Source organism: Hypomesus transpacificus, chromosome 22 (genome assembly GCF_021917145.1).
Source record: "Hypomesus transpacificus isolate Combined female chromosome 22, fHypTra1, whole genome shotgun sequence".
NCBI classification, from domain to species: domain Eukaryota; kingdom Metazoa; phylum Chordata; class Actinopteri; order Osmeriformes; family Osmeridae; genus Hypomesus; species Hypomesus transpacificus.
In genome coordinates this window covers 3,941,861-4,078,804 of record NC_061081.1, presented here as the reverse complement: position 1 = coordinate 4,078,804, position 136,944 = coordinate 3,941,861, and the positions used below count along the sequence as shown (strand labels likewise).

General features: G+C 40.5%; 5 protein-coding genes across 5 annotated transcripts; 2 read left to right on the top strand and 3 right to left on the bottom strand.

Moving 5' to 3' along the window:
* Positions 1 to 24,925: 24,925 nt before the first annotated feature.
* On the bottom strand, positions 24,926 to 47,735 carry slc20a1b (solute carrier family 20 member 1b). The gene is made up of 11 exons (XM_047044689.1): positions 47,602 to 47,735; positions 45,794 to 46,515; positions 45,489 to 45,629; positions 44,610 to 44,695; positions 44,219 to 44,315; positions 40,575 to 40,694; positions 28,243 to 28,503; positions 27,467 to 28,043; positions 27,138 to 27,323; positions 26,887 to 26,971; positions 24,926 to 26,735 (listed from the first exon to the last, which is right to left on the bottom strand). Exons 2-11 carry the CDS (start codon positions 46,140 to 46,142, stop codon positions 26,577 to 26,579), a joined length of 2,061 nt encoding a protein of 686 aa, XP_046900645.1. The 5' UTR covers positions 46,143 to 46,515; positions 47,602 to 47,735; the 3' UTR covers positions 24,926 to 26,576.
* A 1,207-nt stretch (positions 47,736 to 48,942) lies between these two features.
* On the top strand, positions 48,943 to 54,280 carry stard7 (StAR-related lipid transfer (START) domain containing 7). Its single transcript, XM_047045440.1, has 8 exons — positions 48,943 to 49,822; positions 50,293 to 50,456; positions 50,622 to 50,671; positions 50,926 to 51,036; positions 51,262 to 51,344; positions 51,441 to 51,540; positions 51,651 to 51,735; positions 52,167 to 54,280. The coding sequence occupies exons 1-8, from the start codon at positions 49,368 to 49,370 to the stop codon at positions 52,343 to 52,345; spliced, it is 1,227 nt and encodes a 408-aa protein (XP_046901396.1). The 5' UTR covers positions 48,943 to 49,367; the 3' UTR covers positions 52,346 to 54,280.
* A 5,265-nt stretch (positions 54,281 to 59,545) lies between these two features.
* drg1 (developmentally regulated GTP binding protein 1) lies at positions 59,546 to 66,866 on the bottom strand. Its single transcript, XM_047045878.1, has 9 exons — positions 66,683 to 66,866; positions 66,264 to 66,387; positions 63,160 to 63,335; positions 62,908 to 62,977; positions 61,949 to 62,118; positions 61,578 to 61,708; positions 60,576 to 60,743; positions 60,292 to 60,414; positions 59,546 to 59,949 (listed from the first exon to the last, which is right to left on the bottom strand). Exons 1-9 carry the CDS (start codon positions 66,719 to 66,721, stop codon positions 59,850 to 59,852), a joined length of 1,101 nt encoding a protein of 366 aa, XP_046901834.1. The 5' UTR covers positions 66,722 to 66,866; the 3' UTR covers positions 59,546 to 59,849.
* A 6,512-nt stretch (positions 66,867 to 73,378) lies between these two features.
* LOC124484347 (zinc finger protein 862-like) lies at positions 73,379 to 75,201 on the top strand. Its single transcript, XM_047045234.1, has 3 exons — positions 73,379 to 73,467; positions 73,640 to 73,901; positions 74,053 to 75,201. The coding sequence occupies exons 1-3, from the start codon at positions 73,454 to 73,456 to the stop codon at positions 75,199 to 75,201; spliced, it is 1,425 nt and encodes a 474-aa protein (XP_046901190.1). The 5' UTR covers positions 73,379 to 73,453.
* Positions 75,202 to 82,790: 7,589 nt separating this feature from the next.
* Positions 82,791 to 123,914, bottom strand: kcnn2 (potassium calcium-activated channel subfamily N member 2). Its single transcript, XM_047045429.1, has 9 exons — positions 123,159 to 123,914; positions 122,635 to 122,730; positions 99,990 to 100,408; positions 99,166 to 99,307; positions 91,703 to 91,813; positions 91,432 to 91,559; positions 89,209 to 89,217; positions 85,352 to 85,421; positions 82,791 to 83,066 (listed from the first exon to the last, which is right to left on the bottom strand). The coding sequence occupies exons 1-9, from the start codon at positions 123,912 to 123,914 to the stop codon at positions 82,791 to 82,793; spliced, it is 2,007 nt and encodes a 668-aa protein (XP_046901385.1).
* Between the last annotated feature and the right edge of the window lie 13,030 nt (positions 123,915 to 136,944).

Here is a 136,944-nt window from a genome sequence, read left to right as displayed (position 1 = left end):
CATGCATTTACACTGTTTTGCATTTGCATTCTGGCTGAAGGGTTTTCTTGATGTTTTTACTGTAATAACACGTTACTGTGGGTGTTTATACATGTTAAAAGTGTTTTCTGAAGCTGTGTAGCCCTTAGATTCAGTTTAAGAGACTATCCTTTTTTTATTGCTTTAAAGTGCTTTTCAGCTCCTGAATAGCGTTTTCCATGCATTTACAATGTTTGGCATGTAACTTTTGGCTGAAGGGTTTCTTGATGTTTTAACTGTAATAACATGTTACTGTGGTTGTTTATACATGGTAAAGGTGTTTTCTGAAGCTGTGTAGCCCTTAGATTCAGTTTAAGAGACTTTCCTTTTTTTATTGCTTTAAAGTGCTTTTCAGCTCCTGAATAGCGTTTTCCATGCATTTACAATGTTTGGCATGTAACTTCTGGCTGAAGGTTTTCTTGATGTTTTAACTGTAACAACATGTTACTGTGGGTGTTTATACATGGTAAAGGTGTTTTCTGAAGCTATGTAGCCCTTAGATTCAGTTTAAGAGACTTTCCTTTTTTTATTGCTTTAAAGTGCTTTTCAGCTCCTGAATAGCGTTTTCCATGCATTTACAATGTTTGGCATGTAACTTCTGGCTGAAGGGTTTCTTGATGTTTTAACTGTAATAACATGTTACTGTGGGTGTTTATACATGGTAAAGGTGTTTTCTGAAGCTGTGTAGCCCTTAGATTCAGTTTAAGAGACTTTCCTTTTTTTATTGCTTTAAAGTGCTTTTCAGCTCCTGAATAGCATTTTGCCATGCATTTACAATGTTTGGCATGTAACTTCTGACTGAAGGGTTTTCTTGATGTTTTAACTATAACAACATGTTACTGTGGGTGTTTATACATGGTAAAGGTGTTTTCTGAAGCTGTGTAGCCCTTAGATTCAGTTTAAGAGACTTTCCTTTTTTTATTGCTTTAAAGTGCTTTTCAGCTCCTGAATAACGTTTTCCATGCATTTACAATGTTTTGCATTTAACTTCTGGCTGAAGGGTTTTCTTGATGTTTTAACTGTAATAACACGTTACTGTGGGTGTTTATACATGGTAAAGGTGTTTTCTGAAGCTGTGTAGCCCTTAGATTCAGTTTAAGAGACTATCCTTTTTTATTGCTTTAAAGTGCTTTTCAGCTCCTGAATAGCGTTTTCCATGCATTTACAATGTTTGGCATGTAACTTCTGGCCGAAGGTTTTCTTGATGTTTTAACTATAACAACATGTTACTGTGGGTGTTTATACATGGTAAAGGTGTTTTCTGAAGCTGTGTAGCCTTTAGATTCAGTTTAAGAGACTATCCTTTTGTTATTGCTTTAAAGTGCTTTTCAGCTCCTGAATAGCGTTTTCCATGCATTTACAATGTTTGGCATGTAACTTCTGGCTGAAGGTTTTCTTGATGTTTTAACTGTAACAACATGTTACTGTGGGTGTTTATACATGGTAAAGGTGTTTTCTGAAGCTGTGTAGCTCTTAGATTCAGTTTAAGAGACTTTCCTTTTTTCATTGCTTTAAAGTGCTTTTCAGCTCCTGAATAACGTTTTCCATGCATTTACACTGTTTTGCATTTGCATTCTGGCTGAAGGGTTTTCTTGATGTTTTTACTGTAATAACACGTTACTGTGGGTGTTTATACATGGTAAAGGTGTTTTCTGAAGCTGTGTAGCCCTTAGATTCAGTTTAAGAGACTTTCCTTTTTTTATTGCTTTAAAGTGCTTTTCAGCTCCTGAATAGCGTTTTCCATGCATTTACAATGTTTGGCATGTAACTTCTGGCTGAAGGGTTTCTTGATGTTTTAACTGTAATAACATGTTACTGTGGGTGTTTATACATGGTAAAGGTGTTTTCTGAAGCTGTGTAGCCCTTAGATTCAGTTTAAGAGACTTTCCTTTTTTTATTGCTTTAAAGTGCTTTTCAGCTCCTGAATAGCGTTTTCCATGCATTTACAATGTTTGGCATGTAACTTCTGGCTGAAGGGTTTTCTTGATGTTTTAACTGTAATAACATGTTACTGTGGGTGTTTATACATGGTAAAGGTGTTTTCTGAAGCTGTGTAGCCCTTAGATTCAGTTTAAGAGACTTTCCTTTTTTTATTGCTTTAAAGTGCTTTTCAGCTCCTGAATAGCGTTTTCCATGCATTTACAATGTTTGGCATGTAACTTCTGGCTGAAGGGTTTTCTTGATGTTTTAACTGTAATAACACGTTACTGTGGGTGTTTATACATGGTAAAGGTGTTTTCTGAAGCTGTGTAGCCCTTAGATTCAGTTTAAGAGACTTTCCTTTTTTTATTGCTTTAAAGTGCTTTTCAGCTCCTGAATAGCGTTTTCCATGCATTTACAATGTTTGGCATGTAACTTCTGGCTGAAGGTTTTCTTGATGTTTTAACTGTAATAACATGTTACTGTGGGTGTTTATACATGGTAAAGGTGTTTTCTGAAGCTGTGTAGCCCTTAGATTCAGTTTAAGAGACTTTCCTTTTTTTATTGCTTTAAAGTGCTTTTCAGCTCCTGAATAACGTTTTCCATTCATTTACAATGTTTTGCATTTGCCTTCTGGCTGAAGGGTTTTCTTGATGTTTTTACTGTAATAACACGTTACTGTGGGTGTTTATACATGTTAAAAGTGTTTTCTGAAGCTGTGTAGCCCTTAGATTCAGTTTAAGAGACTATCCTTTTTTATTGCTTTAAAGTGCTTTTCAGCTCCTGAATAGCGTTTTCCATGCATTTACAATGTTTGGCATGTAACTTCTGGCCGAAGGTTTTCTTGATGTTTTAACTATAACAACATGTTACTGTGGGTGTTTATACATGGTAAAGGTGTTTTCTGAAGCTGTGTAGCCTTTAGATTCAGTTTAAGAGACTATCCTTTTGTTATTGCTTTAAAGTGCTTTTCAGCTCCTGAATAGCGTTTTCCATGCATTTACAATGTTTGGCATGTAACTTCTGGCTGAAGGTTTTCTTGATGTTTTAACTGTAACAACATGTTACTGTGGGTGTTTATACATGGTAAAGGTGTTTTCTGAAGCTGTGTAGCTCTTAGATTCAGTTTAAGAGACTTTCCTTTTTTCATTGCTTTAAAGTGCTTTTCAGCTCCTGAATAACGTTTTCCATGCATTTACACTGTTTTGCATTTGCATTCTGGCTGAAGGGTTTCTTGATGTTTTAACTGTAATAACATGTTACTGTGGGTGTTTATACATGGTAAAGGTGTTTTCTGAAGCTGTGTAGCCCTTAGATTCAGTTTAAGAGACTTTCCTTTTTTTATTGCTTTAAAGTGCTTTTCAGCTCCTGAATAGCATTTTGCCATGCATTTACAATGTTTGGCATGTAACTTCTGACTGAAGGGTTTTCTTGATGTTTTAACTGTAACAACATGTTACTGTGGGTGTTTATACATGGTAAAGGTGTTTTCTGAAGCTGTGTAGCCCTTAGATTCAGTTTAAGAGACTATCCTTTTTTTATTGCTTTAAAGTGCTTTTCAGCTCCTGAATAGCGTTTTCCATGCATTTACAATGTTTGGCATGTAACTTCTGGCTGAAGGGTTTCTTGATGTTTTAACTGTAATAACATGTTACTGTGGGTGTTTATACATGGTAAAGGTGTTTTCTGAAGCTGTGTAGCCCTTAGATTCAGTTTAAGAGACTTTCCTTTTTTTATTGCTTTAAAGTGCTTTTCAGCTCCTGAATAGCGTTTTCCATGCATTTACAATGTTTGGCATGTAACTTCTGGCTGAAGGCTTTTCTTGATGTTTTAACTGTAATAACACGTTACACTGTGGGTGTTTATACATGGTAAAGGTGTTTTCTGAAGCTGTGTAGCCCTTAGATTCAGTTTAAGAGACTTTCCTTTTTTTATTGCTTTAAAGTGCTTTTCAGCTCCTGAATAACGTTTTCCATGCATTTACAATGTTTTGCATTTAACTTCTGGCTGAAGGGTTTTCTTGATGTTTTTACTGTAATAACACGTTACTGTGGGTGTTTATACATGGTAAAGGTGTTTTCTGAAGCTGTGTAGCCCTTAGATTCAGTTTAAGAGACTTTCCTTTTTTTATTGCTTTAAAGTGCTTTTCAGCTCCTGAATAGCGTTTTCCATGCATTTACAATGTTTGGCATGTAACTTCTGGCTGAAGGGTTTCTTGATGTTTTAACTGTAATAACATGTTACTGTGGGTGTTTATACATGGTAAAGGTGTTTTCTGAAGCTGTGTAGCCCTTAGATTCAGTTTAAGAGACTTTCCTTTTTTTATTGCTTTAAAGTGCTTTTCAGCTCCTGAATAGCGTTTTCCATGCATTTACAATGTTTGGCATGTAACTTCTGACTGAAGGGTTTTCTTGATGTTTTAACTGTAATAACACGTTACTGTGGGTGTTTATACATGGTAAAGGTGTTTTCTGAAGCTGTGTAGCCCTTAGATTCAGTTTAAGAGACTTTCCTTTTTTTATTGCTTTAAAGTGCTTTTCAGCTCCTGAATAGCATTTTCCATGCATTTACAATGTTTGGCATGTAACTTCTGACTGAAGGGTTTTCTTGATGTTTTAACTGTAATAACACGTTACTGTGGGTGTTTATACATGGTAAAGGTGTTTTCTGAAGCTGTGTAGCCCTTAGATTCAGTTTAAGAGACTATCCTTTTTTTATTGCTTTAAAGTGCTTTTCAGCTCCTGAATAGCGTTTTCCATGCATTTACAATGTTTGGCATGTAACTTCTGGCCGAAGGTTTTCTTGATGTTTTAACTATAACAACATGTTACTGTGGGTGTTTATACATGGTAAAGGTGTTTTCTGAAGCTGTGTAGCCTTTAGATTCAGTTTAAGAGACTATCCTTTTGTTATTGCTTTAAAGTGCTTTTCAGCTCCTGAATAGCGTTTTCCATGCATTTACAATGTTTGGCATGTAACTTCTGGCTGAAGGTTTTCTTGATGTTTTAACTGTAACAACATGTTACTGTGGGTGTTTATACATGGTAAAGGTGTTTTCTGAAGCTGTTAAGCTCTTAGATTCAGTTTAAGAGACTTTCCTTTTTTCATTGCTTTAAAGTGCTTTTCAGCTCCTGAATAACGTTTTCCATGCATTTACACTGTTTTGCATTTGCATTCTGGCTGAAGGGTTTTCTTGATGTTTTTACTGTAATAACATGTTACTGTGGGTGTTTATACATGGTAAAGGTGTTTTCTGAAGCTGTGTAGCCCTTAGATTCAGTTTAAGAGACTTTCCTTTTTTTATTGCTTTAAAGTGCTTTTCAGCTCCTGAATAGCGTTTTCCATGCATTTACAATGTTTGGCATGTAACTTCTGGCTGAAGGGTTTCTTGATGTTTTAACTGTAATAACATGTTACTGTGGGTGTTTATACATGGTAAAGGTGTTTTCTGAAGCTGTGTAGCCCTTAGATTCAGTTTAAGAGACTTTCCTTTTTTTATTGCTTTAAAGTGCTTTTCAGCTCCTGAATAGCGTTTTCCATGCATTTACAATGTTTGGCATGTAACTTCTGACTGAAGGGTTTTCTTGATGTTTTAACTGTAATAACATGTTACTGTGGGTGTTTATACATGGTAAAGGTGTTTTCTGAAGCTGTGTAGCCCTTAGATTCAGTTTAAGAGACTTTCCTTTTTTTATTGCTTTAAAGTGCTTTTCAGCTCCTGAATAGCATTTTCCATGCATTTACAATGTTTGGCATGTAACTTCTGACTGAAGGGTTTTCTTGATGTTTTAACTGTAATAACACGTTACTGTGGGTGTTTATACATGGTAAAGGTGTTTTCTGAAGCTGTGTAGCCCTTAGATTCAGTTTAAGAGACTTTCCTTTTTTTATTGCTTTAAAGTGCTTTTCAGCTCCTGAATAGCGTTTTCCATGCATTTACAATGTTTGGCATGTAACTTCTGGCTGAAGGTTTTCTTGATGTTTTAACTGTAATAACATGTTACTGTGGGTGTTTATACATGGTAAAGGTGTTTTCTGAAGCTGTGTAGCCCTTAGATTCAGTTTAAGAGACTTTCCTTTTTTTATTGCTTTAAAGTGCTTTTCAGCTCCTGAATAACGTTTTCCATTCATTTACAATGTTTTGCATTTGCCTTCTGGCTGAAGGGTTTTCTTGATGTTTTTACTGTAATAACACGTTACTGTGGGTGTTTATACATGTTAAAAGTGTTTTCTGAAGCTGTGTAGCCCTTAGATTCAGTTTAAGAGACTATCCTTTTTTATTGCTTTAAAGCGCTTTTCAGCTCCTGAATAGCGTTTTCCATGCATTTACAATGTTTGGCATGTAACTTCTGGCCGAAGGTTTTCTTGATGTTTTAACTATAACAACATGTTACTGTGGGTGTTTATACATGGTAAAGGTGTTTTCTGAAGCTGTGTAGCCTTTAGATTCAGTTTAAGAGACTATCCTTTTGTTATTGCTTTAAAGTGCTTTTCAGCTCCTGAATAGCGTTTTCCATGCATTTACAATGTTTGGCATGTAACTTCTGGCTGAAGGTTTTCTTGATGTTTTAACTGTAACAACATGTTACTGTGGGTGTTTATACATGGTAAAGGTGTTTTCTGAAGCTGTGTAGCTCTTAGATTCAGTTTAAGAGACTTTCCTTTTTTCATTGCTTTAAAGTGCTTTTCAGCTCCTGAATAACGTTTTCCATGCATTTACACTGTTTTGCATTTGCATTCTGGCTGAAGGGTTTCTTGATGTTTTAACTGTAATAACATGTTACTGTGGGTGTTTATACATGGTAAAGGTGTTTTCTGAAGCTGTGTAGCCCTTAGATTCAGTTTAAGAGACTTTCCTTTTTTTATTGCTTTAAAGTGCTTTTCAGCTCCTGAATAGCATTTTGCCATGCATTTACAATGTTTGGCATGTAACTTCTGACTGAAGGGTTTTCTTGATGTTTTAACTATAACAACATGTTGCTGTGGGTGTTTATACATGGTAAAGGTGTTTTCTGAAGCTGTGTAGCCTTTAGATTCAGTTTAAGAGACTATCCTTTTGTTATTGCTGTGGAGTGCTTTTCAGCTCCTGAATAGCGTTTTCCATGCATTTACAATGTTTGGCATGTAACTTCTGGCTGAAGGGTTTCTTGATGTTTTAACTGTAATAACATGTTAGTGTGGGTGTTTATACATGGTAAAGGTGTTTTCTGAAGCTGTGTAGCCCTTAGATTCAGTTTAAGAGACTTTCCTTTTTTTATTGCTTTAAAGTGCTTTTCAGCTCCTGAATAGCGTTTTCCATAAATTTACAATGTTTTGCATTTAACTTCTGGCTGAAGGCTTTTCTTGATGTTTTAACTGTAATAACACGTTACACTGTGGGTGTTTAGACATGGTAAAGGTGTTTTCTGAAGCTGTGTAGCCCTTAGATTCAGTTTAAGAGACTTTCCTTTTTTTATTGCTTTAAAGTGCTTTTCAGCTCCTGAATAACGTTTTCCATGCATTTACAATGTTTTGCATTTAACTTCTGGCTGAAGGGTTTTCTTGATGTTTTTACTGTAATAACACGTTACTGTGGGTGTTTATACATGGTAAAGGTGTTTTCTGAAGCTGTGTAGCCCTTAGATTCAGTTTAAGAGACTTTCCTTTTTTTATTGCTTTAAAGTGCTTTTCAGCTCCTGAATAGCGTTTTCCATGCATTTACAATGTTTGGCATGTAACTTCTGGCTGAAGGGTTTCTTGATGTTTTAACTGTAATAACATGTTAGTGTGGGTGTTTATACATGGTAAATGTGTTTTCTGAAGCTGTGTAGCCCTTAGATTCAGTTTAAGAGACTTTCCTTTTTTTATTGCTTTAAAGTGCTTTTCAGCTCCTGAATAGAGTTTTCCATGCATTTACAATGTTTGGAATGTAACTTCTGACTGAAGGGTTTTCTTGATGTTTTAACTGTAATAACACGTTACTGTGGGTGTTTATACATGGTAAAGGTGTTTTCTGAAGCTGTGTAGCCCTTAGATTCAGTTTAAGAGACTTTCCTTTTTTTATTGCTTTAAAGTGCTTTTCAGCTCCTGAATAGCATTTTCCATGCATTTACAATGTTTGGCATGTAACTTCTGACTGAAGGGTTTTCTTGATGTTTTAACTGTAATAACACGTTACTGTGGGTGTTTATACATGGTAAAGGTGTTTTCTGAAGCTGTGTAGCCCTTAGATTCAGTTTAAGAGACTATCCTTTTTTTATTGCTTTAAAGTGCTTTTCAGCTCCTGAATAGCGTTTTCCATGCATTTACAATGTTTGGCATGTAACTTCTGGCCGAAGGTTTTCTTGATGTTTTAACTATAACAACATGTTACTGTGGGTGTTTATACATGGTAAAGGTGTTTTCTGAAGCTGTGTAGCCTTTAGATTCAGTTTAAGAGACTATCCTTTTGTTATTGCTTTAAAGTGCTTTTCAGCTCCTGAATAGCGTTTTCCATGCATTTACAATGTTTGGCATGTAACTTCTGGCTGAAGGTTTTCTTGATGTTTTAACTGTAACAACATGTTACTGTGGGTGTTTATACATGGTAAAGGTGTTTTCTGAAGCTGTTAAGCTCTTAGATTCAGTTTAAGAGACTTTCCTTTTTTCATTGCTTTAAAGTGCTTTTCAGCTCCTGAATAACGTTTTCCATGCATTTACACTGTTTTGCATTTGCATTCTGGCTGAAGGGTTTTCTTGATGTTTTTACTGTAATAACATGTTACTGTGGGTGTTTATACATGGTAAAGGTGTTTTCTGAAGCTGTGTAGCCCTTAGATTCAGTTTAAGAGACTTTCCTTTTTTTATTGCTTTAAAGTGCTTTTCAGCTCCTGAATAGCGTTTTCCATGCATTTACAATGTTTGGCATGTAACTTCTGGCTGAAGGGTTTCTTGATGTTTTAACTGTAATAACATGTTACTGTGGGTGTTTATACATGGTAAAGGTGTTTTCTGAAGCTGTGTAGCCCTTAGATTCAGTTTAAGAGACTTTCCTTTTTTTATTGCTTTAAAGTGCTTTTCAGCTCCTGAATAGCATTTTCCATGCATTTACAATGTTTGGCATGTAACTTCTGACTGAAGGGTTTTCTTGATGTTTTAACTGTAATAACACGTTACTGTGGGTGTTTATACAGTGCCCTCCAAAAGTATTGGAACAGTGAGGCCAATTCCTTTATTTTTGCTGTAGACTGAAAACATTTGGGCTTGACATCAAACGATGAATGTGAAACCAGAGATCAACGTTTCAGCTTTTATTTCCAGGTATTTACATCAGGATCTGATGCACAAATTAGAAAATATCACCTTTTTGTTCGAACCCACCCATTTGTCACGTGAGCAAAAGTATTGGAACATATGACTGACAGGTGTGTTTTGTTGCCCAGGTGTGTCCTATTACATACATTATTCAATCAATAAATACCACTGAATGTCTACATTCAGGTTCAGATTGGGTAAGATAGGTTTTGTCTATGCAGACTGTATTCAGAGGTGAAAACAACATGAAAACCGGAGCGCTGTCTTTGGGTGAAAAACAAGCAATTGTGAGTCTTAGAGAAGATGGAAAATCAATCAGAGCCATTGCAGAAACATTGGCCATAGCCAGTACAACCATTTGGAATGTCCTGAAGAAGAAGAAAACTACTGGTGTACTAAGTAACAGACGTCGAACAGGTAGACCAAGGAAAACATCAGCAGTTGATGACAGAAACATTGTGAGAGCTGTAAAGAAAGACCCTAAAACAACTGTTAGTGAGATCAGCAACAACCTCCAGATGGCAGGAGTGAAGGTATCACTATCTACTGTTCGCAGAAGACTTCATGAACAAAAGTACAAGGGCTACACCAGAAGATGCAAACCACTCATTAGCAAGAAGAATAGGAAGGCCAGGCTGGAATTTGCCAAAAAGTACAGAGATGAACCTCAAAAATTCTGGGACAAAGTTTTATGGACTGATGAGACAAAGATTAACTTTTACCAAAGTGATGGAAAGGCTAAAGTTTGGAGAAAGAAAGGAACTGCTCATGATCCCAAACACACAAGCTCATCTGTGAAACACGGTGGAGGTAATGTCATGGCTTGGGCTTGCATGGCTTCTTCTAGGACGGGCTCATTAATCTTCATTGAGGATGTAACACATGATGGCAGCAGCAAAATGAACTCTGAAGTCTACAGAAACATTTTGTCTGCCAATTTAAGGAAAGATGCAACCAAACTGATTGGCAGAGCCTTCATCATGCAGCAAGATAACGACCCAAAACACACCACCAAAACAACAAAGGAGTTCATCAGGGGCAAGAAATGGAAGGTATTAGACTGGCCAAGTCAATCTCCAGACTTAAACCCTATAGAGCATGCATTTTACCTGCTTAAGAGGAGACTGAAGGGAGGAACCCCAGAAAACAAACAACAACTGAAAGAGGCTGCAGTGAAAGCCTGGGAAAGCATCAACAAGGAAGAATGCAAAAGTTTGGTGACGTCAATGGGTCACAGACTTGCTGCAGTTATTGAAAGCAAAGGATTTGCAACTAAATATTAAGTCTTATTCACTTAAATATGTTTTAAGTATATCTGTTCCAATACTTTTGCTCACATGACAAATGGGTGGATTCAAACAAAATGTGATATTTTCTTAGTTGTGCATCAGATCCTGATGTAAATACCTGGAAATAAAAGCTGAAACGTTGATCTCTGGTCTCACGTTCATTATTTGATGTCAAGCCCAAATGTTTTCAGTCTACAGCAAAAATAAAGGAATTCGCCTCACTGTTCCAATACTTTTGGAGGGCACTGTACATGGTAAAGGTGTTTTCTGAAGCTGTGTAGCCCTTAGATTCAGTTTAAGAGACTTTCCTTTTTTTATTGCTTTAAAGTGCTTTTCAGCTCCTGAATAGCATTTTCCATGCATTTACAATGTTTGGCATGTAACTTCTGACTGAAGGGTTTTCTTGATGTTTTAACTGTAATAACACGTTACTGTGGGTGTTTATACATGGTAAAGGTGTTTTCTGAAGCTGTGTAGCCCTTAGATTCAGTTTAAGAGACTATCCTTTTTTTATTGCTTTAAAGTGCTTTTCAGCTCCTGAATAGCGTTTTCCATGCATTTACAATGTTTGGCATGTAACTTCTGGCTGAAGGTTTTCTTGATGTTTTAACTGTAATAACATGTTACTGTGGGTGTTTATACATGGTAAAGGTGTTTTCTGAAGCTGTGTAGCCCTTAGATTCAATTTAAGAGACTTTCCTTTTTTTATTGCTTTAAAGTGCTTTTCAGCTCCTGAATAACGTTTTCCATTCATTTACAATGTTTTGCATTTGCCTTCTGGCTGAAGGGTTTTCTTGATGTTTTTACTGTAATAACACGTTACTGTGGGTGTTTATACATGTTAAAAGTGTTTTCTGAAGCTGTGTAGCCCTTAGATTCAGTTTAAGAGACTATCCTTTTTTATTGCTTTAAAGCGCTTTTCAGCTCCTGAATAGCGTTTTCCATGCATTTACAATGTTTGGCATGTAACTTCTGGCCGAAGGTTTTCTTGATGTTTTAACTATAACAACATGTTACTGTGGGTGTTTATACATGGTAAAGGTGTTTTCTGAAGCTGTGTAGCCTTTAGATTCAGTTTAAGAGACTATCCTTTTGTTATTGCTTTAAAGTGCTTTTCAGCTCCTGAATAGCGTTTTCCATGCATTTACAATGTTTGGCATGTAACTTCTGGCTGAAGGTTTTCTTGATGTTTTAACTGTAACAACATGTTACTGTGGGTGTTTATACATGGTAAAGGTGTTTTCTGAAGCTGTGTAGCTCTTAGATTCAGTTTAAGAGACTTTCCTTTTTTCATTGCTTTAAAGTGCTTTTCAGCTCCTGAATAACGTTTTCCATGCATTTACACTGTTTTGCATTTGCATTCTGGCTGAAGGGTTTCTTGATGTTTTAACTGTAATAACATGTTACTGTGGGTGTTTATACATGGTAAAGGTGTTTTCTGAAGCTGTGTAGCCCTTAGATTCAGTTTAAGAGACTTTCCTTTTTTTATTGCTTTAAAGTGCTTTTCAGCTCCTGAATAGCATTTTGCCATGCATTTACAATGTTTTGCATTTAACTTCTGGCTGAAGGCTTTTCTTGATGTTTTAACTGTAATAACACGTTACACTGTGGGTGTTTAGACATGGTAAAGGTGTTTTCTGAAGCTGTGTAGCCCTTAGATTCAGTTTAAGAGACTTTCCTTTTTTTATTGCTTTAAAGTGCTTTTCAGCTCCTGAATAGCGTTTTCCATGCATTTACAATGTTTGGCATGTAACTTCTGGCTGAAGGGTTTCTTGATGTTTTAACTGTAATAACATGTTAGTGTGGGTGTTTATACATGGTAAATGTGTTTTCTGAAGCTGTGTAGCCCTTAGATTCAGTTTAAGAGACTTTCCTTTTTTTATTGCTTTAAAGTGCTTTTCAGCTCCTGAATAGAGTTTTCCATGCATTTACAATGTTTGGAATGTAACTTCTGGCTGAAGGTTTTCTTGATGTTTTAACTGTAACAACATGTTACTGTGGGTGTTTATACATGGTAAAGGTGTTTTCTGAAGCTGTGTAGCTCTTTGATTCAGTTTAAGAGACTTTCCTTTTTTCATTGCTTTAAAGTGCTTTTCAGCTCCTGAATAACGTTTTCCATGCATTTACACTGTTTTGCATTTGCATTCTGGCTGAAGGGTTTCTTGATGTTTTAACTGTAATAACATGTTACTGTGGGTGTTTATACATGGTAAAGGTGTTTTCTGAAGCTGTGTAGCCCTTAGATTCAGTTTAAGAGACTTTCCTTTTTTTATTGCTTTAAAGTGCTTTTCAGCTCCTGAATAGCATTTTGCCATGCATTTACAATGTTTAGCATGTAACTTCTGACTGAAGGGTTTTCTTGATGTTTTAACTATAACAACATGTTGCTGTGGGTGTTTATACATGGTAAAGGTGTTTTCTGAAGCTGTGTAGCCTTTAGATTCAGTTTAAGAGACTATCCTTTTGTTATTGCTGTGGAGTGCTTTTCAGCTCCTGAATAGCGTTTTCCATGCATTTACAATGTTTGGCATGTAACTTCTGGCTGAAGGGTTTCTTGATGTTTTAACTGTAATAACATGTTAGTGTGGGTGTTTATACATGGTAAAGGTGTTTTCTGAAGCTGTGTAGCCCTTAGATTCAGTTTAAGAGACTTTCCTTTTTTTATTGCTTTAAAGTGCTTTTCAGCTCCTGAATAGCGTTTTCCATAAATTTACAATGTTTTGCATTTAACTTCTGGCTGAAGGCTTTTCTTGATGTTTTAACTGTAATAACACGTTACACTGTGGGTGTTTAGACATGGTAAAGGTGTTTTCTGAAGCTGTGTAGCCCTTAGATTCAGTTTAAGAGACTTTCCTTTTTTTATTGCTTTAAAGTGCTTTTCAGCTCCTGAATAACGTTTTCCATGCATTTACAATGTTTTGCATTTAACTTCTGGCTGAAGGGTTTTCTTGATGTTTTTACTGTAATAACACGTTACTGTGGGTGTTTATACATGGTAAAGGTGTTTTCTGAAGCTGTGTAGCCCTTAGATTCAGTTTAAGAGACTTTCCTTTTTTTATTGCTTTAAAGTGCTTTTCAGCTCCTGAATAGCGTTTTCCATGCATTTACAATGTTTGGCATGTAACTTCTGGCTGAAGGGTTTCTTGATGTTTTAACTGTAATAACATGTTAGTGTGGGTGTTTATACATGGTAAATGTGTTTTCTGAAGCTGTGTAGCCCTTAGATTCAGTTTAAGAGACTTTCCTTTTTTTATTGCTTTAAAGTGCTTTTCAGCTCCTGAATAGAGTTTTCCATGCATTTACAATGTTTGGAATGTAACTTCTGGCTGAAGGTTTTCTTGATGTTTTAACTGTAACAACATGTTACTGTGGGTGTTTATACATGGTAAAGGTGTTTTCTGAAGCTGTGTAGCCCTTAGATTCAGTTTAAGAGACTTTCCTTTTTTTATTGCTTTAAAGTGCTTTTCAGCTCCTGAATAGCGTTTTCCATGCATTTACAATGTTTGGCATATAACTTCTGGCTGAAGGGTTTTCTTGATGTTTTAACTGTAACAACATGTTACTGTGGGTGTTTATACATGGTAAAGGTGTTTTCTGAAGCTGTGTAGCCCTTAGATTCAGTTTAAGAGACTTTCCTTTTTTTATTGCTTTAAAGTGCTTTTCAGCTCCTGAATAGCGTTTTCCATGCATTTACAATGTTTTGCATTTGCCTTCTGGCTGAAGGGTTTTCTTGATGTTTTAACTGTAACAACATGTTACTGTAGGTGTTTAAAAAACTATAAGTAAGTTATTCTTTACAGCAGCAACCCAGTCATCCCGTTGTCCCATTTTCATAGGAAATGTACAAGCAGTTTCAACTTTGGCTGAATCTAACAACGCTTACCACAGGAGAAACAGCTTACTTTTTAATACAGTTGCTGAACATGACACTATTCAACACTGAGAATAGCTCATTGGGCTGGGATGGTGACCTTTAAAGTATAAGGTAGTAGGTTGGAATCCAGCCATTATCTTTTGGCCTGTCATCATTTTATTATCTGTTTAGTTCAATAGGATGACAACAGTCTGAAATACCATGCACAATTTCATGCAATTTCACCTTGAAATGTCAACCGTTTCTCAACCTTTGTCCCAAAGCTGACCAAAGCTAATACTCTGCCCTTTCTATTCATACAATCTCAACAGTTGGTGTGTAGCAGAGAGGATAGAGAGACTGACTTGTAACCTTATGCTCATGAGTTCAAATCCCCATTCAGCCTGTTGTTGGCCAAACATGAAGTAGTTTTGCTCTTTTGTTATCCAACTCTCGATCTTCTAAAGTGTACATGTTTATAATATTTTGCGGAGGAACCTGCATCGCTGCTTGCAGCTATATTTGGTGGCCAAGCCGCGAAGCGGCGAAGCCACATAAGTGATTCTACCTTTTCTTATTATTATTATTATTACACTTCTTCTGTCATTGGAGTCTATGGCAGCCCCTAGAACCGTATGGTAAAAAGTTGTGAAATTTGGCACACTCATTAAGCACAGCCCCCTCTTTATATTCACCAAGTTTCATGTCTCCCATTGGAGCACTCTAGCGCCACCAACTGGTCAAAGTTGGACTTGTGTTTACACACGTAACTTTTGAACCGTATGACCGATTTTCAAAAATGAGGTACCGTTGGATTCCCTGGATCGAGACGAGTTCAACGCACACCATGGCGTCAATTTCCGGTTATATAGATTTTCTGCCATTTTGAATTTTGTGAAAAAACGTTTTTTTGCTTCTCCTCCCTCAATTTTTGTCAAATCTTCCCCAGAATTGGCACACATCATCATCCGACCAACCCTCACAGAAGTTATCAAAGGATATTTTATTTTCAAAACCGTTTGTCCGGTACAGCCAATCAAAATTGGCAACAAAGCAACCAAACAGGAAGTTGGATCATATCTCAGCTAATCTTTAAGAAATCAACCCCAAACCTGGTGTGATGACTCGGAACCCTCTTCTGAGGCTGTCCAATGAATTTGGTGTCATGTCATTACTGGGCGTGGCCGCAGGAAGCAAAAATGTGTTTTGGCCAATAACTGTTGATTTGTTTGCCTTTATTAAGTGATTCCTTTGTTTCATGATATCTTGGGACGTCCCGTGTGTGACCCATCATCATTTGTGATAATAGCCGAATTGATGCGGCCTCCATTTTGAATTCATTGAAAAATGTTTTTTCTCTACTCCTCCTACACATGTTGTCCAATCTTCACCAAATTTCGCAGAGATTATCTTCAGACCAAGCTTCACAAAGGCCATCACATGATTGTTTGATTTTCACAACCGTTTGACCGGTACAGGCAATCAAAATGTGCAATTAAGCCATCAAACAGAAAGTTGGGTCGTATCTCAGCCAATCTTTGATGGATTCACACCAAACTTGCCGCATGCACTCGGAACCCTGTTCTGAGGATTTCTAAAGTGTTTTATGGGTCATTTGACTGCTTGGCCACCACATTGCTGCTTGCAGCTATATTTATTATTATTTTTCTTCTCCTTGCGCCCCAATATCTCAAAAAGTCCCTTGTCATAAATGTTCTAATTTGGCACATTGATACTACATCCAAGTGGGTACCCCCACACCAAATATGGGCCACATCAGACAATAGGGGGCGCCACAGGCCACGCCCAAAAGTCCGATTTTCAAAGTGATTGCATTTCCACCCCATTACTCCAATTCTTCTGAAACTTGGTGTGCATGCCTCATTTTTCATGGGGAACAAAAAAGCCCCAAGTCCCATAAGGTCCGCCATGATGGATTTTCCTGTACTGTGATAATTTGGGAAAACCTTCAAAATTCCTCTTCTCTTGAACCAAAGGTCTAATTGACTTGAAATTTGGTACAGATATGTATCATTGACGTATTGAAAAATGTTACTTAAGGCAATTGAATCAAGTACAAAATGGCTGAAATGGGTGTATTTATGTAAATGTACACATTGCCTCAATATGTTTGTGTCACTAAATCAAATGTATTTTTGAAGGATGGTTCAAACCTAATAGGCTGCAAGGTGACATGCCTTTGAAGTACCATGCAAAGTTTCACCTTGATATGTCAAAATATGACTGAATTACAGCTGTTTGAAATTGGACCAAATCTGACAATGCTCGCCATTGGAGAAACAGCTTTTTTGATTATCTTTATTGAACTTTGTGTATTCCATGCCTGGGAATGGCTCAATTGGCTGAGATGTTGTGCTGGTAAGCAAAGGGTTGTAGGTTCAAAACCAATCAGAGTTATAGTTTTTTATTTTTTATTCTGACAAAACGATTTCTAGTCTTCAGATAAATCCTCCGGTTGTAAAACATAGCAATGCGTGTTTATTTGAGCCCATCACAGCACTCCAATCATCTGTTTAGCGAGACTGTGTAAACCACTGCAAAACAAGCCAGGTTCTCCACAGTAAATACCTACTGGAGGTCAGATGGCTGAGCCATTAGGGAGTCGGGCTATTAATCAGAAGGTTGTTGGTTCAATTCCCGCCCGTGCCAAATGACGTTGTGTCCTTGGGCAAGGCACTTCCTCTTACTTGCCTCGGGGAGAATATCCCTGTACTTACTGTAAGTCGCTCTGGATAAGAGCGTCTGCTAAAATGACTAAATGCACTTGTAGTCTACGCATGGTAGAGATAACGCTAATGGTTATCTCTAATGAAGTAAATTGATTGTTCAGGTGGATCCCTTGTCTGTTGCACAAATTCATTTCAGTAACCTAAGCCAGGACACATCCCCACTGATGCTAGGCATGATTTGAAATTCCCTTCAATAACAAGTTATGGCACTCCAAACAACCTTTTATTAAAACTATAAGTAAGTTATTTTTTGAAGCAGCAACCCAGTCATCCTGTTGTCCCATTTTTATAGGAAATGTATAAGCAGTTTCAACTTTGGCTGAATCTAACAACGCTTACCACAGGAGAAACAGCTTACTTTTTAATACAGTAACTGAACATGACAATATTCAACGCTGAGAATAGCTCAATGGGCTGGGAATGTGACCTGTAAAGTATAAGGTCGTAGGTTGGAATCCAGCCGTTATCTTTTGGCCTGTCATCATTTTGATTATCTGTTTAGTTCAATAGGATGACATCATTCTGAAGTCCCACAAACAATTTCACCTTGATATGTGAAAAGATCATTGAATGCAGCTGTTTAATTCTTCGCCGAAGAAGAAACGGCTTTCTTTTATTATACAGAAACTGACCAGAGTTTCTCAAACTTGCTGGTAGCTCAATGGGTTGAAATATTGTCCTGCAAAGTGCAACGTCAAAGGTTCAAATCCAGGCACAGTCTTTGGCCTGACATAATTTTGATCACATGTTTAGTTAAACAGGCAGACATCCTTCTGAAATACCATGCGCAATTTCATGCAATTTCACCTTGGAATGTCAACCGTTTCTTAACCTTTGTCCCAAAGCTGACCAAAAACGAATGCTCATATCACGCAGTCGGACATGCAGTGCGACATGTCAAAAACGCAAAGACTTGTGGAAAATAGTTTGATTACAAAAGCCGTGCCAGGGATTTCAGTTGTTGTGTTCGTTCAGTTGGATGTTTGTAACGTTATTGTTGGTTAGTTAATATAATCTTGTTGGTCACCCTGATTGTGCATGTTGTGCAGTTTAATGTGACCAGAGAGTCTAATCATAAAATCTCATCGGTTGGTGTGTAGCAGAGAGGCTAGAGACACTGACTTGTAACCTTATGCTCATGATTTCAAATCCCCGTTCAGCCTATTGTTGTTGGCCAAACATGAAGTAGTTTTGCTCTCTTGTTGTCCAAGTCTTGATCTTCTACAGTGTACATGTTTATAATATTTTGCCATTTTGCGGAGGAACCCGCATCGCTGCTTGCAGCTATATTTTTCTTTGGTATTATTGTGATTAGCAATGATGATTGCTGGATAATATATGTTGTTGTCCAATGTCAAGTCTCTATTTGATCGTGTGACGATACAATACGCTATAGTTACACCAATTCAAAGGTCATGACAACGCAGTTCATTGAGCACAGCACAACTGAACGTGTAGCAATGCCATTTAAGCATAAGAATGGAAGCAGGAAAAGGCAAGAGAAAAATGAGAAGGCGGCGAAGCTGCCGAAATTTGATTCTTTTTTAACTAGACAATCAACTAGTCGCCAGCCCACGAAGTCCGCCATGGACGACCCCCCCCACGGACGACCCCGACACGGACGGCCCCCATGCTAGCAGCAGTACAGCAGTTCAGCTGGGATCAGTATCGCTTAGTGATGGGAAGTTTGGATTGATTTACTGATTCGGTTCTTTGAATCTCGTTCAGTAAAATGAACAAATCTTTTTTTGAGTCATTTGTTCATTTCAACGGTGAGGGGGGGGGGGGGGGGGGGGGGGGGGTATACGTCCACTGCAAACACGTATCATATTCTCATGTAGGTTAGTGCATGACATGTGCACCAGCAGATACCATTTCAAAAGAAATTCCTGCATTAAAATAATGTATCATGACAGTTTGTATGATCTGGTCATTTATTATCACGCTAGCATTTAATTATCACAGCAAACAATTACACTGCACTAAATTGTAAGTGTAAATGTAAAGTGAAGATAACAAAACCAGTCAGTATGATGACTTGAGCGAATATCATTCACGCCCTACTAAAACAGCGGCCACGCGAAAGGGAATGAGGAAACTGTTTCCTCTACCAAAAAATACAATGCGGGTCACGTGAAAAGAGGATCCAAAGACTCGTAGAAAGACCGAGTCGGGAAATGAACGAATTGTTAGTTTCCTCTAGCTACCAGTACAGAGCCTATGCAGGTCACATGAAAAATTATCCAAAGACTCATACTTGAAGACCGAGTCGGGAAATGAACGAATCATTTCTGTTTACTTGGACGAGCCTATGCAACAGTCCCAATGCGCGGCCACGAGAAAATCACTCTTTGAGAGGACTTGTTACTCCCGAGTCCTTGTAAGGATTCGTTCAAAATGAACGAATCGTTCACGAACGACACATCACTAGTATCGCTGCCCTCAGACAGGTAACATACAGCTATTGTGATAGATATACATTTCAAGCTAAGTTATAGCCTACATACATTATGGTCGGGCAGAATAATTAGGATACACATTGGGTAAATAGTGGTCACTACTAGGTGGATAGCAAATTATTATGTTAAGATAGCCAATAACCTAGCAGGGTGCTAGGGAGGGGAACCAAATGTAATGAAATGCTTCCCCATTTATTCCAATGTGAATAATTATATATTTTTTTTTCGGTCGTTACTACGTTACGCCACTGCTTCTGGCCCAATTTATAAGTGGCAGAGCGGCCCACTGTGAATTCTCCCGATGGCCACTATGGGCCTGAAAACTATTAATAAGCAATATTTTGGGGGGTGCTATCGGGGTGCATTGGTCTTTCTTGGGGGTGCTGAAGCACCTGCTGGCCCCTCCCTAGCGCCTCCCATAATTAATAGCCATAACTGTGGCTTTCTCCTCAGGGGATCTGTCAGCCATGAAGTGTAGCGATCAGTGGCGGTCCTAGAACATTTGGCGCCCCAGACGAGACAGCGCTGAATTTTGATACAAAATTTGAGTTGGATTGTACAAGATCATTAGGGAACAATTATCACTCAGTACAAGCACAAATAACACTGCTGGGTGTAATCTTCATGATAATGATGAAATGGAGTGAAAGAAACGTGTGTGAGGAAAACAAAATATATAAATATTACGAGTAATCGTTCTTCCCACGTTTACTTTCTGCAGTCTGACTACAGTACGGTCATCTGCGTCACCAATCCCACCGTCTCCAAAATGTGCTTAGGCCTACGCATGAGTTTGCGTGGAGGACCGCACATTCTCCCATAAAGTTAGTTTTTTATAAATCGCAACCTTTGCGTGGGAGGAGGCGCACGCACATTTTCAGCCCCGTTTTGTGCGTACGCAATGTTTATAAATGAGACCCCAGGTTGAACATGTAGAGGCCCAGGTCCAGGTCTCCTAGCTGCGACACCTGTTTTGTGTGTGATGTACAGTAGTCGAATGCATAGCAATCCCCGTTCCAACTGCATGCACTAAAGATGCAAATTACTTCACTGGTCTGTTGCTCTTTGACAAACCATGAAATTGGTATCATGGCAACATTTGCCTTTGTGTAGTTTAGAGCAAGATAACCTGGGGCATAGGTCCCATAAGGAAATGTAAGCCCAGATGTCAAGGTAGCAATGATACATGAGTGACAAGGTAGCTGGTCGTTATTTTTGTCTAAATTGGGAGATCTTGCTCGTTTCTCATCGTTACCAAACTAAACTGGACAATTGTGTACCTTTTGATGACCAAATATGACATCTGTGCCACTTCCACAAAATAAGTATTGTCTGAGTGACAATACTTAACAACACAGTTACTGCAGATAATTGTACTATCATCTTAAACCCTAAAAGGAATAAGTATTGCTTTCAACAGCATTGACAGCCTTCCAGATAGCTGTCGTCTTTCCCAAACACACACCAGCACCCTAAATAATGGGGGGCATCTGACAAAGGGGACAACAATGGATGGCATTCACGGGCTGGATAATAAGGCATCTGTGTGTTCCCAGCGATGTGCCACCCAGCTGCCCAAACCGGTAGGGAGGGACAATGGTACCACAGCCGCCAGTCAATGCAAAGCATGTGATGAGAATGAATGTATAAAAGGCCCGTCTGCCTGAAAGACACAAAACACACAGTTTTGGACTGACACCTTGTCTACACTTTCAGAGACCTACTACAGAGCAAAAATGAGATTTGCAGTGCCCTTCTTTCTGTGCTTGGCTACAGCAGCATTGCAAACTGGTAAGAGAATAGTGTGACATGCATAGCCAAATTTCCCTGATAAGAACTTTGTTGATTGTTCTCCTGTACTTCTATAAAGCTTGAACTCTAATCCTTACACTACTGACTTGGCTTGGATGGTTTGTTAGTTTTGGGGTGCGTTCTACCTAGTTACATAAAAAAATCATGTTTGTGGTTGCTTCAAGTTCAAACTGCTTCAGGCCTTTGGTTGTTTGTAACAAATATGCATATATTGTTTTATTTTGAGTGTCCATTTGGATTTTGGTGTTATATTGATATCTATTTTTATATCTCCAGCACTCACTGCATCACTCCAGTCTACAGACAGAGAGGACATCAATGGTGAGGAAGGTAAATGTTGTGGGAAGGATGATGATGAGGTGAAGGAGGAGGAAAAGAATGATGATGACAGGATGATGTCAGTGGAGATGATAACAAGGAGGGAAAAGGATGAGGATGGTGATGATGAGAAGAGGATAGTAAGGATGTGGTGATGATTATGAGGTTATGGTCAAGATAATGATCAATAATTTCATGAATGTTGTTTTTCCAGTGGGCGAACTAACTGAACTGCAAAAGATAGGTAGATGTGTATTTAAAACTTTCAATTTTTTATGATTTACTGACTTCAATAATTGAAGGCTGTTTGTTCAGTTTTAGACCCCTTGTTGTAAAATTACAACGTCACCTTTAGCTCTTTAATGGCTTTCTTTTTGACTTTTTTTTGAAGACTATAGGACCCATTGGCTATGTAAATGTGGTTTAAAAAAAATCAAGAGCGAAAGGTGATGTTGTCATTTTAAACCGGGTCTTACAGGGTTAATACTTCCAGCACACCTCTCATCTTAACTACTGCAAGTAGTTTGAATTTTGTCCCTATTCCATTCTCCTATCTTTTATTCTCAAATTAAAAATAATGGTCACTGTACTTATGTAAACACCTCTCTTGACTTTTGATCTTAGATCAGATGGAGTTTGAGGCAGCTCAGATGGAGGCAGCTGAGTTGGAGCCAGCTGAATTGAAGGAAGTTCAGAATGGTAAGGCCAGGGACAACAGTGGCCAGGAACAACTGACTATGGCTTTGGCCTGATAGCTAAGGCAACATACCTTGAACTCCAGGCCTGAAGTGTCATGGTGTCTTCTTTCATTGTTAAAGTAAATTAACTATTGTGCAATTCTGTTGTTCTATCCCCAGAAAAAAGCTACATGGAGAATCAACGCTTCTTGGGTGAGGAAATTATAATATTACTTAGAAAGTATTATGTCAAACTATTTCTTCTAAATGACTTTTTTTGTCTGTGGTAACTAAATTGGTCTGATGATTTCTAAAGATTATAGTAATTTAGGCAGTGAGCAATTATTTATATATCTCTATTTCTCATATCACTTGTTTTTTCCAGCTGAGGAAATAGTTGAAACAAAGGATGAAGAGAAAGGTAATGTAAAACATAATGAAAAACATTGGTCCCTGTTCACCGCATGTGAATATTATATTTGCTAAAAATGCTATGCTTTAAATCAACATTATAAATCTATTTACATCTTTCCCCAGATGATGGCAATGAAAATGTGGATACAGGCCATGAGGGTAGGGCAAAGTTGTATTCATATTATTTCCATAACACACCTTGAGATGGCGATAAAGTATGTTGAGTGCATTGAAAATTAGTACCTTGTGAATGCAGATTTAAAGAAAGAGCCTTGTTCTAAATGAGAGCTAATGTTTAATAGGCTAGATATAGGAAATGCAAATAATATTAATTCAGAGGTATGTGATCCGTGGGATATTTTCTGATCAAACGGAATCTCATTCTGAATTTGAGTCTATGGAAAGCACTGATGGTGAGACAAAAAGTTTGACACTTTTAATTTTCTTTATTCACAGTGTATCTAATATAGAATGTGGGGGGGAACACAAAATAGTTGCTTCCTTGTCAATGCATACTTGTCATGTTTGGTTTTTCACAGAGCTCATGCAAACGCAAGGTAAACTGACATTTATCCCACACAAATCTTCCCCTCTCTGACAAACACACATTTTAAATACATGTATTTGCATCCACCTAGAATTGTCTATGCGTTCCCATTGAAATATTTAAATTTCGATTTTAATACATATTGTATTGGGAATGCATAGACAAACTTACCTAAGCACCATCAATAGCAATCCTCAATAACTTAAATCACTAAATACATTAAAATCAAGTTACAATGTTGTACAATGCTGCCACCAAATAAGAATGCTTTACTGATCTCTGTTCCCTTCTAGAACACAATGAGACAGAGGAGATAAGCAATTTAGGTAAGACAGAAGCTAACCACTGACTGGACATAGCTTTAACCAGTCTTACTAACTATAAATATCCTTCCCAACAGATGAGCTCATTGAGGACAAGTCAAAAGAAGAAGGTGATATCTCTTTTTAAAAGAGATAATACTGTGTGTAAAGTGTGTATTGTGTCCTATTCATCAACTACATCACCGGAATTTAACACAATAAACAAACTTCACTTGTGGCAAAATTTTTTTTTTAAACTAACACAGGGAAAACGTCTTGGTTACAGTATTTAATACAGAAACAATGGTTTGTGTCCCTAACAAAATGTTCACATCTCAGTATTGTTGTGTGTCCCTAGTTTGATGATTTGGGGGTGTGGACAGTGGATGCCATGTTATCATTTATAGGCTACTCATGTTAGCTCTCCAACTTTTTTGCTGTGGCCTATATAGGCCAGAAAACAAGGGCACCTAAAGACTACTGTCCCCAGCTGCTCATTGTGTGTGATTTATAGGCTAGGCCTACTGCATCATCTGCTCTGTGTCCAAGTTATATTTGGACACATGCACTATTGATTTTAAACATCCCTTTGCGTCAAAGGATAGATGGAAAAGGGGACAACCTATAGGCTACACTAGCACGGACGTCTTTAGTGTCCATAATTTGACACCAACATACGTAAAATATTGTAGCGTAGAGCACATTAATCATAGAATTGTAGCCCGTCTCCCAACTATTTACCATGAAATTTGTCATGTCCCTGCTTTGTTTAGTGGCATTTAAAGCATGAATGAGGTACGACGATGCCTCAGACCTGTTGCTATGAGCAGCATGGAAAAATATGAGCCTAAATTGTGTTGAGTTCTGGGGGGAAACTGAATACCTGATGTAGGCTAACGTTTTTTTTTTGTTATTATCCTGCGTCATAGCGGTTCTGGAGTGATACGGTGCAGGACATGTGACGGGCTGAGGCGGAGCTTACAAAACCCATTGTTGCAGTACCAAAGAGTACTCATTAGCAGTAGGCTACTGTGCATGTTGTGATACCTGTGTGATTCAGACAAGACAGCGGAAGTTTACAGTAAATAAAGATGAAATGTGACTACCCAATATGTAGCTGTTGTGTTAATTCATAATTCATCTACAGACTGGAAAAATATGTGAACTTCTTGTCCTTTTAATTTCAGGACTTTGACACTTTGAATATTGTACTTTATTTACACACGATCATGTTGCCTGCCAAAGCAAAACGCTTCAATTCAGAAAAAAAAAAAATTAAAAGACATCGACTAAATAGTTTCAATTTGTATTTATTGTTCACTTCCCACGTCCAGACTAAGTGCAGACTAAAGAGCATATGTGCGCAGTCTGTGCATAACAAACCTCCAAGTCTTATCTTTGGTACCTAAGGGAAATATTAAGGCAACTACCTTAGCAGTAGACTACTACTGCCAGCATCTATGTAAGCGTAGTACTGCAGCCCCAGTTATTACTCGAATTTTAACCGACTGAGTAGTCTACTCTACACCACACTGGTCCAAAACACAAGGTTAGGCTATCACTGCCTTTTTTACGACAACCTTATCAAAAACAGACATACAACTACTGACGGTCGGTGGGTGGGATTAGTAAAAGCATCCATGTCTATGCAATTGCGTACATTCCACAGAGCAGGATTACAAGGAAATTAAGTAGCATTTACAACTTCCGCAGAAAAAAAACGCAGTATAAAATCTATTATGAAGCAATCAAGTTTAACAGGAAACTTTTTTGAAGGTCTTAAGTGTTTGTCTTTTTGCATTAGCCAACACATTCTCCAGCAAAAATGTGACAATTTACATACAGAAAAAAGTTGGTTCTTTCAATTATCTAGAGTGTGCGTTTTAAGATTCTGATGAGATATGAAAGAGGTACACAAAAGGCATCAAACCATTTTTGTGATTTCCATATAAATAAAAATACATTTTCCAATTATTTATGGCAGTTCAACTGTCAGATGAGGTGGTAAGTTCCTAAGTAACACCAGCAATGCCTTACAGCATCTTACAGCAACGACACCGAACCCATCTTTTCATTAAATTAGGGAGTGTAGTAAACTGCCATTTTAACTTTTAACTAACTAATAAATACAACTAAATTCATCAACTTCAGTAAATCAAGAATAAAAAAACGAAACTAAAGTTGATCATTAGAACAGTAAGCACGAGTAGTTGAGTGGAGGACAAGATGATTTAGTCCAGTCTATATGTCTATATTATCCGATCGTTAAACCTCCAACTCAATTCCATCTGTAAATTACATGAGAAACAATGCCTCCCTGTACATAGGAGTGGGGGGGGGTTACAAGGTGAAGAGTAATACCACTAATGAGTTGATTAGTGACAAACCCCTCACATTCTTTAAACAATGGTCACACACACAAAAAATACTGCCTGTTCTAGATTAATTTCAGCATGTAATTTATGACTGGACAAATACATCTGTAACAAACACTAATACTGCATTTTACTTGTTTTGTTTTCCTAAATTGTAAAAGAACAAAAACACTAAACACGAAAGAGATGATTGTATGTACATAATTACACAAAAAAGGTTATGGAGCTCAGCAACACAACATTTGGTTGAGTACATTTAAGTTTGGCTATGTACAGGATCAGAAGCACAAAATATAAATAAAAAAGGAAAACAAACGCTCATTTTGGAAGAGATCTGATGCAAACGGTACAACCATCAATTTATGGTTGGGAATGATGCAGCCAAAAACCATAGGCCTATAACACAACAACTTTCAACCCCGCCCCTATGAAACATTTTCTTTTTTCCTTTTTCTTCTGATGTGTTGGCTTGGAAGACAGTTGATGATTCACTTCAGTTTGCCTCCTTTCCCCTCCCTCCTCGTGTGCCTAGACATACTCTTTTCCCCGTTGTAGGGGCAGCCTGCAGTCTCATGTCAGGATGCCGTAGGTGAAGATGGCCATGATGCCAGCGCTGATCAGACCGGAGATGGGCACGGTCACAAACCAGGCCACGAAGATGTTCCGGAATAAACGCCAGTCCACAGCCTTTTTAGAGCGGAGCCAGCCAACTGCCACCACCGAGCCCACCTGGACACAAACACACCAAGGTCAGCTGACCGGCAACATTCACCTCAAATTAAACCCCTTAAACTTTTATGGTTTAACTGACACCCCTAACAAGCGCTCCCTCCTTTCAAAGTCTAGGTTGTGGCCCAATGTCTGCCCAAGGGTTGCTTACCTTACAGTGGGTGGTGGACACAGGCAGACCAATGTTAGAAGCAACCACAACAGTCAGAGCTGAGGCCAGTTCTATGCTGAAACCACTGGAGTAAAATAAAATCAGACTCATGTCAAATGTTGGTGTGTGTGAGAGGGAGAGGAGTGTTACTTTTGAGGTTAGTCATGTCTTGGTAGGTTAAGGTTTGTGTGAGGGCGGGGTGGTGGTGTTTTTATCCTGGAAGAATACCAGGGATTCAGTTTGGCTAGTACCTTGAGGGGGTGATGGGGGTGAGGTCCTTGCCCATGGTCTGGATCACTCTGCGACCCCACACCCAGAGACCAGTGCAGATGCCCACACCTCCATACAGCAGCAGCCAGGTAGGGGTGGGGGCATTGGAATACACAGATCCACTCTGGTACACCAGCCACAGCGCCACCAAGGGTCCGATGGCATTACTGAAAAAGAAGATGCTTACCTTCATGTTCAGATACATGCTAGCACTACTTATGCCTGCCAATATTTCAAAATGCATTTGACTTAAATCCAATGTGAGTATATAGTGAGTTAACATAGCTATAGGTATTATCATTGTACCAACCTGACATCGTTGCCTCCGTGGGCGAAGGAGCCAAAGCAGGCGGTAAGGATCTGGAGGAACTGGAAAAGCGTGGAAACTTCTGGCCTGTCTGCCTCTAGCCCATCGTCCTCCAGGGAACCGCGACTGCTACCTGCGTCCTCCTCGCACATCTCCAGGGTCACCTCTCCCTCCCCCAGGCCATCGGGCGTGCCGTGCACTGCCACAGCGTTGCAGTAGCTTGTGTAGCTGTCCATCCGGATGCGCTTCCTTTCCTGGCCTGCACCCGTGCCCTTGTCCCCATCCTCGGTAGCACGGAATTCACCTTCCTTGTGCCGAAAGTCTCCATGCATGCCGATGATGGCCATGGTGTAGGATGTGTAGCTGTTGTTGCGTCTGATTGGTCGGTCGCCACCCTCGCCCATGCAGTCTCCAACCTTGGCCAGGTGCAGCTTGTGGAGCAGCTCCTTGTAGAGTCCCGAGTCCTTGTGAACCGTGTGATACTGGCTGTAACCGTTGCTTGGGACATGGGCAGGCCCATTGCTGAACTGGACTTGGTTATTAAGCTGGACTTGGTTAGTGGACTGGACCTGTTTAGGGACTGATAATGAACAAGCCAGATTTAATGGACTACATACACTGGAATAGAACAAAAAGCTGCTTAGCAATGAGGGAGACAGGGAAACTATTTGGACTACATCTAGAGGAGGAAGCCTGACCAAAAGCACTCAGAATAATTCAGTTCAATACTGCTCACCACAAGCACAGACAGTCTAGCCATTCCAGTGACTCACACTCACCACCGTTAGTGTTGCAGCTGTCGGTGTCCGTGCCGTCCTTGTTGTCGACGTCGTCAGAATCTCCGATGTCAAAGGTAACCCTGCGTGGCTCTTCTGTGGGAGGCTGGGGCTGCACGGGGGAGGTCTGGGTGGTGGCAGCAGACGGTGAGGAGGGAGTGGAGGTCTCCTCAGGGACAGGCTTCAGAATAGGACTGTGGGCCTCCCTCAGCTCCCTCTTCTCCATTAGAGGGCTTTCCGAGGGGCTGGAAGACTTGTTTTCCCCTGCGGGGTGGAGGGGGAGAAGTTGTCAAGTCTGTTGTGGGTGGGTGCAGGGGCGTCTTAATAGCACTTGAGGCCCCTGGGCTATGGACTTTTTTTTCCATTTGAGGCCCCCTTCCCGCTAATCGCAAATGTCAAAAGTTTTGTCTTGGTAGCAATTGAGTTGCTTGTATTTTTTTTATTTACGCTCCATTGCACGGTTTAGGCTGACATTCAGTTTTTGTGGCAAAAAGTGCCTTGTGTCAACGAAGGCACTAGCGAAGGTGTGCTAGCCTACTTCATAACGTCAGCAACGACGCATGGATACAATGTGCCATGGTGCACTTGCATCATTAACGCTGCACATTTAAGTAATTCAAGACTTGCATGTACACTAAGTAATGTCACATTAAATCATGTATTTAAACTCAAGCTTGTGTGGTGCGTCGCTGTCTTCAATGCCACAGCCTAAATGTATGTCAAAAGAAACGTTTTTAATTTCCGGCACATTCAAACAAGCCCTGCAATGTAATTTGGCTAACAACAGCAGCTAGGCTAGCTTCTCCACGCAGGGCTCTTGACTGAGACCAAAAAGTTGTGTTGTTTGGGGGCATATTTTCAGTTAGCAGATGGTAGCTACTGTTTGAATCGCGATTCCATCTAAAAAATATACTGCCGGTGACAACGTTGTTAGAATAGCTTGTCTCAAAGGGGGGTTCAGCGTGTTTCATTAATGGATGAATTATTAAATGGACCCATCTGCAACCGACGCAAGCAAGCACACCGAAATCGTACCTGTTAGAGCCATAAACAATACGTGTATTATTTCTGTAATAATATATTTTTTATTACCTTGTTATCATAATGAATACTTCTGTAAATTAGAGACTTTTATTTTGACACGTTGTCGACCATGTGAAGAGAGCATGTTAGTTAGAAGGAACAGAGGCACGGAGGTACACAGTTTTTTGACCGTGCTACTTAAACGTGCTGCTTAACTGTGAAAGATTAGAAACGTTTATTTTATGTAAAGACAGGTTAAGTCAAGATAAAGAAATTTAAACCTTTTGAGTTTGCACGCGTCAAGTACTTTCCCCGAGTGCTTCAAGAAATGACACAGATAGTGGATCTGCTGCCATCACAGTACCCTCTCTAGTTTTTGTTACATTTTGTTTAGATAAGGGGTAGGGGGCCTCTCCACATCAACCACCAGATGCGCCGTAGAGCAGAGTAATGACACCGCGAATACGGACGTTTATCATCATTATTGTTTTGTATTATTATTAAGAGGCCCCTGATTGGTCGAGGCCCCAGGCTTAAGCCCAGGTAAGCCCGGGCTTAAGCCCAGGTAAGCCTGGCATTAAGGCGCCACTGGGTGGGTGCCCAAATATGCAGACTATATAAAAAGTAAAAAAAAAAAAAAAACATGCTTCTTTTTATTATATAAAGATACTACTCCCAGTGTTTCTCACAGATTAGAAACGTATTGGGGGGGGGGGGTGTTTCATGTCAAACGGGGGGGGTTCAAAATAATTATTTCGTTAATGATTCGTTACACAGAACTTTATATTAAATATTAATCCAAAATTATTCACACCTTCACAAAATCAACAAAACAACGCCGGGTAAGTAGCTAGCTCCTGAGACTTCACACCAAAACAACGAGGGGAACCTTCAATTAAGACATGTTTGTAGGTACCTAGCGAAAAGTAGCCTGGGCTTTCCTTGATCTTTAGCTACGGCACTGATGCTGATGTGAACGAATACGCTGCGTGTTTTAACCCTAAATATTGTTAAAACCCTTTTTTTTTTCGAAACGCAATATGGTGACGGCCGGTGTTGATTCTGTGGCGCACCGCCACAAATGAGTCTGCGTGGGAAACACTCCACTAGAGAGCTATAAGGACTTGCATAACAAGACGGGAGAGAGGGATTTTTTGGGGTATAATGAGTCAAGTTGCTACTAGGTAAAAGATATAAGGATAAGTATGTATGGGAGAATATTTAAACATTGAGCTCAGTCGGGGTTTGAAATTGCAATCAATTTGGTTATATGCTCCCGAAATTGTCTGTGAGACCTCATTTGAGAGTGCAAATAATAATTACGGTGAAACCTGTATTAATTTCTTTACAAAAACACTTGCTAATTAGCCTACTGCACAGTATGTGCCTGCTGTGAGCTGACAGTGACCGGGTACCGTTTTATCCAACGTTACATAAACAATTAAACTTAATCTTTAGTTCTAATCTTTATTGCAGATTTTAAATGGATGCTCGTCCATTTTGTTTTTTGGAAGTTGGGAACACCAGTGCCACCAGGTTAAACAATTAATTTCAAGCCCTGTCAGTGTACTGATAACGACAAGCCTCAGAACCTTCTGTTTGAAGCTGCAAACGGAAGCCTGTACTGTAAACTTTCTGATAAAACTCTTTAAAAGTATTACATTATGGCTTGTTGGTCAGCCAATACATTGCCCTGATTACATGATCAAAAGTTGGTTAGGCCAGGAATCCATTCAGGCACTAGCAAGTAATTTTAGATTGTTGGCCAAATTAGTTCACAAGATAGCCCAAGTCACCCTTGGCCTTCATCCTGTGAAATATGGTTAACCCCAACTCAATCACCTTAAGTCAACCAGGGCTATTCTAGTGACTGAGGTAAATGGTAATTAGTGGACCACTATGATAACCCAGTCTGCTGGATCATTGTGGCTGTAGACAGATCATGACCATTCAAGATGGCCATCAACAGCTTGTACCTTTGCTGTAAAACAGCAGGAGATCTCAAGTCTCCGTGAGACAAAGAACATGGAAGACTATTGATCCATGAAAAACAGGTTATTGGGTGTGGTGTCATCAGCATGAATCACAATAAGAGTTGCAAAAATCAGGGATTTTTTTTTGCTGTTGGAAACTTTCCATGGGAAAATGATGCTGTAAAGCCAATTTTATGACTTGCTTCTCAGTTCATTATATACACATGTGAAATGAGTTTGCTGAAAGCATGAGCAAAGCGCGAAAACGTTGTGGCACTGAAATGTGGAGTTAAACCGTTGAACAGTTTCTCTTCCATTTTCAGCTCAGGTTTTGTATAGGCGGAGCCAAAACCCGACTGATTTACGTCACACGATCTATCTACGTCAGATCACAGACAGTTGCATTCTGTTACTCAGCTGGTACGATACAAAGAAGGTAATTAATACATAAACAATCAGACTGCAGGTAGGACTGTTCTGATATCTGCATTGATTTGGCTAGTGTTGCTGTTGTTGCTGAATTCAATACATTCGAGGGGACGGAGATTCAGCTCCTTCAGGAGACACGCCCCCCCAGTCTCAAGCAGAGAAGACTTTTGATTTGCTCACGATTTCAAAGCCTAATTTAACATGTTTTTTTCTCTGAATTTGGATGGGTAGTTAACAACACATTCTTCTGTGGTGTGTTTAACTTAAAACTCTTTCAATTCCACTTTACACGATCTTTAAAAGTTCAAACAGCTGTAATTCAGTCATACTTTGCCGGATGTTGAAAAAGGTGATGATGCGCTACCTACTGTTGAGGACAAAGTTTGCGGTATTGCACAAAAACACAAACTAGGCCGTTCATGTAAGTGTTAAGATAAGAAGAGCTCCTTTACTTAAATAATTATTTACATGATTCGTAGACCATCTGATTCTTCAAAAAGACCAAGTTCACAATGTATAGCCTATTAGCTAGATAGCTACAGACCGTGATATAGCCTAGGCTGTGGTATAGAAAGATTGTAGGCTAAATGTTACCGGCAATGTGTAAAATTTGGTTACCATGGCAGCGCCCTGTATGGCAGCGGTTACTTCAGCTCCCAATAACAATGTGCGTTTCATGTTAAATATGTTGCCTGTACTGTCACATCTTAGTACAAGAATAGTCTACAATGGAACTACATTACGAAACTCCAACTTTTCAAAAGATCTTTCTGGAGATATAATAGCTTTAAAACACTACAGGCTAGGCATTCCGCACCGGCAAGACCCAAGGTCTGTAACAGTGCGTGTCAACTACAGCGTTGTTTTAACGCTCTGCACTGTTTATCTTCCCACAGTACACCACACTCGGGGGCGTGTCCAACAGTTAATACAGAGTTGTAGTTCTCCAATGTCACCGTTGTAGTTTGTGTAAAAGGGTGTGTCATGTCCGATTGGCCAACAGCAGCGTTTAACGCTCATTTACATAAAGCTGGGAAAATCCAGCTTGCAACGCTCCGCTCGCCTTCCCACAATGCCCTACGCAAGCGTTGACGTGCGTCAACGCCCAGTTTCATTGACAATGAATTGGAAGCCAACGCCCCGCACTGCCTGCTCCGCTGTAGTGGACACACACCGTAAGGGTCAAACAACAGAAACCCCTGGGCAGTGGCGTAAAAAGTGGGTAAGCGCTATATGCGGCGCAGCACCATGGGGGAGCTAAAGTGATGGTTAAAAAAAAAAAAAATACAATCGTTTTGGGGTATTTTCTATATGTAGCTGCTGTTTCTGCATTTTTTTCAATGTTATATAAAATTTTGGAGCAGTAACAGGCTAGGGTAGGCACCTTATCTCATAAGATTCCATCGTAGATCTTTTACAAAGAAGAGGGAGAGGGGGTGCATTGAGCTCTGAGCGAGCAGGTACGAGTAGCGAGTTGTCGGCTCTGGAAAACGATGGATAAAGCAAAAAAAGCTGTCAGGGGACTAAAAATACAAAAGAGGGAAAATTAAATGGCATGTCAAGGGATGTGACAGTGGTTAAATAAGTGGATGGTGAAAGGCAACAGGTAGAATTTAAGGTGTGACGTCTATGCTTGGAGACTTACAAATATTCATGTTAACAGACTAGCAAGCGTTTGCTTACACTGGGAATGTAGCAGCCAAGTGGAGGTTTACGGCTAGCTTAGAATATGCAAAACCGAGGTTGCTGAGCTGAAAACTGGAAAATAAGATAGCATATAGCCTAAATGACAAGAATATGGAAAACATAACAAATGCAATAACCAAACTTTGAGGCTTGCAAATATACATGTTAACAGACTGTTAACATGAAGACTGATCAGCTAAAGTGGGGTTTACAGCAAGCTTAAAGGTCCATGGTTTTTTCTGGGTCAAAATGGGTCTTCGGTGCTCAAAAAATAAATAAAAAATAAACAGGTTTATGTAATAGTCTAATAGCTAACGTAATATTGCACATATTTTGGTCCTATTTCCCTTACAGCCAAAACATTTTTTTGCTGTATTTCAGGGGGGGGCACGTGCCCCCCCTGGAATCTGATTGGTTCTCAGGTGCCCCCCCCATTTTCATTGGCTCTGAATGATGTCAATCTCAATAAGAAATCATTTTAAGATCCTATAGCGATCTGCCTGGACAGAACATGACAAAAGCCATATATTCCAGCTTTTCCAAAAGGTTACACTCTGGACAGCATAAACTGAGGTAGGTTTTGATGGTGTGTGTATATAGACCAATTTTCACCCTGTCACACGACTGTCAAACTGGCTCAACTGCGCATGTCGGTTGCAAAAGACAAACTTCTCCCGGGTATAATACACTTGGAGTGTAGATCAGGTCATCATATATCTCTGTCCACTGGATTACAGGGCTTGACATTAACTTTTTGAGGCACTTGTCCTTTGGACAAGTACATTTACGTTTCACTTGTCAATGCACAAAAGTCACTTGACCCCGGTACCTTTAAATAGCCTAACGAGGTGATCGGGCAAAACTAGCCTGGCTAACGGAGGTCGCTTTCTCAGGCAAATGATGAATAAAACAGGCTTAAAGAAATCCGAGATGGCCGTCTTGGCAGGTTCTTATCTACGATAAGACCTCCCTGACATTTCTGGTGTAGAATGGAGTGAAATACAACATTGTGCACACTGCAAGTGAGCGACGAGTTTGACTGAGGCTAACGTGTAATGGGGATGTCTCACTCAGATTGCCAGTTTAAATAAATCACCAAAATAATCGGACCAGCTGGCTAAAAGAATTAGAATTCCCATATCTCTTGACAGCTGCCCTGCTCGACTTTGTAGATGTAGAATTTACAGTAACATTTTAAAATTAGGATCTTTGTGACAAAACGTGAAGACATGGTTGCCGCTCGACTATGGTCTGTACCGGGCAACATTCTCACTCAAATGTCAAGACTTTCGTGACCCAAATCAAAATTTTGATGCGACAGGTCAATGGGGAATCGCTTTCTCTCTTTAAGGCTGTCCTCTTCAACTTTTTTGGTAATTTTTAAATCTAACTATTTGTATGATCCGTGTGGTCCTTTTGCTGTTTTAAATGGTATCCTTTCCCGGTTTTCTGCTGCCACATTGCGCGCGCATCCCGAATGTTCACAAACAAAAAAATTGTCTATAGGATACATGAATTGTAATTATACAATATTATTTAAATCACACATTCCACAGGAGCTGACCTCCTACCCTCTGCCCTCACCATCTTTTACAGAGGTGCCATTGAGAGCATCCTAACCAGCAGCCTCTCAGTTTGGTACGGCAGTTGGTCTGCTGCTGACCAGAAGGCCCTGCAGAGAGTGGTGAGGACAGCAGAGAAGATCACCAGATCAGCCCAACCATCCATTCAGGACATGTACATGTCCCGTTGGCGCAAGAGAGCCATCACCATAGACCCCACCCACCCAGCATACAAACTGTTCACCCTCCTACCATCTGGCAAGAGCTACCGAAGCATGCGGTGCAAGCCTACCAGACTCAGCAACAGCTTTTTCCCCACAGGCCATCAGACTACTTGACACACTACAAGGAAATCTCATGAACAGGTGCTCCTGCGCCACATACACCCACTAACGACCAACTGACTGCAAAATATTTATTAATATTTATTTTTTTCTCTTAAGTTCAATGTCTGCACCAGTGTTGGGTGTAACGCGTTACTAAGTAATGCGTTACTGTAATTAAATTACTTATCCACTGGAAAAGTAAAGTAAGGGATTACTGTTAATTTTTAGGTAATTTAATTACAGTTACTTGTAAGGTACTTACTACATACTGTAAATTAGTAAAACAGTTCTGCAGAAATCAATATTGAATTAAAATCGAAATGTATCGTTTTAGGGTAAAAGTGAACGCTGCCTCTTTAAAATCGTTAGCTGTAGTGCAGTTGTACGGGAGACTCGAGTTTTTGCTGCGTAAACGCGGGCTTTAGCTGTTTGAAGTGGAAGATTTCGGACTCGGCTGCAGCAAGTAGCTCTAGCTGTTTTACCAAAAGGAAATATTCCAAGTACTTTACCTTTTTGTCACAGGTTAACAAGAACATTAATGTAAAGTGCAAGCTATGTCCTGGGGAGAAAAACGATATGCGGCTGCGGCTAGCACAAGTAACCTACTGAAGCACCTCACAAGGCAGCATCGACCAACAGTTTTGAGTGATCCATGTTCATAATTAAAGTTTGCACAGACTAGGAATTTACTTTGGCATCGACAGATAACACCTCAGCAACACCTGTTAAGCAGGCAAAACCTGATTTTACGTCGCCAGTGCAGAAAGTGTCTGAAGGTGAGCTTAAAACAAATATTGTAAACTAGATTGCAGGAAGAGATGCTACTGCTGCGTTCTGTAGAATCCTGTGATGTCATGTTTAACTTAAAGTTAAGCTTTTGTGTTATGCACATATTGTTTGGTAACTAAAGACGAAAGAAGGTTACACATGTTACTAAAATGTTAAGTATTAGTAGGCTGTGTTTTAAAAAGCTAAACTGTTCCAAGTTTGACTTGTATTTAATTATTGAAAGACTTTCCTTTCTGTTGTCTATCCAGTCAAGGTTTTTAGGGATTGTAAGAAGTACATTACTTATTGAGTAATTAAATTACTTTTCAGACAGAGTAATTACAAAAGTAATTTACGTACAATATTGATGAAGTAATTAGTAATAAATTACTTTTTTGAAGTAACTTACCCAACACTGGTCTGCACTGTGCATTTTATATGCACAATAACATAGTATCCATTAGAGCCCGACCGATAAAGGATTTTTAAGGCATATATGTATATATATCAAAGTTATTACAACATTTACAAAGTTATTACAACAAAAACGTATCAGTAAAACAAAGCTTCTTACAATATTTAAATTTGTCATGCATATTCTGAAAGTACTCAATGGGTAGAATAGAGGAGGAAAACCATTTTTTGCTAAAAATATTTCTCAAACAAAATCATTACAAAAACACCTGGATGTGTTTTTCACATTCCACATTTTTCAGATCACATGGATGTGACGAGAAATGACAGTAATTTTCTGGAGACTAACTCTGAACCCTCAAGTCTAATGTAGAAAGTTTGATATTGACAAGATGATGGAGTTTTAGGTGAACATAAAAATAGCAATTTACATTTAGTCTTTTATGCAGAATTTTATGAGGAAAAACCTGTGTTATGGATGTGACATTATTCTGTTATGGATGTGACGTGTCTGAAATACACACAGAATCTGTTGGAAAATCAAGAATCAAACTTCACAGCGCTTTTCTCAACATCTAAAATAACTTGTGAAATAGTTTTAACATTAAGAAAACCATCTGAAATGTCACTGGAGATTTTCAAGATGGCCTCCAAAATAGCATTGATAATGACATTTTGGGCCTTATTTTAACAATCTGAAACGCAAGTATCAAAATGTGAAACGCAAGTGACTGTGGGCGGGACTCCGACGCTGTTGCTATTATACCGGCGGGATAAATGACTCTGCGCCTGGCGCAAATCTAAAATGGGTTGGTCTCAAGTAGCTACATTACTCATAGGCGTGGTTTGGGCGTAACGTGCAATAAACCAATCAGAGCAACATCTCACATTTCCTTTAAGAGCAGCCGCGCTTGTCATCTTGCGGATTGCTATTATAACGGAATTTGCCACAATTGTTAAAAATCAAGTTCACATACAGAGACTCATGAAACTCTTTTCAATCATTGACATGGAAGAAATGTAACGTAGCTTGCAGGAAAAGGAGCCTGGCCTCGTCAGTAGAGCGCACGGGCCAAGCATGCACCCTTAAAATAGCATCTGAATAACGCGCCATTGACTTTTTCCTGGTCTGTGGCGGAACTATTTTTTGCAAACTGCAAAATAACACCAAGGAACGTTTGCGCCGGAACACGCCCCCTCTTTTCGCTGAACTGCCCCGGGAGCACAGTTCCTTCCCTAATTTACCGATGTGCGTCTGTGAAGGGAAAAGTCTGCTTTCCGTTGAGTGCAAAATAGGAATGATACTTGCGTCAGTGTACAAAGTCAATTGCGCTGGGTACAAGAAAATGACCCCTTATCTTTTTTTTGATGGAGTTGTTGTGAAATTACTATTATAAAAGTTCTGAATGGTCACCAATCATCTTTAGCTGTGAATACTCAGTCTTACAAATGATTTTGAGTAATGAATGTTTTTTTATTTTTATATTTGTCTTTTTTGGGAAACCAGCATTTCGGATATGACGTTTGAACGTCATGGAAGTGACGCGTCTGGACCAGTCTTCTGCAAATTACATAAAACGCCACATGAAAAGGGATTTTCAACATTAAACTATTAATTAAGCACTGAAATTAAAAACATTGAGTTACAAATAAACTGTGTGACATACCCACAAAACACATTCAATGACCCCTTCAAGACATCTTTGATCGAAGCTGTGGACTCTACCTCAGCTTGATCCGACACAGGTAGTGCGAGCAAATTACAAAGCGCCGCCTTAAATGCCTAAACCAATAGAGTTCCTCTCTAGTAGGAAGTAAATATTACAAACATGGAGTGGGGATCGAGGTTATAGCAAAGACAGTTACGGCAAGACAATTAGGCTACTCGAAATTTCAGTATCACTGGAGAAGATGTCGATCGTTGAAGATATTTAGGTTATATCATGTTACCCATGATTCCAACTATAATCATGACTGGAATGTCTGTTTCACTGAAACACGTCGGTGAAAGGGGTTTAACAGCCGAACACGATTGTTAGCTTTGCCGTTTCATTTGAGAACATTTCCATTGTGTTGTGAACAGTATTGTGAAGATTTACATTGTGTAGCGTCCGTAATGTCACGTCCATAACACATGATTAAAGTTTTTAAAAGTAACAAAGGGGCAAGAATTTTTTTATAAACTAACCATTGGTTAACCATAAGCTTTGCACAGAAACTTTGGATGTTGTAGCATCAACACTGTTTGATAGGCATAAACTTATTCTACAAAACGTTACGGACGTGACCTGGCCATGGAACTCACTGACTCAAACAAGAGGCTTAATGCATTTAAGGAGTTGTGCTTTTAACTCAAGCTGAGCATAGACAATGCTCAATCATTCCCTTGTCAATCAGGAAAATGCTAAATGGTAACATTTTATTGAAAACTGGAGTCCATTTACCCCGTTCTTAAAATGATACAATACAGCCATGTGACAAAAAAAATGTGCATGAGTGCACAACTTGTATATTATGTAAAAGAGTGCAATTGTCTATAAATTTAGATCAGAGTGGTTACATGCAACAAAATATAGACCTAAGTGAACATTTTAACAACAGTTATATTTGTGTGGGCACAACTTTTTTTTTTCTATGGTAAGGGTGACCTTACCATGGAATTGCCCCAGAGCGACTTGACAATGTCTGTGACAATAAAGTTCCCTTGGACTAAAACTTGAATTTGTATAGAATGCCTATACACCTTTGATTTGTCAGAATTTTCATTTGTCAAGTTTGGCCCTTGAAAGCTTACGGTTTCAGATACGCGAATTGTTGTTTTAATGGAGTTTAGAAGCATAAGAAGTGAGCAAAATACTGTGGTAATTTTTTTCAACAATGTCAATCCTGTTGCCGTGTTCGCCTATTCGTTGAGATTGGGGAAGAAAAAGTTGTACACAATCAAGATGTAAATTTCCTTTAAAAACGGGACCACGAGATGACTGGGTTGCTGCTGTAAATAATAGCTTACTTGTAGTGCTTTGAAAAGGGGTGCCATAACTTGTCAAGGAAGGGAAATTCAAATGCCTAGAATCAGTGGTGATGTGTCCTGGCTTAGGTTACTGAAATGAATTTGAGCAACAGGTTCAGGGAACCAGCTGAACAATAAATATACTTCATTAGAGCTAACTCGGTTGTGAATCTGACAGTACCATGCGTAGACTACAAGTAGCTAGCTACTGTGGTGAACCTGGCTTGTTTTGCAGTGGTTTACAGTCTCGCTAAACAGATGGAGTGTTCTGAGAGGCTCAAATAAACACTCATTGCTATGTTTTACAACCGGAAGATTGACCAGAAGACTAGAAACCCTTCTGTCGAATAAAAACAATGCCTCTGACTGGTCTTGAACCTACAACCCTTTGTTTACCAGCACAACATCTCATACAATTGAACCATTCCCAGAACTGGAATTTGCAATGTTCAGTAACTGGATAATAAAAGACGTTTCTCCTATGGCAGGCATTTTCAGATTTGGTCCAAGCTCAAACAGCTGTAATTGTCATATTTTCACATATTAAGGTGAAACTTTGCATGGTATTGAAGGGGGGTGTCATCTTTAAGCCTATTCGGTTTGAAAAACCATAATTCAAAATGACAATCGATTTAGTGACCAACATATTGAAGCAATGTGGACATTTACATAAATACACCCCTTTCTGTCATGTTGTATTTGATTCAATTGTCCCAAATAACATTTTGAAATACATTATACATGTCTGTACAACATTTCAAGTCAATTGGACCTTTGGTTCAAAAGAGGAATTTTGAAGGTTTTCCCAAATCCACTGTACAGGAAATTATATCATGGCAGACCTTATGAGTCCATGAGGCTTTTTTGTTCCCCATGAAAAATGAGGCATGTACACCAAGTTTCAGGAGAATTGGCGCAATGGGGTTTGCCATCACTTTAAAAAGTGGACATTTGGGACCCCCTTTGGTCTGATGTGGGCCAGTCTTGGTATGGGCGTTAATTGTGGCACGTTGTATCAATTTGCCAAATTTCAAAACTTTTACCCACGAGTTCTTGAGAAATTACAATTATTATAATATCAACAATTACAATGGGTTTTTGCCTGACGGAGGAATCCTAAAAAAGGCAAGAGGGGGAAACTTACGTTCAATTTTCTTCTTGAGTCGAGGGCAGACAACAAACCAGACCATTACAGCAGTCAGCGCCGCCAAGCCCAGAGAGATGAGCAGCGTTCCCCACCAACGGACCTTGTCAAAGCCCAGCACTGGAGATGTTAGGTGCAAGAGATCGAGAGGGAAAGAAAGACATGGAGCAAGATAAAGAATAATATTAAATAAAATAACTTGACAGTCTTTAGGACAAGCATTCAGACCTTGATATTCTTTCAGCAGGTCTACTTAAAATAATAAATGTACAGGTACTGTTTATAAGGTTACAAATATGTAATATTAACATTTCTGAAGACTAATACAACCACAAAAGTGACTCAGTGATGATTATAGTTTTTTTTTTTTTATTGAACAGAAGATCTTCAGCTAATAAGTCTACAAGGAATCTGAATGTGCTCAGGAATTTATCTACCCAATATGTTAAGTTGCCAAACATAAGCTCCCAGTCAACACCGCTTCATTGATCACACACACTGCAGGTAGCAAATATTCCCAGTCACTTATTAAGCATGTTGCTCATAGATGTTACGCAGCAGTTATGCAATTCTAAAATGGTGTGAAAAAGACAGGGGTGTTGCAAGTGCCCTGCCACTTTCCACAGACAATTGTTTAAAAGGCAAGGAGAGATGATGGGGAGGGGGTACAAAAAAGGGAGGTGATGATTTACTAGTCATCAGTGTAGCATAAGAAAACCTGCAAACGTCACAACGCATCGTGTCAATGCAGCTCTGTATGCTGGTGGCAACAGGGGTGCCATTAAATGAAACACCTAGGCAGAAAAACAACCCGTTAATGTCATACCAAGAAGATACAAGTTAGCTACGCAGTTAAAAGGAAGTGGTTTGTTAAACTTCTGCAAGGTCTCTACAGTGTGACTTTGGTTAAGTCTACAACAACAAAAAACACAGACAAAAAACTGATTAGAAGGCCAGGGGCTGAAAGATAAGAGAACTTGGTCATATCGTTCATTTAGGGTCTACAGTCCACAGCAACCTATAATACTCGAGTCACCCTCACATGCTACAGCAGCAGCCGACTGCAGGACAGGACATATCTGCTCTGTGTGTTTAGTTACGCAACACAAACTCTGTCCCTCCGGGGAAAGGAAAGGAGGAGGGTCTGGGAGAGGAATCGGGAAGGAAGCGTGCAGCTTTTATAGCCCAGCTGCCTGCACTCACTAGGATGAGTAAGTGCCTGTGGGACAGCCCAGGACAGGTGCAGCCAGCTCGGGGTGCTCAGTTTGACCAGTGTTGGAATAAGGTGGGGTAGAGGAACAGGTTGAAGTGCAAAAATAAGAGTGGACAAAAATAAGTAACCACTGGAAACAGAGATTTGGGTGTGTAAATTTTGCATAAGCCTGGGTACATTTCTATGTAGTCAGACGTGATGATGACCCCAGAATAGGTCAAACCTCTGGAAACAATGAAAGTATAAAAATATAGGCTGTCCATATAATAAACACTCCCACACAAAAGGGGCAAGTCTCCACCACAGACACACAGTGGGATGAATGGGAGTGCTCAGGAAATGGAATTTAACCACAGTAACTTTCCAAACCCCTCACTTGTAACCCTTTGCATCCCGTGGCCCACATTACACAATAACACGGTTTGTTATCCCCCCTATAACTCAACTGTAGGAATGACTAAATGTTTGGAAAGGATAGATGAAGGGTGAACATCCTCTTTAAACATAACAGCAATACATTCTTACAGTTGTAACCCTCCCAGGTCAAGAGACATTTATTTAGCCAACTTCTAAATAAGTTCCTGGAGGGGTGAACTTTTCTGCAGTAGAGTATTTTCAGTATATAAAACCAAACTATTGTTTCATAGTCGTACTGTAATCTAGATCTTGTGACACCCACTATATTTTTCAATGTACATACAAGCAATGCAGTTAGCAGATGGTACATCTTGATGATGTAAGCATGTGTTGGCTTGTTTAATCAACAATTCATCTGCAATACTGTCATAAGTGGTTTGTGTTGGGTCCCCCAAGCAACCAATGCCACATGCGGTTTGTTTTCCAAAGGGGAAACCAAGCAGAAAATTTGCATTCCAGTTTTAACAACACAAAAACACCAACAGGACGGGTGTCAAATTCTTGCTTCCCATTTTCAGAACCCATGCAGGTAAAAAAAAAAAAAAAGATAAAAACACCAAACATTTTAAAAAGGGTGTACTCACAAGAAAGTTACAAATTAAGAAAATATTTGCACCTAGCGCGAACAAACTATTCACATTCATGATAATGTGCTTTTGTAAAGCCTCCTTATTGGACTCTTCCATCTATAGTAGACCTTTTAAATGACCAAAAATGTTTTTTGTGTTTATGTGACTGATTTCTAAGGTGTTGAACAACCAGGGCTTCGAACGTGTATTCTTTTTGATCTATTGATTACTTTCATCGATAGGTAGATTCATTTTACGACCACAAAGTACTAAGGCGTGAACGTTCAAGTGTATGTGACATGTAAAAAGGGATTCTATAAAGAACAGAGAACACCAAATGTACAGCCATGTATCCTTTCTCCACATTCCATGGCACCCAACTCAGTTTGACAGGGCTGACTTACCACTACACAACTGCTACATAAGAGTCTGTATTGAGGAAAAAATAATTACTAGGACCCCTGTATTGGAAAATAAACACTCCTGCTGTGAAGGGTATGTGCTCCTGCTTTGCTATAACTGTATATCCTGGTGCTTATGACATAGAGGAAGTTACTGCTTTTTGTCAAAGATCAGGATTATCCCATTAGGACCACCTTTACGGACTATAGGTATTGAAAAGAGCATGGAATACACACCCTCTAGCCTAGCAGTGTGTGTCAGTAAACCAAGTGTGCACCACTGATGACTGTGCTAGTTCAGTTCTGCCTCAGTTCTGCCTCTGCCTCAGTCTTTAATCTCCTGTCCATCTATATCCTGTGGTTATGCATCTGAAAGTGCAGCAGGAATTAAATCATCCCCTTCTCTGCACAAGGAATACCCACAGTATAGGTGCTTGAGTGCGATACACTCGCGTCTGGGTGTAAATTACATAACAGTACACTATGTGATTTGAGTCAGCAGGGCAGAGGCCCCTGCAGTGAGTGAAAGTGATCTTCTCTATGCACGTTTGCTGATATGCATGAATACACCCATAAGCACACACAAGCGCATATTTGGTCAAACCCTGGCCTTAAGCCTTCATTTAATGGCCCAGGCCAGTTGACATCTTGAACTGTTCAGTCCTGTAGGTAGAAGAAAACAAAAGGAGCGAAAGTAGCTAATTAAATAGGGTTCTTTACCAGGGAAAAACAAAACTAGTAACTGCCACCATCAAGGTAAATCCAAGCCATTTAACCAGAGACTGTGACAAACATGCATTTGCAGAGTTAAAATGTCCCTGCTTTAGTTCGGAAAGGAACAGACATGCATGTAAAAAATAGAAAGACATCAGATTTTTATCTCCCTCATGCCCATTTTTGAATTTGTATTACGGTGGTGACCCACATTGACAACTCCCTCACATCTCCCACTACCACTCAGCATCCGGCTGTGGTTCATTTCTGTAGCCCGTGGCTACAGGTAGGAATGCAGGGTGAGATGGAGAGTGAAACAAGGTTACTCACTCGGTGCACCAGAGAACATGATGGAGAACACGTTGGTTCCCATGGTGACAGCGTAGAAGACAGGCAGAGCCTTCAGTCCATTGGGAACAGGGTCTTTCTGCGGGGAGAGAGACTGAGCAGGTCAGAAACACTCCACCCACTGTGAACAAAAGTTACCCTGTTATACTGTCAGGTTACAGTTAATGGTAGAACACAGGACACACTGGTATATTGGATAGGACATAATGATTGAGATTACAGGGAATGAAAAGTACAAAGATGGGCTTTATTCTAGCGGAAACATGATCATTAATGGTCTAGATTAGAACATAACCGCCAACACTTTCCTCACAGGAAGCTTCTACAATCCACATTCTGTAATAATAGTGCATTTCGATTTGATAAGGCATACCTTGTGTAAGATGAACATGCGGATTAGGTAGAAGACAATGCCTGACATGATGCCAGACAGTAAGGGAGACAGAAACCAGGAGGCAACTGTAGAGAGCGCAGAACAATTAAACAGAGAATTAAAAAAAAATGTATCACCAACACATTCCGTAATTTTCGGACTATAAATCGCACCGTTATATAAACTGTAGGGCTGTCAACGAATATTCTAAAGAGATAGAGAGAAAGAGAGTGCGTGTGTGCGAGCGAGAGGCCAAGGTCTGCGGTCTTGGCCATTGGTTCATTTACTTATTTTTGTGTAGGTAATATGTTGTCAAATATGTTTAAACTTAAGAAAATTAGGCCTACCTACAGTATACAAGTAGTGATGTTTCGTTGTATTAATTTGTCCTGTTATTGACGTACCTATTGCGCAACCAGAAATTCGAATATATTCGAAAACGTGTTTCTTTCTGGGAATATTTAAACGTAATTTGAGCAATTTTGACAGCCCTAATAAGAGCAGCTAAATTGAACGATGTGTACATATAAACCGCACCGGACTATAAGCCGCAGGTGTTTTAATGTTTAATTATCATATGTAAGGGTTTGTGCACAGAGGGGATTGTCGGGAAAGAGATGGCTGCTTGAGGAAGCTCCCATTTATTAACCATTAGCCGTAAAAATTTATAGATTAGCCACACCATTATAGAAGCCGCAGGGTCAAAAAATTGGACAAAAGGCCCGGCTTATAGTCCGAAAATTACGGTAGTTCTTTGACTTCACTTGCAAGACAAACACTTAACCCCCATTCCCCAAAATATTCCATATTCTTTTTACTCTGCTGAACAATTAAATGGGTCACAAACAGATTTAGGTTCCTAGACAGCTGTTGTCTCACCAATCCTGAGAAGTTCCATCCACCGGACACCCTGCTGGCCTCTGGCAACCAAAGAGAAACCAATGGTAGCACCAACGATGCAGTGAGTTCCAGAGATGGGAAGTTTGAGGAAAGAAGCAGCCAACTGCCACACAGCAGAACCTAGAGGGGAGATCAAAGCAACAGTACATCAGTATGGCATTCAATCCGCACAGAAACAAAGCTTCAGGTATGGCCACAAATCTTTTTCAGTTACAGAATATATCAGACATTGGGCTCATACTTAAAACAATTTTTTACCAGCCTTTTGGATTAAAATCATTTACCAAACATGGCACTGACAGATCCAGCCATAAGCACGTGTTCGGAACCGTTGTACATGCCCACGTCGATGATGCCCGTACGGATTGTCTCGCTCACCTTGGCCCCCAGGAGCACAGAGCCCACCGTCTCAAAGATGGAGGCCAGGATGCAGGCCTGACGCAAAGTGACCACTCCTGAGCCTACCGCGGTACCAAACGAGTTGGCAACATCGTTGGCTCCCACAGAGAAGGCCAGGATAAAAGCGATGATGAAGCCAACAATAAGCAGCCACATGTAGGGTGTCAGTGGACCTTGGGTCATGACAACTAAGGTGCTGGCCAGTGTTATGGTGGCTAGAGTTGTTGAAACCATTTTGCAGGATAGATTTGTTTCTCTTAACAATTATCCACTTCACTATGTTTGAGGGAATGTTTGCCCAAAAAGACAATCAATTACAAAGCTGCTCGGTTAAATAAAAGAGGTATCAATGTTTTCAAGCAGGGATTTCTTCGGGCCCCAAACCTTTTGGGTTTCTGAGCTGTGTAAACGATGGAATATAACTTTTTTACGTACTTTTGTTTTGACTAAACAGCAGTAAGTTATTAAAGTAACCTACAAAGTGGGCTTAATGCTATCCTGTAATTGTACTAGTTTTGCTACAGGTTCTTTGACTGCTACCAGCTACCAGACTGACTGAGTGTACTCCCATTGTGCAACAGTTACTGGAAGTGAATGGGTGCACATCCTGAAAAAAAGGTGAGAAACAAAAACACTAGTTACAGATTAACTGGACAAGACATGTGCATCCACTTTATCAATGCCTGTGAGCAATACAGGGACCAGGAAAAAACATTTCCTCTGACGTCACAAGAGGGCGGTGTCAGCGGACCCATTGACAATGAATACAGGAAAAGGTTTCTCAACGAGACACTCAATATTCATGTCAACCATGGGAGGAGATGTTGAGTGAAAAAAAAATACACGATTCGTGGTATTAACCACTCACTGTTCTGGGACTAAAAAACAATTTAGATTTCTGTAGGATAAAACACGTTCCATCTTAAAACATAGATTGGAGCTAAATGAGGGCCGTCTAGCCTGAAATCACTAACGGAGGCCATTTTAAGGGACGTCGCAGGAACATAATAAATGTACTTGGCTAGCTTGTGGCAATAACATATACAAATATTTTTGACTGCAATTACAAACCAAGACAGTAATTAGCAAGCCATTACTCGACATAAGTTCAATTGATTGTCATTTAATTTGTTGTCAGGAAAAAGCGAGCACGTGTAGTCCTCATTTATTCATAGCGTTTTTCCAGATAGCTACTACAGTAGCCATCCACCCAGCTACAGTAGCCTGCCACCCGCGAAGATAGGCAACACCTATACTAACGTCCTCAACGCCAGCAAATCTTATGGTAACAGAATGGAAGTAAGCAACATCAGATAGAAATGTAATAACGTTACATTTCGTTGTTTGATAACTAACATGTCATCGTAATCTCTTAACACTTTAGTGAGCCATCATTCTTGGCCAAAATAATAGATACAATTAAGAAACATGCTTCAAAGCTTAAGCTAGAAAGCTAACCTTAAACAACACTGACATTGCCAGCACGACAAGGCAGATTTAGGTTACTGGAATCAGCAGATGGGTTTAACGCTACTGTAGGAAGCTACGCGTTTAATTGAAGTAACTAGTTACCTGTCGCTAGTTTGTACCACTAGTGAGCTTGCCAGCAGTTGTTCACTTCTGAATCTTTAGCTATAACAAAATACATTAAAAACAATTGACAAGTTTATAAAGTATATATTTAACAACTTACCACACATCGCACACTATACAAAAAATTAAAAGGTGACGCGCGCAATATCAATACAGCGCGGGATCAGGAAACAAACGTCTAGTCCAGCTCTATTACGCCTAGGAGCCGCGTGCGTAGAAATTGCCGGTGCCTGGTTCGGTGGATGTCTTTATTCAGAAACAGAGAAAGGGTGGGTCTTAAAACGTCATAACCCCACCCCCGTAATGTCGGAATACGGCTCAAACTGGTTTTAGTTGGTTTTATAAAAGATTATAGATGTCGCACAGAGGGATTTTCGTATATAAAACGGCCATGTGCGTCTTCCTCTTGGCGCGTGCTTAGAAATGAACAGTTTGGCAAGCGTAGAAGTTGTATGTAGGCCTATACATAGTTCCATAACGATCCTATACAATCTAACTGCATGATTGTGCTCACAGCCAGTCAGTCTAGTGCAGGGGTGTCGAACTCCGGTCCTCGAGGGCCGCTGTCCTGCATGTTTTAGATGTTTCCCTGCTCCAACACACCTGATTCAATTAAAAGGGTTGTTATAACGACCATTCATTCGAATCAGGTGAGCTGGATCAGGGAAACATCTAAAACATGCAGGACAGCGGCCCTCGAGGACCGGAGCTCGACACCCCTGGTCTAGTGCCTTGACTATAACCTTTACACCATCCTCGTTTCATCCAATTGGTTTCCAGCCAGAAATGTATTTCCAAGAAAAAGAATTTTCGATGTCATTAGTTATCAATTTAAAATTAAAGGTAGCAGTGTACACAAAAGATTGATCATGAAAACATTGATAAATCCACTATGTATTACTCGTTAACAGTATTGTTAGGGTTACATTATTATACAGTACACATAGAATCCAATATAATCTGTATTTAGAGTAGGTGCGAGCCACAACCATTCAAGAAATATGTAAAAGCAGCCAAATAAATGGTGTTCTTGTTAGTAGATGTGCAACACTGTATTGCACCATCTGGCGGTGAACAAGTTGTAACCTAATTTTAAAGTTACTATAATTCGTTAGAGATTTCACATGTTGATAACTTTTTCAAATGCATTTTACACGTCATCCATAATTGTTGTTGCGTATTTATTGTATAATTGATCTGTATAAATATATATTAATAAATTATGCCAGTGTCAAGCGAGGCATTTATTAGACTACTTTTCACCTTTATCGTGGTCCTCTCTTGCAATAAGCAGATGACGTAAGGAAGACAACTGAACTTGACTGTTTCATGAGCACCTAATCTAGAGACTGGCACTATACAAAGCCAATGACACTACCAGTGTAACGACAATACACCAATAAGAATCGTGTTTTTAGTGGAGGAGGGTCTTGTACAGATCTTTCTGAAGTAAGCAGTCTGTAGGAGGATCAGGTCGACTGGTTCGAGTGTGTAGAAAACGTGAGGGAGCATTAGAGGCAGGTTGTAAGAAGAGCGATTCGAGCGTGAGCTAATAAACCAGCGAATAGATTTTAAAACTCGTACCACTAGTAATATATATTTAGTAGTATTAGTGTATATATAGATAGTTTAGCAATCTATCCAAAGTAAGGCATGGCTAGCTAGCTAATGGTAGCTAGCTAGCTACCATGTTGATTGGATCTCGTGTTGTCATGCGCAGCTAGCCTGATATCAAATACATTCGAAAGGGCATGCATATCACAAGCTTGTTCACTAACTAGATTGTGTGTAGTACACGGATCTTATGCAGTAGACAAATTGCCAGACTTCTGTTAACAACAAACGGGTTCTACTGGCACCAATAGTATGTTTCAGTCCATGCAAAGGCGTCCGATCTGTGAGATCGGTGTAAGTGCGTTGAGGCTTCAAAGCAGCAAGGCATGTCGAGAGGGTGTTGGCAAGGGCAATGGCAAATCCGTCACTGCTGCATGGATTGGCCGAAGGATGGGCCTTTTCTTGTCATGGCTCCAGAGATCAGGGGTGGGTAAGAGTGAAACGGTGGGTTCTGACAAGAAGAAGCAAGGCCTACTGTCCATTTTTGCCAACCATTGTAGTTTTGTGACTGGGCAGAGGCTCAGACGTGCACATCAGATTGGAGAGCTTTACTCCAACTTGTACTCTGAGCGAACCAGGTGGACCCTGGTCGGCAGCATATGGCGACAACTCAAGAGCAAGCACTCCCATACAGGGAAACTTATTGCCGCACTAGCTGGTGTCTTTATGTGGGAGGACCAAAAGATTCGAGATGAAGAAATACTCAGGTATTATGTACTCTTGTTGTCTAATGTCAATAATGCAATTGTAAAAGTAGTTGGTTTAGATATAGAATGTAAATGAGACATAAGCCATCTGTTGTACTTTGCATACCATATTGTATCCACAAGTTTGCAGAGTGCACATTGCTGGATATTTTGATATTTTTTGTGTGTTCTCTGATCAAGACAAAAGCACCATGCAGGTTTGCTTCTTACTGTGTTATTGTATTCAACCTATGGTCTGCATCTCTCTGTACCACCAATTATCTCCTCAGAGACCTCTCACTGAATTGCTTCTTCCAAGGTGTCATCCATTTATTTTCTAGTTTTCCTGGGAGTTTTCCCCTGTTTTTGGAGGGGTTTAGGTTGGTTTAGATGCAGTTCAATGGGCACATAAAAGTTATGGTTTTGATGTTTGTTTACCTGTATCAGTAATGCTGTCTGGGACACTTATGGTATGCTTTTGTCAATGCCAGGTGTGGACTTGAGCTTCAAGCGTTAGAATCTGTGAAGAATGTAAGGCCTTCCACAGAGAAGTTAGCAGGCCAGGTAGATGCTGGCTGGGAAGTTGTCATGGAAAGGAAGAACTTCCGAGTATGGAGGCGACCTATCCCAGACAGCCACTTGTATGAATACAGAGGTAGACAATCATTCTATGTAGCCATTTACAATTTCTCTGTCTTTTCAGTATCTGACCATACTAGTTTTATTATTCAATTCATCATTAACAATTAGCTCTTTTTAATTGAATGATTGTATATGCCTGAAATTCATTATATATATACACATTTTTTTTTTTTTACAGTTTTGGGTTCCTACGACGATGTCACCCCTAGGCAGTTCTTCAATGTTCAGGTATATCATGAGCTTGCTGTTTATGAAATTAGCATTGATGGCTGTACTGCAATTGCCTGTAGGTTCCATGTTTCGGGATTATATCAGGGATCCAACCAATCTCAAGTTTATGTATAGCGTAGTGCATAGTGGAGCTGCTCTTGCTCCACTCTTAGGCATGTATAGCATGTACAGCCGTTTAAGATCTCTATGTAGCATTTGCTATTTATAGCTGCTGGCAGGTTTCTTGTCTCATGCTCTCTCCTTTGGCCCAGTTGGATACAGAGTACAGGAAGAAGTGGGATGCTCTGGTAATTAAGCTGGAGGTGGTGGACAGAGATGCTTACACAGGTTCCGAAGTTGTGCACTGGGCCACACATTTCCCTGTGAGTATGGTGATGCTTGTTGTTACATAAAATGGGACACCGATGCTGTTTCTTCCAGCATTTGTGTTTGATATAATGGTGACTTTTATTACATTTTTTTCTCGTTTTCTGCTTCCTGTTTTTTGTTGTTGCTTTGAGCTCTCTGTCCTGTTGGGACACTGTTGAAACATGTTCTTCAATTTTTTGCTGTTACAGATTTGACATATTGGTTTTGTCTTACTACAGTATCCCATGTACTCGAGAGACTATGTATATGTACGTCGCTACGATGTTGACCTGGAAAATAATTTGATGATCTTGGTCTCCAGGTGAGTATCTCAAAAGGTCTAAACTAGATCCAATTCAAATCAACATCTTGACATCCAAGATGTACAAATACATTTTGTTTTTGGGGGGGTGATAAGGGCTGTGCAGCATCCAGGACTCCCAGAAACCCAGGACTTTGTCAGAGTCCACGCTTACCAGTCCAAAATGGTCATCCGCCCTCACAAGTCCTTCGATGAGGTAAGTAGGGGATAATGGGCTTTTAACATGGAGTAGGTCTCACCTATACTGGTCGGTGTGCCCTGCTGCGGAGTCATGAACAGTGTTTGATTTTGTCTTGTTGCCAACAGAATGGATTTGATTACCTGCTTACCTACAGCGATGACCCTCAGACAGCTTTCCCACGTTACTGTTTGAGCTGGATGGTTTCCAGTGGTGAGCATTTTATATCTTTAATGCCTAATCTCCTTTTTCACCTATTAATGATGGCTGTCATTGTATACAACTGGAGTGTTGTCCTCAAATGGAAGTAATGTGCAAGTCAACACGACAAATCAAGTTGACAACACCACAAATTCAGAGTTGAGCACAGGCTGTCCATACACAACCAACACCGTTAAGCTCGTAGATTGATGTTGCTTTAATGCAGCTTTCCAGGACACACTGGTTGGGGGGAAAACAAAACAGGAGAGATTCTGGTTGTCTGCAACGTTCGCTCACTTTACATGTTTACATGTGTACATACAAAAAAGAATTTGCAGTAGGGGTTTTGAGAGAAGCAGCTTGAATATCCAGGTGGCCTTTCAGGAGGACAGTTACATTTAGTGGTGAAATTTTATAGTTAATCTTTCCTGTCTCACTTGAAGGAATGCCCAACTTTTTGGAGAAACTGCACTCTGCAACCCTGAGGGCCAAGAACCTGGAAGTAGGCATCTATGACTACGCAGCTGTTGTTAAACCCAACGACACCAAGCACCAGCCCAACCAGGATCGTCTAACCGGGGACAACACGCGTACGGGAGGTTCCGGACAGATCTACGCCTAAGTTTCAGAGTGTGGATGTCTTTTCTATCTAGGATGAGTTGTGGGAAATGTGACTTCACCTGCTGTACACCTGTTCACACACAACTTCACCAGCCTCTTACAGTTTTGGACGCGTCAGCATTAAAGGGAGTATCAGACGGTTGGTTGGTCAATTTGCAGACTCTTTACTTTCCCTTAGATATATTTGATGGAATTGATCACTTCCTTTCACTGGGTGGTTGTGAGAAATGTGAACTGTGTGACGAAGAACATTTGAACCTCTTGGAGAAATTACGTGTGTGTGTGTGCGTGCGTGTGTGTGTGTGTTAGCCAGCCAGTCAGCATCCTGAGGGGAACTATGTTGAAGGCAACTGCACCAATGAGACAGAGACAAAATAACACCCACAATGATGAGATTCTGTTGCCAAAGCACCATGGAGCTATACACCCGGCATAGTATTTTTTATGGACCAGAAGACTAAGAGCTGGTGTGGTCACTTTCAAATTATGGGAATTTTCATCCAATGGTAGTTGCCAGGTTCCTCATGATCCGTCCTTTCATCGTTGAGTTTTTTCAAACTGGAATGTTCTAACAGACTTAAACCGATTTAACCGGATTTTGATCCACAAGGGGGCATGGTGTCTTAGGACAACTGCAAAATCCTCCATATCCATAATACAAATGCTCTTTTTTCTTTATTACCAATGCAATTACCCTTCACTTGTTTATTTGAATGCTATTGTCTGAGAATTTACAAGCATGCCAACAAATGGTAATCAACTGCATTTCAGTAGTTTCAGAACTGATTGAAATAACTGCTACTGTATTTCCTAAATACTAAAAGTGGTAATTGTGACATGTTGTCTTTGGAGAACAGACTGCACTATTGTTCTTACTGCTGAAGCGGTAGAATAGTTTGCAATGAGATGAAGTAGTGCAGAAGACTATTTGCAATTTCTCAAGACGTTTAGCTTAAATGTTCTTCTGGGTTTAATTAGTTTTTGTTTTTTGTTAGCTTTTTTTTGAAGTGGGGTGGTGCTTTTAGTGTAGGTTCCACTGTTTGAATTACTTCTGGTTGAGTCTAAAGTGGGCAAAATAGATGTGTTACAGACATGCTTTATAAATAGATATACTCAGAAGATACTACTCCTATAACAGCCCAGCAATTAGGCGTGAAACACCCCCCAACTCTCTTTTTGTGTTATTGCTTAAACCAGGCCTTTTCAGTTAGTTTTTTTTTCTCTCTCAAAATAATTGTTTTTTTTCTTATGGAAATGCAGAGCTCAGTATATATTCTGCAGTACTTTGAAAAATAATGGGTGTTTTTACAGTCTTTTAAGTACGAGTTGTCTAGTTACAGTGGTACAGACTGTAATTAAAGGTATTATGTAGAAAAAAAGTTAAGTCAAATTCCCAAATAATAATTACTTTTTTTTGTCATGCAATGATCTTCATTACAAATATCTATTTAGCTCTGTAAAAAAAAATAACTATATGACAGTTTTAAATTTGTTAAAATAATGGAATTGTGGAAATGAATTAAAGCCTCCAGTGGTGTTTCAATTAAATTGTGTTGAGATGGTCAGTTGGAGGGCAAAGAGAAACACAGCGAAAATAGTGTAGATCACGCTTGGAAAGATTTTTGAGAATGTCCAGCTTGCGAATGTCAAATTATAACGTGCTTTAACATTTTCTCGGCACGTGTCTCCTCTGTTAGTCCACTGTGATGCGTTCTGTAGCTTTCCTTTGTCAAGCTGTCTGACATGTTTTATGATTTGCAATGGTTGATTCCTTTGATAAAAAAACATAAATAAATAAAAGGTAAAACATGTTAGTTATGAAAAGAACTGAAAAATCTGTAACTGGTGCAACTATGTAAGCTGTTGGTTGTAACAGGTTATTTTATGACAGCTTTGAAACAGTTGAACAACTAATTAATAAACAACTTATTAAAAATGAACTTTCTGTTGATGTTTTTCGGGGTGAAATTGTGCTCCAACTAGCAAATGTGTGCATACACAATACTAGGGTCTATTTAACTGAATTTTCATGTTACACATTTTGTCACAGGTATAGTCTGATGAGACCCCTGTCCTTGTCATGCATATTTAATATCAGGAACACAAGTGGTTGGAGACAGGCATGTGGCAGGGATAATCAGTCTATAAATAACACACTCCACCAAATACTGGAGCACTTGGATCAGATAAGGACTGGCAGCATAGAGGTCTAAAATATGAACATGGTCTGACCTTCCATAAAAAGCATACAAGTTCCAACACTGACACACAATCTCACTACTCACTTAGAATTATGATGACTACGCAGGAAAACACATTTTGCATTTTCACATGCAACTCAAAGATTTGAAAGAGACATTTTCAGAGAAAATACTCCAAGTCTCCATTTCTGCCCCAATATTGAAATATGGACATTAAAGAAATGGACAGCCTGACAAAATGCAGTGGTGCTGCTCAGTGACTTGGGACTGGACAACATGAATATGTCAGCAATATGATTTTCAGTGGTTCCTCTGTGTCCAAAGACTAAACTGAGCCCCCATCTAGTTTGACCTCTACTCGTTGAAATTAAAAGCCTCAGTCAAATGTTCAGAGCACTTATTGTAATTGATTGTGTCCAGAAATATGCCACAGTGTAGCAAGTCAGTGAAGCAATCGTGAAACTGCTTCATCTGCAACAATTAAACAACCCCCAGAGTCCTCTTACACCTTTGCTCCTTTTGTCTCCACTCTTCCAGTTAGCATTGACTTCACTTTAGTTCCGAGCGAGCCACAAAATCGTTTTTGAAACATTTATTTAAATACACAAACATCTCCAAACCCGAACCAACGCAGCTCAAGCAATCAAAACAGATACAGTTCAAGGGAAAACACCTTTACAGTACAGAGAAAATAAAAAGTTACCTTGTGACGGTGGACAACAGTTAAAGCTTTGAATTAACTTGTTCTCCACCAGATCAGTGTTCAGCAGCTTTTATCTCTTTTTAATCAATTTCCATTAAATATTGGTATCCTTTAAAAGGGTCATGCATGCCTTAAAAACAAAGTAGTAACTAGCCAGTGTCTTTTTTTGCCAGATGGTTGACATTGGGTGTGACATCAAGATAGAAATGATGCAATTGCTCAAACCTCAAACCAGGAGAAAAGACAGAAGAAGTGTGCTCACAAGCCTCCAAAGTGCTTGGCGCAACCATGGACAGGAGAAGCACTGCATGGTTAGATCAAGCACAATGGGGTCCTGGGCAAAGAGAAAACACCATCAAAGTTCAGGTGAAGTCAAGACTCAGTCTGTGGGAGACTGAGGTCCTGTTCAAGACTGATCCAAGTATATGTAGCGGAGAGAATGGGGAAATTCTAACAAATCTATATTAAAAAGTTCCTTTAAATCAAATCTACACCGGCATTAGTGGCCTAGGTAGTGATGGGGTGGAGGTGAGAGGTGAAGATAGAGTTGCAGACCTGAGATGTACTAAAATGTTGTACTAAAATAAAACAGCCTTAGACACAATAGAAACAGGGAAAGTGTTTGTGGTACAGTGCGGCTAAGGACATCTGCAAAATTTAAAAAAAGAGATTAGTCATAGGTCATACTCTCACTGCGGAAAAGTGGGCACCGCCCTTCCTGCGCCACAAACTGCGGCAAACCCCACCCTCCCAGTCTTCGCACCCTATCCCACCAGTCACCTTTTTATTTACCGTATCAAAGGATTACAAAATAGATATTAGTTTTCCACAAAAAAACAACAACAATAAAAACTTTAAAACCTTGTAACTAAAATGTTTGCAGGCCAGCCAAAAGGATTTGTTAATGGAATCAAAACTCCATCTATCCAAAGGTGATTTTCAAGAGCAATCAATGGAAACAAAGTTTAGAGCAATGATTGTCATCTTGTTAAAGAACAGCAGGTTCTCCTATAAGTGCTCTAGGTTATAGGCTTCCATCTAACGGACAGACAGCAGTTTCAATGCTCAAGGTCGATTCAATGTAGAGAATGGCAAATACAGTCATATCATCTCTGTCCATCTACTGCCATTTGCATCTTAAAGTAGCAACACAACAACTCCTGACATTCTGGTCCTAACTTGGTTAGCGGTCAACGATCAAAGTCAGGAGTTGGAATGCTGTGATGCCTGGTTACCATAGACCTAAATTAATTATTTACAAAGACCAGTGAGGAAATATCCATCAGTGGGTTTTGACAATCTTGTTACTCTTCTTCTCCATATCTCCTGGGATATTTTACTGAGATGGTGTAGTAATCAACTTAGTGCTCTGGCAGATGAACCGCTTTGTTTGGTGAAATTAGATAAATATGCAGATGCAGGGGTATTTGAAGGGAAAGAAAATGGGTTTGGTAGTGGAGTCTTTATGAACATTATGGACATGGAAATTACCATGAAAGGTATAGTGTTTCTCAATCAAATAAACCAACATTTTGAGAAATGTTGTTGACATTGACAATGTTTAGGATGAACCCTATGGTGGGTGAGATGGTATTATGGTATTTACCCATGGATACAGGATTTCAAACATGCTGTCTTACCTTACGAGAAGTTTTGTAGATTTGGGATCCTTAGTCATCTGAGTCTCTGATATTTTGTATTTAGATCATTTGAACTCTTAACTCAAAACTTAACCTTACCAACCAAAAGGAAATTAGGGTCTGCCTTCTTCTTGACAAAGATCCTCTTTGTACACGTCTTTGTCAGTAATCCTGCATGAAAACTTATAACTCAATTGTAACTGCTGACCAAACATCGTATCTGTTTAAAGACAATATTCAGACACATTTGGGATTAAAACACAAATACATCCACCATGCATTGCCCAATATTTCAAGGAAGTGCTGCAACTGATTTGTCACTGGAAAACCTCTCACCTCTCAGATCCATGGACCGACCCTCCCTCTCCATCCTCTGGCCCTGGCTTGATAGTGGACGCTCGGCTTAGTGATGTCGTCGAAGGTGGTGATGGAAAGCGGGTGCTCTGAGTTGGGTGTCTTGGGTGGGTCTACTGGCTAGCTCAACTGGAGACAGACTGTCCTGACTGCGTCTCCTCTAACACCCCCCAAGCGCCTACCTCCCGCTCCTCCTTCAAGTTAGGAGGGGTTAAGGATTTTCTCTTGGGATAGGTGGACTGGCGAAGGGGACTTGGGCAGGGTTCAATTGGTTGTGGGCTGGGGATCTTTCAGGGGGGGAGGGGGGGGGTTGCATTTTATAAATATTAATACAGAGCCCTCCCTCTCTACAGAGGGACAGATTCTTTAATTTCGTTAGAGGGGGAAGTGCTTTATACACTTAATGGCTTTTATTAGTGCCCGGTCTTCAACTCTTTCATTAGCTAAAGTGCTGCTATAATTTACAGTGGGGGAGGGAGGAATGGGGCGGTGGAGATTGAGCTGGGGGTGGGGAAGAACCTCTGTCTGAGAAGTGTTGCTCCTGCCACCGCTGGCTCGCCTCCCACTATGCTTCACTGCAGCTTTCCTCAGTAGCAGTAGGCATTTTATACGCAAAATAAGGCTGCTGACATTATCCATCATAAAGTGATATCTGCTAAAAGTTCCATTAGATTCATGCAATTCAGAATGTGCCACCGACTTTCTAGTACTGTTGAGTTTGACTAAGAATGACGAGAACAGATTTATTGATAAAACCATTGTGTGTCTTGACATTTTCACTGTGAAATACATTGCCAGTCTGAAAAGGCTTACATAAAACTCTTGTCAGATAAAAAATTATGATAACTACAAGGAATGTTTAAATGTTAAGAACAATGTGAACAGAATTGAATTGTACACATGGTACAAGGTGCAAAAGGATGCTCAAACAGATTTTGCTTTTAGACTACTACAAATCAAGTTTTAAAGGCATTAGAAGACCTTGGGGACATCTCACGGCAATACATGATTAATCCTGCAGCCCATTCCAAAACTTTATTGAAAGAATGTCCTTCATGAATGGACTAGTCGAACGTAGTTCTGACAAAGGAGTCAGATGGTTGAGCGGTGAGGGAGTCGGGCTAGTAATCAGAAGGTTACCGGATCGATTCCCCGCCGTGTCAAATTATGTTGGGCACTTCCTACTTGCCTCGGGGGGAATGTCCCTGTACTTACTGTAAGTCGCTCTGGATAAGAGCGTCTGCTAAATGACTAAATGTAAACCTTTGGTTATCCCTCTACAGCGGCTGGTGTGCAGGTTAGTACAGACACAAAATGGCTGACCATTTCAAACAGCTGGTGGCGATGGATACATGTTTTACAGTGGGGGAGGGAGGAATGGGGCGGTGGAGATTGAGCTGGGGGTGGGGAAGAACCTCTGTCTGAGAACTACACTGTAAGAGTGTATGAGTCAGATGGCTGAGGGGTTAGGTAATCGGGCTAGTAATCAAAAGGTCGCCGGATCGATTCCCGGCCGTGCCAAATTACGTTGTGTCCTTGGGCAAGGCACCTCACCCTACTTACCTCGGGGGAATGTCCCTGTACTTACTGTAAGTCGCTCTGGATAAGAGCGTCTGCTAAATGACTGAATGTAAATGTAAGATAATGCATACAAACTTGAAGTGCTTGGAGAACATATTACTCTTTTCTGCAGTTTTAGTTGAATGCAGTAGATAACAGCTGGGGTAGCATGTCCCCAGACTGTGTCTGAGTGAATGAACTGATTAACCTGAGTAGCCGTCAGTGCTGTAGGGAGGGGATTGGTGTGCCAGTCAGAGTGAATGGCTGGACCATCAATGTCATATAAATCATTGTGGTGGACAGGCCTGTTCAGATGAAGCTTGAGCAAAGTGAAAGTGGCCCTGCCAAGCCCGGCCTTTTATTTATTTTTCATATACTGTAGCTGCCTAAAAAAAAAAAATATATATATACGTATATATATATTATATATACATACACAGTATATACCAACACACATCACTTCCTTACACTTTATCGAATGTTCCTGTTTTATCATACTTTTCAAGCTACCGTATTTTTCAGAACATTCTATAAGCTGCACCCCACCAGAATTGGAACTTTGTGTTTGTAAATCTGAGTATAAAATGCACTGGAATATATGCCGCACTTAGCATTCACGAAAAAAAAGTGTTTCTAATGTCGTTTTGTTATAAAAACGTGCTATAAGCCACATCGAAATATAAACCGCACCACAAGAAAAATGTAAAATCGGGGTATAATCAGTTTATACACACACACAAAAATTGAGGAATACATACTTTTAATATTTATAGTAGGTATTTATTTTGTGATATCCACTATAAGGTTGTTCTATGGATGTCATGAACCTCTTATGGCACTTTTTTTATGCAACACTGACATTGATATTAATTCTGTCTTCTGTTCAAAATGTCCCCATTCAAATTTCAACATATAATTAGGAAGCGCATACCACATTCTTATGGTAGAATGTGTGTGTTTGGGAGAGGGGGGGGCTGATTAATAATAGACATGTCTTTGTGATGAACAGGTCCATGCAATAAATGGGTGGTGGGTGGGGTCTTCCTATTACTTTTTCACCAGCTGGATAACATCCTCGTCCACCATGACATGGTCTTTGCCCACCTTCTGGGGGTTGTGTTTCACAGACGCGCCCCATACTAGTGCACTGGAGGGAAAGGGAGGAAGAGAGAGACATTGGAGTGAGGGGGGGAGGGTTCGTCTGCAACAGCAATTCTATGAGGCTGCGTGTTCAACACCATCCATTCAATATGAATGCATTGTCTCAATACTAACGACCATTCAATCAATACATCATTACATTTAAAGGAAAAGGATACTTAAGCTCTGCCGAGGGAGCATTTAACAGGAGGGGCCGATTACTGTTGTTCACACTTTTCTTCGCAGCCAATTCGGGTAGAAAAGGGAAGATTCTTGTATATGTCTATATATGTATATGTACACACACACATATACATATATATTGCCAGGCAAACTGTACAATACTCACTATTTGAACTCTTTGATTAGGTTTTTGTGGATCTTTAGGCAAAAGTCTTCCACAGCGGTGTGACTATCAGGAAGTACCACTGGGGATGTGTAGTCTGGAAGCTGGCCTTTGGGTTTGGTGTATCTAGGGAGACAACAATACAATTGTATATTCAATCTCAGAGAGGATGCTCCGTATTTAATAAAAGCATAAGGGCATAGTTAAATGTTCCCAGGATTTGAAATTCTGCTTTGTAAAAATCATTAAATTTACAAGGCCTGTTAGTTGAGCCCCAGCATCCTTACATTCGCACTAACTGCAGATAGTCCCAGATCTTCTCCAGCAAGTCGTCAAAGTTCCAGCGATGGTGGGCTGATATAGGCACACAGTGAGGCACCTTGTAGATGATGTCTAGTTCCTCTATGGAGATCTGGTCGATTTTGTTGAGTACATAAATGCAAGGGATGTACACCCTTGAAGAATAAATCAAACCAAACTTAATTGTTGTAAGCCTTTTCTACAGTTCTTCACAGTTGTCCACAGTGTTTCCCACAGATTAGAAAGCTATTTGTGGCGGGGGAGGGGTTCAACAAAATTCCTTCGTTAATAATTTGTTACACAGAACTTTATTGGATTAAATATTAATCCAAAATGATTCACACCTTCACAAAATCAACAACAAACAAATCATTTCTGCAAAGCTAGTGCTAAATAACTATTTAACTGGTTCGGCTACGATACGCCAGGTAAGTAGCTAGCTCCTATGACTTCTCACCAAAAGAACGAAGAGGGACCTTCAATTAAGACGTTTGTAGGTGCCTAGCGAAAAGTAGCCTGAACTTTCCTAGATCTTTAGCTACGGCACTAATGCTGAATGCTCGCTGATATAGCCGTCTGTGTTACTAGAACGGCGTATGTATGCATCGTTGCTAACGTGTGCTGACGTTGTGACTGTATGTATGTGAGAAAGACGCGTAAGTGAGAGAGAAACGGAAGGAGAGCAGGAAAAGGAAATGCAGCTGAACGAATACGCTGCGTGTTTTAACCTAAATAGTGTTAAAAAAAATATATAATTACTAAACGCAATATGTGGCGACCGGTGTTGATTTTGTGGCGCACATCCCCAAAATTAGTCTGTGTGGGAAACACTTTTGGCAAATTTAAACCTAAAGACCTAAACTATGCAAAAGGATGAAAAAAGGATGAAATACCCCCTCCCATTGAATAAAGCCTGGAAAGGAGAGATTGAAAATAATGCAAATAAATAAAGTTGCATCTCCAGAGAACAGCAGCAAGCCGTTGGTTACCTGTTACCCTCTACTACATCAATGAGGTCGTCGGCGGTGGAATCACTACGCAGGGTGATGTCGGCATTGTGAATCTTGTACTCTGCGAGGATGCTCTTCACAGTGTCTGCATCCAGCTCACTCTGGGCACACTGAGGACAGAGGAGAGACAGGAGATCAGTGGAGAGACTAGAGTGGAGAGACAGGTTACAGACCATGAGATGTGGTGTGTATCATCAGGGTGAATACACTCATAAGTTGATGAGGAAAAAAAGAAAAGAAATCCCCCACCCCCCTTCTCGCCATGAAAAAGGAGAGGGCTGTTGTGGAAAACAGCGCTTGACTAGAATCATCAGGGGTTATGGTGAATTGGTGGATCTGAACTGCCTTACTGTGGCAGTAAAGTTGATGCCCCCTTTGTCCTTCTTCTTGAAGCCGATATTGGGTGGTTGCTTGTTGAGGCGGATGCCAAAGCCCTCCAGCTCATGCTCTATCAGTTTCTTATGGCCCAGAGGTTTGAGGACATCCAGCACGATGAGAATCAGGTTGCAGGTCCGGGCCACTGAGATGGGGAAGGAGGGAACATGATGGGGAGAGGAACAGGGACAGCAGGGCTGGAAATTGCGACCATTTTGGTCGCATATGAGCCCGTAATTGTGTCTGTACAACCTAAAAATATATTTGAGAGTGCAAATAATCGTTATGGTGCGACCCGTTTCAATTTCTTTACAAAAATCCCCCCAAATTAGCCTACTGAACAGTATGTGCCTGCTGTGAGCTGATAGTGACCGGTCCACTGTTCTATCCGTTACATCACCAATTAAACTTTCTTTACGCTCTACACTTTAATGCAGATTTTAGATTAGCCGTCAGTCACTCCTTGTGACTGCACTGTAGTTGTGGTGCTTCTTAATATTTGGTGGGTGCTCCGAAGTTTTTGCTGATGCTCCCAACTTGCTAAGTTGGGAGCACCAGTGCCACCAAGTAAAAAAAGTACATTTTAAGCCCTGTATAGGGTTTGGGATTGAGACATTGACAGACATTTTGAAGCTGACTGACACTGAAACAATAGGGGCACGCCACATGACCTGACGCTACAATACTATTTGTGCATGCATTGTGACCCTTCAAAACAGGGATGGGAACCTTTACCAGTCTGAAAATTCAATTTCAAAATGATTCTCAATCTTTTCTGAAATTGCACCCATGTCAGTGCAAAATACCAGTGAATCCCCAAAAATTAAATATTAATATGCTTACATTAAATGTAACCTGGAGTATTTCAACTTTGACTTTCATTCGTTCATGATTTCCCCCACCCATTCCTACTGAACAGGTAGTCCTCCCTCACCAGCAATGACCTGCCTTCCCCTTCCCTTGCCGTCCTTGGCCCCTTCAATGATTCCTGGGAGATCCAGGAGCTGAACAGACAAAAGGAAAACAATAAACATGGACATCACAACAATATATCAACACCTAGCAGCTCAGTAACAGCCTACAGGACCATTATTACAGCTCAAGAATGGGGAAAGTGGAAAGCTTAAAAAAGAGGGAAGTTAATAGTCCAAAATTGGCAGAGATAGAAGTGTCCTTGGAAGCATACCTGGATCTTTGCACCTTTGTAGCGGATCACTCCTGGTACAGTAGTGAGGGTGGTGAACTCGTACGCAGCAACTTCTGAGTAAACGCCAGCCAGGTTACTGAGCAGAGTGGACTTGCCAACTGAGGGGAACCCCACAAACCCGATACGGGCATCTCCAGTTTTTGCCACATCGAAACCTATTCAACAAACGGAGCACAGTACAGAATGGTCATCTTTGAAAGAGTGACACCATGATTCAGCCTCTGTATTTTTTATACAAGTTTCTATGACTTGATGCTCAACTGTAAGCCAATCAAATCACAGGGTTGTTTTAATGTGCATCAGACTGATAGTTTTATGCAAAAGTTTTGACACCCCTGGTCAAAATTTCTGTTCCTGTGAATAGCTAAGTTTTATGCAAAAGTTTGGACACCCCTGGTCAAAATTTCTGTTACTGTGAATTAGGGCTGGGCGGTATGACGGTATATAACGTGCGACGGTAGAAATGTGTCTACCGGGAGAGATTTGGCTATACCGTTTCAACCGCGGTATACTTTATACTATATTTTTGTATTACACGTGTCAATTAAATGGTTGTTGTATTGTATATAAGCCATCATATAAATCGCATTCTTGCAATATTTAGAATTGCTGTTTCACTTCTATTTGATTTGCTATTTTCGTTTGACCTGAAGCACATTTGCGTTGGTCTGACGGAATTTTCGATGTGGAGTGTATTTTGTCTAAGCGGACCACATTCATGCCGATGCTAATTACTTATATATTTGATGTCCCATTCTGCAGGTAACCAATTCGATTTGTTGTTCAAGTTTTATGTCTCGAGTTGTAAAATTACACTGGTGGCGTTGCTAGCCTTCTTGATCTAGGACAGGGGTCGGACGGCAACCCAAAATGTTGAAAGAGCCATATTGGACCAAAACAACTAAAAACTATTCTGTCTGGAGCCGCAAACAAATTAAAAGCCTAATAATGAAGGCAACACATGCTCTAAGTGTCTATATTAGCCTATTATCAAAATTATAAGTAGGCTACAAATACATAATGAGCATTCATTAAAAAAGCTAGCTAGCTTCCGTTACCTAGCAACCTAGCATAACACTCGTAGTAATGCTACTTCCTGCTAGTGTTACTTGTTAGCCTCCTCATTGTAAAATTTGAAGCTATATGATTAAGTTTCCAGTCGATAAGATAGATACTTTATTAACCCCCGAACGCAAATTATTGTGTTCAGGTAGACAGATAGCTAGAAAGCTTGTGCAGTCCAGAAAAACTTTAATTGATAAGTTGGATATTGTAGCTACAGTACAGTTTGAGTCTTTTGTTTTTTACTAAAGTGTTGTCTCATGTGAGGCAGTTGTTTTTGTTTGTAATAAATAAATAATAGAGTGTGATGATGTACGGTATGGTTATTTTGTACCATTTCTTAATTGAATTTACAGAACAATTACTATACCGTGATATATACCGTAATGTATATAATATACCGTGATATAAAATTACTCATACCGTGATAGAAGACTTTGGCCATATCGCCCACCCCTACTGTGAATAGCTAAGCGAGTAAAAGATGACCTGATTTCCAAAAGACATAGTTAAAGATGACATTTCTTTTATATATATTTTTTTTTACAGTTTCAAAATAAAAGGGCCCAAAGCAAAAGTTTGGGCACCCTGCATGGTCAGTACTTAATAACACCCCCTTTGGCAAGTCTTTCAAGCCTTGCAAAAGGCTTCTACTTTTGTGCGATTCTTAGGCGGTCTTGAGTGCACTGCTCTTTTGAGGTCTATCCACAGATTTTCGATTATGTTTAGGTCTGGGGACTGAAGGCCATGGCAAAACCTACAACTTGCACCTATTGATTTTGAGGTGTGTTTAGGATCATCATCCTGTCGCAGAAGCCATCCTTTTTTCATTTTCAGCTTTTTGAAAGACGGTGTGATGTTTGCTTCCAAATTTTGCTGGAATTTTATTGAATCCCTTCTTTCCTTTACCTGTGAAATGTTCCCCGTGCCTGGCAGCAACACAAGCACAAAGCATGCTTGACCATCAACTTGACCTCCACTGTTCCTGTTAACTGCCATTTCTTAACTACATTACAGAGGAAATGGCTACCTGAAAATGCTTCGCTATCATCTTATAGGCTTCTCCTGCTTTGTGGCCATCAGTTATTTTCATATGGCTACAGAAAATGTAAAATTACAGGTAGAGGGACCATTTTTTTGCTTTGTTATCTAGTTTTTGCGTTATCATAATGCTGCGAATCCAGGAAAACCCTAACCATCTCAATTCATTCTCCGTCCTTGCGTCCTTGCAAGACCATTCTCGCAAGAACGTTCTTAATGTACTTGCGTTCTCAGCGTTCTTCGGATTCATAAACAGCCCAAGAACGCCCAAAATACCCGTAAGTGTTGTTGATCCGCCCCTTTTTTCGAGGACGCATCGGATGTGGAATTGGTCAGCGAGAATGCATCGGATTTTCCAGAAGTCATTGCAAGAACACACGCATCTCAAATCATGTCCGTCCTTGCGGTCTTGCAAGACCGTTCTCACAAGACGCTTGGCAAGAACGTTTTTCTCAAGAACGCAAGTACGTTCTTCAACTTGATAAACAGCCAGAGTACTTATAAAGCTTTGAAATGTACATTACCTGGCCTTTCCTGTCGATGATTGTGAACAAGCCACAGCATTGACAAGCTAATTAAGGTTTGAGACCTTGGTAAAAGTAATTTAAGCTCAAACTTGGGGTGCCCTATCATTTCCATGGTGCTGCTTTCTTTTTTTAAACTGAAATTGTTGAAACTAAAATATACTAATCTTTCTTAATGTTGAAAAGAATGTTCCATCTTTAACTGTATGCCTTTTAGAGATCAGCTAATCTACTTACTTAACTATTCACAATAAGCCATTTTGACTATGGGTGCCCAAACTTTTGCATAAAACTGTATAGTGTTCTGGCACGTGAGTTTTATGACAAAATAATATTTAGCACCATATTTATAGCCCATCAATTTAGTCCATTACTATCTGCTGCACTTCCTTTAAGCACTTTTGTATTCCGATTTGAATACAATAATCTGCTAAATGATTACATGTAGCCTAATACCTTCCCCTGGGCCTCCTCCACTGCCTCCCTTTGGTGTGATGAGCTCTCTCCTCAGCTTGGCCAGACGGGCTTTCAGCAACCCCAAGTGGTGAGCTGTGGCCTTGTTTTTCTGTGTACGAGCCATCTACCAAACAAGACAGTGTGTTAATTGGAGATCACTTGATATTCTAGACATTATTACATATTTAAATATAGGCCTACATGGTAATAGCTAGCGAGCTAGCTAGCCGGTAAACGTCAGCTACTTGTCTACGGTAAATTACACAAGGCCATACAGTTGCTACTTGCTAGCAGCTGTCTAGTCTGCAGTTAGCTCTGGGTCATTATAAAGAAGCCACGCTGAAAACGTGACAGGTTGCTAACTAAGCTAGTCAACTAGTTTAGCTACACTAGCTCTAGCGTTCCCTAAAATAACTTACCTCGTTCTCTATCTCTGCTATTTTAGCGAGTAAACTCATTTTGCCAATCCTTCGATGTAATCACTTACAAAGTCTACAGTATTTTAACAACAAAGGTTCTAAATTGTTCGGATTTAGTGTCGCAAACACACTACTACAGCTAGCTAGCACTCATACTTCTTTGAGATACTGCGTTTTGAATCTCGCTTTTTCACGCGAGGAAAGCCACGATGGAGAGAGCCTGCTGATATTCATACATGCAGCTTTGGCACCATCTATTGGATGTTTACCTAATTACTAGAAAATATCTCGTAATTATGAGAAAATATCTCGTAATTACGAAATCCTGATATATCCTCCCCTAATCAGAAGTAGCATCCCTTACAAAAAAGAAGTATATTAAAGTATAATATAAGTATACTAAAATATGGATAGTACACTTTTAGTTCACTTTTGATATACTTTTAAGGAGTATACTTAGAACATAGTTCACTTTTGATATACTTTCAAGTATGCTTTGAAAATTGTTCACTTTTGTAAGAAGTATATTCAGAAAAAAAGTTCACTTTTGATGTACTTTTAAGAAGTATGCTTAGAAACAGAAAATTGTATACATTTCTTCTGGAGTAAGATGTAAGTTTTCTATTATTATACAGCAAAAGCAGTCAAAATAATTTTAAATTACATTATAGGTTACATGTTTTAGATGCATCTCATTCTAATTATTAATGTCTATGAAAATCTATTATGCATTGCACATTGAATCTTTTTTTGTTACTGAAGCTGTAACCTTAATTACTGCCAAAACATTCTGAAGCCCTATACTCTTATACTAATAATTATCAATTGGAGTATTAATGGGAAAAAAACGAAAAAGCTACTTGAGAATTTGAAGGTTATACTGTCAAACTGACTGAACAACGAAATAACGACGTAAAATAATGAAGATAGTGTGGCTCATTGGCTAGTCAATTCCCATGATGCAAGGCGGTAAATAGTGTACAAAATTGCTGATAAGTTTGCAGTTTGCTCGAAATACAATACGTTTTTTAAATGTGTCTTCTTAGAATGTAGTGTTTTGTTGCGTGGCAATTGTCATTGTTATGCTGGTTTACCATTGTAACCATGAGTTAAATTACTGTTACGTTTCATCAGAACAGCTGGATTCGTGAAATCCTGACGCCATTGCAGTAAGAATCTGCAGTGTGACTTTGTGAGGGCTCCCTGTTCTCGCCATGTGATGCAAGATCTGAGGCGTCTGAGGGGTCCCTAAACATTTTTATTTAATAGTGAGTTTATTAGTGAGTCATAGTGAAATTATATTTATATATTTATTTACTTCTTGAGGTACTTACATTAATTGAAAGTATTGCAAAGTATATTTTGAGGCTCTTTAGGAAGTGTACTACATGAACTGAAAGTGTACTACACAGGTTACTTTCCAAGGTATATTTTAAGTACTTTAGGAAGTACTTACATTTAGTCATTTAGCAGACGCTCTTATCCAGAGCGACTTACAGCAACTACAGGGACATCCCCCCGAGGCAAGTAGGGTGAAGTGTCTTGCCCAAGGACACAACGTAATTTTGGCTCGGCCGGGAATCGAACTGGCGACCTTCAGATTACCAGCCCGATTCCCTCACCGTTCAGCCACCTGACTCCCTTTGCATACTTTATGAACTGAAAGTACACTACACAGGTTACTTTAGAGTATTCAAAAGTAAACCTTAAAATACACTATAAGTGTACTTTAAAGTGTACTAAATGATCTAAAAAGTGGGCCAATTCAGTTTACTTGGTACAAAAATGGTATATAAATAAGTACACTGCTATACTTTAAGTAACATGATAATAGTATACTTTTTATACTAAGTATACTTACAAAATAAACTTGAAGTATACTTCTTTTTTGTAAGGGATGGCTACGAGTGTTATGGTAGGTTGCTAGCTAGCTTTTTTTAATGAATGCTCATTATGTATTTGTAGCCTATTTATAATTTGTATAGTAGGCTAATAGAGCTAATATAGACACTTAGAGCATGTGTTGCCTTCATTATAAAGCTTATATAAGGCTTTACATTTTTTGCGGCTCCAGACAGAATTGTTTTTTGTTTTTTTGGTCCAATATGGCTCTTTCAACATTTTGGGTTGCCGACCCCTGGTTTAGGCTAAGCCCTGAATGTTTACAACGTATGGCTCCGCGCCTGATGAACACTCACAGTGCGTTCACACTGCAGCGACGCGAATCGCTTGCCATCGCTTGCCTTCCCACAGTTCACCACGCTCGGGGGCGTTTCAAACAGATAAATGTAGAATGTAGTTCTCTAAAGTCACTGTTGTAGTTGTCATGGCCAAGTGTGCAGACTTGGGTTTACGTAGTTACAACATCGATCAAAATACAACTTGTATACAACATACAAAACTGTTTAATAGACATACACGTTGACATGTGTAAAAAACGTTTTACTATATTCCTCAGTCTCTGCTAATCTGTCGATACAATAGGGAGTTCCAGCCGGGCTAGCTAGCTAGTTACCACAGAACGAAGTTACGTAATGTCACTAGACTGAATTAGAAAGTACAAGCACCAACAACTTCGGCAACCTTGCGCCATGCATTGTTTTTTTTTAATGAACATCTCTGTACAAATACAGCTATGTATCGTACTGGACTGGGTAAGCAGCCACACAAACGATTAGTTTCTCCTTCACCTTGAAACCTAGAAAGCTAGAAATGTTTGCCATGGTTGCTACGTTAGGAGAAACAAGAAAACACTCCGATTGGCCATCGCTAGCGAAAATCGCTCCTCATTTGCATAAAGTTGAGAAAATCTCAACTCTGTCGCGTCGCGTCGCTACCCACAATGCACCACGCAAGCGATTCGCCTGGCTTCATAGAAAATGAATGGAAAACATGTTGTCGCTCGCATCGCGTCGCTGCAGTGTGAACGCACTGTCAGAACGATAAGCAGTATATAAAATGGTAGCAGTATAAAAAATTATACGATCCCTTTCCGTAATAATGTTCGATGCACCCCTAGTCAAAACAGGCTGCATCCGTGCCAGCTAACATCACAAACCTCACCAAAGAGAGTTCCAGCCATCACATTAGGGGTGAGTTAATTAAATGTTTGACCAAATATAGGTTGAAAATGCGGTGTGATCTATAATAGGTGAGACTGTCTGGGCACCAGGGGGCGGTATTGGGGGGAGTTCCGGGAGTGAATAAAAGTTAAGCCATGTGAATCTACCCTGCTGCGTCTTTCTTACATATCTTAAGAACCCAACACGACATGGTGTCAGAAGTGGTGCTACAGTGAGTGGAAGGATAGCGGACATTATATGAGAAGAAGGGGGAAAAGAAAGAAAAAAACTGTGGCGAAACGCAAGCCCGGCAAAGTTAGCAAGCATGTCGCAACGAGGACAGCAAGCCGCCGGACAACGTGGGCCAGAACAGAACAACCCTCCACAGCCTCCTGCTAAAACATCTGCTACGTTCTCAATAAACCCACCGGAATCCTTCGACTTTTCAAAGCCACAAGACTGGGAAAAGTGGATAAGACGGTTCGAGCGCTTCAGAATGGCTAGCGACCTGGATAAGTCATCGGATGCTAATCAGGTGAACACGCTAAAATATTGCATGGGGGACGAGGCTGATGACGTGCTAAAAGGGCTAACATTAACCGCTGAACAGAAACTGTTATACAGCTCCGTCAGGGAGGGCTTCACAAACTTTTTCGTGCCGAAGAAAAATTTGATTTACCAACGAGCTAAATTTAACCAGCGAGCTCAGGGGCCGTCCGAATCTGCAGACTCGTTTATAACAGCTTTATATGCACTGGCTGAAGATTGTGAGTGTGGGGCACTGCGCGAAGAACTGTTGAGAGACAGGATCGTGGTAGGCATTAGAGACAATGTGCTTTCACAGAAAATGCAGATGGAGAGCAGACTGGATCTGGCTAAAGCCATTAATATGGTCAGGCAAGCAGAGGACATTTAACGGCAACAATCAGATCTCAGAGGAAATGCTACATATCCCAGACAGCAAAATGTGTATGGGCCAGATTTGGCCCAGGTCTGCATTAGCATTTGGCGCAGATCCGCTAAACGGACCTGGACCGGGCTCATCCTTTCCAACGGCCCAATACCGGAACACAGCGTCGGAAATACACGAGGGCAAAGGGCAAAAATGCCCCTAAGAAATATCATTTTGCCCCTGATATCACTAGGAGAGGGGCAAAAATTGCCCCCAAAACAAACGTTTTGATTTTTTTTTTATCGATCCAGTATTTGCTTCAAAACCAACTTAAATGCGATTTTGCTCCGGAGGCAGAAGCGCTCATTGCCACAGGCAGCAGCACTCGCTGCTAGCTTTGTGACGCATTTGACGTCAAACGCGTCACAAAGCAAGGGATTCAGCAGAGGAGAGCCCAGGCAGATAAGCCGAGTGCACCAGCTGGGCGTAAAAAAGTTGGTTTTAACTCCTACGTCGGTCTTAGCTACGTCCGACTTTGTGATTTGAATTTACATCAAGTGCACCAAGCATGACAGACCACGGTCGTAGCTACGCCTGGTTTTAAGATGCACGTCCTTGTTGAAAATGCGAAAGTGTCTATCGTTGCCAAGCAACCCATTTAAGAGCCTATCCAAAGCGCACTGCCTATCTCCCTTCAAAACAAGCCATGGATTAAAAAAAATTAAAAAAAATTCTGATTGAGAAATTAGAACACTTCTAGTGTTGTTTACTCAAAATAGAAGCGTGCTCACGGGGAAAGTTGTAGAAATACCTTAAAATAGGGTTTATCATCAAAAACCATCAAGACGCTCTGGCTAAGAGCGTCTTCTAAAAATGACTAAATGTAAAATATTGTCGTTATGTATGCGTTATTATGCTATGAATACTGCTCTGGCCCACTTGAGATCAAAGTGCGCCATATGTGGCCCCTTACCTAAAATGAGTTTGACACCCCTGCCATAGAATGTTTTGGATTCGCGCCTTGACCTATGTTGCAGGCGCGTATATTATCGAACGTTCTAAAAAAAGAAAGAAAAAATGGAGCGCTTCTTGATCAGACCTGCGAGTGTGAGGACACCTGAGGTTAATCAAACACAGTCTCCGTTACCATCTCTGGTTCTAAGGACTAAATTAACTCACCCAGCGACCATAGAAAAATGGAAGCTAGATTGGCTTGGGGTGGAGGTAAATGACGAGAAAAAGACACACATTTTTTGTAAAGCCTGTCGATCTTGTGCTCAACGAGTTGCTGCCAAAGTCGTCAATCCAGCACAGGCAAATTCTTCCGCTGATTTCATCAAGGGGAGTGAAAATATCAAGAAATACGTGGCCTTTCGTCACCAGGCGACCAAACAACACGCAATCGCCTTCGGTGAGTGATAACTTCATTCATTTCATCATTGATTTGTCGGGCCCTGTCGTAGCCTAGGGCTGTCAGGCCCTGTCACACAGGACTGTGACCAGCCGTGACAGGGCCTGAGGTGACAGGGCCTGACAGTCGGCCAGTTTAACCATAGATATATGAATTTAACTGCCATTAGGCCGTGTTTCACACTTAATTTTTATTTTTAAGCGCTGCCTTCAGAGCCTTTAGAGCGCTTTCACCTCAGTCTACAACTTTCATGTTGGTCTATTTTGGGGGTACCGGTAACTACGGTAGAAGGTTACTACCTTACTACCTCGTCCTGATTGGTCAGCTGTCAGAAAGGCGCTTGACGTCACCCAGCGATTTTCTAAAAAGTTGAGAAAATTGTACTCAAAAAGGCGTCCTTTCCCCATAGGGTTGCATGTAAAAAAAGGCGCTGGCACTTGAAAAAAGAAGTCAAGTGTGAACACGGCCTCAGCATGCTAGCCTCCTTGCGTCAAAACTGATAGCTTGTAAGCAAGGCATTTCAGTAACATTTTTGGTTTTCCAAAACTTTTATTCTTTTCTAGGATATTTAAGTGTGACAGCAACTGACCCTGTAGCTTGTCCTCTTCAAAAAAACATGCAAAAACAAGCTTTAAATTATAAATAATTCAGAAAAACTAATCTTTATCAGTGACAGCATCAACTCAGTCAAATGATGTCACATCCGCTGAGTCATAACCTTAAAGGCATATTGCACTCTTTGTATGTCGTTTTTATGTAACGTGACAGGGCTGACCGAAAACATGGGGACAGTTGTAAAATGCGATTTATTTGTAGAATTTATTTAGCATTTATTGATTCTAATGAATTAATGTGAATGATAACAACTTCAACTTTTATTAATAGTGGGGTTTGTTAAATAACAATTTTCAGAATAACATCCTCTATTTGGGTAAAGTTGAGACTGCAGTTGACTGGGGATTTTCAAGGTTTAAATGTATAGATGAAGTCTCTTATCACATATAACATACTATTTTTGTTTTTACAGAAGCATGGAGTAATCAGCTCAATGACAGAGAGCCAATTGTGGAAGCTGTGAATCTGATGCAGAAGACAGCGTTCTGCAAAATGGTCAAGTTGTTTGACATTGCTTACCATATTGCTAAACAGAGAAACCATTTGCTTACTATCCATCTCTTGTCAAACTGGAGAAGCGGCATGGAGTTGATTTGGAAGATGCCTACATTAACCCCAAACAAGCAAGGGTTTTTACCCAGTACCTCGCAGAACAAATACATCTTGAGGTTAGCAAGCAAGTACTGTCTTCCAGATATATTAGTGTCCTTGTTGATGGGAGCACAGACAGGTCAACAACTGAGAAGGAGGTCCTTTATGTGAAATACCTGCATAAAGATGGTGTCCCTCGCATGGCATTTGTGGGGTAATTATCTATGATCAATGATCTCTTTTCAATTATCTATTGCTCAAGTTGATTGTTTATCAATTAATCTAAAGGTTATTTACACACATACAGTACAATGATTTCTCTAAAGTGGCTAACTTCTGTTTGGTGTGTTAAAAAATTACATTGTGTGTTTTTATCATCCTAATAGAACTGAGGACATTGAGAGTGCCACAGCTGACGGCATCCTGCATTGCATCCGGTCACTGTTAATCTCCAAGGGCATCCCTAACTGGACCGATCATCTTGTTGGTTTCGGAGCAGATGGAGCCAGCGTTAACTTTGGATGCAGGCAGGGCATCTACACAAAGCTAAAAATGGACATGCCATGGCTAATAGGCATTCATTGTTTAGCTCATCGTTTGGAGCTAGCCTGTAAGAATGCCTTCCAGGGAACATATTTCAATCAAGAGGTTTGTGTGATATTTTAACTTTTGATATAAAAAAACATATTATAAAAACCATAGTATTTATTAACATTGCTGGACCCTAAATCCAACAGTATAAACTTTGTGGGCCTTTTATTCTCAACGCCTTGTTTGTGTTTTTCTTTTCCTTTTTCAGATTGATGGGTTCCTATCTTTCTATACATCCTTCTATCGAGGGTCAGGGAAAAGAAGACGGGAGCTGGACCGGCTGGCTGAACTGCTCGACGAGTCTGTCCTGACACCCACTAGGGTAGATGGGACCAGATGGGTTGATCACCGCAGAAGAGCCCTTAAAGCACTCGAGACGAACATCCCTGCAGTCATCGCTCATCTAAGTGAGGTGGGAAGTGATCAGCGGCAAGATATAAAGAAAGCAGATGCTGCAAGAGTGAGAGGATGGCTCAAGAAGGTTAAGTCCAATGAATTCCTCCTCCATATAGGTCTTTACATGGATGTTTTGGATGAGTTGTCCCATCTATCTCTCCAGTTCCAGAAAGACAGCATCTCTCTCCCCACAGCTGTGGAGGCTATTGAGACTTCCAAAGAAGTGCTGAAAGACATGGCGAAAGGTGATGGCCCAAAGCTTAGAGCAGTGAAGGTGGAGTGTAGGTGTGGTAGTTACAGAGGTGTAGCGCTTTCTGACACTTATGCAGATGCTGAAGAAAGATTGAAGAGTTCCAGAGAGCCGCTCATCCATGACATTGTGGCCTGCCTGGATGAAAGGTATCAAACAGACACAATTCTCATGGCCATGTGTAAACTGGACCCTAAGCACTGGCCTGAAGATCTGACTGAGTATGGTAATGAGGAGGTCTTGCTGCTCCTAGAGCATTTCAAGGAAATACTAAAGAAAAACGGGTGTAATGTAGAAAACGTAATGGCAGAGTGGACCCGTCTTAAGAAGGTCATCAACAGGAGTTACAGAGGTCTAAAGTGGGAGGAACTATGGTCACAGATTCTAAGGGTGTGGTCTGAGGAGTTCCCCAACATACTCCACATCATTGAAATCATTCAAGTCATGCCGATGTCCACCTCCAAGGTAGAGAGGGCGTTTTCTCTTCTGAATCGAGTCAAAACTGACTGGCGGATCAATCTCAACACAGCCACAGTGGAAGACCTAATGATGATCTCACTGGAGGGACCAGAAGAAGAAGATGCAGCTGCTGGATGTGTCGAATCTGCTGTGAAAAAATGGTTTCCGCAGTGGGAAGAAAGCAAGGCGGCCCCATATAAAACCCTATGGGAAAAGGCAGCAGGTCAGACCAGCAACTTCTCCAATGGCTGACAGTGACACAGATGACGACAATGATGAACTGGTGCTATTTGACAAATAAGCCACTCATTTATGTATACGTACATATTTATAATTTTTCTCCACTGTACATATAACCTAATATGTACTTTTTAATTATCTGAAATGACATTTTCCCCTCAGCACTGCTGAGCGTTTTGTTTGTAGAATTAATTTAATTAATCCACGTATAGCCCTTTTATTGTGTTTTGTTGTTGTTCTTTGTTTAGTCTGTCCTATCTGTATTTCCTGTACTAGGTAGGAACAACATGATTAAAGGTAACAAAATAAAAAGCATATAATAAATATAAATAATAAATATAATAAATATAATAAATATAATAAGTTATAATTATAAAAAATAATTATAACTTAATAGTTGTAAAAAAAATAAAAATAAGAACAAAACAAATATGATTGTCTGATTTTTTCTTTGAAAAAAGAATCTAAGAAAACACTTTGAATCTGTAGACTACTGCTTAATAGTCTTATTTTTGCCATTTGGTGACAATTGCTCATATACTGTTAGCCTAAATAAGCATATTCATTATCTTGAACAAAGGTTAAATGTTATTTCACAATTTTCAAAAAGTGCCCCCAATTTTTTTTAAATGCCCCTGGATTTCAGTCAGTGGGGGCAAAAATTGCCCCCCCAAAAATGTGTAAATTTCCTACCCTGCCGCAACAGGTCGGAATTACGGATCAGAGACAGATCTGGCCCAGAACTGGCCCAGAACAGTTATTAATGCCATGACGTGTGCTGCGGATCTGGCCCAGATCTGTGACTCATATCAGGGGCTCATCTGGCCCTGGTCTGTGATTCATACTTAAGCTATCAGACAATTAAGGGCCAAACAAATACCCACACAATTTGTAATTTTCAAACGTTTTATTTTAATTTTAAACAGGCGCAAGAGAACATTACAGCATCAAAAACATCTGTTACGGGATTATGTACCAGTTCATTTAAATTGTATTTCATAGCTTGTTGACGTTGAAGACTGTGTATAATACAGTGAGACTTAAGATATGGTACTGACGTACGAACTAGTAAATGTATTTGGACGTGAGAAGTCGGTGCTAGCAGAAGCTAGCAGCGATCACCGCAGTTTAGTACTATTAGTACTAGCAGCTAGGCTAGCTACAGACAAAAGAGTGGGTATAGTGGCTAGCGCTAACATGGCTACGACGTTGCAGCTAACACACAATGGACACGATATTCAGCCATGTTTGTAAATAATAAGCAAAGATAACCGATTTGGCCTAATGTTCACATTAGTTGTGGATGTTTAAAAGAACCTGCTGTACCAGCTAACCGTAGTCAGAATAATGTGGTGTAAACTATAAGTTTGGAAACTTTTATGTTTAAAATAAAATAAATATTTAACAGACAAACATGACTTCAACACCAGGCCTACTAATAATGCACTCACCAACAATCATAAATCACAACAATCACAACGACATTGCAGCCTGCGGTCTCCCACTCTGCAGTCAGATAGAGTGGCAGGTTTATGCGGGGGAAAAGTGTTCCGTTAGTTGTGGCGCGTCTGGCCTGCGTAACTCCCGCGGATCCGGCCCACACCCGCCGTGCAGACTTGATTCAGTTGTGTTGCGTCTGGTCTGCACAGCTGCCGCGGATCTGGCCCAGAGCCATAGAAAAATACTTTTTATCATATTTGTATATGGCTCTGATCCGGCCCACACCCGCCGGGCGGACGTCGATTCAGTTGTGGCGCGTCTGGTCTGCGCAGCTGCCCCGGATCGGCGCCGCACCCGCCAGACGGAATGTCACAGCGATAATCGCTATAGGGGTCTGGCCCACATTTGGTGCAGATCTTTATTGTGAGTGCGACTGCTGCGCGAATCTGCTGATTCGAAAACGGATCTGGCACAGATGTAAATGCTGTCTGGGATGCTATTAAAACTACAGTGGATACCGTGCACACTAGGACAGCGAAACAGCAAGCCTGGAAAGATAAAAGACAGCCAGCCAAACAGTACAAAGATGAGCATGAAGCACAATCAGGAGCAGAGGCTTGGTCATGCTCTAACGCGTAAGTCACACGCTAAATTCCAGTGCCCGGCAAAGACTGCAGACTGCTACAACTGTGGTAAGAGAGGACATTATGGCAAAGTGTGCAAGTCTACCAAAAGTGTGAGTGCTGTCACGGAAGATGACAACATATTCCTGGGAACTGTTGATGCAGGAGAACTGGTATGGACGGTAGACTTACAAGTAAGGCATACTAATGTGAGGTTCAAGATTGATACAGGGGCCAACGTTACTGTCATACCAGAGCAGGTCTACAGACAGATATGCAGAGGCACCGCATACAACCTCACCCCAGGTAAAAAAGCACTATTTGGGCCAGGCCGTGTACCTCTCTCTGTAGTGGGGGTAGCCAGAGAGGTACTTAAGAGTGGTGATAAACGCACCACAGAGGACATTTATGTAGTGAAGCACCTAAACACAGCTCTGCTGAGTAGACCTGCCTCAGTTAGCCTCAGAGTGGTAGCCAGAGTAGATAGCATCGACTTGGACTCTGTAAAAAATAAAATACCCAAAACTGTGCTGTGGGTTAGGTTTAGTGCAGCAGCAGTACACAATTAAACTCAGGCCAGATGCCAAGCCTGTGTCTCTGAAAGTGCCTTGCCGTGTCCCACTGCCCTTGATGGGAAAAGTGAAGCAGGAACTCCAGCGCATGGAGCAGCTAGGAGTCATCAGCCGGATTGAGCGGCCGACAGAGTGGTGCTCTGGCATGGTGGTCGCACTAAAGAAATCTAAAGATGAAATCCGGATCTGTGTAGACCTCTCTCCCCTCACCGAAGCCGTGTGCAGGGAAAAGTTTATCCTTCCGTCTGTGGACCAGACGCTGGGCATGCTATCTGGTGCAAAGATATTCACAAAACTGGATGCCAACATGGGGTTTTGGCAGATCCCATTATCAAAAGACCCATTACACCACTTTTATCACCCCATTCGGGCGCTACTTCTTCAACCGCTTACCATTTGGTATTGCCTCGGCTCCCGAACATTTTCAAAACCGGATGGTAACGGAAGTGACAGAAGGATTAGAAGGAGTCGTCTGCCACTGGGACGACGTCCTTGTATGGGGTTCAACACAGGCAGAACACGACACACGGGTTCATGCGGTTCTGCAGAGGGCACAGGCAGCTGGCATCACATTGAACACAGCCAAGTGTGAATTCAGCAAAACCAAGGTGGCATTCCTTGGACACATCATCTCGGCAGACGGGATAAACCCAGATCCAGAGAAGACATGTGCTGTACGAGAGATGGATCCGCCGTGTAATGTCAGTGAGCTCAGGAGCTTTCTGGCCATGCTGAATCAACTAGGCAAGTTTGTGCCCAACCTAGCTGAAAAGGACAAAACTCTCAGAGACCTGCTGTCCAAAAAGAACATGTGGTATTGGGGCCCTGATCAGCAGAGGGAATTCACCAGCCTCAAACAAGAGTTAGCTACCACTCCGGTCCTGCAGTTGTATGACCCAAACAAACACCTTAAAATCTCAGCTGATGCCTCGTCGTATGGGCTGGGCAGTATGCTCCTGCAGAACTGCTAGGGGACCTGGGCACCGGTGGCATGTTCATCCAGGGCGCTCACAAGCACGGAGCAGCGCTATGCACAGGTGGAGAAAGAAGCACTGGCTCTGACCTGGGCATGTGAAAGATTCAGTGACTTCATCATCGGTCTCCATTTTGAGCTGGAGACGGACCACAAACCCCTCTCGAGCCTGCTGGGTGGACAAGCACTGGATTCCCTCCCACCCAGAATACAAAGATTCAGGATGAGACTCATGAGATACAGGTACACAATCATACATGTCCCAGGGAAAAGCCTCACTACGGCAGATACACTGTCACGGGCGCCGCTGAAGGATGGTGCGACAGATGAAGAGGGCTTGATGGAGGAGACAAACATATATGTGGACTCTGTAATGGAAAACTTACCAGCAAGCGAGGCGTACTTGTCAGAGCTGCGGAAACAGCTGAGTGCAGACAGCGTGTCCGCTGAAGTGATGAAGTACTGCATTGAGGGATGGCCAGATCGCAGCAGACTGGATGTGCTAGTAAGATCCTACTGGACTGAAAGGGCTGTCCTCAGTACTCACAATGAACTATTGTTGCGGGGCACTAGGTTGGTTATCCCTTCAGTAATGAGGACTAGAGTGCTAGATAAAATCCATGAATCCATGAAGGGCATCAGGGAATAGTCAAATGCCGTGAACGAGCCAAGCAATCTGTGTGGTGGCCTGGGCTAAGTAGCCAAATACGTGAACTGGTGTTGAAATGCACAGCGTGCGTTAAAGAACGTGCCAATGTGGCTGAGCCTCTCATTCCTTCCAAGCTGCCCGATAGGCCATTGCAGAAGCTAGGGGCAGATTTGTTTACATTGGAAAACAAGGACTACTTGCTTGTTGTGGATCATTTTTCCAGATATGTGGAGGTGGCCCAGCTGAGCCCGACAAGAAGTGTGGATGTGGTGAAGCACCTCAAGTCAATTTTTGCCAGGCACGGCATACCAGAGATTCTAGTCACCGACAACGGGCCCCAGTTTGCGGGGGCTAACATGACAGCCTTTGCCACGGAGTACGAATTCGAGCATGCAACGAGCAGCCCAAGATACCCTCAAAGCAACGGCGAAGCCAGGCGAGCAGTCCAAATCATAAAAAACCTGCTAAAGAAAGCAACAGACCCCTACCGTGCGCTGCTGGCTTACAGGAGCACTCCTTTGAGCAATGGCTTCAGTCCGGCCCAGCTGCTCATGGGGCGGGTACTGTGACATCCGTACATGGAACACCTAGATCTTACCTGGTCAGTGGACCACAGGGCACTTTAAGGAGGAATCGCCGCCACCTTGTGCCCATGTCGGCAGACAACAGCAGTGACACACAAGAGCATGCTGCTGGGGGTGAGCAGTCAGGTGTCTTCAGAAGGGCCTCAGGGCACTCCCCAAACTGTGAGAACCAGGTCTGGCAGGTCTATCACAAAGCCAGATCGTCTGGATCTGTGATGTGCTTAAAGTATTTGGGGAATACTAGGGTGGTTTGTTGATGTTTAGAGTGATGAGGGTTTACAGGGAGGTTGAATCCTGCTGTATGTTAACTGTCTAGGGTGATCTACTTTGTAGCTTAAGGAGGTCTCAATGGGTTCATGTTCTTTACTGGTATCCGGTCTCAATGTGTGTTCAAAAGATAGAAGAGTGGGAAATAAGTTCAGTAAAGAAATGTGTTATGGTAGACCAAATGTTTAACAGTGATACAAATGTGAGTTTAAGAGTTAGATGCAACCTGATTATAAATGATGTAGGTCACAGTCTATTGCTTTTCAGAAAGGGAGATGTGATGTGATCTATAATAGGTAAGACTGTCTGGGCACCAGGGGGCGGTATTGGGGGGAGTTCCATGTGAATCTACCCTGCTGCGTCTTTCTTACATATCTTAAGAACCCAACACGACAGATAATTCTGTACGGCCCCCGAATGATTTTATAAATATCCAAATGGCCCTTGGCAGAAAAAAGGTTCCCCACCCCTGTTGTAGGGCCTTATAAAATGCTACAAGGTAGGCCTGCATTTTTTCTGAGTTTTTCAATCCTTGAGGGGATTTCTGGTCCCCATAAAAGTTGTTAAGACAACACACACACACACAATGCAAGCTGAAAGCACAGATATCTGGTAAATAGTAACATTTTATTGTTTAATATTTCGTTCGCATATATATAATCTCTCATAGGTTTATATGTTGCTGATAATCCTTGACTGCCTGCCAATATTTTCATGATCAAAACCAACATCACATCATATAGTACTGTATTTGGGATTAATCTTGAGTTGAGTTGATGGTTAATCCCTGGATGAATAGCACATTCATCAAAACGTCTGAGAACCTTGCAAAAGGTACATTTGCCAAAAGGTGCATAACATGTGGAAGTTCACCTTTGTTCCATAACGGCTGGCCAGCAATTTTGCTGTTCAAAACAAAGTTTTAATGATAGCACATTTGGGGGCTTTTCAAATTGCACATTTTCATTTTAGCCCAAGGATAGGAAAGTGTCATGTGAAAAGCTTTATATTTGAATTAGGTGTCTTTTTTGCTGTCGGGTTTTTGACATATGACAACTATTCAACCTAATACTGGACATACATAAGTATGACAAATGGAGTGTTTAGCCACAGTTGATACATTCCTCTTTGGAAACATTGCATTCTAGATGTTTGCTACAGCATGTTTTATATTCTGATGTATATTGTCATAGTAGACACGAGAGGGACAAAATCCAAGTTTATAGTGAACCTTACATTTACAGTAGTATCTTAACCCTAGCCCTGAATCCTTTATTAAATATGCACAATCTCATCTAAACAAGCTCCATGCAATCCTTATCTGATCACAATTTTAACCATAGTTATTTGCGTCTTTGTAGATGGTGTGCTTGTCCTCAGGAAAATATAAAAATATATATTTTCTTTTAAAAGGTACATATGGTTTGTCAGTGAGTTCTTGGTAAGCATTCAGTTATTGTTGCTAATCTGGGGTGATGTCACATATAGAGGGCCAAAGGCCAAGGGTTAAAATACAAACCATTGTAACACTTGTATGTGATAACTAAACAACTTAATTTGAGTGTTCAACAGTGTTAAGTGGAGGTTTCCTTGTAGTAAATAGCACTAGGGATTTGACATAAATCTTCAACACTAACCCATAGCTGGGAAATTGATAATTTACAATAATAAACCCATGCCCAAACATCTACAATGTTGTCTTTTAAATGAGCAACACATATTTGTATCATACATCAGTCACACCCTAACCCAAGTGCATTGATTAAAAGGTAAGTGCAAGTATAGATTTAGATGCATTTATTTAGACTAGAGGAGTAAAATTTCAACATGGCCCCGGAAATAATCATTCTACAGGGGCCCTTTAAAAAAACTAAACAAAAAGACATTATAGTTGATGCTGTTTCTAACCTAAAATATATATGCCCCCCCCCCTAATTTTCCAGCTTTTAAATTTACCTCAGAGTGACAGTGTTGGAGCAATTTTGTGCTACCCTTTGTCGCCACTTCAGTTCATTCCATCAAATATAGTACTTTTTTCCTTAATAATTTTTTTTTACTCCCTGACAGGTCCCATGTTTCCTCATCTTGCTTTAAGGAACATGGCATCTGAACCAAGTCAGCAGAAGCACAAAGTCAGTGAGAAGCACTATTTTAGTGCGATATTTTCATACCTGGTAACCTTGTTGCCCTCACCTGGCTACCTCTGCATAGAGAGTAGAATAGTTAGTATCACACCCCCATCAATAGGGCTTTATAGTTATGACTGTGGAAAGCATCCTTTTTATGGTCATGTCACCAGAGTAAGGATAACATCTTTTTGAGGTAATAGAAAACAAACAGCTTTGAGTTCTTCATTAAAACGCAGTGTCCCTTGAACTTTGGATTCTGTCATCAGAATTCAGATAATACTTATTGAAACCATAAGGCTTTACAATAAATGCAACTTGACCATATGATGGCAAAAGTCTTCAGTGGAGGTGCTCCCCTTGGACTCTAGCTACTCTCAGAGGAGGTGGGCGGGGCAGTGGAAGACGACCTCCGCCGTGACACGGATTGTGAGCGCTCAGGGCTGTGTTTATCGTACGGCTGGAGCTGCACCTCCAGGAAGTCCCTGTGCTGCTGGCTGATGACCTGGCTGATGAGGCCGGGGAGGGCCTGGAGGTTCCCCAGCAGCGTCTCCAGCTTGGTTTCCAAGAGGGCAATTCTCTTCTCCATGTCCTCCCCTCTCTCGTTCAGGTCTGAGATGAGGTCATACATGATGTTCTGGGTCTAGAGCAGAGGGGAGAACATACACTCAAGAGTCCGAAAGAGGAACACAAGAATCTGGCATGACTTGGCTTAGGGCACTAAAGATTTCTTTACTTGTGAAGTGATTCAACTGTCAATATGATCAATTGACCACAACATGATGAATCTGTCTCCAAAACACCTTAGTTACAACGAAACTGTCCACCTAAGCAAATACAGACAGTAACAGATAACTTACAGTGGTAAGTCTTTGAACACTTATAGTGTAGATTGCACTATTATTTAATTTGATTTGAGATTTCATTCAGGAATTCAGAACAAAGATGACATATATCAAAGCATGTAAATGTAATGTACTAACTCAATATCAATAAAAAACACTAGGATGTGATATACATGATCAAACATTGAGGTGGCACACTTCAGAGGAGGTGGAGTGAAGACTTTTGTGTAGTAAGTGATGAGGTATTGTTCAAGCAGGAGAGTAATCACAGGCAGCCTGGGGCTAAAGCCATTCATCTCTTACCTTGTCCTCGGCTCATTTGGGGGAAGAAATAATGGGCTGGGTTGCCTCTTTGAATCACAGTGATCAACAAAGGGCCAAAGCAACACTGACAGCTAGTCAAGCTATAACTAGGGCAGATGCATTTAACTGTGTTGCATCACAAACATACACCCTCATCCCTTCTTAGGATCAGAGTGCTAATTAATTTACAAGGTTAATCAATAAAAAGAGGATGGATGTGTTTAGAGGTGCTTCCGTTGCACTGGGCATGTTGACAGTCCATGAAATGAGGAAAACAGAATTTATGCTGGCCTTGGAATTTATAATATGAGACTCTATGCCAGTAACAAGCTGTAACATTATTTTCTATGGAGATGTCATGGTCAAAACATTTGAGCTTCCACAGCTTAGAACCCATTGGTGAACAGACCCGTAGACACATTTAAATAATTGGATAATCAGAGTTAGCAGCAAGGGTACTGTAAACATTAAGTACTTATCTGCTCCTAATACAGTTGATATAGACCAGAGGACAGTTGGTATACATAAATATGCGTATACTGAGGCACAGAATGCTGATGTGAGCAACAATGCATTGATATTGACTGTGGGGGTTTAGACTGATATGCTACAGTAATATATGGAAAACACCAACCAGAGTAATAGATAGAGGACACAAAAAGATATAAATAATAATGTGCGGTGCTGTGTTTTTTCCCACTTAAAAAATAAGATACATAAAACATGTTTTTTGTTGCTGTTTTGGCTGGGTTAAGTAGAAAGCATTACTTATTTCTCCTTAAAACAGATAAGGGGGACACAGTGACTTCTAAATTATTTCCCTTTGCTTTGCAGAGGCTATGCAGATGTCAAAGATATTTTAAGCTACATTATTAACCCTGATGTATCCACAGGGATCTGACTGGAAAGATTAATGCTATACTGCCCCCTGATGGCAAGAGCCACTTACGACAATGATTAAAGAGGGACTGAACGGGTATGGGAATGAGTCATCTTACTCAATGTCACAGCCCTATGTAATTGTTTTACAGCACAGGGTGAACTGGGTGATATTAACTAACGACTGTCATGGTGGCCTGACCAAAGTGGACATTTGAATGTCACAGCACTCTCTCTCTCTCTCTCCTTTCTTTGTCTCCACTTCTGGCTGAATCATCCCATCCCAGCGTGGCTCCCTACCTAGGTTGCTGTTTTTGCAGCGTCAGGCTGGCAAACTGCCTGGTCCTTCCCTAAGGTTTGTCAACTATTGTTTAGAGCATCGCAAGACCACTACAAACTAAAAAGCGACAAGATGAAAAACTGGTTTGTCCACCAAAGCATACTCATCTTGTGTGTCCCTCCAAAATTGGTGCCTAGTATGTATAAAATTATATTGGTAATACAAAATCAAGTGTGAAAGGGCAGTTGGAGGTTAGTGATAAAGTACAGACAGGAGATGTCCTGGTATTTCATAACACAAATGAGAAAAGGTCAAGAATATAATTTTGGACCAACATTGCAAGGATTTGTAGGTTGCCAGGAAACCGTCATGAGTTCAAAGTTGTCTTGTTGAAATGGCCCCATGAACGCCTGTCTGTTTATTTGACACCTGTAGACTTTGTTAACATGAAAAGGTGCTAATTTTAATGAAGTTCAAGTGAGTTGAAAACCACATGCAGCAGTTTATGTCACTTATCCCAAAAGAATGGGAAGATATTTGTCTATTCCAAAAACGGTAATACAGATGATTTTCATATGTAAGAGTAAAACTCAATTTGTGACAATTGTCAGTCTAGCTTACCTTTGCAAGGTCCACTAGTGAGTTTGCTTGGTCATTCAGCTTGCGTTGCTCCATTTTAACACTTCTCAATCTGAACACAAGACCATTCAGAACCCGATAAATGTTTCTATCAATAAGGCAAATAGGCTTTAACACGTCTGTGCACACACAAGGCATACACACGGAGAGCACTCTCAGGACATGCACAGGATGTGTGTAGAGAATGCAGGAATTTGCATGGGTCAGTTTGATTGGTTGAGCTGCATGCAAGAAGGGACCAGGGGCGGAGAGAGGAGAAGGGTGAAAGCTGCCAAGAGGGAGAATGGGACAATCACTACATCCTGAAATAACTCCAAGGATTCACAATGACTGAAATGGGATTTCACTGACTCTTACTATGTGGTGTAAACAGATAAAAATGAGAGATTTTATAACTGTGACCAGTACATTTGTTTTTGTTAAAGGGCCTTCTACAGGACTCGTCTGTGGTCCTGGTAGAGATTGCTCTGTTTGACTGTATGAATTATTCAACTTCTCAAAAGCCTATTTACATTTTCAAGGAAGTTTCTATTCCAATTCTTAAAATAGAGATACCAGAGTTCCAGTGAGCCTTTCAATCTCAAATTCTCCAGAATATATGGCAGACAAACAGTATGTTTAGATTGAAGTGACACCATGGTTGAAGAAACACACATTTAAAAAGAGATTATCAAGAGTTTAAAAGAGACAGATCTAATAGGGCTTTCTCTTGTTTTTATACACCTTCCCAAACTACTTTATAACTGAGCTTGCATGTCTTAAATACAAAATACATGGTTTTTCTGAGAAATAATATATCGCTGGTTCAATGTCTATATTATTGACGCAGACCAGTAAAAAAAAAACATTACTTCAATAGTCTGATTTATATTAATCAATCTATACAGCGGGCCTAAGTAATTAAAAACTCTGTTGTAATAAAGGCCGATTTTTACTTCTGCCTTTATACGCACACGCACACGGGGAACGCCCTCTCCGTCAAGAATCGCCCTCTGCGTGTCCTCTCCGAGCCCCTCGCAGAGCTCTGCGTGCACCTCCTGATTTTCCTGACTATCTGTCTGTCCGTCCGTCATTTTACGGATACCCCTTGGCTGTGATTTGTCAGTATTAAGAACCGCTTGCGTAAGGGGTGGGGGCGGGGTTGCCGAGACCAACAAGAGAACAGAATCCTTTGACCGCCATTGTTGTACGTTTTTACAATTCATATTTCAGCTAAACAGTACATGTAAATCAGCATCTGAATTAAAATGTAACGAGAAATGGGCAGTGTAGTTGCTGAAAATGTGCTTATTTTATTGATGAAACGGTTCATTTGTAAATTTGCTCCGACTTTTCGATAACCTAGCTAGCATCGCAGTGCAGAGCCATCTACTGTTCTGGCGGTGAATTGCTTTCAGCACGCAGAGCCGTCGGAGTAGGATAAATTCAACCAATCCGTCCAACTCCGTGCGTGCGTCTGTCTGTTAACGGAGACGCAGAAGTATAAATCGGCCTTAAGGCTTGCAAAGCAAGTCCCCCCCCCCCACACACACAGACACACGCTCTGGGCATTTAGAAACAGCAACTGTGCAGTATTCTGGACAACAGTTCAGTTCTCAACATATCTTGGTGCTGTTTTTCTGCAATCACCCATGTATGCTAAATCACATCTAAGGCAATGCTCAGAGCAAGCAGAAAGTACCTGGGACAAAACCTTGAAAGGTCATACATTGTCGATTGCATAAAGAGAACAAGGCTCTTTAACTTATGCCCTCTATCTTCAATGGACTTGGAGTCATCAACTTTAATTGGACTGTGTGAATGTGATAGCATTTAGTTGTGCGGATCCAGGCTGAGAATACAATTGGGGTTTCATTCCCAACAGGCAAAAGTGTAACTGAGATGGCACACTACACCAACAGGGGGCACTATAGGAGACGATAACTAAAACACAGGCAAAGAGAGATGAGGCCCTGACTGGTGACTGAGCAGCCATAGACTTTTCAATAAGCACATTCTAAAACAAGAAGACAATATGATAATTTAAAAAAACATCCTTTATTTTATGTAGAATTTTAAACAGAAGTTGTTCTAGAATGGGTGAAGCATAGGTAAAATTTAAGAACCTTAAACTTAAGCAGTGTCTTTGCAGCAGAGATGTAAGACCTGAAGGAATTCTGCATTTCACGCTTGGATGACCAATAGCTGTTAGGTGGCATTGATAAACAGGGTGTGCTAGGGTCCGAATGTGGAATGCACTTTCGTCCCTCTCACACTCAATGTTATCTGTCCTTCCCCCTCTGTGATTCAATGTTCCAGTGTAGCCCTAATTTTCAATGACCGCTTTCAATCGGCTCTGATTTTCATCAGGAAGAAAAAGCAGCTATGCTAAGCTTTTCAATACCCCTGTGAATCCGTTGAGACCCATGTTTACCTCGCTGAGGGGAGGGTAATGCAACATTTTCTTTAGGCTGATGTACACGGGGTGCTGAGTTTTGACTCTGTCCTGCTCAGCTGACCTACTGTTCTCGACTACAGGGATTTGTGCTCAGTAGAGGACAGGGAGACTCATGCTGTGTCCGTAAGCACAACACTTCTCAGTTTAAATTCAGGAGAGCTCCCACAGACTTACCGTGACTTTTCCCTCAAAGTTAATGTACCTGTTATTACAGTCCCGAAGTAACCATGCACCTATTGTCTTTCCTGCTAGCCCCCCCCCCCCCCCCCCCCCCCTCCCACACACACACACACCCACCATTCCTCCTCTTGCCCTCCTCTTCCATCATTCCTCGCTCTGTCATGGGGAGCTGTGATACTGTACTTTAGCTGAGGTAACAAATGAGGAGAACAAACAGTAGCCTGGCTAAATTATCTCAGACCCTCTCAGACATATCATCAGAGATACTTTGACCAGCTCGTTTTATGTAGCTTTTGTGCCAGTTGTTTAAAATGGCATACCATTTTTCAGAAGATCTTCTGAAACCAATTACAACATGTAGCATAGTGAACTCCTCACGTGCTCCTGAGAGGACTAACGCATATCAACAACAAAGACACCTGTGAATCAAACATGACTACCAACAATGGGAGCCAACATATAATCACCCATGTCTGTTATTGAGTCATTCAAGAGAGAAATGGAGAAGATGTGGTTGCAAATGTAGTTACACGCGTAACAATGGTTCCACAAGCCGAAAGATGACTCCCAGCCCTGGTTGATGAGAGCATGATTGAAAGGGGCGTGGGAGGGGGTAAACATGACCTGGGGAGATATATGATCCACCAAGCCCATAGCGGTGTTGCTCTGCTGGGGGAGTGCTAGTGGTCATCCTTCAGTCAGCGAAAGCACCGTTCATTGAGGGAGTTTAATCAGCGCTTTTCTGATTAAAGATCAAGTTCTCATCACATCCATGCAACAATGGAAAGAAAAACACCCTCCATCACCGATAATTGAAATTCATGTTGGGAAAAGTTTGTGTCAACAATGTTGTAGGGTTCTTTCCAGAAGGAGACTAATAGGGATGGTGTATGTACATATTGTTGTAGGAGTATAAAGATGTCAGACCATCTAGTGCTGAATTGTGTAATATTTCCTTAAAAAATACAACCATATATATTTTATTATTTAGTTCGAATCATTACATTACATTAATTGGAAGATTCTTGACAAATGACCTTTTCTGCATGCTGATGTTGCATCAAGTTACATTGCTTTTCATGTCAAAGCATAATGTTGGGATGTTATGAATTTCACTTATCATATGAGGGAGTGTAATTTTTAGTCACATCATTGAGTTGAAAGACAAGCTCTCATTTGCATGCACACAACATCTGTAGCTACATGTGAGGCGAAGACTTACTTTCGAGCTCTATTGCATTGTGTTGATAAAACCGGAAAAAGGAAACATAAAATAGACAAATGAATTAATACAACATCAGAAGAAACGTTTCCAGATGGCAACATCAGTCTACTGGAGCCTGAGTGCTGCAGCTCTCATCCCACTGCTGCACTGCCAGCCTCGATCACATCAACCAGTCTTGGAAAAGTCCTACTAACATTAATATCATCAATAGCAGCAGCAAGAGCAGTAATGGTATAACACCATCTCTGCGTGCCTTTAGGCACTGCCAGACTCTCTCGCCTACACACAGACAGGTAATCACCACCATTCCTCTGTGATATTGTAACACTGTGGTCCAGTGAAGTGCTGCTTTCCAGAGGTCCTAATCATTCCCCTCCAGACTGGACCTGCTTATCAGACACATAGTGAGTCGGGCCAAGCTCCTTGATAAAATCCCCTGAGCAGGAAACCACGGAGAACATACTCTTGAGTCTAACATGCACCCCAGTTTAGGGCGAGAGCAAGAGACAGAGAGAGAGAGAAAGAGAGACCATAGAACGTTCTGACCACTTCCTCTTCCTCCGACCCTTTCCTACTTACAACTCCCTACAAAGTTGTAACCAGCTGTGCTGCCTTTTTTTGTGTAATCACTGTTGATTCAGCAGAGACTAGCAGACGAGGCAAGGCAATATTTGATTTGACATGTGTGCTACTGCCTCCAGAAAGGTCACTGAGCCCTGACTAACCCCCCGCCCCTCCTTCTCTCTTCTTGACTGGAAAGACAAGCCAACTGCAAGGCCAGCCCTCTCTGTGGCCAATGACTGGGAACCAAAGCACACATGAAACTGCCTCCTTAACTACCCCCGCAGCTCAGGCTTGAGTCGGCACTTAACACACAATTGGTCAAAAACACGGCAGCATCTCTCAATAAATAGCCCAGCTGCACATTGAGCTCTTATACAGATGTGGATGTAATACAACACTGTCCTTGCAGAGAGGACTAGAATTGTCTTTCCTAATGCAGAATACGTCTCATTATAGATTCTTTCCTTAGGTCTGCAGGCTTTCCATTCTTGGGCTGTTCAAGTGAGATGGGGGTTGACATGAAATGTCACTACCACAAATAGCCTGAATGCAGTAGTAAGGCCATAATAATCCTAACACATTGGACTCGAATTGCAGCAGCAGACAATACTCCCAAATTGCGTACCGCTACCAAATATCTAAACTCTCAGTCTTTCTCATGATAATAGAAACATATTAATGAGCAAATGAATGTCGAACACAGGAGACCACACTGACTTGTTAACACACAAAAAACATGGATTTTCACTACATCTATACAAAGGTGCTATTAAAAATAGTTTCTTACTAATTCAGTGTAACTGTCAATCACTTTCAAGAGAGGAAGTAATAAAGGATCTTGTAATTGGGTTGAGGCAGGTTAAAAAAATGGAGTAACTAAAATCAATACACGTTTTAGATCCTGAGTGCACTGGAGGTTGTTCCCCGGAGACTCCCTAAGAGAGTGCCTGACAGGTACCAGTCTGATCATGTGGAGGGAAATGGAGAAGCTAGATATGTCAGACCCCGAGGTCAGTGTGATTTCTGTCTGAAGCTGGAGGCACACAAGGACGCAGAGAGGACATTGTGACATGGAATAGAACTGGCAGCTTTTAAAAGAGAAGATGGGTGGGGGGGGGGTAGAGAGTGATAGAGAGCAAAGGTGGTAGTAGGGAAAGAGAGGGGAGACTGATAGCATGAGAGGGAGATAGAAAAAGAGAAAGGGAGAAAGAGAGAGAGCGGAAGGTAGAGGGTGATTACTGCTGTGACCTTTCTGTAACGGCTGAGAAGACTATATATATATAGTCAGAGATATAGTCTAGAGAAAGAGAAATAGTTTAAACGATAAAAAATTAAGTATAGGCCCAGCCCACAACATCTGTCATAGCTTCCATTGGCTTTCAAGGCTCTTTTTATACAAGACTGCAAATACACAACCAATAGATATGTACAGTCACATTGGTGATGAATGGTGGTTCCCCATACACGACAATATCTCAGTCAGGTGAGAAGACAAACAATAAAAGTAATTCCTGAAATACAAACGTAAAACCTTTGCTACAGGTGTCAAACAATTCAGATATCTGGTTCTTATTTTTTTTTTTACGGGACGTATTGAAACACATCAACCAAGGTCGGTTACGGACAGGTTTAGGGGTTATTGGGGGTGAAACCTACTGATGGATAGCTTGGAGGAACTTCCTCTGGTGCTTTCTGACTCTGGCATGGTCCATCTTCCTTACTAGTTTGGTGTTCTTATAGATGAGCCACGTCTCCCTGAGTACGTTTGCAGCAGTGTTTTTCACCTGCAACAACAGAACAATAACGGGGTGGCGTTCACAAGCACAGGACAGCACTCCATCATATTCAGTATACCTACAATGTAAACTACAAGGGGAATAAAACCTCATATTATGAAAATCTGACCATCAAAAGGATACTGACTTACTCTTTTTGTCAGCTGTGTGTCCATCATAAAATTGTGGACATGTTTTTCAGCTTTGGTTAATTCCAGCTTCTTTGCAACCACAGCTACCACCAAAGCTGTGCAGCCGGCACCCTGGGAAATAACATGAACATGAGTGGATACAAAATTACTGTGCCATATTTCTGTGAATAGCTCTAACACTGGATTAACCATTGGACTTGAAATCATAAAACAACCAAAGCAAAAGGTGTCAAAGTAATATCCTCTGATGTGAAATCCTCTGGATAGACAAATCTATGAAATTACTGAGGGTCGAAAAGGATCTTATTGGTAGAATCTTCTCTGAATACATTTATAATATATTGCAAACGGTGACACTTTAGAATAATGGTCCATTGTTAACAAGTAGCTATGCAGGAAGTAATAGGTAGTTCTACATTAACACAGAATGTAATACTATTAACTAATATAGAACCAAGATTAACTAAGCAGTAAGTAATAGCTAATTTACAACAAAGGTAGTCCCTTGGTAGGTATTTGGTTATTACTAAATAAATGTATCCTTTTGAGAACTACTTGTGAACTATGACCAATTAAGAAAGAATAACCAATTAATTACTAATCACAAAAGTAACATGTCTAAAAAGTGAACGATTTGTTTTTTTTACTCTTAACATGGTCATAACTTTTCAGAAGCTTGTGCCTCAAATGGGTTCTTTGTGAAAACCAGTTTATGAATATTATATCCTCCCAAATACGTTAACTACAGGTTGAGATTTTGCCTACTCTTACCAAAGGATGGACGAATGTTCTCTGTTTATTTCAAACTTAAACGTGGTATATTACAAATAATGATAATTTGTTTAACATTTTTATTAATTATGAATTGATGCTGACACTCATGTTTGGATTAGTTTACTATTATGAGCTCTTGAGTGTCAGTTCAATGTCTCAGACTCCAAAGATCTACCTTTGTGTTACAGTAGCCGCCTGAGGAGGACTTCTCTTTAGGATATGAATATAAACATTGATGTTCTCTTTTAAAAAACAATTTGCGCCCTGCATTTATGTTGCGATAAGGGCAAAACCACATCTTCCAGATTACAATGTTTGTTAGAATATCACTAGTGCCTCACAGAAATGTATGCCTGTACCGTATGTGTCAAATATACATTTAGACTTATTATAGGCCTATTACTTGTGAAAACCAGTATAACTCCTCACTTATTACTAAAGCGTTACCTTGTCATCCTGCAGGAACTACTTGTGATGTGGACCATTATTTTAAAGTGAAAAACATGTTAACTCCTCACTAATTACTCAAGCATTACCTTGTCATCCTGCAGGAACTACTTGTGATGTGGACCATTATTTTAAAGTGACAAACATTTTAACTCCTCATTAATTACTCAAGTGTTACATTGTCATCCTGCAGGAACTACCTGTGATGTGGACCATTATTTTAAAGTGACAAACATGTTAATTTCTCACTAATTACTCAAGTGTTACATTGTCATCCTGCAGGAACTACTTGTGACGTGGACCATTATTTTAAAGTGACAAACATGTTAACTCTTCACTAAATTCTCAAGAGTTACCTTGTCATCCTGCAGTAACTGTAATCTGGACCATTATTTTAAAGTGAAAAACGTGTTAACACCACACTAACATGTCACCTCACAAGATCTACAACATAAAACAACTGCAGTGATTGGATAACATTTCTTTTATTATATGCACTGGAAGATTTCCATGAAATCCCAAAAGAAAATCCTACATAATGCAAAAATGCGCATGGGCATGTGATATGTGACAAAATATGTCCGAATTAAATATTCTTTGTTTGGCACAATGATGAAACCTAGCATTTAAACAATACATACATTGTATTTTGGAATGAAACATTCAACACATTCAACAAACTGTGATGATTAACTGAGTCAAACATAATGGCTAAATAAGTAATAGGTAACTACATGGCTAACCCCTAACCCAAATCAACGTATAGGCCTATTCACTACTCAGGAGTCTAGCATTGGCCACTAATGCGAAATACAACAGCAATGCTATTCCAAAGGTATAAAAATGATTAAGCAAGAAAGAACAAATGACAGGACTGTAAAATAACTTGCTGGATAACCCGATTCAGAGAACAGGAACATGGCCCAAAACGCTAGCTACAGTTGTTGCTAGCTGTAAGGCCAGGCTATAGCTGTCGGCTATCTTGTAAAAAGTCCCTCATACAAACTGCAGTATTGCAATCGAAATTCCCACTAATTCTACAATTCGAAATTTGCACTAAGTTTACAATTCGAAATTCTAATGAAATTCACCTAGTCGTTGTTGTCGTATGTTTGCCAAATACTGGATATTTACCATCCATAAAAATGTGTCACTGCCAAATGATTTCGCGCTCCTAACTCACTCATTGGGATGTGCTTGCCTTCGGCGAGCACAAACCATTGTTATCTAACATGTATATTTATTATTTATTATTGTTTATTTTCGCGCCCCTAAGGCTCAGTCAATATTTGGACTACATAAACAACGGTGGTGTCAAAAGTTTCGTCTTGGTAGCAATTGCGTTGCTTCTATTCGGATTTACGTTCCGTTGCACAGTTTAGGAGGTTACAACGTTTTTGTGGCGACAAAGTGCCTTTAGTCGACGAAGGGTAATCTGTGCTGGCTACGTCACCACGTCAACACACGTTAGCAACGACGCATGGATACAACGTGATAGAGACGTTCTAGCACACAAATTGGAGCTTGGATTACGAGTGAAAAATCCCACCCCAAAAAATCCCATCCATTTGGCTTTGTTGAGAGAGCGATTTCGAGTGGAACTGAAATCCCGGATGTTTGATTTAGGTCATCAAAGTCTTTGTAATTTGAGCGAGTGCGGGTCGCCCGTGAGACCGCCTAGTCTTTTAGGCGGCAGCCATGCTAGAAAGCGTCATATAGTAGTATTTTCGTAGCAAATTTTATAGTTCAATTTTACACGAAAAAACAGAAAGAGGGACATTTTATGACGATATGACTATTGTGAAGACAGCCAGGTGGTGAGATTTTAATGTAGGTTGCTGTATAAACTTTGATTTGTTTGCTACGGGAGAGACCCGTCAGCCTCCATTGACGATTGCGCAGCAACAACAGTGTTGTCAACGAGTGTTGACATTCGTCGACAACAGTGTTGTCGATCTGCGTCTGATGAGTATTTTCTTAATTTCGTACTAGGGTCTATTCTACATCCAAATGGAGAGCAGTGTTTTAAAGATATGGCGATTGTGAAGACATCCAGCGGGTCAGCATATTTTTGTTATTTGTGTAAAACTTGGAATTTGAGTGAGACATTTGAGTGAGACATATTACATGGCTGTTCTTAATACTGTAGAATGCTCCATTCACTTCAATGGGGCTTCCCAACGTTCTGCGGTGAAAAATTTTCTCATATTTGACCGTTGCTATGCATATTTGACAGCTGTCAAGGGAAGTGGCCTTTTTGCCTCGGATTCACGTCTCTCGTAGCACTCCGCAAGTAGTCCGGTAACTTTTCAACCCCAGCGTACTCTGTTGCTTAGTGACGTCAGCTGATTTGAAGCCTAAAGAATGTTCAAAGTCTATGAAGTTCAACGTCTTTGGCGAACTATTTCTCTGCTGATCAACAATAAGAATGGTAGCAAATACATCTTAAAAAGACACACTGTGTTAAGTTATTTTTGTTGGCAAGTAGCCGTGTAATAAGCGGGATAATGCATAGAACGCCGGTCATTATTGGGAAAATAAGCCCCTTCAGGGCGAACAGCACCGGTGGCCGACATGTGCAAACGCGCTGCAAACTAAGAAAACACATGCATAGACAAAACACAATTAAATTAAGAAAAAACATCTTCATTAATTTGACAACACATGTGCAGCATTCAGCAAACACGTTGCAAATACACACAACACAACCAAATACATAAACACGCTGCAAATACGCGTTGCAAAAACGAAAGCACGCAAACCAAAAACGCTGCAGTCAATAAACGCGTTGCAAAAACAAAAGCACGCAAACCAAAAATGCTGCATCCAATTTTCAAAACGGAAGTTTTCCAGGCCTCTAGGGGGAGAGCCAAGTGGAACATCTTGATTTTCGGCCCCATGGAGCGAGAGAGAAAGAGAGAGCATATGAAAGGTTTGGACCAACATCGAAGTAAGTCTTCTGAAAAACTGTCAAAGAGGAGGGGCACATGTAAAATCGAATACTAATCTTTTTATGTTGTTTCGTTACTTCGATTTTGGTCCTATTCAAAACAAACTTCTCATCTGCCCTCTCTGGTTCTAAAATCACGCTCTTCTACTTAGCGCTCCCACTGGCCTGGGGCACTTCCGTTGTGTTATCTGGATGCAGCGTTTTTCTGTTTGCATTTGTTTTGGGGTTTTGCGTGTTTTCCTTTTTGCAGCGTGTTTCTATATTTGCAGCGTGTTTATGTATTTGGTTGTGTTGTGTGTATTTGCAGTGCGTTTCTATATTTGCAGCGCGTTTGCTGAATGCTGCACATGTGTGGTAAAATACATGTTTTCTTAATTTGTTTGAGTATTGTCAATTTGCTTGTACTTTGTCTATTTGTAGCGTGTTTGCACATGCCACCTTAACTATCCCTTACAAAAGAAACGTTCTCTTTTCCGGCGCTTTCAAACAATCAGTAAACCGGGATAGCAACAGCGACTAGCTTGCCTCTAGCAAACTGTTTTTGAATTAGCCATGTCCCCCTAAATTAATATAGAACTTATTTACGTTTTGGTGGGCTTATTTTCAGTTAGCAGACGTTACTATTTACTGAATTATTATTAGTACCACTGGCAGCATTTAATTATTATTAAATACTGCCAGTGACAACGTTGTTACAGTAGCTTGTTTCAAGGGGGTTTCTTGTTTCAAAGGGTGTTCTTAATGACTTATGCAATATGAGTGGGCTAAACGCTTGAAAATATCACTAGATGGGAAAACGGACCCACCTGCAACCGACGCAAGCACACCCTACAATTTCCCCAGAAATTGTACCCTCCCTAGTTGACTTTGCACCAGTTGGTTTAGGGAAAACATGACATGGATTCAGGACAAATAGGTTTCGGTAAGCTAAGTCGACTGGATTTGGAAAATGGACCGGCCGTGATTCGATATTTTCTGAGCTGCAGAAAGACCTAATAGCAGACACATCTTGGTTCCATATTAGTTAATAGTATTAAATTCTGTGTTAATGTAGATCTACCTATTACTTCCTGCATAGCTACTCATTAACAACGGACCATTATTCTAAAGTGTTACCTTGCAAACTCACCTATACATTCATTTCTCATTCCTTAAGAGATAATATGATCTATTATAACAAGCATGATGAACATGAACAACCTGTAAGAAGTGGAACTGTGAACTGTAAGAAGTGGAGTGTGGTGAACTGTTAGAAATTGAGAAATATCAAAGAAACTTCTGGAGGCGTTCAGTTGTTACGCCAGAGCCTTCTGCAGCTGGTGCTGGCTGCCACGCTCGGCATCCCCAGAATATAAGGACAATAGGCTGTGTCTTGTTTAGGGTTTCAGTACAGTAAAAACACAAACAGTAAGTGCCTGTAAGTGTATGGTCCGGTGTGGAGTCTTGATTTTGTTTCAGTTCAGCCCGAGCCTTGTTTAATCTGTGTATTGTTCCAGATCTTGGCTGGTTTTCATATTCTCCATTTTGGATTACCTGTATTGACCTGTCTGCTCGTGTACTGATCATTGCCTGTCCAACCAGTGAAGTCAGGTGGCTGAGCGGTTAGGGAATCGGCTAGTAATCTGAAGGTCGCCGGCTGTGCCAAATGGCGTTGTGTCCTTGGGTAAGGCACTTCACCCTACTTGCCTCGGGGGGAATGTCCCTGTACTTAATGTAAGTCGCTCTGGATAAGAGTGTCTGCTAAATGACTTAATGAAATGGAACCCTTCTAATTAAATCTGCGCTTGGACCTGTGATGGCATTTTTTGACATAGTTACTAAGAGTGTCTTTTTTAAGAGACTGAGGTTGTTTAGACAGATGGTCAGCTAAGGTATTTGGGACTGATCTAATCAACAGTTTCATGGGGCACTAAGTTGGGGAGAGTGGTCAGGCAAATTAACCTCTGCCCTCTGAACCTTGGTCTCAGGAGATTAGGCCAGTGTCCTGTTTATCATGAACTACATCAAAGGACATGGAACACAGGCCTGGGGGGTTTCTATTGTTTTAAGCGGTCACTGACCAGTGCTGACCAGTCATGGTGATGATAAACATCTGTTCTCTGTTCATATAAGGGAGACCTTTCCTTATAGCCTTTTATCACTGTTAGAACGATCTGTGTGGAGAGCACCTCCTTCGTTAATGACTGATCAGCAAAGCTTTGTTTAATCTTATGTAATTGTATAATCTAAATAAATTGTATTGAAACCACATCCCTTGACTATTCAGATCCACACAGTGCCACTCGAATTCTTCCATAACAGACCCAACCCCGTCTGATACTCCTCACACCAGTATTAAGGGACAGGCCCACTGACATTACCTTCTGACCTGATCCGATGGGACATTGTAGCACTACAAAGCATTATGTACTCTATGGTCACAAGAGCCTGAGTGATAACAGTCTCATTCATTCTTTACAATGCATTTGGCTTCATGAATGCATGTTTAAAGCATGGTGAAGAGCACATTCATGGAAAGCGTTCATAAACACACCCACAGGGTAAAGAATTTATAATACATTACAGTATAATTCTAGTGCTATAATCATTAGCTGTATCACGGGCATGGCACTATCTATAATTCCAGTTATTAATAATCATTAGCTGTATCACGGGCACTGTGCACTATATAGCAACGGGAACAATGCTCGTAAGACTTTATAAAGGATGCATGTATTAAAGTTAGGTATTGTGCTTATTAAATGTATGTCTTATGAACTTAGAACTGTGCTCAGGCTTAAAACATTGTGTCTCACACAGGGTGGGGGAAACAGGCTGTATTTTGTGTTGTTATCTCTCCATTTCAGAAGCAACCTTGAATCCAGGCTGAGACAGCACCCGAGCAGAAGGGATGCGTGGGGAAGATCAAACTCCCTGATACACGATAGAACAAGCTTAACCCTTTTTTGATATTTCTGTTTCAATTGCACTGCATAATATATGCTGGGGCAGGGACAGATAGTCAGTTGGACTTCGTGAACCAGCCCAAACTCTGTTGCGGGTAGGGAAACGTAGACAACCCCAGAGCTCTGTACTTGTTGATTTCCAACTGCTGCATTAAAGCTGATATTATCGGACCTCTGCGACTCCAGACCACTCTTTCTAGAACACATATTTGTGTCATTGATTACCATCATTACATATTGGATTAGACACAAAGATTTAGAGTCCTTCAAGGGCTAGACTCAAATACATGACTTAATGCAAGCAGCACTGGAAGAGAAAGATTAAAGAGTAAAGAGTCTGAACTCACCATAATGCCAGTCAGGAGACACACTCCTTTTCCACAGTATGTATTGGGGACCATGTCCCCATATCCAATTGTTAGAAAAGTGATGGAGATCAACCACATGGCTCCCAGAAAGTTGCTGGTAATGTCCATGTTGTCGTGGTATCTACAGTAAAACATAACACATACATTTTGGCTTGGAAGAGGAGAGAAAGGCATATACTTGGATATGCATGTGCAAGGCATAATGTAACATCCATTCATGTGTTTTATTAATGTATGGACAATTTAGCACCTGTTGTTCAATACCATTTTGTATTTTTTGATTTAATAATGATTACATTTATTAATAATAATATATTTTTTGACAGGAGGTAAATTATGATGACCCTGACTGTTTTTGACACTGTAACACACACAAACACACACTACACATGCGTACCACATAGAGCAGCCTTTCTCAACCCGTGTCTTCAGGAACCACCTGCCCCGCATGTTTTAGATCAGGGGGGTTCAATCCTGGTCCTCCGGGTCCACAGCCCTGTATGTTTTAGATGTTTCCCTGCTCCCTAACTGATTCAAATGAATGGTCGTTATCAGGGTTCTGCTGAGCTAAATAGCAACCAATTCATTTGAATCAGGTGTGTTGGAACAGGGAAACATCTAAATCATGCAGTGCAGGAGTCCCTGAGGACCAGGGTTAAGAAACACTGACATCGAAGATCTAGGGGATCAGGCTATATCTACCCACTGGCCTCACAAAAAGGAATGTTTACCCACAGCAAACCATTTGGCCTTATCTATATTTTATGTAGTGCATGGAGCATGAAGGAAAGATGGGAGTTCACCTTTCGCAGGCTCTGACAGTCCAGGCTGCGATGATCCACAGCGAGATGGTGAAAACCAGCAACACAGTGCCAGGGCAGATGGTCATGAGTGTCTTCATGACAAAACGCGTGTTGAAGTTGATCTTGTTGAGGGCCCCAATGCTGCGGGAAGAGGCATCGGTGAAGAGCTTGCTGTGGAGCAGCATGACACGGGCGATGAGGTAAAGACGCAGGAACATGGGGATGGATAGGATGATGTCCACATCTGCGTCGGTCTTGGATGGCGTGTAGGAGAAGGCCAGGCGTGCAGTCCAGGTGAAGGTGTAGTTCCCCGGGATGGGGTGGATGGCGCACACCAGAATCTCTAGGCAGATGAAGAAGATGCGTTCGTACGTCATGGCTATTCTCCAGTCGTCCGCTGCATTGTCCACCATAAATAACTGCCCAAGTTAGGCACATGGAGACAGAAGCAGATGGAGGTTAGATGGCAGATTGTATTTGTATTTATCTTGCACAAGAACATAGCGTGGAAAACATTCTTAGCCCTGACGTCTATTTCCAATCTTATTGAACTTTTGTGTTAAGAGGTTTTAGGTTGGATATCATTAACTGTAAACAATTTTGTCATATTAAAGGGAGATGCACAAAGTCAGATAATTAACATACTCAATCTAAGGCTTTAATGTCACTTTAACTTTTTACTAGTTTTTTTACCCCCCAAAATCATTACCTCCACAAAGTTTAGAATAGTTACAGTGTCTTATATATGTATTTAAAGATATCAATATGTGAAGTGACTTGTGAAGTGGGCTGGATATTTTCAACTACAAAGCACTATCCCGATGAGAACATCTGTCACTGCTTACTTTAGCATAAGTTTCGTAATACCTGGATACACTGACCAGAAGGTTGGATGGTCCTCTGGTGGTGGGATAGGGGGTTTACTATGCCTAATTACTCTCTTCTACCGCATCCCCTTCTCTCAACTTCATTCTCTCTCTCCTTTACTATGTCTCTCTCCCTCTCTTTTGTCCTCTATCATCTGTCCTCCCCGGCCCCTTCCATCTTTTATCCCTCAACCTCCCATCCATCTCTCTCCCTTTAATCTAAGCTGTCTGCAAGCGCCAGAATTCATGGCTCCATGCTCACACCCTGGGCCAATGCCCTAACCCACCACCATCACCACTATCTAGTCAAGTCACTTGATTGACTGGGCTTATGATCTTTAACATAAACTACTTCCATCTCCAGAGATGGCCTCCCTTCTCTTGCCTCGCCAACCCCATCCTCGATATGCCTTCTCAGGACGAATCACTATTGAATCCAATCGTGCCCACTAGCTTCCTACACAGTCGTCAAATCATTCTCCTCTTTGACACACTGTGCCGGTAGTCCTCCCCAACAGTTCACTCTCCGCACTCAATCACCTCAAGGTCTTACGGTTGTATACGGGGCCGTCACAACTGGGTGTAGATATTTAACAAAATGTTGCCGTCAGCAAATTCCCGGAAAGCTTTCTTGGTTGGCTAGATTCACTGTGACTGCAGAATCCATCAATATAAAGGGTGGGGGGAAATGCAAATGACAAACTACATTTTGACTAAAACCTACGCCATGAAGCTTCGTGATTACATTTATATTTTATTATTTATATTTATTTATAGAGCCATGTAAAGAGACATCGGCCCATCGAGAGTGAGGGATAAGATTAAATAAATGTTGATTTGGGCCTATTTTGTAACATAAACAAATGCTTTCAGCCTGGTTCAGGTTTCGCGTCCATAAGTGGCTTTCTAAAACTAACTGCAATTTGTGCTTGAAATAAGTCCTGTCCATCCCACACATTGTTGGACTTGACAAAATAACATGATTGAAAGACAATAAAATATTAATGATCAATTAATCTAGAAAAAAGGAGAACATGTTTCAAATACATCACACACATCAGCCAAATGTTCTGGCACATCAGTTAAAAACACAGACATTTAAATAATTCAGAATACTCAATGGGTACAAAGAACTTGACAAAAACTAAGTGAAGCCACACATTACGGCTTGTTATCCTGCCAACCCTACCCTATTTAGGCTAACTCTAAATTCCTAATTACAGAACAGAAATTATGGAAAACTCCAGGAAGCAAAAATGGATAGGTGACCTGGATTGTTATTGATATTTAGCGATAATACTCTACTAAATCTAGAATCATTGAAAATATATTTTCCAGGGCCAAAAGTCAGCTTTTATCTTCAGCTCAAGGACACACTTAAAATAACACATTTCCCACCTACAGGAAATTGTGCTCAAGCCACCCACGCACAAGCCACTCACACACATATTACCCCCCCCCCCCCCCCCCCCCCCCCCCCCCACCTAATTTGAATTCCACAGGCCCCCTGACACTACAGACACCCACACTACACTGTCATACAAATAACATTCCACACAGAACATCCTGGATCATGACATTTGCTATTACATGGTGATGCCAAACACCAAGATTACACTACAACCATTGACAAACCCAGCATACAGCATATACAGCAGCCACCGCCATCGAACGCATAATAGATGGAAAGCAGTTTGGGCTAGTTCACAGTACAGCACTTTAGATGAAGGACCCACATCCAAGTGAAGCGTGATAGGAGCCATCCCACACATTAGATGCAGTCCCTTCATTCATCAGAAACCTAGGTTGTATTTTCCCCTGCAGTGGAAGATCATTTAAAAACCCCAGCAAGCTTGTTGTCCATATCAAATGAGCAACGTCAAGCTCACTGAAGGCAATGCCATCTGTCAAGAGATGGTGTAACCCTAACCAGGGACCTGCCTGTTAAGCCGTCCAAGGGAGTGTAACTTAGACATGGAAACACAAGCTGTTACTCCTCTATGTGACAGACGGCCTCTTACTCACAGAGTTAGGCCATTAAAACAGAACAATACACAATATCTTTTGTCAGGACAGAGGACATACGTTTTTGCTCCGTATTAAAGACAATTCTCTTGGACAAAAGAAAACGTTTACAAACTTTGCTGCTTCAAAACAATGTAATTAAACATTTAGAAGTAGATTATGTAAGGGAAGCCTACTTGGTGGGTAGAACCAATTATGGTAATGGTTGACCTGAAATATAATACCAAAGAGCTCTCTATTTATGAGCATCTAATATTCCATGGCTTACACACAACTTCTAGTTATGAGGGAGAGGGAGGAAACAGGATCCTCTCTCTACAGAGAAAACGTTGAAAATTATGTTGGCTGCATGGCAAACCACTCCGGTTTCTTCCACTGTAGATTATTGTCACATAAATGATGATCCAGGGAAAGTCATGCTAAAAACTAAGTAAAAATTGCAGCAATCCCGGATTCCTCCTTCAAAATGGCAAAATGTAAAATTGACATAATAGATAGTTACACTGGGATTAACCAGAAGACTTGAAACTGTAATTTCTGTCAGAAAAATAAATACAAATTATACCTCTGACTGGATTCGAATCCACCACCCTTCACACATCAACACTGCGTCTCATCCTTCAAAGCCATTCACAGACTTTGACATTTGATCAGTCAGTTTTTTTTCTAAAAAAATAAAACATTTCTCCAATGGCACCCATTGTCAGATTTGGTTAAAGTTCAAACAGCTCTAATTTAGTCCTATTTACATATGGGAAATAAAAACAGGACAACGGGATGACTGGGTTGCTGCTGTAAAGAATAACTTATTTGTAGTGCTTTAAAAAAGTTTTTTTGGGGTGCCATAACTTCTTATGGAAGGGAATTTAAAATCATGCCTAGCATCAGTGGCGATTTGTCCTGGCTTAGGTTACTGATAGGAATTTGCGCAACAGGCAACAGGCTGAACAATCAATATACTTGCAGTTTTTTTTCAATCGCTAAGAAGCGCTTACCCATACTTCGGATACTTTTTCTAAACTCTTAACACAGACTGACACCTACAAAACACAATTGGCCAAATGGATAATTTTCTTCTCAAAAACTAATTTTGTTAAATATATACTAACTCTCCATTTCAAGACAGAACACATGTTTCTCTGAACACACTGACTTTACCAAAACACTGGAAATCTGACTCAAAATGAAATGATTCTGTCAAAGAATAACACTTGTTTTCACTTCACAAGGTACATGCGGTCATTCAAAGTACACCAGGTTTCAAAATACTGGCTATTGTTGACATTGACAAAACTGCATAGACTTATGTTTCAGGTATTTGCATGCAAAACATGCAATCCACCTTTTACGCTCAATTTCTTGGTTGGGAACTGTATGTCCACATATACAATAATGTTCACATTCAAACACATTTCAGTAAAAAGCATATCAGTTTTTTTTTTTCTTACTGTTTACTAAAGGAAGTACAGTAGAAACACAGTATACAGTAATAGAACAGAAAAAGTTTTACAGTAATGCTTACAGTGAACAAAATATTGGTTTGTTGAAAGATGCGTATAATGGAGGCAACCGTTGACCACCTCAACTTGGGTTGCACTCTTTCACCAGCCTCTCTTAGTGAAAGACCGTGGTTGATTACATGGTCAATGATAGTAGTACGAAGTTCATCACTGACTACTGTTCTTGCAGCCCTTGGAATGCCACCACCACGCATTCTTACACCTCTACCTTGCCCTCTCCTTGGGCCTGCTCTTATCCCCAGCCCTGCTCCTCTCACTGCACCTGCACCTCCTTCTGCCTGCTTCTGCACCTCTCCCTCCATCTCTCACTGGGCCTGCTCAAATCTCCCTGGGCCCCTTGCTCTTCCTCGTCCAAACATTACAGTGTTTGTATTTTTCTGTTTCTGTTTCCAAAAACATAAATCCTCAAAGTCCTTCTTTTATAGTAATTGAAGGAAATAACCCCTGCCACTGAGTCTAAGCTAGACTGGAATCAGGTTGGCCCACTTTACCCAACATAAATCAGCTCTGTGTCCATTTTTCAATTGTCTTTTTTTTTTTCAGCTGAGATATGTTGTTTTTGAACTAATATCATTGCAGAAGCAGATGTTTTTATACTGTATCTAAGGTTTGGATAATTGTTTTTGCTATTGTGGGATGTTGTGTGTTAACATTCGTAAATACTACACAAACAATCCATCATTTTATTGGGAAGTATAGCTTGTCTGTTAAGAAAATGTAAGCATTGTGGAAATGTGTTCACTGACTGCATATTGTGTGAAAAAGACATGAAATATGTGAATTGTATGGCCAAAAAAGACTGATGCTGTGCTAATTGTGTTTAGCGTTTTGAAAATGTGACAACTGTTTGGACAAATGCTTGTTAGCGACTGAAAAAAACTGTAATTCGAGCTAACTTGGTTGTAAATCTGACACTTCCATGCGTAGGCTCCAAGTAGCTAGCTACTGTGATAAACCTGGCTTGTTTTGCAGTGGTTTACATGCTAAACAGAGGATCGGAGTGTTGTTATGGGCTCAAATAAACAATCATTGCTATATTTTACAACCGGAGGCTTGACCGTAAGACTTAAAACCATTCTGTCAATAAATCATTTTTTTTTTGCCTTAGACTGGTTTTGAACCTACAACCCTTCATTTATCAGCACAACATCTCATCCAATTGAGCCATTCCCAGAGCTGGACTTTGGAATGTTCAGTCATCTACTGGATGATAAAACAAGACGTTTCTCCAATTGCAAGCACTGTCAGATTTGGTCCAAGCTCAAACAGCTGTAATTCAGTCATATATTCACATATGAAGGTGAAACTGTGCGTCCATCATGGTGGACCTAATGGGTACCGAGACTAATTGTTCCTCATGAAAAATGAGGCATGCACACCAAGTTTCAGAAGAATTGGAGCAATAAGGTGGAAATGCCATCACTTTGAAAATCGGACTTTTGGGCGTGGCCTGTGGCGCCCCCTATGGTCCGATGTGGCCCATATTTGGTGTGGGGGTACCCACTTGGATGTAGTATCAATGTGCCAAATTAGAAAATTTATGACAGGGGCCTTTTTGAGATATTGGGGCGCAAGGAGAAGAAAAAAAATAAAAAATAATAAGAGTACCAACAATAACAATAGGTTCCCTCCTACCGGAGGAACCTAAATATAGCTGCAAGCAGCGATGCAGGTTCCTCCGCAAAATATTATAAACGTACACTTTAGAAGATCGAGAGTTGGATAACAAAAGAGCAAAACTACTTCATGTTTGGCCAAGAACAGGCTGAATGGGGATTTGAACTCATGAGCATAAGGTTACAAGTCAGTCTCTTTATCCTCTCTGCTACACACCAACTGTTGAGATCGTATGAATAGAAAGGGCAGAGTATTAGCTTTGGTCAGCTTTGGGACAAAGGTTAAGAAACGGTTGACATTTCAAGGTGAAATTGCATGAAATTGTGCATGGTATTTCAGAATGATGTCATCCTATTGAACTAAACAGATAATCAAAATGATGACAGGCCAAAAGATAATGGCTGGATTCCAACCTACTACCTTATACTTTACAGGTCACCATCCCAGCCCAATGAGCTATTCTCAGTGTTGAATAGTGTCATGTTCAGTTACTGTATTAAAAAGTAAACTGTGTCTCCTGTGGTAAGCGTTGTTAGATTCAGCCAAAGTTGAAACTGCTTGTACATTTCCTATGAAAATGGGACAACGGGATGACTGGGTTGCTGCTGTAAAGAATAACTTACTTATAGTTTTTTTAAAAGGTTGTTTGGAGTGCCATAACTTGTAATGGAAGGGAATTTCAAACCATGCCTAGCATCAGTGGGGATGTGTCCTGGCTTAGGTTACTGAAATGAATTTGTGCAACAGACAAGGAATCCACCTGAACAATCAATTTACTTCATTAGAGATAACCATTAGCGTTATCTCTACCATGCGTAGACTACAAGTAGCTAGCTACTGTGGTGAACCTGACTTGTTTTGCAGTGGTTTACACAGTCTCGCTAAACAGATGATTGGAGTGTTGTGATGGGCTCAAATACACACGCATTGCTATGTTTTACAACCGGAGGATTTAGCAGAAGACTAGAAACCGTTTTGTCAGAATAAAAAATAAAAAACTATGCCTCTGATTGGTTTTGAACCTACAACCCTTTGCTTACCAGCACAACATCTCAGCCAATTGAGCCATTCCCAGGCATGGAATACACAGAGTTCAATAAAGATAATCAAAAAAGCTGTTTCTCCAATGGCGAGCATTGTCAGATTTGGTCCAATTTCAAACAGCTGTAATTCAGTCATATTTTGACATATCAAGGTGAAACTTTGCATGGTACTTCAAAGGCATGTCACCTTAAAGCCTATTAGGTTTGAACCATCCTTCAAAAATACATTTGTTTTAGTGACGCAAACATATTGAGGCGATGTTGACATTTACATAAATACACCCATTTCAGCCATTTTGTACTTGATTCAATTGCCTTAAGTAACATTTTTAAACACGTCAATGATACATATATGTACCAAATATCAAGTCAATTAGACCTTTGGTTCAAGAGAAGAGGAATTTTGAATGTTTTCCCAAATTATCACTGTACAGGAAAATCCATCATGACGGACCTTATGGGTCCTTGAGGCTTTTGTGTTCCTCATGAAAAATGAGGCATGCACACCAAGTTTCAGAAAAATTGGAGCAATGGGGTGGAAATGCCATCACTTTGAAAATCAGACTTTTGGGCGTGGCCTGTGGCGCCCCCTATTGTCCAATGTGGCCCATATTTGGTGTGGGGGTACCCACTTGGATGTAATATCAATGTGCCAAATTAGAAAATGTATGACAGGGGACTTTTTGAGATATTGGGGCGCAAGGAGAAGAAAAATAATAATAAGAATACCAACAATAACAATAGGTTCCCTCCTACCGGAAGAACCTAAATATAGCTGCAAGCAGCGATGCAGGTTCCTCCGCAAAATATTATAAACATGTACACTAAGAAGATCGAGAGTTGGACAACAAAAGAGCAAAATTACTTCATGTTTGGCCAACAACAGGCTGAATGGGGATTTGAACTCATGAGCATAAGGTTACAAGTCAGTCTCTCTATCCTCTCTGCTACACACCAACTGTTGAGATCGTATGAATAGAAAGGGCAGAGTATTAGCTTTGGTCAGCTTTGGGACAAAGGTTAAGAAACGGTTGACATTTCAAGGTGAAATTGCATGAAATTGTGCATGGTATTTCAGAATGATGTCATCCTATTGAACTAAACAGATAATCAAAATGATGACAGGCCAAAAGATAATGGCTGGATTCCAACCTACTACCTTATACTTTACAGGTCACCATCCCAGCCCAATGAGCTATTATCAGTGTTGAATAGTGTCATGTTCAGTTACTGTATTAAAAAGTAAACTGTGTCTCCTGTGGTAAGCGTTGTTAGATTCAGCCAAAGTTGAAACTGCTTGTACATTTCCTATGAAAATGGGACAACGGGATGACTGGGTTGCTGCTGTAAAGAATAACTTACTTATAGTTTTTTTAAAAGGTTGTTTGGAGTGCCATAACTTGTAATGGAAGGGAATTTCAAACCATGCCTAGCATCAGTGGGGATGTGTCCTGGCTTAGGTTACTGAAATGAATTTGTGCAACAGACAAGGAATCCACCTGAACAATCAATTTACTTCATTAGAGATAACCATTAGCGTTATCTCTACCATGCGTAGACTACAAGTAGCTAGCTACTGTGGTGAACCTGACTTGTTTTGCAGTGGTTTACACAGCCTCGCTAAACAGATGATTGGAGTGTTGTGATGGGCTCAAATACACACGCATTGCTATGTTTTACAACCGGAGGATTTAGCAGAAGACTAGAAACCGTTTTGTCAGAATAAAAAATAAAAAACTATGCCTCTGATTGGTTTTGAACCTACAACCCTTTGCTTACCAGCACAACATCTCAGCCAATTGAGCCATTCCCAGGCATGGAATACACAAAGTTCAATAAAGATAATCAAAAAAGCTGTTTCTCCAATGGCGAGCATTGTCAGATTTGGTCCAATTTCAAACAGCTGTAATTCAGTCATATTTTGACATATCAAGGTGAAACTTTGCATGGTACTTCAAAGGCATGTCACCTTAAAGCCTATTAGGTTTGAAACATCCTTCAAAAATACATTTGTTTTAGTGACGCAAACATATTGAGGCAATGTGGACATTTACATACATCCACCCCTTTCAGCCATTTTGTACTTGATTCAATTGCCTTAAGTAACATTTCTCAATATGTCAATGATACATATCTGTACCAAATTTCAAGTCAATTAGACCTTTGGTTCAAGAGAAGAGGAATTTTGAAGGTTTTCCCAAATTATCACTGTACAGGAAAATCCATCATGGCAGACCTATGGGTCTTTGAGGCTTTTTTGTTCCTCATGAAAAATGAGGCATGCACACCAAGTTTCAGAAGAATTGGAGCAATGGGGTGGAAATGCAATCACTTTGAAAATTGGACTTTTGGGCGTGGCCTGTGGCGCCCCCTATGGTCCGATGTGGCCCATATTTGGTGTGGGGGTACCCACTTGGATGTAGTATCAATGTGCCAAATTAAAAAATTTATGACAGGGGACTTTTTGAGATATTGGGGCGCAAGGAGAAGCAAAATAATAAGAATAAGAATACCAACAATAACAATAGGTTCCCTCCTACCGGAGGAACCTAATAATACCAACAATAACAATAGGTTCCCTCCTACCGGAGGAACCTAAATATAGCTGCAAGCAGCGATGCGGGTTCCTCCGCAAAATATTCTAAACATGTACACTGTAGAAGATCGAGAGTTGGACAACAAGAGAGCAAAACTTCTTCATGTTTGGCCAACAACAGGCCGAATGGGGATTTGAACTCATGAGCATAAGGTTACAAGTCAGTATCTCTATCCTCTCTGCTACACACCAATGTTGAGATTGTATGAATAGAAAGGGCAGAGTATTAGCTTTGGTCAGCTTTGGGACAAAGGTTAGGAAACGATTGACATTTCAAGGTGAAATTGCTTGAAATTGTGCATTGTATTTCAGAATGATGTCTGCCTGTTTAACTAAACAGATAATCAAAATCATGAAAGGCCAAAAGATAATTGCTGGATTCAAACCTACTACCTTATACTTTACAGGTCACCATCCCAGCCCATTGAGCTATTCTCAGTGTTGAATAGTGTCATGTTCAGTAACTGTATTAAAAAGTAAGCTGTTTCTCCTGTGGTAAGCGTTGTTAGATTCAGCCAAAGTTGAAACTGCTTGTAAATTTCCTATAAAAATGGGACAACGGGATGACTGGGTTGCTGCTGTAAAGAATAACTTACTTATAGTTTTTTAAAAAGGTTGTTTGGAGTGCCATAACTTGTCATGGAAGGGAATTTTAAATCATGCCTAGCATCAGTGGGGATGTGTCCTGGCTTAGATTACTGAAATGAATTTGTGCAACAGACAAGGGATCCACCTGAACAATCAATTTACTTCATTAGAGATAACCATTAGCATTATCTCTACCATGTGTATACTACAAGTACACTAAGTCATTTTAGCAGACGCTCTTGTCCAGAGCGACTTACAGTAAGTACAGGGATATTCTCCCCGAGGCAAGTAGGATGAAGTACCTTTCCCAAGGACACAATGTCATTTGGCACGGGCGGGAATCGAACCAACAACCTTCTGATTAATAGCCCGACTTCCTAACGGCTCAGCCATCTGACCTCCAGTAGTTAGCTACTGTGGTGAACCTGGCTTGTTTTGCAGTGGTTTACACAGTCTCGCTAAACAGACGATTGGAGTGTTGTGATGGGCTCAAATAAAGACTAGAAACCGTTTTGTCAGAATAAAAAATAAAAAACTATGCCTCTGACTGGTTTTGAACCTACAACCCTTTGCGTACCAGCACAACATCTCGGCCAACTGAGCAATTCCCAGGCATAGAATACACAAAGTTCAATAACTGGATAATAAAAAAAATCTGTTTCTCCAATGGCGAGCATTGTTAGATTTGGTCCAAGTTCAAACAGCTGTAATTCAGTCATATTTAGACATATCAAGGTAAAACTTTGCATGGTACTTCAGAGGCATGTCTCCTTAAAGCCTATTAGGTTTGAACCATCCTTCAAAAATACATTTGATTTAGTGACACAAACATATTGAGGCAATGTGGACATTTACATAAATACACCCCTTTCAGCCATTTTCTACTTGATTAAATTGCCTTAATTAACATTTCTCAATACGTCAATGATACATATCTGTACCAAATTTCAAGTCAATTAAAACTTTGATTCAAGAGAAGAGGAATTTTGAAGGTTTTCCAAAATTATCACTGTACAGGAAAATCCATGATGGCGGACCTTATGGGTCTTTGAGGCTTTTTTCTTCCCAATGACAAATGAGGCATGCATACCAAGTTTCAGAAGAATTAAAGCAATGGGGTGGAAATGCAATCACTTTGAAAATTGGACTTTTGGGCGTGGCCTGTGGCGCCCCCTATGGTCCGATGTGGCCCATATTTGGTGTGGGGGTACCCACTTGGATGTAGTATCAATGTGCCAAATTAGAAAATTTATGACAAGGGACTTTTTGAGATATTGGGGCGCAAGGAGAAGAAAAATAATAATTATAAGAATACCAACAATAACAATAGGTTCCCTCCTACCGGAGGAACCTAAATATAGCTGCAAGCAGCGATGCGTTTTCCTCCGCAAAATGGCAAAATATTATAAACATGTACACTGTAGAAGATCGAGAATTGGACAACAAGAGAGCAAAACTACTTCATGTTTGGTCAACAACAATAGGCTGAACGGGGATTTGAACTCATGAGCATAAGGTAACAAGTCAGTGTCTCTAGCCTCTCTGCTACACACCAACCGCTGAGATTTTATGATTAACAAGACCTCATTATTAACTTTCCGTAGAATATTGAAACTCAATAGAATGTTGTAAACCTGGCTTGTTTTGCAGTGGTTTACACAGTCTCGCTTAACATATGACCGGAGTGTTGTTATGGGCTCAAATAAACACCCATTGCTATGTTTTACAACCGGAGGTTTGACCGGAACACTACAAACCGTTCTGTCCAAAAAAAAAAAAATTCCTCTGACTGGTTTCGAACCTACAACCCTTTGTTTATCAGCACAACATCTCAGCCAATTAAGCCATTGCCAGATCTGGAATCTGCCATGTTCAGTCATCAACTGGATAATAAAATAAGATGTTTCTCCGATGGCAAGCATTGTCAGATTTGGTCCAAGCTCAAACAGCTGTAATTCAGTCATATTTTTACATGTCAAGGTGAAACTTTGCAGGGTACTTCAGGATGGTGTCATCTTAAAGCCTATTGGGTTTGAAAAACCATCATTCAAAATTACATTCGATTTAGTGACACAAACTTATTGAGGCAATGTGGTCATTTACATAAATACACCCCTTTCAGACATTTTGTATTTTATTCAACTGTCTTAAGAAAATGTTTCTAATATGTCAATGATACATATCTGTACAAAATTTCAAGTCAATTAGACCTTTTTTGTAGGAAGAGATCTATTTTGAAGATTTTCCCAAATTATCACTGTACAGGAAAATCCATCATGGCGGACCTTATGGGTCCTTGAGGCTATTTTGTTCCTCATGAAAAATGAGGCATGCACACCAAGTTTCAGAAGAATTGGAGCAATGGGGTGGAAATGCAATCACTCTGAAAAGTAGACATTTGGGCGTGGCCTGTGGTGCCCCCTATTGTCTGATGTGGGCCAGTCTGTGTTTGGGCCGTAGTTGTGGCATGTTGTATCAACATGCCAAATTTCAAAACATTTTACCAATGTGTTCATGAGATAAATTACTAGAATAATAATAATAATACCAACAAACACAATAGGGTCCTCCTGACGGAGGAACCCTAATAATAATAAATATAGCTGCAAGCAGCGATGCAGGTTCCTCTGCAAAATATTATAAACATGTACACTGTAGAAGATTGAGAGTTGGACAACAAGAGAGCAAAACGACTTCGTGTTTGGCCAACAACAATAGGCTGAATGGGGATTTGAACTCATGAGCATAAGGTTACAAGTCAGTCTCTATCCTCTCTGCTACACACCAACTGTTGAGATTATATGAATAGAAAGGGCAGAGTATTAGCTTTGGTCAGCTTTGCGACAAAGGTTAGGAATTTCAAGGTGAAATTGCATGAATTTGTGCAGGGTATTTCAGAATGATGTCGTCCTGTTTGACTAAACAAATAATAAAAATTATGACAGGCCAAAATATAATGGCTGGATTCCAACCTAATACTTAATACTTTACAGGTTACCATCCCAGCCCATTGAGCTATTATCAGTGTTGAGTAGTGTCATGTTCAGTAACTGTATAAAAAAGTAAGCTGTTTCTCCTGTGGTAAGCGTTGTTAGATTCAGCCAACTTTGAAACTGCTCTAATTCAATCATATTTTGACATGCCAAGGTGAAATTGTTTGTGGTACTTCAGAATGATGTCATCCCATTGAACTAAACAGATAATCAAAATGATGACAGGCCAAAAGATAATGGCTGGATTCCAACCTATGACCTTATACTTTACAGGTCACCATCCAAGCCCATTGAGCTATTCTCAGTGTTGAATATTGTCATGTTCAGTTACTGTATTAAAAAGTAAGTTGTTTCTCCTGTGGTGAGCGTTGTTAGATTCAGCCGAAGTTGAAACTGCTTGTACATTTCCTATGAAAATGGGACAACGGGATGACTGGGTTGCTGCTGTAAAGAAAAACTTACTTATAGTTTTTTTAAAAGGTTGTTTGGAGTGCCATAACTTGTCATGGAAGGGAATTTCAAACCATGCCTAGCATCAGTGGGGATGTGTCCTGGCTTAGGTTACTGAAATGAATTTGTGCAATAGACAAGGAATCCACCTGAACAATCAATTTACTTCATTAGAGATAACCATTAGCGTTATCTTTACCATGCGTAGACTACAAGTAGCTAGCTACTGTGGTGAACCTGACTTGTTTTGGCGTGGTTTACACAGTCTCGCTAAACAGATGATTGGAGTGTTGTGATGGGCTCTTAAAACTGCTTGTACATTTCCTATGAAAATGGGACAACGGGATGACTGGGTTGCTGCTGTAAAGAATAACTTACTTATAGTTTTTTTAAAAGGTTGTTTGGAGTGCCATAACTTGTCATGGAAGGGAATTTCCCATTGAGCTACCCGCAAGGCTGAGAAATGCTGATCAGTTTCTGTCAACAACAAAAAAAGCTGTATCTTCTGTAGCATGGCTTGTTCGATTCGGCCAAAGTTTAAACAGTTGTAATTCAATGATCTTTTGACATATCAAGGTGAAATTACGCATGGTACTTCAGAACGATGTCATCCCGTTTAACTAAACATATATTCAAATTTAAGACAGACTCAGTGTGGCTGGATTCGGACTTACGACCTTATACTTTGCAGGTCACCGTTCCAGCTCAATGAGCTATTCTCAGTGTTGAGTATTGGCATGTTCAGTTACTGTACAAAAAAGTAAGCTGTTTCTCCTATGGTAAGCGTTGTTAGATTCAGCCAAGGTTGAAACAGCTCTAATTCAATCATATTAACATACCAATGTGAAATTGTTTATGGTACTTCAGAAGGATGTCATCTTGAACCCTATTAGGTTTGAAAAACCATCAGTCAAAATTATATTTGATTTATTGACACAAAGAGGCAATGTGTACATTTACATAAATACACCTCTTTCAGCCATTTTGTATTTGATTTAATTGCCAATTGAGCCATTCCCAGGCATGGAATACACAAAGTTCAGTGACTGGATAAGAAAAAAAGCTGGGGTTCTGGGGTTCCTCCTGACGGAGGAACCCTAAATAGGTTCTCTCCTACCGGAAGAACCATAAATGTAGCCGCAAGCAGCAATGGCGGATTCCTCCTCATTCATGACGCACCGCAGAGTACAAGACAAATTTCCCTGAGCGGGACAATAAAGTTCATCGTATCCTCAAAGTTGCAAAATTCTGTAAAATTGACATATTTAGAGGGTTAAACTTAACTGCCGACAAAGGAACCATAAAAGCAGTAACACCGATCCACATTCTAAATCTTTGCATGCATCGATATTTGATGCTACGCTCTACAAAACTGATCCACAGGAACTTTCAGTTATGAAAAGTTTGTTTGCACTAGTGCACTCTCAGTGTCTAACGTGAATGGGAATACGCTGCCAATGCAGTCTTACAATATCGATCAAAATACAACTTTTACACACATGATGTAAGAAATCTTAAATACAAAACACAATAGTTCTGGTGATTTCTGTGTAGTAGTTACCTCAGAGGGAAACATTAGCTACAGCTATGACTAGAGCTACACAGCTACAGGTATCTAAGTGTATCATGAGATAAATAAACACATTTTTGCCTCTTGCGGCCACGCCCAGTGATCAAATGACACAAAATAGATTGGACATCCTCAAAAGAGGGTTCCAAATGATCACACCAAGTCTGGTGTTGATTTCCCAAGAATTTGCAAAGATATGAACCAACTTCCTGTTTGGTGTCTTTGCTGCCAAATTTGATTGGCTGTACCAGACAAACGGTTTTGAAAATCAAAAAACTTTGGATAAATTCTGTGAGGGTTGCTCTGACGATGATGTGTGCCAATTCTGGGGAAGATTGAAGAAAAATTGTAGGAGGAGTAGGCTTTCAAAGGTTTTCAATAAAACCGGAAATGGCGGGAAATCTATATAACCGGAAATTGACGTCATAGGGTGTGTTGAACTCGTCTTGACCCAGGGAATCCAATACGTGCGTTCGACATGGACTGCGGCTGCATGAAACGACCGGCGAGAGTGGCCGCTTGCAGTCGGGGAGGAGTTGAAAACAGCTCTGTGAAGTCGGACATTTCAGCTTCTCGTGGTTTGCTGCGTTGACGTCAGTCACGGCCGATTAAGTGCTGTTTGCTTACTTTACTCTACTATAATTAAACGTAGTCTTTCCGTTAGCGAAGAGGCGGAGTAAAACCCTTTCTTCCATGAATTTGTAATTAAATTCAACCATTTGGTCCGGATTTGAGCATTGGCGAAACTGAAGGTGTCCGAATATTACCAAACACACGTCAAAGTTGTCGTGTGTGAGTCTGGCCAATCATGAAATAGCTGTGTCGTCACTTGAACCCGTGCAGTTGCTCTTGAGAAAATGAGCTCGGCTACACAGCCGGCAGTTCTCGAATCGATCTCAGGGCTACTTTGATGGCGACGTCACAGCGACGTATCATCGGCGCCGTCTCAAGTTGGACAAAAAGTCTTAACCAGAATTCACTGTTTCAAGTCAGTTGCCTGCAGCCGGCTGCAGCGCAGCATGAAGTCGGGTCATGTCGAACGCACCTAATGGTACCTCATTTTAGAAATTGGTCATACGGTTCAAAAGTTACGTGTTTAAACACAAGTCCAACTTTGACCCGTTGGTGGCGCTAGAGTGCTCGAATGGGAGACATGAACTTTTTACCATACGGTTCTAGGGGCTGCCATAAACTCCAATGGGAGAAGATGATTAACTAGAACATGCATTTCCTGCTGAAAATGCGTTGGAATGCTGAAATCTGAAAAAAAAAATACAGAAAAAAATACAGAAATGAAAAAATACCCGCAAGCTGAAAGCTGAAATTAATTTAAAAAATGTGTGACTCACACAAAAGAGGCAGTGTGGTAGCTGAACTGCATCATCTAACAAAGCTAAGTGCTAGAATACTATGCGGGAGAATAAGTTTGAACGTTGTGAAGCAATCGAAGAAATAGTTGAATTTCAAGAGGCAGTGTGGAACCGACGATTGCTATCGGTTTTCTCATGGTCAAGTGAACGCACTCATACCCCTTTTCCACCAACGCATTTTGGGGGCCAGTTCGGAGCCGGTGCCTAATCGCGAACCAGTTCTTTCTCTTTCGACAGACTGGGAACCAGAAAAGTGGTTTGTACGTGGTTCGTACGTGGTTCGCAACGAGCACCACTTCGGAGCTGGTCTAGTTTACGAACCAACAAAGAACCGCTTGGGGCGGGGTTACTGTGACCAACAAAACGCTTTGGCCGCCATTGCTCTAAGTTTTTACAATTCATATTTCAGCTAAACGGTACTTGTAAATCAGAATCTGAATGAAAATGTATCGAGAAGTGGGCAGTGTAGTTGCTGAAAATGTGCTTATTTTATTGATTAAGTTGAACAAACACCTCGGATGCGCCGTGTTTGGATGCCGATGTAGGTTCGCAAAACCATGAGCAACAAAAGCAACGCAACGTCCGTCTTTGTTGATGTTGTGATTGGCGCCACGACCTACGTAGACACTTTTGAAAAGGTCGCTGAAAGAAATGGCGTCACGGTCAACACTTTTAACCGTCGCTTGAAAGTGTCGCCTACCAGGAGAAATTTGTACTGGCTTTGATGTCGTCACATAGTGTTGCGCAAGTGTGATTGGCTAGATAGACGGCACGCGTCGTTGACTGCATTGTTTTGAATTTTCAGTGAACGCTCAACAGCTGTTTAAGATGGAAGGAATAAAGGAGAGATTGGCAGAGCAAGTTGGAACATATCCACACCTTTATAATGCGTTTCAAAATTAGCTACAGCCATTTTCTCCGATCGATCACCTAGGCTACAAAGCGTAAACAATGTAACCATAGCTATGTGTTTGCCGAAGTATAAATGCAGCAGCCTGAAGCAGCATTCCAACAATAATAACACTAATAAAACAAATGAAAACAACAGGTTTCCTCCTACCGGAGGAACCCTAATAATAATACCAACAATTTCAATACTGATTCCTCCTGACGGAGGAATCCTAATAATAATACAACAATTACAATCCTAAAAAGGAATGGGTGCGGGTGGGGTAAATACATAATTTTAAAGTCTTCATTGCCCTGAAAGTGGCCATTTGGGTGATCAATTACTTTAAATAGAGGAGACACTGAGGACTGTCTGTCCTAGAAATCCAGTTCTCGTCAAGCCAAGAATCTTTGCATTCAGTTAGTTCAAATCTTGAGAGCGCTTCGCTGAGTGTCATTTAGACCATATGGACCACACACACATATAAATTTGTACATACAAACATATACACATACAAAAACGTCTTATACTAAAAGAGGCACAATGGATCTCTGAAAAGTCTTTAATGGCAAATTCTAACCGAGGCCAATCACTCTTTAAATATAGCCACCTGGCAAGGTCCAGTGCCTGCACTCAAATGGTTGGCTTGTCGTCTAATGGAAAAAAAATACTGTTTAATCATTAAGGGAGTATTTCCCCAGCTCATCACCGTAAAGTTGCATTCCTGGGTATAATAAACAATGTCACTGCGCCAAATTTCTTTTTTGTCCAAATGACTCAATTACACATGTCCCTCAGGTCAGCTCCTTCCTCAGCATCTCGTCCTCCACACCTGTCTCCTATGCTGTAGGTATGGCTGGGCAGATGCTCATCCACTGTGCTTCTTGGGTGGGTTACTGGTTTCACTACGCTGCTCAATATAACTAATGGAATTCAGCTCAATATTTAATCTGTGTAATGTGGAGATGGGAACATATATCTAGTCGCTGAGAATGAAATCGCTCAATCTCATTAGTGAATTAGGTTGAGAGGTTCATCCCAATTAGAAATTAATGCAATGATTTATTTATTATATCAAAGTGAGCCTCTAAAAGGCCACCTTGCTCAGTAAATCTCAAGTTATTGGGTGCACTTTCTTTGTATTGAAAATAGGAGGTCTTCCACAGTCACAATCTTTTGTTCACAAAAGAAAAGATGGAAGCCACCAAAAAATCTCCAATCACATCTAATTTCCTTCAGAGAGCTCTGACTGTAAACACACTGGAATATAAATGATCTATGCATCCATTTTTCAGATCATACATAGTGCATTCTCTATCAAACGCGAGCAATTAATTATCCTTCCTTTCCTCAGCCCTTTGGAAGGCAGAGTATCTCTACCCTTCAGACAGTATGTTCAGTGAAAACTTCAAAGTCAGCAGCCAGCATTGTTATCTGACTCTTGTCGGGCATCTCAGGTAGAGGACAGATTTCACTGTGAGAATTGTAGACCATCTCCTGCAGTTACACAGTGTCTTTTGACACATGCACCACCCCAGGAGGACACCACTGGCTGGGGCTTCGCTATCATTCAGACAGCTGGGACACATGTGGAGTTTGGATTAAATCCTCAAGTTGTCACATCTCATCTTATCTCCCCGGGTATAATAACAAAGGGGAGGTAAAGGGGCAGATGCATGCATGAAAATACTAATCAAAGACCGGTTTGAGAGCGCTAATGCGCATCTCCAGGCACCATACATTAGTTCTTTCTGATTCTGATCATATCATATGGCACCCAAATACAGCAGTGCCCTCAACTTGATTGGCTCCTGGCAAGGTTATTTTTATGCAAGAAGAACCAAAACAACAACAATTACTTATAAGTGTCACTCAAGGAATGCTGGAAACTCAGCAAGCTCATCTGTGGAGATAGCAATACCATGCTTTAGGTGGTTTCTCTGTTTCTCATAACGGCCGTTGACAATGACAAATCAAAGTCCTTGTGTGGAGGCATAGTCTCCAAGCTCTCAAGTTTGTTCACAGAGTCCTCTAAAAGAGCCTCCTGCCAACACAGCAAACAAAACGCACAATGGCACTGATGGATTGTCAGCTGTCGACAAAAGACATCATGAGGTCTGCGGTCTCACACAAGGAGCAGTAGCACCTGTGGAAATAATCACTCAGCCAGAAATGCTGTTGAGTTTCTGAATGGCAACACTATGTGGATAGGGAGTGGGAGAAACAACAACCACTAATTGGACAGAGAAAGAGAGAGAGAAAGAAAAAAAGTGTGTGGTGTGGTTGGGTGAATAATAAAATTGTTGGGTGGCAAAGGAGTGAGAGAGAGATAGAGAAAGTGGGGAGATAGAGAGGTATAATAGAATCTGAAGAGATAATGCCTTAGATCCTGGACCTGACGTTGATCTATAAAGACAGAGATAAATCTGATGTGCTTGAAGCTCCATGTCAACAATCACTTCCATCTTGCCATCTCAATGTAGAGAATATGTCCCAGTTGTGTACCTCGCCTGACAGCTAATGTCCGAGTCCCATGCTCAGACTGATCTTGTCATTTCAGTCTCCATGTGAGAGATGACTAAAAACTAAAAAGAACAGACGTGCACAATACACTAATTGAGCACCCCAGAGAACAAGGGAACACATTTTATCCCTGTCTGTACAGTGTTCACAGGTAAATTACTTTCAAAGGGTGAGAGGAGTGTGGTGTGTGTGTATGTGTATGTGTATGTGTATGTGTATGTGTATGTGTGTGTGTGTGTGTGTGTGTGTGTGTGTGTGTGTGTGTGTGTGTGTGTGTGTGTGTGCGTGTGTGTGGGTCTGAACTATGTATCTCTATCCAACAAGCATGTGTCAGGACATACAGATGTGCACACATGTATCCTTGTGAGGATAATAACTTTTAATTGAAAAGATCTCTGCCACCTCTTAACACTTCAGCCACAACTAATATACTCTGGAACTGCAGGTGGCAATAAAAGTGAGTATATGCTTTCAGTGGAAAGTTGAAGTAATATAGTAGTGTAGATGTGCAATAAGAGTACATATGCCATTGGAATGTCAAAAGTCAAGGTAGAAGGGAGAAAATGTTCATCTGAATAAGATTTGTTGTAGATTGTCTATCCAAGTAGAGTTGTACATACAGTCAGGGCTGGACTGGGACAAAAAAATGGCCCTGGCGTTTTTGCTCAGACCGGTCCACGGTGTCCGACCAGCCCACTGTCAGACATCACCCACCAGTATACCAAAATAGTTAAGAGACTTGATTGGGCCAGCCCAGTGTCATTATGGAAAATTAACCAATGGGCTTCTGTCCTGCTTTATTGGCCGGTCGTTGGCCAATTTTAAGTTTATTAAAAGAATATATATAAAGATTTATATATAAATTAAATATATTATATCGGCCCAAGTGCGTCAGCCCACCAGGCATTTGACTGGTATGCCAGATTACCAGTCCAGGTAATGCATTTTAGCATTTGCAAGGATTTAATACAATTTATGTTTAATCTCAATGAGAATGTGTAGTTCACAAAATAAATCCAGCATGTCTTTATTTACATTTAGTCATTTTTAGTCATTTAGCAGACACTCTTATCCAGGGCGACTTTCATCATTACCATATATATATTTATATATGGTAATGATATGTGCATTTCTGTCATTCTTTACAAAAGAAAGCTTTTACAGTAATTCATTTGAAAGGAGACACATTTTCCTGTTGAGCTATTTCAATGATTGATACGCCTTTGGGGCTTGTAAGCCCTAAATATAACAGAAAGGCCTAATGAAAACAGGGGTCTTTTGTTTCAAGAGTGTACAAGACAATGAACTAGAGGTCTATTAAGACATTGTATTAATGAGTCTAACAACAAAATCATTCTGCAACTATTTATATTCTCATGCTATAAGTCAAGACAGGAATAGAAAATAGTTAAGAGTTAACACAAGTAACAAGTAATATAAATCACTGAGTAGAGCAAGTACAAATCATTTTAGAGTTGCAATTTTACAAAGATTTTTTTTATTATTTGATAAATGTATTGTGCTTGAGTGAACTTTTTTTTCATCTACACGAGAAAATCTAGCGTGGTGAACATATTAGATCTTTTTCAAATGTGATTCTTCTTCTGTCTATTTCACTCACATCAAGCTGCTTTATAGGTTCTTGACAACATAGTAATTTACAGTATGTCCGGGAGTAACACCATGTGGGGCCGCCATTCTTCATTTTAATTAAGTAGTCCTACAACCCAGACATAAGTGCTGAATTGCAGGAAGAAACAACATAAGTAATGCAACAATGCTCTGACGCAAGGTCATAAAATTGAGTTTTGTCCAAGAGCTTAAGCACATCAAGGGACACTGAAATCCAAACCATCAACTCGTTGAGGTTGCCAAATGTAAAACATTACTTGGAAAATAGATTTTCCATTCAATCGTTGAGCTGCTCATGTATCCTCTAAAAATGGTACTTCCACTGCATTAACCAAACCTTTATTTTTCAAACCTTCAATTTAGATTATGGAACCTATTAACTTGTGTCTTTCCCACATTTTAATACAGTATGGTCTGGAGTTTCATTTTATGGGTCAACATTTGAGTAATAGGATTTAATTCCTTAATTATCTTATGTTGCCTGTTAAAGAGAAAGTTACCTTCATTTGAAAATAACAATTTCAGAATCACTTGATTCAGTAAAGGGACTCAAGGAGTCAGGTGGCTGAGCAGTTAGGGAATCGGGCTAGTAATCTGAAAGTTGCCAGTTCAATTCCCGGCCGTGCAAAAATGACGTTGTGTCCTTGGGCAAGGCACTTCACCCTACTTGCCTCGGAGGGAATGTCCCCGTACTTACTGTAAGTCACTCTGGATAAGAGCGTCTGCTAAATGACTAAATGTAAATGTAGTGTGTAATACTGTCAATTGAGCTCAACAATATATTTGTTAAGATTGTTGTTTGCAGATATTGCACACTGATTTCTAATGTCAGCTCTATAGCTTGCCCTATAGCCTGCATAGTTAGACAAATGTATTTGAACATAATGATGCTATTTAACCATATGATGAAAACACCACGTGTGTCTATGATATTAATGACCTTAGAAGGAAAAAAACACATACCTGAATCTCCCTTGCGTGGTAGATGATGATCAAACCCAAGAGAATTATTGTAGAAAGGGTGATCAGGCATTTTAGAGCTAATGAATACAAAGACTCCTGGGAAGAGAGGAACAACACTATAGCAATTCAACAATACACATTGTGAAATATCTCAAGAATAACGAAATTCTAGGCTTCATTACAGTAAACTAGGTAAAATTATTTGCCCATTAATTAATTTGACTCATTAATTAAAATAAATTGTGACACCATGTGACTCCTACTTTAGGCCTAATTTGTGTTGCTGGAGATAACAAGCACCTGGACAACGTGATCCCTATCCAGCCATGCAGCTATCGTTGGGCGCGTGTCCCGTAAAGATATACACAAGTCTCAAGAAACAGAATCAATAGACCACATGCTACGTTACGGAAACAATGTAAATATGTAGAAATGTCAAGAGCTACTTAAGAACGAACTCCACTTAACATGCTAGAAAATAAATTTTCATTTGGCTCTGCACGTTATGGGTTTGAGTTACGCACCTTTCCATAAGCTCCCCATGATAGTTCGGTCTCTATGACCATAACCACGATCCCAAACATCCCAAAAATTAAAGCATAGTCGCTGAGACGTTTCCTTTTCTCAAACAAGGCCCTTCTGTGTCCAAGCTTTTCCCCAATGTTCTGGTTCTTCTTTTTACCCGATTTACTGCCACTGTGGCCACCCCCTCCGTCTCCCGATGCGTAAGGCATCAGGGTAGTTGAATTGTTCTCCGGTTTAGATATTAAGGTTTCCGACGGGTCTGCGGCAGAGATCGGTTGGAGAGGCTGAGACTCGGAATCAAACTCGTGTATGTTTCTGCGGGACGAGCTCAAGTTGCTCAGCGGCCGCATTACGCCGCCGTTGTATCTACAGCTGCTCATGGCTATTTCATTGTATGAGTTACTCTCTTTGTGGCTGCTGCTTGGGCTGCCCAGTTGCCGATCGTGGCATTGCTGACGGTGAGGGTGATGCTGTCTGGTTGAACTACCATGACTAGAGGGTGTGAACTCACAAACGCTAAACTGACCGCCTTGCTTTGACGAGGTTACAGATGGTGTCCTTAAAGTTCCAACAGTGTTCGGCGACGACCCGCGAAAAACAAGGCTTTTTCTTGGATCGCAGGTACAGTTATTGCAGGTGCATGGATCGCGCTGCTTGGTGAGCCGTTCCTCTCGTCCGCAGTATTGCTGGTACTTACAGTGCTGGAACTGCTGTTCTTGAAAGAAATCGTTCTGCAACTGCAATGGGGTTTCCATGTCAGTGCTGCCGTTTAAAGCAGCAGTCGGGTACCACGGAGCACCCGATGAGGGGTACGGGATGATAGGTACGGTACATGAATGGACCCATTTCGGCTCCGGTAGAATGTAACTGATGCATCCGATTGGATAGACGACACCAAAACAACTGGCTTGACGTCACTGAAAAGGTTGAAGCATCTGTTTGAAAATTCAGTAGCATGTCAAAGTGGATTTATTTTTTTAAATTACAGGTGACAGACTAATTTCTTTCAGTGAGATTGACTTGGGAAAAACAAGAGTTCCTTCAGACGTAGGCCTGAAACAAGTACTTTTTATTAAATGCCCTTAAAGTATTATTTAACATTCATTTGTTCATTGTTTAATGTATTGATTCATAACATTATTTGTTCAATCATTCAGTGACTTCTACTAAAATAGACCACTTATTGGTGATAAGATGCTGTATATGAGACAGTTTAGCCAATAAGATTACCGCCGTGAATTTAAATAAGCGTAAAATGCATTTGATTAAATTAATGAATGTTCGGACTGTTCAGGTATTACACATTAAGAAAGTTACAGAGTTGAAAAAGTTACAAAGTTGAAAAAGTACCATTCGGAATGTCCCTGTACTTACTGTAAGTCGCTCTGGATAAGAGCGTCTGCTAAATGACTAAATGTAAATGTAGTGTGTAATACAAAAATATTTTCTGTAGAATATTTTTGACAGTGTCTTGTTATTCTGTCGACATGTATTGACTTACACTGCTGACTTTTACAAAGCCTTTAAATTTAGAGTAATGATTGATTCACAAGATGATTTCATTCAATATTCAGAGCTGTGTGGCAACATTAATCAGGGCCAGGGCTACATTCATTGGTCAAAACTCACATGACTCAGGGACCAATATTGGGCCCCTGTTGTAGCCTTCTGATGGATGTGATGGCTGGTGGCTGAGATAATAAGGGAATGGAGGAGTTATATCACACTGAGAAAATATGGGTTCTTCTTCTATACTTGCTGAAAATGAGCATTTGGGGAGCAATAAAGCAAAGCGTGAACCCAATTACCCATATGTCTTAGAGCTGTGGCACCAACACATTTTGTTTGAGCAAAATTACATTCAGAAAGAGCGCTCTCATATTTGTCCAGGGTTTTTCCTCAGACCATGTTTATCATTGACTTATGACAGGGATTTTTCTGGTGCAGTAGCCTATTGCAATTTATTGTAAATTATACAGCCTAGCATACACAAAAAGATATGTCGTCATTTTACTGTGATCGAACCTTTAATCATTCAGATCACTTGCTCCTTCATGATGAATGCGTCTAGTCTCTAACTGATCAACGTCGATGGAACTGTCCAAGGTCCTCAATAAAGTTAGTTCAGGTCTCCGTTACCTCCCCTTTAAATAATTTCTTCAACACAAGATCGCAATGCGCACTTGTTTCTGATTGGACATAGGCTTCTCACGTGACACATTGTACACGTTTGCAGGAAGCAAAGTTAAAAGAAACGCTATTGCAGTCTAGTTAAATCATTTGCCTAATGATTGTTCTTCATGTATGTCATGAGTAAATTCGGCACAGTATATGCCGCAGTCGATTCAAGGCATTAAAATAGATGTTGGCTGTGTTCTTTAAGTAGAAGATCCTTGTTGAACATGCCTGCAGTGTGTATGCGTGTCAGGACTTTCCTTTGCTGTGTAGTTTAGCCAGCTTTAAAATGTCTTAGTGAATGCGTGGTCAACTGCTCTCGTAGAAAGCATCAAAAATGCACGCAATGTTTCCTACACTTTCACGTTGAGACTGAACACGTTTTTGTAGTAGAATTTAACTTTATTCTCCGGCTATTAGGAAAAGGGCGGTCTCCAAACAAAACATGGTGTCAAACACGGGTAACTTAACCCCTGAAAAGCACGTGTTCATCCAATGTCAACCCCAGCGCAATATGAACACGATTTGTAAGTTGCTACATTTGAAGTTAATGTCTCACGTATTCTCCGTGAGACTCAAGCATTTCAGCCATTTCTCACGCTCACGCAGCACCTTGTATTTCTCACGCTGACAAGTGCGTTCACACTGCAGCATTTTTTTACGCTCTGCACCGCTGGCCTTCCCACAGTGCACCACGCTCGGGGGCGTGTTAGACAAGTTAATACAGAGTTGTAGTTCTCTATAGTCACTGTTGTAGTTAGTGTAAAACGGTGTCATGGACAAGTGTGTAGAATTGGGTTAATGTACTTACAATATCGATCATTATTGATATAAATATAGGTGCTCCTGTCTCGATCAAAATACAGCTTTTACACGGCATGATGCAAGGAATCAGATACGCTGACTAGATGTTGCATGATCTTGTCAACTAAGCTATACAGCACTTCATACATTTTTACAGTAACATTTGCTACAGTAGGTTATGGCCACTACACATTTACTGTGTGGCTAGCGAGTGACTGCCAACCAGCATTTCAACGTTGAATGTCAATCGTGTGCCGGGTGAACTAGACTACCTAGACCAGGGGTGTCCAATCCTGGTCCTCGAGGGCCACTGTCCTGCATGTTTAGATGTTTCCCGGCTCCAGCACACCTGTTTCAAATGACTGGGTCGTTATCAAGTTTTGTGGAAGCCGGGTAATGACCATTCATGCCCTACGCGAGCGTCAACCAAGCCCCCACCCCTCGCCCCTCGGCTTGAAGCAACGGCCCCGGTGGATGTAGGTGGTATTGCATGTACGGTTAGGTTTCTGACTCTTCCGGTCGTTTTTTATTCTATTAACTCCATTCAACATTTACAAAACTATCTCCCCCAATAATAGTTTGATTCTCGAACCTGGCTCATACAACTAACTTTTTCATGGAATAATCTTTCCCGATTTTTGCTAAATTTGAAACCAATCCGAAATGGGTAAACTAGCAACCCCATTTATTTGCTTAGTCAATGAAAGTTTCCTGCAAATGTGCTGGCGGATACTAACAGGGCACGAGCACAAAAGTTCACATTGGCCGATAGCCGATTTACATGAGCTCTCGGAGCTAGGGAAAAAAGAGCCACTGTTTAAAGTTAGCCAGGAAGACACGGAAGTGGAAAGATGGCCGCGTCCAGTCTCGCGATCTCGCTTGCCTCACTGCGCCACTGAGCACTTTTCATAGAAATGAATGGGGACGCCATCTTGGAAGACAAAAGTAGCTTACTCTAGTTATATTAACTCTATGGCGTCAACGCTCCGCTCGCTTTCCCACAATGCCCTGCGCGAGCGTCAACGCCTGGTTTAATTGAAATGAATTGGAAGCCAACGCTCCGCTGCGGTGTGAACGCATCATAAGGGATAACTTGTCCCGCAATATACAATTTATGGACCAAGCGCAGGCATACTGAGGAAAGACGTCTGCCAAGATGATATTTGTCTCGAGTTAAATGCCAATCAGAAAACAACCAGCACACGCACACACACACACATACACCCATCGGCCGCAGTAGCGGAGGGGGGTGGGGGCAGGGGCGCCGAAAACCCCGGGCCCCGCACCTGAGGGGGCAATCTATGTTTTTTTTCATAATTTCTCTTTGGCAACAAAACGTTGAATGTATCCATGGTAGACAATTTGATATATATAGACCAATTATTTGTTTGTAAACATTCGGGATGCGCGCGCAACGTGGTTGCAAAAAACCGGGAAAGGATAGCATTTTAAATGGCAAAAGGACCACATGGATAATACAAATAGTTTGATTTAAAAAGACCAAAAAGGTCGAGGAGGACAGCCTATAAGAGAGAAAGCGAATACCCATTGATCTGTCGCATCAGAATTTTGATTTGGGTCACGAAAGTCTTGAAATTTGAGTGAGAATGTCGCATGGTACAGACTGCATAGTTGAGCGGCAACCATGTCTTTACGTCATGTCACAAAGTTCATAATTTTACAGTTTTACAGTCAATTTTACATCTAAAAAGCCAAGCAGGGCAGCTTTCAAGAGATATGCGAATTCTGCTTTTAGCCAGCTGGTCCGATTATTTTTCTGATTTGTTTAAACTGGCAATCTGAGTGAGAATGCGTCCCCGTTACACTGTTGAAGTTAGACTCGCTCACTGGTAGTGTGCACAATGTTGTATTTCACTCCATTATACACCAGAAACGTCAGGGAGGACTGTCTAATGTAGATACGAGCCTGATGAAGATAGCCAGCATCTCGGATTTCTTTAACCGAGCCTGTTTCATTCGTCATTTGCCTGAGAAAGCGACCTCCGTTAGCCAGGCTAGTTTTGCCCGATCACTTGGTCAGGCTATTTAAGGGTATCGGGGTCAAGTGACTTTTGTGCATAGAAAAGTGAAACGTTAATTTATTTGTCCAAAGGCCAAGAGCCTTAAAAAGTTAATATCAAGCCCTGCAATCCAGTGGCCAGAGATATATGATGACCTGATTGACACTCCAAGTGTAATAGACCGGGGAGAAGTTCGTCTTATGCAACCGACATGCGCAATTGAGCCTGCTTGACAGTTGTGTGACGTAGGGTGATAATTGGTCTATAGGCCTACATTTTCTGAAACATTTTTGTCACCCCGATGCTGCTCAGAAAGTTGGAGCGCTTGCGGAGGACTATTCGGAGGATCTGTCTAAGGATGATGATGTGGTTGAGAAATTTGCTACATTTCGTAGGCTACTATGTACCGTGAGCTGAGCATGGAAAAACATGAACTAACGCCCGTATCAGATTCAAGACCCTGGTACTGACCTTCCGAGCAGTGAACGGGACTGCACCCGACTACATCAAGTCTCTCCTGCAGCCTCACACCCCCACCCGTCACCTACGGTCTTCTACAGACAACCGCATGGTGGTCCCACCGCTCAAGACCGCCCGGTCCCAACACAAGCTCTTCTCGTGCCTGGCCCCCCAATGGTGGAACCAGCTCCCCACCTCCATCAGAGACACTGACTGTCTCCCCACCTTCAAGAAAAGGCTCAAGATGCACTTATTCCGGGAGTACAACGGCACTTAGGAATGCTTGGCTGGACCTGATGTTAGTTTAATCCAGGATCACAATGACTCTTATTGAGAGACTTGTTGCTCTTGTAGGTTAGTTAAAACGAAGTTGTACTAGCTGTGAAATATTTTACTGTTGATTATTCTTCTACAGGTACAGTCTTGCACTTTTTGGGGTTCATCTTTTTTTTTTGTAAAACTGCATGCTCTTATGGGTCTTCCCTTTGGCACTTGTTTAGTTTTTCACAATGTATGCTTCATGTTTTGGCTGCTTGCAATGTTTGGGACTACCTCATTGTTATGATCAGTGACCTATACTCTTTTGTAAAGCTCTCTCTTGGAAGTCGCTTTGGACAAAAGCGTCTGCTAAATGCACAAATGTAAATGTAAATAAATGTAAATGCACACAGCATCCTACCATTTCTCATTGACAATGACATGGACCGTGCTTTCCCCAACCTTGCCATTCTTCATCGTATTTAGGCCTACTTGACAATTCCGATAAGCAGTGCTAAGGCAGAGAGGACTTTCAGCCGTCTGAAATTGATAGTTTCTTGCGATCAAGCAGGGGCGAATCTAGGTTCCGATTTTTTGGGGGGGCTAAGCCCCTAGATAAAACCTGTGACCTTTTTTTTCCTGTGACCCAGCAAAACTAGGGGGGTCTGGGGGCATGTTCCCCAGGAGACATCATGTTCCCCAGGAGACATTCAAAAAAAAATCCTTTTAAATAGGGTCCTCTTGTGGGTTTTAGGAAAATAAATTAACAAATTTAGATGTAAAATATGAATTGGGTGGCTAATGAAAGGTTTGAGGGGGCTCCATAAATAATGTGTTTTGACCTGTGTGTACGCTATGAGTTTGCTGGTTTTGAATATCCCAATACATGTCAGTTTGGAAAAGAAAATGATTAAAGTCTAATGGAATTTTAGTTCAATTGTAGCATGCCGGCTGTAGGTGGCCGTCACAAGTGTGTGTTGCGCACTCATTTTTTTTCATGGGAGCTTGGTTCGCACGTGTAGCTTGACCCAAATTGTTGCTGAAAGAATTGTTATGTAGGCCTATGTTTGTTTATTATCAGTTGTCACTGTCAGGATGACCATAGACTAAGTAGTAGACAGTACTGTCTTTAACTTTATTTTGGGGGGCTTATGACCTCTTCGTTGAATTTGAATATTACATTTAGTAGACGCTCTTATCCAGAGCGACTTACAGTAAGTACAGGGACATTCCCCCGAGGCAAGTAGGGTGGAGGGCCTTGGCCAGGGACACAACGTCATTTGGATCAGCCGGGAATCAAACTGGCGACCTTCAGATTACTAGCCCGATTCTCCTCCGCTCAGCCACCTGACACAAAAAAAAAATGTATTTGGTAAATAGACAGATCATTAAACCAATTTTATACATTGATTTGTGTAGGCCGCCAGTATACTGTGTGTGAGACATTCTAATGAATGCCGAATGCGAGCCTACTGGCCTACATTTTGGTCGCACATTAAGGGCTATGATGACTGACCACATTTATTATTGGCTAATATGTGCTGTTCACAATAGATGTTGCCATTGGTTACTTTTTATGGTGATATTTTATTGCACTGCAAAATATTAATAACAGGGGGCCCCCCAATCAGTTTCTGCCCACCCTGAGACACAACCTTTGCTCCGCCCCTGGTCGGCTGGTATGGTCGCCAAACCTTTAACCTTAAACCTGAGCCCTGATAGAAGTAAATATTTTTCAAACCACTTTTGAGAATATCTAAATAAACTCTGCATTTGTGTTTTGCAAACTCAGATACTGTGGTCCAAGAGACACCAGGCACTTAAATGCCCCCTTGGACAAGTCTCAGAAAGGGAGATGGACATCATTGTGCTAGACTCCGATTCAGACTCAGACTTAGAAATAATAGGATCTTCCGTGATGTTGCCAGAGTATTGAGTCAACGAAATATATCCATGGTCGGTGTCATACGCTTGCTCAAATATATTACCTACAGTTAAAGCAGCTTAACTTTTAATTGGGATCACAACGAGTAATTATTATAATGGACGCATTAGCCAATTGCGTTTCACAACAAATAAATAAATAAATTGGCACTCAATTTGAAAGGCGCAGTGTAAAAGGCCATGGTGAATAATTAGTACATGTCACTCACGTCTGCTAATGGAACAGACACCTGTTGTTGGGAAGGAGAGCCCTAACTGTTATTTTAATGCTGAGTTCCAGTCCTTTGTTTGCTGGAGGAGGTGGTAGCTCATATAGACAGAGGAACTAATACTCAAGGGCATGGGTTTGGTATGTAAATTGGTGGTACACACAGGGGTATGGAGTTAGATTATTTTCATAATTCAAACAAACAAACGCAACACGATTCAAACAAATTTAACACGATCCAAACAAACGTAACACGATTCATACAAACATAACACGATTCAAACAAACAAACGTAACACGATTCAAACAAACGTAACACGATTCACAAATGTATTTCGTGATTCACAATTGTAACGCGATTCACAAATAAATGACCCTATTACATTCGTTTGCAACCTGACAAACACAAGTTACAAATCCCTGCATTCGATGGTGTGAATCCTTGCATTCGTTCGTGTGGATTTTTGGAACTTTCCTGACGCGCTTTGATCCACAAATGCATTTTTTCTAAAAGATATCCTCAGCAGCCTATCAGATCGTCTCTTCCAATTTTAGCCAATCACATTAACGTGTCTATGTGGACTTCAACAACCTGCCATAATGACGGACATCGTCTCCTTCAGATCATGAGCAATGTCGTCTGGTAGCATGTAGGTGAAATATTGCTTGTTAATCTTATTAAACCAATGATCATACCTGATTAAATATTGTTGAGAATGGCAGGATTCATGTTTAGTCATTTTCCGTGTTTCCTAGGCTAACGCAGAGCCCGTCTACCCATATTAGACATTCTCCGGTGATTGGCTAAAATTGGAATAGACGATCTGATAGGCTGCTGAGGATATCTTTTAGAAAAAATTTATTTGTGGATCAAAGCACGTCAGGAAAGTTCCAAAAATCCACACGAACGAATGCAAGGATTCACACCAACGAATGCAGGGATTTGTAACTTGTGTTTGTCAGGTTGCAAACGAATGTAATAGGGTCATTTATTTGTGAATCGCGTTACATTTGTGAATCACGAAATACATTTGTGAATCGTGTTACGTTTGTTTGAATCGTGTTACGTTTGTTTGTTTGAATCGTGTTATGTTTGTATGAATCGTGTTACGTTTGTTTGGATCGTGTTAAGTTTGTTTGAATCGTGTTGCGTTTGTTTGTTTGAATTATGAAACTAATCTAACTCCATACAGGGGCGCCGCCAGGAATTTTGGGCCCCATGAAAAAAATACATTCTATAATTTCTATGAGTTATTAAATTTATTGGGGCCCCTGTCAAGGGGCCCTTGGAATTGTCCTAACTTTTCCCCCCTATACGGCACCCCTGGGTACACATTTTTTCATGTTTTACATGCAACGTAGTTAACTTGGTTAAACCAATTTTAAATACACGCGTGATGCAGGTGCAATGGAGGTTGCGTGTTGGTAGCTCAACCAACAGGATAAAACAGACGTCATATCATAAAAATATTGTCATAACTCTACGATATATATTGCAAAATGTTTGTTCATATAATATATATATCAATTTATTGTACCACGATATGTTGTTACACCCTTACTCCATAACTCAGTAATCACAATCAGTCTCTGTGTTATCTTTTTGTGCTTTGTGAATCAACAGACACAACAGAAACAAGGCGCAGGAACGTTTTCAGTTTCAGTAATGCACTGTATTAAACAAGCCGTCTTTCTGAAATCACAAGCTTAAATAGGATTGTTTGGTCCAAGGGTTTTTGGTATTGCTTAAGTGTTGGGGTACATTGTTTCAGGGCAGAAAAAGCATAATTGCTTTGGAGGTCCCCAGGGAGAAGTTAGAATGTGAAGGTAAAGTCCATCTGAGAAAAATAACATAAAAGCAGCGAAGTGTTACAGTCAACACAGCTAAACACTTTGTGATTACATGTAATACAGTAAAACTGAATTGCCAAGTGACTTGGGGAGGTGACAGGGATTGACCATGGCTATACTGTATGACTTTAGGCCCCCGCAAGCAGAGATTCAAGATAAGTAACTGATTTCCAGGGAGCGCAGCCCCTAATTCCAGTAAGAAGCTCGCCCTCTGGCAAAAACCAATGGTGAGCACACTTTCCCTCCATCATGCCTCCCTACCTTTCTGTCTGCCACCCCAATTTGAGTGGGGTATGTTTTTTGGTACATTTACATTTTACATTTAGCAGGCGCTCTATCCAGAGCGACTTACAGCAAGTACAGGGACATTCCTCCCGAGGCAAGTAGGATGAAGTGCCTTGCCCAAGGACACAACATCATGTGCACCAGCCAGGAATCGAACTGGCAACCTTCAAATTACTAGCCCGATGCTCTACCCGCTCAGCCACCTGACTCCAACGTTGTTGTTGAGGTTAGGGTACGGTAGACCTCAATCAGTTATTTTGATTAATTTTCTTCGGAAACATCAGGACTGATCTCAACAAAGATTTGAAATCCACAATGGTCAAAATCCACTTTTCAATTAATTGGCATGCAAATGTAATAATGCACAGAGTTGTTATTTTTGTTATTATGCACGATATATTTTAGCATTGACTGAATGTCAAACAGGAACATATATTTTTGTGAAAATATTTAGTTTGAACTTAATTCATAAAGTTTTTTTCCTGGAAAATTACGTAAATTATCCTAGAAAGTAATGGAAAATGGAACCATGAATTGAGTGGGATCCCTGTTGAGCCGGAGATTTACTGAAGCAATGAAGCTTAAGTGCTTCGCTCAAGGACATGAAAGGCTCTTGCCCCACTTGGGATTCTGACCCCTGGGTCACCAGTTTAATTCCCTGACCAGGATGATAAACTGCCATTCCGCTTTTTCATTTGTTTGCTGTCATTTCTCATACAAAGAAGGGCAGGTTAGCGTGGGGAGGAGTTGGCAGCGCTGTAATTAGCCTGTCTGCATTTGGGACATCATGTGATTATGTTTTGCCCTATCAGATGGACGACTCTCAGGAGGAGGGTCTGAACCCTGGGTGGAAGAGCCAGGATGATATAATGAAGTGGCTGGAATGCAAGTTTCCCAGTCTGGTCAAAGAGGTGAAGGCTTTACTGGCTGATTATGGCCTCACAGAGCATAAATACCTTTCAAATGCATACACTATATGGCCAATGGTATGTGGACACCTTTGAATATATAGACACCTGCTTGTTGAACCTCTCATCGTGGGATTTTTATATGGAGTTGGTGCCCAATTTCTATAGCGGACGTCATTTTGGGAAGGATTTCCAGTAGACGTTAGGACATTGATGCAGGATTAGTTTCCATTTAGCTTCAAGAGCATGAGGGAGTTTGAGCACAGATGTTGAGTAATTAGACCTGGCTTGCATATGGCACAATAATTAATTAATTTATCAAGTCTTTTCACATCAAACTTGATGAAAATATTATTGCTTTGTGCAAGGGGGCATTATCAAGCCAAAACAAGAAAGGGCCTTCCCCAAATTGTGGCCACAAATGTTCAAGCACAGAATTGTCTAGAATTACATTTTTAACTAAAGCTTTAATGTCCACCAGTCAAACTAAGTGAACTAAGACTTAGTTTACTAAGACTCTTGACAAAAACCATGAATATCAGCCCTATTATTAATTGGCTTGATAATACCTCCATGCACAAAGTGAGGTCCATACAGAATTTCTTTGTCAATATTAATGTGAAAAAACGTGACAATCCCAGAACCAAACTTCATAAACATATTTGGGAATGTTGTCAAAATGTTGGTCATATGCATAGATGTATGTGTATGAAATCTATAAGTTTCTATGTACATTGGTAAGAGACAGAAAGGATAGATAATTAAGTTGAGTTCAAAGGAATGTGAGGTGCTGATGGCTCTGTGGGCAGCTTGCCCTGGGGGATGGGTGAAGCATCTTATATGGCCTTCTGTCCTCTGGTTAGTGTAAGGGGTCAATAAGGCAGTTGCTCTGAACTTTGGCTAGAGAAGGACTGTGTCCTGTTTCATTGTTTGTGTTAATTAAAAGTATTGTTTGAAGATGACCACGCAAAGGACAGTTGACCATTTGGCTGGCCAACCCCTGTGGCTTTATTATCAACTGCTCTGGAGAGAGCTGTGACATCAAAGAACTTTGGGACACTTAAGGTGCCGGTACTCAGACTCCGTTACGGATGGGCGGGCCGCCGGATAGGACGGATTATTTAGCATTTCTGTTGCCTTTATGGTTCTCCGAAGGCTAGGGGTGCTGAAAACAATTCACCGCCAGAACAGTAGGTGGAGAAGCGTTTTTTTGTCGAAAACACGTTGCGTCTTTGTAAGTTAGAAATCGTTGTTGTTTATCTCCCACCTCTCATCATACGTGTGACCCTCTTACCAGCTGTCACTAGTCAGACGATGAGTGTAACAGGTGCAGTCACATAATATTATATTAAATTGTGTCTAATGCACTATAACCACCTGAAAGAGCAAACTTATCTCTATCATGGTAGGTATTATTTGTGGGGAAAATAGTAGCACTCTATAACAAAATGATATGCTTATCTTATATACACTATAGAAACTATTAAAAAACGATTCCGTGAAATGAATACGTTCTTATTTTCTTTGGTATTTTTGTGATTAGCAATGATGATTGCTGGGTAATATGTATGTTGTTGTGCAATGGCGAGTCTCTATTTGATCATGTGATGAGACGATACGATATAGACAAGGCTTTGGTTTTGTGAATTCATTTCTCCACCACCAAGTGTATAATCCAATGTGAAAAATTATAAACAAAAAGACTGGTATAATTGGAAACAAAAAGATCCATACAAACTGTATGTACAGTCAAAACTACAATGTACTACTCTAGGTCACTAAACTGTGGCAGTCAGTGCACAGACAACAAACTCACGTTTCTGAATTCGCTAGAATAGGGCATAAACTAGCTCACAATAAACTTTCTCTCCAAGAAGTTCTCATCACAGACGTCTTTCAAGAAGACGACCTTAGAGAAAACGCCTTTCTGTCGAAGTCGGAAATGATGTCGTTTTGAAATGATGTCGTAGCGGACCAATCACGGCAAAGGGGTATCTGTCGCTGTACAGCACGGCATGACGGATCGACAGGAATTTCAACGGTGCACAGGACAGCTCTCCGACGGCCCCGGAGACAACGGAGAGGGCGTTTCAGGGCGTTCCATCTATGTGTAGGCCCTTCCCATGTGTCCGTAATCGTGAAGTACGGAGTACCATATAACGGCCTTTAGTATTGTTTCAAACTGTCACTAAGTTGAGTTAGCCAATCACAGAGTTTGCTACATTGATTGATTGACCTTATAGAATGCCATTTGATCTAAAGTTTATATAAGGCAGTGCATGTGTGATAGTTCTCTATCACTCTTACGAACGATCTGTGTGGAAGGCACCTCCTTCGTTAATGACTGATCAGCAAAGCTTTGTTTAATCATATGTAATTGTATAGTCTAAATAAATTGTAATGAAACCATATCCCTTGACTATTCAGATCTACACAGTGCCACTCGAATTCTTCCATAGCAGGAATAATTCTAACGCCATCTGCAAGCCAGGCCTAATCACACAACATCAGTTCCCAACTTCCCAAATGCTCTTATGACTGACCGTGGACAAATTCACACTCCAAAACATAGCGGAGAACCTTCCATCTTCTAAATTTCCATGTAAAAATGTATTTTGCCTCGCTTTGGGAAGGCTGGTTCCCAAGAATTTAAACCTGACACTTTTGAATTCCTGCTAGACATGTTGGTAGAGACAAGCCCATATGTTTGTTCTCTTAGGAAGATCTAGGAAGTAAAAACATAGTAATGCCCTTCTGAAAGTTGAATTCAAGTGTGTGCAAGTGACTCTTTACTTATTTTAAAGACCAACACTGTTGGGGCTGAAGTTTTATTTTGAAATATTGGAATGACAAATGTCTGATTAAATGAACT

What these genes read in the sequence shown, in the direction of transcription:
- slc20a1b (XM_047044689.1), bottom strand. Translation starts at nt 46,142, where the DNA reads ATGGTTTCAACAACTCTAGCCACCATAACACTGGCCAGCACCTTAGTT. An exon ending in ATCTGTCAGTGCCATGTTTG is followed by an intron (nt 45,630 to 45,793) that starts GTAAATGATTTT and finishes TCTCCCCTCTAG; the next exon opens with GTTCTGCTGTGTGGCAGTTG. An exon ending in ACTCAAGAAGAAAATTGAAC is followed by an intron (nt 28,504 to 40,574) that starts GTAAGTTTCCCC and finishes TCCACCCCGCAG; the next exon opens with GGGAAAACAAGTCTTCCAGC.
- stard7 (XM_047045440.1), top strand. Translation starts at nt 49,368, where the DNA reads ATGTTTCAGTCCATGCAAAGGCGTCCGATCTGTGAGATCGGTGTAAGT. An exon ending in CCACTTGTATGAATACAGAG is followed by an intron (nt 50,457 to 50,621) that starts GTAGACAATCAT and finishes TTTTTTTTACAG; the next exon opens with TTTTGGGTTCCTACGACGAT. An exon ending in TTGATGATCTTGGTCTCCAG is followed by an intron (nt 51,345 to 51,440) that starts GTGAGTATCTCA and finishes GGGGGTGATAAG; the next exon opens with GGCTGTGCAGCATCCAGGAC.
- drg1 (XM_047045878.1), bottom strand. Translation starts at nt 66,721, where the DNA reads ATGAGTTTACTCGCTAAAATAGCAGAGATAGAGAACGAG. An exon ending in TAGCAGAGATAGAGAACGAG is followed by an intron (nt 66,388 to 66,682) that starts GTAAGTTATTTT and finishes CTTGTTTGGTAG; the next exon opens with ATGGCTCGTACACAGAAAAA. An exon ending in TGGAGGAGGCCCAGGGGAAG is followed by an intron (nt 63,336 to 66,263) that starts GTATTAGGCTAC and finishes TTTGTTGAATAG; the next exon opens with GTTTCGATGTGGCAAAAACT.
- LOC124484347 (XM_047045234.1), top strand. An exon ending in GAACATATTTCAATCAAGAG is followed by an intron (nt 73,902 to 74,052) that starts GTTTGTGTGATA and finishes TTCCTTTTTCAG; the next exon opens with ATTGATGGGTTCCTATCTTT.
- kcnn2 (XM_047045429.1), bottom strand. Translation starts at nt 123,914, where the DNA reads ATGGAAACCCCATTGCAGTTGCAGAACGATTTCTTTCAAGAACAGCAG. An exon ending in ACCACGCAAGGGAGATTCAG is followed by an intron (nt 100,409 to 122,634) that starts GTATGTGTTTTT and finishes TAACTTGGGCAG; the next exon opens with TTATTTATGGTGGACAATGC. An exon ending in ACACACAGCTGACAAAAAGA is followed by an intron (nt 91,560 to 91,702) that starts GTAAGTCAGTAT and finishes CTGTTGTTGCAG; the next exon opens with GTGAAAAACACTGCTGCAAA.